Genomic DNA, 121,896 nt, shown 5'->3' on the forward strand with positions numbered 1-121,896 from the left:
TTGAACCTTACATTGCCGCGGTTACTACAGTGCCACTTTCAAAAGCAATATAGAGTGAAACACATTTTACATATAGATAAAAACACACGAAAGGCGTGCCGCGGCCCTTTTAACTGGGACACGAGCCTCTGTGAAATATATCTCTGTGCCCTAGTAAAACATTACTGATAAATCCTTGCCTGACGATTAAGATTATATTATTCTGACGTGAAATCATTTGTGATCTATTGATCTAACAGGTCCAAAGGTTTGCAAAAAGGTCTGAAAATGACTCCACTTAAATAATTTGGACGGTTAACTCACGCTGTATCTGGTTGGCTGTGGTAATAAAAACTGCACAGCACACACAACCATCATACATAAACACAAACGAAACCGAACAATGAACAGAGGAAACTAAGTGCTTAAATACACAGGGAGATTAATCAAGGGAAAACAGAACAGGTATGGTTATGGTATTAATCAGAAACCAAACTAGCAAACAGAACCAGTAGTGGCTCCTGACCGTAAATTTAGGTATAGGGGTCTTAGTGCCAGTTTATTAATAAACATTTTGTAAGCTTTATTTTGTTATCTCTGAACACACTCAAAACACTTTTGGCAGAGGTTGCCTTAATCATCCTGAGGGTGGCGTTCTAATGTTGAATGACAGGCTTTATGTAGGCTACACACGGCACATGCAATAGTGCTATCTTAGAATTGCCTTAATGTATATCCAGATTTTGTTTTAAAAATTACTAGTTGTGGAGGAATTCCAGTGAGGAAAATAAAGTAAATAAACACAACAGAACTTATAAGGTTAATTCACATGAGCACATTTAAACTAAAGGATTTATACTTTCATTAATTTGATACGCTACTCCACATAGGAAGAACAGACATGCCAACTAGTTATTGACCTGATGCAGACTAATATAAACATAGCTGAAGCGGATTGATATCTTTTATGCGGTTTATGCAAGCTAACGTGAAAATAAGAAGGGCGGACTGAAATCTCCCTGAATGGCTCTGTATGAGAGCTCGCTGCAGTTCCATTTTCCACCACAGAATAACATTGGAAATTTGTGGGGCGCTGTAGAGCTAGGGAGGGCTCAGGCACCCGCTCCACCGCTTAGTATCATATTTGTGCCTGTGGAATTTTAAATTTACATTTTAACATATCCTGCTTACTTTACAACTTAAAATAGTACAATTTGTTGCAGAATTCTGAACACATTTACAATTATTGATTCAGTTTATATAGAGGTCTATGTTTTGGATGAATATTTTGCTACAGACAAGCCGTGGTGGAACAGCTGAACTCAGGTAAACATGAACATTGCAACGAATGAAAACAAAACCAAACTAAAACAAAAAAGAACTAAACCGTAACACACAGTGGCTTTTCACAGCAAAATAGTAACTTGACACGGAATAGGAAAGAAAGGAAAAAGACTGCTGGGTGAGGTGTATATTCACCCATGTCATCGTGGGCAAAAAAACAACAACAAAAAAACAACACCTGCAAATGTCTTCTATCATTTGTCAAAATATGATATAGGGTATCAAAATATGGGGACTTTTTTTAATGGGGCCCTAAAAACACACCACTCTTAGAAAGAAAAGGTTCAACGGGGTTATGTAAAGAAGTCGGTTTCTGGAATCAATTTTACAGAACTCTTAATGCCAAAAAGGAGAAATTTCTTAAACGGTTACATAATACTTATGAGTTATATCAATTAAAGTATGTTTTTGAGCAGCTTAAAATCTAATTAAAATTAATTAAAATTAAAATTTCATTAATTCAATGAAAATGAATTAAAACTAAATGCCATGATGGGAACCCTTAAAATGTTCTATATGAAGCGCCTGACATATTCCTTTAAGTTTCTATAGAACCATTGGTAACATTTTATTTTGATAGTCCATTCCATTCCCAACTACAAGTAACTTTGCAACTACATGTCAACTAGCAGTCATTAGAGTATTAGTATACTGTCTGCTTAATATCTGCAATATCTTTGCAACTACATGTAACTATATGGATAGAAAGCCTGAAGACATGGTGCCTCCAATAAAAAGGAAAATTCAGCTTCAGTGCTAAAAACCATATGGCAACGCATGAAATAAAGATTGTTACAAGGCACTTTTTATATACTTATCATCTGCTTTCAAAGAAAAAATGATTGGCAGATTATCCTTTAAATCCTCAAAATGTGTGTCTAGTGAAGTAAGTGATGTACATGTGATAAGACCACCTGGATGCATCACCATTACAGTGATTCAGGCCTGTTCGAGCACAAAGCAGTGCTGTGTTTTAGTAAGATGCTGACTCAATCTGATCACTCACATCTGGGCTGCTGACAAACACAGGTGTTTGCCCTCGTCAATACTTCCTTCAACATTCTGAATTATTTATTGCCCTTGAAATCTGACTTATTTTCTTCAGCCAAAAATCTAGCTGGGTGTCGTATTAACTTCTTTCAGTGCATGGCAGAAAAACGCACATGAGTTTGAATTAATCTTAGCCCATCCATTCCCACCACTATAGAGTGTAAGGTGTCACTATAAGACTGTGACACACCGGGCCGACGTTAAAGAACTAGCGGCCACAAAGTCGATATGTGTTATTGCCATGTGTCGGCTGTGACTGGGACAAAAATCTGCAAAGAAGACTACAGCGAACTGCCAACTAGCACATGTGTTCTGCGCCTGCGTGTAAGGAAATAACCGTCCACATCAGCAGGTATCAATATCAAGTCTATATTCGTCTTTCAAAAATAGAAATCGATATGAAAAAATGTCAATAAAGCAGCGGTTACCATTTTGAATTGCATATCAATCAGGTTGATCACTCTCTTTATTCCAGGCGGCTCATGTTATGAACATATTCACGAATTGGAATGCTCCGGTAAGATTACATAAAATGCTTCTGTCTGTGCAGAACTTGCTCACTTTCATCACTTTCTCATGTGCACTGACTTGTGCGCTAAACTGAACAGCCAGACATGTGGAACACACTGCAAAAACTAGCCCGACAGACACTCACCGACGGCCCAACGTTGACCAACGACTGACCATCAGCTTGTGTGTGACAGCGCTTACTGTGGCTGCCTCAGTGAAGGAAATAAACTAGGCTATATGTAAAAAAATTTTTTTATAATAATCCATTATATCTGTGCAAAGGACCTGTTTATGCTTGGGCTTAGTTGCTCAAAAAGTTTATTCAGGATCAGAATGAAATCAAGCCATCTTCAAACTTTTTTCTTTCAAAACTTTTTTTCTCTCTCAAAGCTTTCAAACAAGGCTTTGTCAAACCAACAATGAAGGCTTTGTTTGGTTTATTTTAAAAAAAGTATTTGAATTTAGAAGTCAATTACAATTCTGATTACTGATCACTTCAAATTCTTCAATTTCAACTGAAAAAGCACAACATTGTCATCACAAATGTAACATTTAAGGAGTACAACACTTGGTTGATTGACAGGTAAGTAGACGGGCATTTACTGTTGTCTGGGACACATCAGGACGCTTTAGAGTCTCTAACGTGTGTGATTGGATCACAATTATCCTTATCACACCTTATCATTGTCCACTTGTGATCGGATATGTAAGTGTGAGGTTCATGACACAACCAAATCTCTGGTAGCCACTGAAATGAAGACTGTTGGACATTTGATTACACGCATTACCTACTGGACTGACACAAATATTCAAGGAATCAAACACTTTTCATTGTGTTTGGGTAAAAAAAAAAGAAGGTTTATTATGACTGGGTGAGAAAAGCATCAGGCTCTTTTGAATTCAACATTGATTTTATGAAAAGTCCATAAACACTCGAATCTGATGATCTGCACCCCTGCGTTTAGAGTAAATGTGCTCTCTCATGTTTGAGAGTGGAGTGATTGCATTGCTTCAGTCCTTTTTATTCTCTCCTGGCCTCCTCTTTCCTCCCTTGAGTGATGATTAGCATGCTCGCTAATGCCTGCTAATGCACTTCTCTTCACTCGAGCCCCTTATCCTGCTTGCTCCTGCGTGGGTCTAAATAAAGACGTATTATTGAGCTCCCAATATCACCCTGACAATCATTGGCCAGTGCTATCGTTCCATTAGCGTTGACAACAAAAGGCAGGAGCAGTCTAATTCATCAATCGCCAAGCATCACTTTCAGGGAACTCGTCAATGGATGGTGATCTCAGCTCTGAGCTCAATATCATCAAGTTGGCATTTGTGATTCAGAGCTAATGGAAATGTTGCAGTCTGACCGAGAAAGACCCCAGGAAGCTATTGTCTGCTATCGCTAATGATACCGAGGCTAGTTCATGTTACAAAAGAAGGTTGTAGGCAAAAGAGTCAAGCCCATTCAAACTAGTGCATAATTTAAACTTAGTGGAGTTTAAATGTAACTTCTTCAAATAATGAATCTTTGAAAATGAAGGTTATACATTTATTGTAGGTTGTAAAACGCTATGGCAGAAATCATCCATTCATATATCTAAATTTGGTCATTGTGATCACTATTTGAAGGAAAGAAGGGTTGTGATTTTAATCAGGCCGTCTTTCACCAAAAAAAACTTTATTTCTACACTAAATCTTTATGGGTAAAATGGCTAAAAGATATGCCATTTGTCCATGTCTTATACCTATACCAATAAAAAACAAGTGAGACCAAACATACATACATAACATTCATAAGTTTAAGGGTAAGATTTTTTTTTTATAAATTAATACTTTAATTCAGCAAGGACGAATTGGGTCTTAAATTGAGTGATGTATTAAATTGATCAAAAGTGACAGTAAATTTCAAATAAATGCGGTTCCTTAGAACTTTCTATTTATCAAATAATCCCGAAAGAATTTTGTAACAGTTTTCACAAAAATATTAATCAGCAAAACTGTTAATTTTTTTGTGGTTAAAAATAAACAAATACTTAACCACTTAAACACCCAATCAGCATAATGATTTCTGAAGGATCATGTGACACTGAAGATTTATGGCTGATGAAAATTCAGTTTTATAAAATATAAAACAGGAGAATCTGTGCAAAATAAGCCAGCTGCTCTCGAATTGCTGTATTTATTAGCATACTGTACGTCACAAGGCGTCAACGCCATTTTAAGTGGGACAAAATTTCTAACCGCCATGCACTGCTTCAATCAGACTCTGATCGGTCTGCGCATCACTGCATCAACCTAATAGTTTAATAGACCAATAATGGCTTAAGTCAATTAAGACTGCACTTGCTTACTTGGTTGATGGCTGTAACTGTGTGACTGTGTATACAATATCAGAACTAAGAAAATGGTGTAAACACTTTTGAAGCTTAGGTCTCCATTAAGGTGATCCTACAAGTACAAACTAGATAGTATCCATTTAATATAGCTACTTGGCCATTTTGTCACTATAATACTTAAGTTAGAGCCAAAGGCGACTTCTGTCTTCGTTCAGCGAGCTGGGCTGGTAAGTGAAGCAAGCTAATGCAATTATCAACTCAATTAAGTCGCAGTAATAGAGTTTCCGTGAACGCGACCTGTTAACCTCCTGACTGAAGTGTCTGAAAGTGGAGGGCAGCAGTGAAAAAGTGACAATGGGTCTCATTTAACAATCGTGGATACATTCACACAGAACTTGTTCTTGATTTGTGTCTTTATATTTAAAGTCAATGGGGTCCAATTCGGTTTTAGACCACAATGGCTTTCATTGCATTGACAAAAACACATGGTTCAAAACATCTTCTAATGTGTTCTTAACACTCTATGGATTCGATGTATGTGGTGTAATGCTAAATAATCCTCCACACCAAAAACACATTTGAACCAAAAGACCACTTCTCATGTACAAATACAAATACAAATACAAAGAGAAACTTATTGTAGAAATTTAGAATCAGACGCTCTGTGGACAGACATATTTCTTGTTGCTGTTACAAGATCTTGTTATTTTACAGTTTTTTGCAGAATTAATTGTGAATCTGATGTAAGTTTTGCATGATAATCATTCTGTGCATCTAAGCCAGACTTGTTTGCATATATAGAATGAGACCAATGAAGGTTGTTCATGGTATACTGTAAAAAAAAAAAAAACTCTTACAAAAAAATGGCAGCTGTGGTTGCCAGAAATTTACCACTTTTCTAATTTGAGTTAGTGTGTAATGTTGCTGCTTGAGCATAAACAACATCTGCAAGTTACAATGCTCAAAGTTCAAAGCAAAAGGAGATATTTTCTTTTAAAGAAATAGTTTTTTAAGGACTACAACAAACGGCTGGTATAGGGACTACACAACATTCCTCACGGGTTAGTGACATCACCAACCCTAACATTTACATAAACCCCGCCCCCGGGAACACGCAGTCCATGTTGAGAAGAGGGAGAGTCGTTGTAGTCGAGCACATTTGTGAGTCAGCTCAAACTGTAGCATCCATCTTTTCACATGCAATAGAAAGTCACTGTGTGCATCTCACAACAGTTCCTATACAAGCGATTTATAGATTATCATGACAAAATATGCTATATTGAATAGGAGCTGCTAACACACACAAGCTCTTGAAACTCCGCCCTCTGTGTCGGGAGCAGCAGCTCATTTACATTTAAAGGGACAGACACAAAACGGTGCGTTTTTGCTAACTCTCAAAAAGTAACAAATTTAACATTCTATATAAAGATATCTGTGAGGTATTGTGAGCTAAAACTTCACACACACACACACACACACACACACACACACACACACACACACACACACACACACACACACACACACACACACACACACACACACACACACACACACACACACACACACACACACACACACACACACACACACACACACACACACTAGAGATTTTGTTTTACATCTTGTGAAAAGGGCATTTTACCACCCCTTTAAAAACACAGTGACAATGTTTCAGTTATTACATGTGTCATATTGGTGTCTGTGTATTTCACAACTTATAACTGTATATATTTCATAAAGTGATGTTAATATGCCAATCTGCTTGTAGTACTTCAAGTACCGGTACTGATTCATCATAAGTGGCTTGTCGATAAAACATGGTCAATACTTGTGTATAGATGCCATGGTGCACTGGGTGATACACACAAAGATCATCAAGTTAACACACATCATACAAAAATAATGCAATTAATATTAAATAAATGTAGTGTTGATATAATATTAAACAGAAAATGTAACACAAAATATACTAATATTATACAAATATTATCATATGATGTGTCACACAGGGACTGCTGGGAATGCCATTACTGTGTTTTACTGTAATTCAGTTTCTTCTTGCAAATTTTACAGTAAAATCATATTGCGATGTTAAACCATTTACTGTTTTCACGGTAATTTATACAGTTAACCAATTAACAGGTTTTTTTCTGTAGTATTATTAAAGGTTTCTTTACAGTGTAATTGAGCTGTGAAACTTCTTTTGTCTGTAAAATTTGGTGACATCTATATCAAACAAAACTGAAACAGTTGGACAGAAAAGTCTGAAAAAACATTTATTTATACTCCCCTTCAGATCTGCATCCAGAAAACAAAGCAGATGTGACAAATGCAATATGAAGCCTTGATGAGGCGTTCTGCAAGCGGACAGATATTGCTTTTGTTTATCCGTCCTCTCGCCATCAAACCGAGGCCTTGCTTGAAATACCACAAATTTAGGAGATGTGAGAATTACTGCACATCAAACGCAACAGCTTCCTCTCAAACCCCCAAAGGTCTAAGAATAGAGATGAACAAATGCTGAAGACACAGAGCTGATCTTTATACACACTTCCTCAAAGTGAACGAGACCCCCAGTGCCTATACAGACTGGAACAAATAGGTTGCTCCATAGCCTCAAGAAATCTCCCATCAGACACCTCTCCCTTGGAGCAGATCACATGATTGGCCACATCTATCACAACGGCTATGTTTGTGGGCACAGAAATAGCAGTTTGACTTAATACAATTCAGACCCTTCAGAGAGGGAAGCGAGGACACACATGCACATGCTCGCATACGCACTTGAAAATGAACAGATCCGTCTACACCAGTGCAAAAGAAGGTCACGGGACTGACTGATGCCCCAACTCATCAAGTTCTGGCTGGTTAGTGTGACCAGCTATAGATGCAATAACCACACTATCTATCTCTAAAAAGCATCTTCCTTTTTATCAGTGATCTTGCTATGTATCTTATATGCTTTTTGAATGCTTCTTAAATGTGCAAAATTGGCTTATATTTTTTTTTCATGTCTGCTGCCTTTCACCCCACAACTTTGGCTATTTTAGCAAGTCTCTTTTAAAGTTATGAACAAATGTCCTTCCAGTAACCATAATAGAATTTCCATTATGTCGTTTTTTTTCCCCTAACATTTTTTAAATGTTTCTACTTGTTTCAGAATGATCAGAGAACATTCAAAGTAACATTCCCATAAAAGATAAAATGGAATGTTTCCTTAAAGGCATAGTTTAAGCAAAAATGAAAATTCGGTCATTAATTACTCACCCTTCATGTTGTTCCAAACCCGTAAGTCTTTCGTTCATCTCCTGAGAGCTTTCTATCCCTCCGTAGACAGCTACGCAACAAACGCTTCAAAAAGTTCATAAAGACATTGTAAAACTAATCCATATGAATTTGGGTGAACTATCTCTTTAACATTGGCATAACCGAGAAAAAAAAAAACTGGATGTTTTGAATGTTCAGAGAACATTCAGAAATAAAGTTGTTAAACTTCATGGGAATGCTATCAAAATAGGTTACACTTTATTTTTAAGGTGTCAGTGTTACAATGTAATATGTTTAAGTACTGAGTAATAATAATTAACAACATGTACAGTACTTATAGGGTTAGGATTAGGTTGTGGTTTAGGGTTATTTGCATGTAATTATGCACAATTTAGAAATAACTAGTACCTAAATGCAATGTGTAACAAGGACATTGTAAAATAAAGCATTACCAAAAAATTCTCCAGATATAAAAAGCTGTTGTTTTCATAATGCACTTTAAATGTCGCCCGTTTCCCCCTCTCTCTCTCACATAAGCCTACTAGTAAGTTTTCTGCTGGTTCCTACTTTCCTGCAAATTAAAAGGTAAAAATTCCAAAACATAAAAATAAAAAACTAATCACAAAAAGCACTCATAAATATCATAGCATTGCTTGCTTTGAAAATATTAAGCTTCCTCAAGAGAGGCAATTTATTTTACATGATCAGGCACTCTCCTCAAGAGGCACAGAGAAATGTCAAAACCATCAGAAAGTAAAAGGCAAGAAAAGAAATAATAAATTAAACATGAAGCCATGGTAACAAAGAGTAAGACGGGTTGGATTCCTCACCGTGCCTCTTCTTTTTACAGGTAGGTATAATTGATTCAGCACCAAAAACAAACGAGAGAGAAAGAAGGTGTTTTTCAGTCATTGTTTTTTAAAATACATAGCAGTTGTTTGTTAGCATTCACACAGGGGAACACAGGCCTTTCCGGATGACTGATGTCACTCATGGGATTCCAGACTGTTCCATCATTCAAGAGTCATTGTGTTGTCCCCTAACACCTGCTCATCAACATACCACCAACTCCATATTTATTTAAATATTACAGAATAAAAAATTATATGATGAGCGCGTTTCATCTGGTAGAGTAGTTCTAGACTGCAATGCATCTGTAGAATATTCCTTGTGAGATGTTAGAATGGGTCTCAACACAAATTCATAAAATATAAAATTGTAAATGTAAAATTCCATAGGCAGCAGATAAATTTATTTTTTATTTATTATCGATCAACCATAATTACTGCTTCTAATATGGTTGCTCAGCTTTCTGTACCACAACTGTGCTTCTTCTTTCACTATATCACTAAACACAGTATTAATTTATGGGTCTTTAATATCAGGTATGAGTATCTATTGTAACTCTCAGTGGAGGGCATGTGTTTCTTTGTTTGTTTTTAAATCCTAGTGGGTTTTTTAGTTCATTTTTTGCAAACTGCGGCTAGGAAATTAATTAATATGCTTTGATTAAAAACACAAACACAGTCCATTTCATCCAGATGTTTCCAGAAGAAAGGCTTTGTAGTAGACACAGTGTGTACACAGATCTAACAGAGACTAAAAATCAAATAACCAAGCCTCCTACTACGACAACTTCTTGACTTTTCCTCCTCACACTGCGGTGAAGGATATTAGAGCCTGTTATTTTATTTCATTCTCTCCGAGCCAATCAATAAATATATACGCTATATTTCACGAACCACAATGAAAAATGTTTTTCATCCATAACCAAAGATAAACCATGACATTACTCCCTGATTCAAGACATTCATACAAAACTAAGTGACAACTCGGTCTCTCTTTTCCCTCTTCCCTCACACACTTACTGTTATTCCATTCCTCAGACAGATGAGCCTCTCATTTATAAGCTCCAAAAATGCACGCTTTTGTCTGTGAATGACAGAGATATTATTTTCTCTTAGTCTGCGTCCTGGATGCTCTAATCTGCCTTGCCTCACGGAATTGATTTATTCAGATGTGCATCAAGCCGAGCCATCTTTGAACACTTTGAATATTACTTTATGTTCCTTCCCCTCCCTCTGCATTTCTGTTGTACTTCTCTTTGTTTTATTCATGGGCAAAATCAGCAGCAGTCATGATCTCAGCATAAATGCGTATCTTATTCATTCATTGCCATTGGATATTTTCTTCTTCTTCTTATATCCCCATTTTATGCTTGACCTGTTTTTATGCAAGAACACCAAAGATCTGGATTTGCATTCAGCTTTGACAAGTACCCGTGAAATCTACTATGACTTTCAAAATCTTCTCATCTTCTTATCTTCTTCAACCCTCACACGTCGGTATGAAGAGTTGAAGGCTTTGATAAATAAAGAACTGTGTTGCGCATTTGACTGCAATGCTGATCGGGCCACAAGTGGATATTATGAACGTATTTGCACTTTTACAACTCTACACTTGAGTTGTGGACAGTACATGAACATATAAATCAGCACTTCATTTCAAGATTTACCTTCCTTATCCAGTCCAAAACATGCTGGGAAATAAAATTTTGTTATGAAGCCAAACCCTATAAATCATACTGTATCATTTCATTTGATAAAATTCCAAGGCCTCTGAATTATCAACATGATCATAAAGGCTGAAAAACCTGCTGTGCACCATCTACTACATGCTTTCCGTTGTCTGATTGATAGTTTATATTTTTTAGCAAGTTAAAGGCCTTATAATTCTAAAAATGTACCCCTTCAGATTGAGGAATACTTGTAATTTTGCTGTGAAATCTTTACTGAATTACTTTTATATTGTTATTAATATTTCAAGGTTGAACACTTTTCTGAACTGAAGCGACTCAGGTTTACATGATAATCTCTCTCTCTCTCTCTCTCTCTCTCTCTCTCTCTCTCTCTCTCTCTCTCTCTCTCTCTCTATATATATATATATATATATATATATATATAGTGAGGACCAAATTTTTTTACCATTTACTCTCAATCATCATTGTATTGCTTTACATTATAAGTTTTTGTCCCCACAAAACGTGTTTTGATAATAAAACTTTAATTCAAATATCATCTTATCAAGACATTGTTTGAAGATAGAATGATGTTTGATATTTTATGCATTCTACTGTTCTACTGTTATAACGATCTCATCTCATTGATTTACATTACAAGCTATTAGAATATCATCAAACTTTTTGACCATATAAATATCAGCAAGTGTTTTTTTTGTTACTCCCTGAAAATGAGCTCCACATTCCTTCACTGTATATCATACTATATGAGCCATAAAAGCCAGATGTGTCAAATATGATACTCACATATGGATTTTTTCTTTTCAGATTTTAGAATTGAACAACCTTCTAATCCGGCTGTCGTGGAGCAACCATACTGTACATGCTGGTTAGCAGGTAAATGTGAGGAGTTGAAGACCCAGTGTCTGATTTGCCCTTGCCTGGATCTGTTCCTCCCTTAAATCGTTCATATTTTGTCCTGAAGAGAGAAAGTTAAAGACCTGAGGTCTACAGGTTTGATGAAGTCAAGATTTATAGTGAAACAAGAGCTATATAAAACTCGATAGTCACAGTTGGGTCAAGTTGACAGATGAGAACACAGACTCAGGTTAGATATACCTTGAGGGAGTCGTCGGATCGGTTTGTCTTTTATTGCTGCCCTGAACGCAGGCAGAGCTGGGACAAACCACAGATGCACTCTTGTGGTTTGGAGGTGCATGGCCCGTCTGTACAACTGCAATACAATCTAAAACACTGTCACAAGGGTAAAGAACATTCTGATTTTTTACCGCAAGGGCGCATTCAACATATTCATATCAAGCAGTCTTGGGAAAGCTGACTGTGATTTATTATGTTTTTATTAAATTGTATTTATCATGTTTTTTAGAAGTAATGTTAATGTCAACTGATGTCATTTCTACTTTGCAGCAAATTTTCATGTCTCCATTACGTTGGACAAAATATTAAAGGTACAATATGTACGAATTTTGTAATAAAATATCCAAAAATCACTTGCACAGTGTGATATATTTCCTGCAGTTGTGTACTTACAATATCCCAAAAGTCTCCAAAGATTTTTTTATTTCAGAGAAATTCCAATTTTAAATAGTGGCCCAGCCCGGAAAAAAAATGTTGCCTGTCAATGACGCAATATCCGCGGTTTCCGCTCATACTGCCATGGCCATGACGTAACCATGGCGACAGACGTGGACAACGGTGTAGTGCGTAACGTTTAGCGGCACGCTGTTCTTATTTCGTTCAAACATTATGGACCATGGCAAGCAGACTTTGGGACAAAAAAGGAGAAATAAAATTAGGCTCAATATCAGCGTGGCGTTTTCGAGATGCCGAGAGCTCCACGTCCGTGACAAACTTGGACTTGACAGAGCTTCACGAGTCACGACTTGACAGCGACACCGCTCTTGAACATTCTTTATTAGACAGATGAGTACATAGCAAATGTACATAAAACAAATCAATGTTATATAGCTCAACATGATGAAATGTTAGAATATGATGTTATTCTAATGTTGATCTAGCTTACTAGCAAGCTGCTAGTTTCATATAACAAACGAACTAACACATAGAATAACATTATAACTTTCAACACACTCAAATGCTGTTTAGTACGATAGTAACGTTAGACCAAGTGAAACAGCGCTGCGTTACCTCACAAGTTTGATTCGTCAAATAAACTGACCTGTGCGAGTAGTAATTCAGCAGTTGCGAGTAGTTCGGTAGAATTAAATATCCTTTTTCCTTTATACTCGTGTCTATTATTAGCAATCGCGACCTGCTTCATACCACTGTAATGAATGTTTTCACTCATGCATTAACATTATTAGATCCATCAGCTTGACAGCAAGTCCCATCATTCAGCTTAACACTGTGTCATAAACCTATGCCGTTGTTATTGTAAGAGGTTAGCGACCCCTAATGGCGAAAAAAAAACCATATTGCAGCTTTAAACTCACAGTTTCAAAGATGATAATCATATTAGTTTGGTATTGTAATGTATTTCATGTAAGACGAAGATGATGTGATCACTGAAGACAGAACAGTTCGAGACGAGAGCACACAGATACGTGTACACATCCACAGGTTGGTAGTCTGGTAAGTGTTAAAGGTGCTCTAAGAGATGTTGGGTGACGTCACTTCTTGTTGACATTCAAAGTATTGTCAAACAAAACAGAGGCTAGCTAGACCCTCCCTCCTCCTCATCCCGTCTCCTCCCCCTCCCTTCGTTTCCCAGTGAGCATAAACAACGGCTCCGTCATAAATCAATTTAGTCAAAGTTGTCAATAGCCTATTATGAACATTCAAATTCATAACAAACAGTGGGTGAATACAATCATTCACACAAGCTGTCGCCCTACTGTGAGTTTGCTTGATCATTTACAATAGAGATCGATTGCTAGCTGCTAGAAACATATATGTTGTATTCACTAAAGTTTGCGCTGACGGCATAGATCTAGCTAATTATATCCTTGTGTTGGTTAGGCGAACGTCCATTTAGAAAAACAAAAATAATGGATTTACCCACCTGTCCAGCAATAACAGAGCTACCTGGATGTCGGATTGGAAGCCCCTCTGGCGGCGGCGTTCTCGCCACCTTTCGCAGGCTTTTCCAATGTAAATTCAGGACTTTGCGCGTTCCTTATTCTTTTCCCTCTTTGCAATATGTTCATCGGAACGTCATCTCTTTGGTCGTGTGTCGGCCATATCAAACTTTAAGAGAATATAATTCTAACTTCCCTCTTCATGCTTCTATCTCCTCCTCCACACACCCCTTCATGTGTACGCACACTAACCCCACCCCCAAATCTTGTTTGTCAGTGATTGGCTGGAACACTGTTTGTTATGTTTCGTGGTGCGGGTTGCCCCAGTTTGTTTATGTTGCCGTTTGTAGAGCCTGGGCTGTCTACAGAGACCGCGTTTTTTTACAGTGTGTTCAGGGGACAGGCAGCTAGCGGATAGTGAGGAGATGTTTGCTGTATGTGACAAAAAATGTTTTGGCCTAAAAACCACGTGACATCGCTTAGAGCACCTTTAAGGGTTGAATGAGAAGACTGGTGCTGGCTTTTATGGAGGAATTGATGAAGCTGATGGCAGACAGGTGTGGCGATTGTTGAGTATGCACAGGTGGTAGCCAGAGAGGATTATGGGAAACGTAGTGTGCTGAGGTGACTGGTCTGGTGACTGAGGATTGTGACATTGATGAATAGAAAGGTCAGCATTATTTTGAAATATATATTTTGTTACAATGTAAAAGTCTTCACTGTCACTTTTGATCAGTTGAATGTGTCCTTGCTGGATAAAAGTATTATAGAAAAAATCTTACTGACTCCAAAACTTTGAACTGTAGTATATTACAGACAAACTTTATTTCCAAATACATACAATGCCAACAAATGCCTATTAGAAATGCCACAGTCCCAAAAGACATTTGAAATGACTGAAATCTGAAATTTAAATATACTAATATAGGTACTAATGATGGAGGAGAAACTCTAGCCTTATCAGTAAATTTAGAAATGCTCATGACAACCTCAAAGTGATTGGCTGCCTCGGATTTGCATTTGCAGGTTTTTGGCCCTCCCACCTCCGCGCCAGTGAACACGCACAGTTACTCAATACAGTCAATCGCCCATATTCCTTTTGTAAAAGTTACTATTCAAAGGTACTGCATAACAGATATGCTGTAAATATTCAATTTAATTTGACCAGATAACGCTAATCTTTCTATTCAGTAGCGAATACGAGTGTGTTTCCAAAAAAAAATCTTTATGCATGTGTTGATTACTTCAATAGCAGCTTTACAAAAGTTTTCAATTAATCACATGCCTCTAAATAAGTACTTCAAAGGTTAAGTTCAGACAACCAAACTCATTCCAGTAATGAAAGCAAATATCTTTCCAGTTAAATTAAACAGATAGAAAAGCTCAATTAAAGCAGCTCATCTGAAGAGCACAATAGGAGTGCTGTCAGTGAGATGAGGACACCGGAGCTCTGCATGCAAAAAGGAAGTGTAAGACAAAGGCATCGTTGGCCACGCTTAGAATGTGTCCTTCTTGGAGAATTAGCAGAGGAGAATCTTTTAACGGACTACGTTCTCCCGTTGGCAGTCATATTAGTGCTGTAACAAAGAGAGTCTTGGGAGCCCTATTTTCAGTCTGTTAATTGAATTGTGTGGGAATTGTTGTGCTGGAGCGGTCCTAAAATAGGCGGCTGGTCGTGTTAGACAGTAACACACATCTGAGATGACACTGCGGATTACACAACATAAGAAAAGGAAAAACACCCTCTCTCTCGCAGCACACATTCAACCACTCACAGGTTTGCACGCTTACATTCCCTCGCCTGTATGCGCAAACAATGACACACACGATTAGCTCAAACACTCTCACATTCTTTGTCTTCACCTCTGAGCTGTCTCAAGAAAACAGCGGAATCCACTCCTCACCGCGATCCTCGTAAAAATCCCAAAAATCCCGCTGCTATTCAGCAGAGCTTCGGTCCGATCCCACCAGCTCAGAAGTGCATTACAGCACAGCTGGATTGGGAGCAGAGTACACCGAGTGCTGTAACGGGATGTGCAATTCGGGCTGTGAGCCCGTCGAAAGGTCTACAAAAGGAAAAGAGACAGGTAATGGGGAACAGGATAAGTCTGAGCCTTAATGCTGATGAAGGATTAAATCTGGCCATTGACTGCTGTTAAAATAATTATAAAAAAGTCTAAAAAAAGCGCAGCAGTAATCTGATAAAGCAATGCCAGCTGTATTGCTCTCTCTATTGCTCGTGGAAACTGTCCGCAACCAGTGTCATTTTGTCAGGTTGAGTCAGTCGTATTGAATAATATAACCCTAAAGGATTTAGGTCGAGACATGTTTACTTTACACTAGAACAGTGGTTCCCATACTTGACAGATACCAAGTGTCTCATGAGTTGATTGCCTAATTTGAACAAATCGATTGATTAATCAACAAATTAAGTGATTATGGTTATTTTAATTTGTGATTAAAGATTAACTATTATGCTGGGGGTTTTTTTTCTTCAACTTTCTTTGGTGCGTAATGTTGCTGCTTGAGCATGAAAAAGTTCTGCAAACTTATAAAGCACAAAGTCTATTTTAAAGAGAGTTATTCTCTATATCAGCACTGTTTCTGAACTCCCTGAAACGCCTCGATTGTAGTCTTCAGTTTTCTTCCGGGAACCAACACGTCACAATATTCCTCCTTTAAATCCCCCCCCACAAGGCATACACAAACAATACGGCAGAGGCCTGGTTGAGTTGCGTTAGTAGTGTGTTGCCGACATGTCCAAGAGATGCTGTTTTTTCCTAGCCTGGCTCCGCCCTCCTACGTACATCCGCTCAATTTTCATTTTCCTTCAGTACTAGGTCTGGGATTGTGGTATTCTTGGGTTTTCTCCGATAAATTTGCAGGTCCAATCAGCGAACAGAGGGAGTGGCTGAGAACGATGACGTTGCGGTTGTGCGCTAGTTTGAGTCATCGTACGTCACGACCAAACGTTAGCGATTGGTTATAGCAGATCCCGAGTGACTTTGGGCAGATCCAATAGTTTTAAACTAACTAAGGACCCGCTTCAAGGAAGTTAATGCTTGTCAATGGAGAGAGGCCAGACTCTCTGTACAAATAAAATATACGAGAGTCTGGTAGAACCAGGCTAGTTTTTTCCAACCCCAAATCTATCAAACTGATAAGGCAAAACTGACGCCATCATTAGTGTTTATACCTGAAAAGCTGAAACTCGCGGTTATGGTAAGGGGCGTGACATTTCCAAAACACGCTCAAAGCGACCCACCAATCACAACACTGGTCCAGCCGACCAATCATTGAGCTTTTTGGAAGAAGCTTCAACTAAACCGAGCATTACATATATACATAAACCGAGCATAACAGCGTAACATATATGTGAAAAATAATGTGTTTTTTTACATTCAAGCTTGAAAACCCATTCTAACAGACCACAACAACAAAATCATCTTTGTAAAAGGACATAATATGGCCACTTTAAATGTCTGTTTTCTCACTTCAATAATGTAATTCACAGTTAAACATCACGTTATGTAAGTGTTCGTTTGGTCCAAATAGTGAAAGTAGCAGTCTGGCAAAATTGGATGTAGTAAATAGATGTGAATCAATTGAGTTTAATTGAGTTTAAGTCATGCATCCTTATCCTGAGAACAAACACCAACTGGGTGTGACAGGAGAGGAGAGTTGTGAACAATGTGTGTGCTTTGCTTATTCTGTTTTCAAGCTGACAGACAGATAATTATGAATGACACACCGCTTCACTGAGCATGCTCATGAAATGAAACACAGAGAAGTACAAACTCATGTGGGGCAATTCATTTAAATGTTGGATGAGATACATGGGTGTGAGAAGAAAAGTGCTTATGCATCATTCCATTTAGAGACTGAAACTGGAACTGGCACTGGCTTAGATAATCAAGAGTTTAATGTTGTTATTGTTCTACGGAGACCAACCGATGCACAACAACACAAAATAAAAGAGGAGGCAAAACAATTATGCTGCAACGCACCTGAAATAGTGGGAATCAACATAAAAAGTACAGATTCCATGCTTGGTTGGGTTTCCGATAATAATACCTCAACTGCAATATACAGGATGATGCATGTTTTCCCAGCATGCATTGCAGGTGTTGGTTTCATAATTAGTGGTGATCGCTAAGGCAATTATCTCTGTTGTTCAGGATGAGAACAAAACTGAGTTAAATAAAAACAGAAAACCCAAAGCAACCTGACAAGTACCCAAAACACTCTAGCATCTCTAAATTTAGGGCAAGCATGACAAAATATTGTTTCATTGTGACACTATTTAAACTGGGTTCATATTTTTGGTTTAACTTTGTAGCCATTTTTTTCATTAGGCTATATGGTGTTTTCTCCTTTATACCAACCAGACCATAACAATACAGACAATTGAGTGTTCAGTTGCAGGGTAAACGAGTTTTGCCGATGCTATTAGACATTTTAGATCATAAGATTTATTATAGCCATATTAAATATATGGCACAAATGTAAACTGTACGTCATCCCCCGGAACTCTATTGATTTGAACGCAATGAGTATCACTGTTTAATATCATAAACAGTTCTACAATAAAGGTCAGAGGAACAAATATATAGATTTTCACACCACTCCTAATAATAAAGCCTACTATGAATACATATATATACAGATTAAAGCTTACATGAACATTGTTTTCTTCCAATTAGGCCTACGTGTTTCAGGTTTCAGGGTTCTTCTTGTGATTTGATTCAGATTCGCGATTCACATAACGAAATGTTCAGACAGACCGCTTTTGTCTATGGCTTTACGAACCCATAGGCAGAGACTACAAGGAAGAATCGACTCAGATGATTCATTCAAACCATTTGTTTGCGAATCGGGCATCAGCGAGCAGCTTTCAGTGTTCGTTCAGGTGCAAGTAACGAAAATATCTGGAGACATGAGAAAAAGTTTGCGTATTAAGTCGAGTAAAAGTCACCACATGCATTTACTCGAGTAAAGCAGTTTTTTTTAGGTCAAAAGCTACGTGCATAAGTAAACATCTTTTGTAGGCTATATTTCCCTTTACCGCCCGGGGTAATGGAAGTCTCACTTGCACTCTTGATCTCCGCTTGTGATGCTGTATTACACGGCTCGGTACCCGCTACACTCCATATAGCCAATCCGCGCCGCCGAAGCGTGTGCCCACCTCTCACCTTCATCATCCCCATCATCCTCCTCATCCTCACAGTCAGAGCCAGACACCAGCCGAACAAAACACTCTCAGACAGACCTCATGTAGGAAGAGAGAGAGAGAGAGAGAGAGAGAGAGAGAGAGAGAGAGAGAGAGAGAGAGAGAGAGATACTTAAGCCAGCGCTTAGCATTATTTCCCCCTCAGAATGGAGTGATCAGCATGATCAACTAGTGGATCCGGACAGCTTTTTCAGGTCCACGCTTGGATGTTTATATCTCTTCATCTTAGCTTTGAGTTTCATCACTGCAACCGGACACTTCCACTTGTCAAGACAGATTGTCCAACCGCACCGGTATCAGAGCACATACATACATGGGGATCATCGCAGCATTGCCCGGAAGATGTGTATCACTGCTCCGCTGCTGAGATCTGTGTCGCCTGCGCTCGTCGTGGGATCGGATCCCTCGGTTCATGTCCCCGTGTCATTCCCGGTGAACTGAGATGGCTCTTTGCGCTGTGCTGCGACAGACACGCAGACCGCGGCAGGATAATTGGACACATTTAGTGTTACTGACGACCTATTGCTTTTTTAGTATATTACCACTGAAACAACTTTGCGCGTTCCCGTCATCGCTGAGCGACTGTCAAACACCCACCGGGTGGAACTGCTCCGGTAAGAGACCCGAACACGCTCCTCTGTTCGTGCACCTTTGCGCGACTATTCTCACAAGTTTATCAGTTTTTTTACGGGGTTATTAATTAATCATCGAGCTGGGGATTTTATTTAGAATAACTAAACACACATAGGCTAGATAGTCCACCTGGAGTCTTGGTCAGTCATGGGGTCACCGTCACACAGTTTGTGTTCTTAGAATGTAGCCTTAATGAGATAAAAACCAATAGCTAAAACAACCATGGTACACCATCATGTAGTCCGACTCACGAGGAATTTTTCAAAAAGACTCAACGACATCACAAGTTGTCGATTTTACTCAGCTTGAATGAACTCAATGAATTCTTCAGAGCAGGTACTATCAACATTTGACTCAACTTACTGAACGTCAAGGGATTTTTCTAAATTCAGCACGTCGTTTTGTGTACTTGCGAATCTGAAATAAAGTCAGTATTACAGACTGCAACATATAGGTAGTCTTGCATTTTGTAACAAATATATTTTAATTAATGACATTAGAACATGAAAAATAGAATTATGTAGGAAACACTGGGATCTATGTGAAAATCTGACCCAAGATGATACCTGTCATTTTTAAAATTACAACGTTGGTAGCACATCTCATCAGTCAGAAAAATAACTTGTACTGGTGTGTGCACAGGGAAAAGAAATGAGGATGTTACCGCTTGTCACTAGGTTAGTAGCCTCGAAGGTACACATTACCCGTTCTATCCCATAATGGTGAGCAGTGCACTGTATTAATATGGTGCATATTATTACTTTAATGTGCTAATATGCGTTCCTTAGGCACAAAGGTGTGAGGGCGCTTCCCTAGGGACCAGCTACAGGTACAATTTTTAGTGTGGATTGGATTGTGATCCTGAGAGGTATAGATTTTCAGTACACGTGCAACTTTTGAGTTACCAGCAACGATTTGTAACCGCAAGGTTTTACCGGTAAGCATTTGTGCATGTGAAATCTGTGAAGGCTATCATCTGGCCCCAAACAAGTACATCTGGTGCTGCTTTACTCCATATCAGGGGAGTAAATGTAGCACTGAAAGGGAGCGCTTGTCAGAGATACTTTGGGAACAAAGGGCCCTGCTGTGCAATTATGTTTCTCTTTAAATAGCTGTAGGGGGGCAACAGTCTACAAGAAATCTATCTGTTGCACACAGTGGCCTACGTGAGATAATTCAGTGCTGAACCTCCTTCGTAAAACAATTTACTCTCTAACTAGACACGTCAGTAAGAAATCTGATTAAAATGAAGGGAATTAGAGTACAGCAGACCTGTAAATTTGCTGTTGACATGTTCTTCTCTCCTCTCTCTCATTCTGTGTGTGTTGGGCTGGGCTCCGTCGTATCGATTCCTTCCCATCATGTAACCCCACCACAGTGCTGTCACACGTGTCGAAAGCAGAGCTTGATAAAATAAGCTGTCAGATAGACAAGCTGCCAGATGGCTGACTTGACTATATTCCAATACAGATCTATCGCACAGTCCGTTACACTACAGGTCTTTTTTTTTTTGTAAGCTTCTTTTCTCGTTGGCAGCCTTACACAGTCATGCACACTAGTTTAGGCAGGTCACGCCGCTGGTGAACTACTGAGGGCATCAAGGGGCTAATAAAGAGATTATTTGATTGTTTAAATGACCCATACATGGTTGCTTGGCTCTCACAGAATAGTAAACTGCCAATCATTCCTCTTAAAGTGCCCCTATTATGCTTTTTTAAATATTACCTTTCATGTAGTGTGCAATATAGCTGTTAGTTCATGTAAAATATCTGCATGAATAAGTTGTAAAGATCAAAGCGCACAACAAATAAAGTTATTGTCTCCTTAAATGAAAGAATAGACTCTCGAAACGAGTCGTCAGCAACTCCAGTCTCAATCCCGTAACACATCTACATATGTTTGTGACAAATGTGCATAATTTCAGGCCATCCATGGTCTTCATTGGATGCCTGCGATCAACGTCTACTTAGTACTTTGACCTGCACCCAAACTCTATTGTTGTAACTGAGCAGCAACATGTTGTCAACATGTTTTCTGCGTTTCGTATTTACTTTGCATGCACATCCAAAGGATGAGGACTAACACTGGAATTGATACTGTAAAACCGACGCCATGCATTGTTACCGTTCGTAACTCTGTGTACAGTATAGAAGTGCTGCTGAGGAAACTACTGGAGCTGAAATTAAGATATGGCAATGGCCGTTTCGTTTTTGATATGCGGCGTAAGCTGTAGACCAATCACAACAAACTGGGGCATCTGACCAATCAGAGCAGAGGAAGCTCTCAGAAAGGAGGGCTTTAGAGACTCAATCCTTTATTGAGCCGTTTCAGACACTGGGAAAAGAGGTGATGTTCAATGTATGTTGAGAAAATGAAAGTGTTTTTTGACCTTGGATGCATGTAAACCTATTGAAGGAGACCTCCAAAACAAAATTAGGAACATTTAACATAGCATAATAGGGGCACAACCCATATTTTCCAGGAAAAAAAATATAAAACATGATGGATTTTGTTGAGAAAGATATTATCAACAAATTTCTTATTTCGGCATAGCATGAATCCAACCAAAAGTAATCTTGTTTTATACTTGAAACAAGACAAAGCTATTTGCCAAATGGGGGGATAACAATAAAACTTAAACGTTTGAAAGTTTAAGTTCACATTTTCAAAGTTCACATTGAAAATGTGTTAAAAATCTAGTGATGTTAGTGATCATTCTCAAATCATGCTGGAGAAACTTGTGGAATTCATGGGGGACAAACCAAATTCTATTAACACCCAAATTGGTATGCTGATCATATTTTAAACTTTTTTTATTAACTATAACTATATTTTTGAATTGATTCAGAAATGCATTGATTATTTAGATTTTTTTTCTGGAAAACAACACCAAAATACTGGAAGAGAAGATTATTTGCATTGTATAACTTCAGTATGGAGGAAAGCACCTGACTATTTTGGCCTTTCATCTGCAACTTTCTCTCTCCTTCAGACTGTGAAAGACCACAGGGATTAGTCTAATCCTGCACCTCAGCGTTTTATTCCTCATTCCTTAGACACTCGGTGCGCCAGAGCCTATTTTGATTGCGTTTGTGTGTATGAGGGAGAGAAGGAGAAATAGAAAGACTATGAGAGTGGAAGGTCTTCAGGGAAAGCTTGTCTGAGCTCCTGGGCTAATGAGGAAGTTGTGGTGCCCTATTTTGGGTTTCGTGGGGTTTTCCGTTCGGCTCTCTCTGTTCTATCCCGCCTTTAATGCCATTATTGAGATTTAATCCAGTAGAGCACAGGAAGGATGCCACTACCCAGTCAAGAAAAATGAGGAGGAAGAGAGTTCTCTCCTCTATTTATCTCTGTTCTGCCATCATTACTTGGCTCAGAAGAGGCATGACTAATGTATGCCACCAGGAAGATGTTGCAGGGCTAATTGAATGGCTAACGCAAGAGTGTTTGTTATAAAATAATAATGCCGCTTGGCTCGTTCAGGGAGAAAGCGAGTTGGCATTGAATGGTGGAGTGTGAGTTGTGTACCTGGAGGTGAGCAGGAGAAATAAAGGACAGTAATCGGAGACGTCCCCACAGAGTGCACGCTCATAAAGCTGAGTGGTTAGGAAGAGCACCCTCTTTAAATATGCATGATGGCAGATGTTTCTGTTTTTCATTCTGAACATTGTTATTTCCTCTGTTCTACAATTCCTGAACACTGAAAACAGTGTTACGTGCTCACACTCCTAAACAACATGCAAACATTGAAGCATTACCAGGGATTCACAATCTAAGCCTGTAAATAAACAGAAAGGTTTCAGTCTAAGTTATGATGTAAAATGAATAAGAAATATTTAAGATGAAGAAGTTACTGATCAAAGAAGCTATCTTTTGTAAATTAAAGCATACCTTATTATGCTTTATCAGATATTACCTTTCATACAGTGTGTAAAGTTTGAAAGATCACCATAAATGGAGTTATTGTTTGCCAAAAGAAAGAACCAATTCTGAACTGCCTAAAATCAGTCGTCAAATATTCCTAAAAAATGCTGGGTTGTTTTAACCCAACTTTGGGTCGAATATGGACAAACTCAGCCGTTGGGTTAAATTTTATAATTACATTTTTAACCCAACATTTGGGTTTGACCATATTTGACCCAAAATTGGGTTAAAACAACCCAGCATTTTTTAGTTTGTTATAAATTAGCTTAATGCCATTGCCAGCATATGTATTTATTGCGAACAATGTCTACGTTGACAAGCTCCCGAACACTGTAGTTGTAGCTGAGGCCTGGAAGAGTTTGGTTCGTGTTGTTGACTTGTGGAGAAGATGCCTTTTTCTGTGCTGCGAATGCAAATCCACTTTACAAGCAATTCCAAAGGACGAGGACTCGGGCTCCAATTTGATGGTTAAACCGACGCCATCGTTACTATTCGTATCACTGTGTATGCAAGTGCTGAAGCCTCCGGAGCAGAAATTTAGATATGGTATGGCGTTTCGTTTTTGACACGTGCTGTAAGCGGTAGACCAATCACAATAGACTGGATCATCTGACCAATCAGAGCAGAGTAGGGAAAGCAGGGGTTTAGAGAGGCCGGATTCTTAATTGAACAGTTTCAGACACTGTGAGAAAAAAGGTGATGCTGCAATGCATATTATTAGAACATTAAAGAGTTTTTTTCACCTTGGATGCATGTAAGCTTATACTGTAATAGGAGACATCCCAAATTAGGAACCTTTAAAATCGCACAGTAGGGGGACTTTAAGTAGATGTTTTTAATGACAAAAATCTACCAACACGTTCATATTTGTTGCATCAGTTTGCTTTGACTCTTCATTTGACCTGAATCCATCTATTATGTTCTTCAAATAATTACACAATTATTTGATGCATTTACATCAAACAGCAGGCAATATATCTTATGAATCATATAATTATATTGTAAGATGTACAATGGTATATCTTACTAATATGTGGTATATCCTAAGGGTGCGAAAGATTAAGAACATAGCCCACACATTTGGATGTGGCTGGAGTGGCCAGCTGCAGAGAAACAAACATCAAATTCAATGTTTGAACAATGATCCCTATGCACAACAAGCAATGAACACAACCTTTCCACTTCATAGATAGCCAAGTTTGATTGAAAGCAGTGCAAGCGGTGATTTATCCTTTTAAAGTTAGTTCACGAGTTCACACTTACAATTCATCAGATAGAGTAAAGGAGAATGCGTGTTTGGCCTGCTGTCCGGGCAGAGGGCTCCGAGCTCGGTATGTTGGCCCGAACCCAGAGTACTCCCCTTGTATTCCTGGGTAGGAACCAGCCAAGAGTGAGGAGTCGGGGTTGTGGAGGGATGCTGAAAACGGTCAAGAACTGTACAGAGGCCTCCTCTCATGCTGATTAGATAGACATGTTAATTTCTGAATCTGATTGGAATGTCGTGTTGATTGGATAGATCATTTGAACTTTGTTAATGAAACATCATTTAATGTACATAATTAGATTAAAACATGAATTTGGATGATGGAAATGATCTGGGGTGTATTTAATGCATACTGTAAATATTCTCAGTTTAAAAACACATCCACAAATGTAGGCCGTTTAGAAACGACCATGTTAAAGATCTTCAGAGGAGAAGATTCACAGCTTCAGTGAGTTTTTTGTGTGATTTGTGTGATTTAAATCTTGTCTCGGTGAGATTTAATGCATGGCATAGCTTTAAAACGCAGTAAAATGTCAAATCACTTATCTTGTGTGGCGTTATTCTCAGTGGCTCACACTTTGAATAGTAAACGGCTGTTTGGCATAAGCTACTGGCAAAACTGTTTAAAAGTAAATAAACATTGAGCAGATTTAGTAGAGAAGTGGTTTATTGCAGTCATGGCTCAATGAGTGCATTTACATGTCAATAAAATGCAGATAACTATCAAAACCAGCTCAACTTTTTAAGGTGATATTGCTGTGCTGGTGAAAGTGTTTACAATAAGTATACATGACACAATGCATCATTTTCAAAATATGAATCTGACCTTTGTCTGACTGAATGAAAATCTTTAGCATTGTAAATTCTAGGGTTAGGGTAACTATGATAAAAGCATGGTAAAAGTAGCCACATTTCAATGCAAAAAGCTAAGGAGAAAGCTGTGTAGAACTTGAACAATGAGCATGTCAATGTTGCCGAGCTTTAAGCGCCAATCTGTGGGCCCGAGTTCACTGTGGGACTGATAATATCAGGTAGGTCAGGCAATGATTTGTTTCGTATTAAAAACAGAGATTTTCTAAAGCAAAAGTGAGTGAAATCACATGGATAAAAGGGGGAAATCCCTTCCATTTGCAAACTTCATCGTGTCAATCTCTTAGGCCTTGTTTTCCCTCCATTTTCAAAGTGGTAAAAAAGGTTGCTCTGCTTTGGAATGTGTGGAATTCATGTGGGCTCCTTCATTTGTTAAATTAGCACATGTAATTGAATTTTCTGCATTCTGGGAAAATAGTTATGCCCTTGAAACGTTTCAGATATGAATGTGTGTATTTTTGCCGGTGTGTGCTCTCAGCCATCCAAACTCGCATTGTGACGTGATTCTCTAGATAAAATCTTGAGCGAATGCGATTTGTCTGGCTACACGAGACAGACAGGAAACACTGTTCATTCGATCGGTACTTATGGGCAGCTGTCACATGCAGCCATATGGCGGTGAAACCGAGCTCGACTCCCAGGGGGTTTGGGTCGATCCTCCACAGGTGTGCCAGAAGGTGCGGAGTTCGGTCCTTATTAACCTTGTGCACACCAAGGTTTTTTCAAGGGTACCTCCAAAAAAGTCACAGACAGAGCTACGTCCTTCATTTAACACCAGTTCTTTTCCTGCTTGTCTATTTTTGAAAAAGAAAGCCAACGAGCTCAATGGTAGATTAATGATGAGTGTATAAATACTACACTAATGGCCGGGCTATTCTTACTGGACCATCTGTTACGAGAGACAGGGTAGTGCTCACTTACATGCATTTGTTACCAACATGGCTAGCATCAACAACCGTCAGTGACTGAACCCAGGAGGCGTGACAGCCCACAAATCACTGCTGAAATACTGAGATTTCACTGTACGGGAAATCGGTTTACTCCAATGTAAAAGTCGAAGTTGATCATTGGAGTATGTTTTACAAAAAAATATATGTTTAAGCCTTTCTACCAAGTATTTTTTTAATGGAATATTGTAGTTTTTATTCTAAATTATTTATCCATGCACATCATTATTTATTTATTTTGTATTCATGTGCCCTCATAAACTTTAATCAAAATAACTTCCCCTCCCTTTTGCAACTTCTCTTCTCTGAATACGTGTTTACTGGCGTGAGGGCGGGACAACCTGTCACTCACATGAGATCGACCAATAGGAAACCACAATTATCCAACCATCCAATCAGTTCCCAATGGACAAAATCAGGTCCCACCTTACACTATTTCTTGTTCGAGAAGCCATTTCGCTTGAATATATACGTCACAGAAGAGAAGAAAAGCCTATCACGTACAGTATATGTTTCATGCCGACTTTGATTCAGTGTTACTTACGGTTTCTTTGTTATTAATTGTGAAATTTACTAGCAATTTCTGGGTGGAAATTGTTTCTACACCACTTTTTTTTTTTTTTTGCTGTTTTTATTGTCAGAGATGTCCAGCCATGTGTATGTAAAGCCTGTGCATTCACTTAATAGCGCAGAGAGAGCGTAGCCTTCCACACAGCTATGAATGGGTCACAATGGCCGACTCATTACTGACTTTTTTTAGTTGCATTGCTTTAATTAGCATGATGTTAGCATGCTGTGCTTTAGCCTCTTAGTTTATACAGTAAAACCCTCTTGGAAAAGTTGGGTCTTTAAAATTGCAATGTAGCGGACTGTAGCTTCTGTATTGTGATGTACATTCAAATGAAACGAATCAATGAAAAAGAAAAAAAAGTGAAGGACAGGATTTGGTTCCATCCATCGGTTATTTATTGGATAGAAGCAGATCTAAATGCGTGCTTTCAGTCCATTGTAAGAAAGGGACAAGGTTTGTGCGGGTGAAATGATGATGGAAGACATAGGGCATATGGCACCAGAGAGAAGTATGTCATTTTACTGGAGGATAGGATTATGACATTGTGATTAAAAAAATACAACGTAAAAAAAAAGAAGAAAGATATGCATGGATGAAATGTTTAAAATAGGTTGAATTTCCATTTCATGCTGACTTTAAGTTCATCCCTGTTATGGCACTGAATCAACCGCCATACACATTCAGATGAATGTATTTGACCGTTGAATCGTGTCTTGTGCAATTTTTGTTAAAAATAGTTCAACCTTTAAAAAGTGTGTCTTTAGATCCCTGCATTCTCTATTCTGTACACAAAAATCCATCTTATGTCAAAACCCTTAAGAAATATGACCAATCATGGTGAGGTGAACCCAAAACCTGCATCATTTTACATGGTTTGATTAGTCGTGACGTGCAGACAACTCAATAACTAGCTGATTTTAAAAATATGTGTTTTTGTACATATTTACTTTTTCAAGATACCACTGTCTTGAACAATTAGTTTGCCTGTTTGATTTAGTCCGCCTGGACATTAATGGTCAAAATAGTCCAGACACAACACCATGAAGCAATTTTGTTGGATTTCTAATCAGGCACTGAAAAGAGTAAGCAATAAAAGTTCTTTCAGCCAATGGAATCGCTTAGAGGTCCTTTGGGACTAAAACAAATATATATTATAAAAAATATACACAGTATATTAAAACATATAAAATTGGATTTCTATTTTTTCAGCTGTAAAAAAAATGCATGTGATTGCACATTTATTAAGAATTCTTTTTAATGCTTCCTTTACCCGACATCTCAAAAATATTGCACATTACACTGTAATAAAACATCTCTGTTCATGAACACAACAGCGGTCTGGTAGCAATAACTCGCATTAGTGTGAGCTTAGGTAATACTACTGCAGATGCTCGGTAGCTTTTGCACCCTGCGGGTTAACGATACTCAGTCCATTTGCATATTCATTTATTCATTTAGCAGATGTTTTAGTTCAAAGAAACTTTGCCCCGAGTTCATTAGCACAACATATGCAAGCACAGATTTCTTGTGATGTGTTGTTTGTCAGCAAATGTTCTGATAACTCTGGTGTCACCTTTGCTATACTTTCAGTTCTGTCGTTGCACTTCCTGTGTGAAGTTCACTGTTCACCCAAACAGTGTAGCTAGCTAAACTACCAACACCATCTCTTTCTTTAAAGAATATGAGCTATTGCTGGTTATAAACTTTCTCGGTAGTTTGCGATATCATATAATCATATTACCAGTTAAAAATGTTAGCTGAGATAATATGGATGTGTTGCGTTGCCTGATTCTCCAATGAAAGTTGGTTATTTTTAACGAGTCGATCAAAATGACTCGCAAATGAGTCACACACAAACTTTATAACATCTCACTTACACACTGAAATAGTTTGAGTGGTTACCAAATTAACATCTGACTCACTCGCTGAACCACAAGCCATTACTTTCAGCCATATTCGATTCGAAATAAGAGACGCAACATCCTGTAATGGACAATATGTTCTTCTGCTTGCGTACATTGACCTACAAACAGTATATTGACGTCTAAAGCGTCTTTTCTCATTTCTGTTCAGTGCTTTACTCTATGCTGTGCCACAATGTAATGTCTTTGAATGATCTTTATTGTTTTTATCTCCAAATATGTGATTAATTTGATTAATTCATCAGCATATGTAACACATTTTAATTGACTGAGAGCCCATATGTATATCAATGCTTATATATACTGTATGTCAATGCTTTTGTGCTTTTCCGGGAAACTTTGTCTTCGCTTGCAAAGAACACAAATGTTTTCCAGGGGAATGTAAAAGTTTTGCAAAGGAACACAACGTTTTTCTTTGGAACGCAAAGGTTTTTCTAGCGACGCAAATCTTTATATATTTTTTAATTTTAGCTGGGGAATGCAAAATATAATCTTTTTTCCATCACCATGTCCCTTTAGGGTCTACGTATGTACAGTGCCAAATTGTGCTTGGCCAGGCTGTCGTACAAAGAAATTATAAACGCATGCAAAAACAAGAGAGAACCAATGACATATTAATGTGATTATGCTGTAGTTGTCACAGTTCTATTAGTTTGTACTTTTAGTTTGTTTCTTCACATGTATCCTGTTTCCATGGTCACGAGCATTATGAGTTAGTTTAGCTGTGTTAATTAGCACCTCGTTATCTGCTTGCCTGTTGTTCGTTGTCCGGTCTCGTATGTGTTTTTGTTTGTGTCTGCACTAGCTGTCTGTATTACCGTGTGGATTATTAAATTATCTTGGAAACCTTTCATCTTCATCTTCGTCTTCGTGCCTTCATCGACAGAGCAACCGTTACAGTAGTCATTGTATGCTTTTTTTGTGAACTTTTTGTTTTTCTATGCATTTTTTCATATAAAATAAAACCTGTAGCTGTATGTTTCACTATAGTTACAGTGCAATTCAAAGCACAACATTTGAGAGCTGATTTTGCATGCGAAGCACTGAATCCACTGAATACAATGAATAGAAATGGAAGTGACCCCATGCACTAGAGTGTCACAACTCTTACTCTGAAACTCTCTATTTTGTTTGCGTTTGCAGTGTCATATGGTGTGTGTCGTCTTTCCGTTCCACTCAGCCTGCTTGTCTCTGGTTCATTATCATTCCTCACAGACTTACTTATCCTGAGACTTTGGCTGCTTGCTCCGGCAATATTTAAATTTTATGCATGTCTCATCTCAGCGAGAGAAATCATATCTCCCATCTGTGCTCTGAGCTCGCTCTCTCTCTTCCTGTATCTTATTTTCTCTCTTCACTCCTCATTAATTTGGGCTCAGGTAAGTTTGTCTACATGAGTGTCATATATTTATTAATATAGCATCTTTTACAAGGTTTTTTTCCAGATTTCAAAATAATTCCGCACAACCTGCCAGACAGACAGGACTTTACTGGTTTTATGTCTTACTGTAAGTAAGCACAGCATGATTTTCTCTACAGAAGAATCCAGTAAATATGAGAAGAGCTGAAAATATAATTTAAAAAAAACAACGTATCTATATTGTATATTACAACGTTATACAAAGTCACACAGTGTTAGAAGGATCAAAACAAGCTTACTAAGCTTATATATTTTTTAAATAATATGTATATTGTGACATTTATAAATTTCCAGAGTTCATACATTAAAAAGTAGGTAGGTAAGATTTGGGTTAGGTAAGATTTATTAAAGTCTCTTATTCTTACCTAGGCTGCATTTATTATATCACAGATACACAGGCTAATACTGTGAAAAATTAATACAATTCAAAACAAACTTTTTCTATTTTAATTTATTTAAAAAAAAAAGTAATTTATTCATTTGATGGTAAAGCAGTTTTTTTAGCATTATTACTCCAGTCTTCAGTGTCACACACAGGTCGCGTTAACCGAAAATGTTTCTTCATTGACGGAATGTTAATTAGCAGTGACGTAAATAGTCATTTTGACAGATTACACTGCGGCTGATGTATTGTAACTTGTAACTGTAATTCTCACTCCTGTCCTCACTCGACCCTCCCTTCTCATTTTCCCTCTTCTTTGCTATTTGTTCATCGGAACGTCGTCTTATTGGTCGTGTTTCGGCCATATCAAAATTCAAGAGAATTCTAGAGATTCAAGAGATAATTCTAACGTTAGTCGTTGTCTAGGACATCTCTCCTCTAGCTAACTTCCCTCTTCATGCTTCTCTCTCCTCCACTCCCCACACCCCCCTTCATGTGCACGCGCACTAACCCCCCAACTCATTCTTGATGGTAATTGGCTGGAACACTGTTTGTTATGTTTCGTGGTGCAGGTTGGCCCAGTTTGTTTTTGTTGCTGTTTGTGGAGTCTGGGGTATCTACAGAGACCGCGTTTTTTTACAGTGTGTTCAGGGGACAGGCAGCTAGCGGTTAGTGAGGAGATGTTTGCTGTATGTGACAAAAAAATGTCAGCCTAAAAAATGTCTAGTGCGGTGGCTGCAATATATAAACCTACCAACGTCCGTTGTCATGATTTTTTAAATGACTTATCGCGAGAGGAAAAAAATTACGTTTTAGTCGCATAACATCGGTTAATGCAAACGCCGTCATTTCACAATAGTGTTGTATCAAAATTTAGACAAAATCGCAAAAGTTTTCCGCAAATCTGTAATGGAAATGTGGCTAGTGTCAATCTTAAAATGTAACAACTATTATTCAAATAACAATAGTCGGGAAACGTGTTCCCAAACAGTATACTAATCTGTCCTTTAGCCTAATTCATATACATTATATTACCTGAAATATACTTCTTAAAAAATGTACTCTAAGGACTTCAAGTAGCCTATATGTGAAGTTATAAGAAACTTAAGTGCACTTTTTTCACAAGGGTCATTATTGCTCCATGTTGTAACGTTATACAGTTTGACGTTGATGCTCGGCCCATCCTGTTCTTTGACTTGCAGATGGTGGAGCTTATGAAATATTCATCCTGAATCATCCTGTTCATCTTTGTGTTCACAGGGAGAAGCCTTTGAGTTCAATTTTAACTCCAAGGCATTATACAGTATAATAGTCAGATATAGAGGTTGTGTGTGAGGCCTTGCCTTGGAAGTGTATTTAGCAATATTGAAAACAGGTTGTTTTCTCTTAGTGTGTATGCTGTCTGCTGTATGCCTATATGAGCTTACGATTTATGTTGACAGACAAGGAGAAAACCTCAGTCCATTAAGAGACATCCTGCCCACATTCTGTACAGAGGTCTGTAAGCTTCATACCCTGGGCTGTTATGACCTCAAACCAGGGACACGCTCTATTTTATCAAAGCAGCTTTTGTAACAGAGTATCTGTTGTTTGCTACAGCATTCATGATATGCTTTAGCTTTAATACCCTCAATCCAACTTGGAACCAAAAGTCCTTTTGTCCCGAGGAAGTAATTGTGTGAGGTTGTTTCACACCAGTGATGTGTAAATTCAGTTTTAAGGAGCTACAATGCTTCATCTGACCTCTGGTGCACTTAGGGGAAAGATTGTTGTTGATGTTGAACCGATATTAACTGATTATGAAACATTCAAGCCATTTTGAGACATTACACGCTAACTTGGTTGCTAAATGAGTTCCCGTGACCCGATCTAACTGGTATTGTCAAATTATGAACAAACCAAAAATGTGTGTGCAAAATTACAGTAGTAATTGAAATTAGTGCTGTCAGTCAATTCAAAAATTATATCAAGTAAATATGAGCAATAGTAAAATAAATTATGTGGTTAATTATGGTTCTTTTATAATGTAAAATGTTTTATATATATATATATATATATATATATATATATACTTTACAATTAAAAAGTTTTGGGTCGGTAAGTTATTTTTATGTTTTTAAAAGTCATCTTCTTACTTGATCAGAAATACAGTAAAATATGAATAATAGTATTACTATACTAATAAAATAACTAAAAACTAAATACTAATAACTAAATAACTATAAGTTTTCTATTTGAATAATTTGTAATTGATTCCTGTGATGACTGCTTATAATCATCTATATTCCTCTATTCATACTGATTTGATGCTCAAGTAACATTTCTTATTATTATCAATATTTAAAACATTTGTGATTCTAAATATTATTTTGTGGAAAGATTGATGATTCTTTCCTAGGATTCTATGATGAATAGAAAGTTAAAAAGAATAGCAGTTATTTGAAATACAAACCTTTTATAACATTATAAACTATTTTGTCATTTTAATACATTTTTGCTGGATAAAAAAGTTATAATAAAAAAAATCTTACGGACCCCAAAACTACAGCTAAGTGTTCTTAGCATGTTTTTGTACAATATCTGTTTGTAATCTATAACCAATATTTGTGTGTGTTTCATGACAGGGTTCGAAGAGCAGGACACGGATCTTTTTCTGTGTGACACAAACACATGCAAGTTTGACGGCGAGTGTCTGCGAATCGGGGACACGGTGACGTGCATCTGTGATTTTAAGGTAGGAATCGATGCTCCTCGAATACTAACGTTTGCATGCTTTATTAGCACCACATGTTGAACGTGTGACCATGTTAAAAGCACCACACGCAGAGTAAACAAGCTGTCACAAATTAAAATACACCTACACATGCCTTCTCACAGAACACACACACACACACACACATTCTCTCGCTTGGTCAGAGTGCTTTGCTTCACTCAGACATCGTGCATCTGCGTCTTGTTGCAGGCCAAGCTGCATCACTCAGGTAAATAGCATTATCTGTCTGCTCGCACAGTGCGCGCGCGGGGGGGCGGGGGGGGGGGGGGGGGGGGGGGGTTCCTTTGATGCATCTGCTCGATCGCCCGGCCTCGCTCGGCACAAAGATTCCTTGTGCACTTAAGAAGGGTCACGCTGCATTCATTTCTGCCCCTAATACAATTGAGCGGCACTAACGCTAGTCTGGGGCCATGTGAGTGCCTCTAGCTGTGGTGGGGAGGGTTATCGGTTAAGTATCATGCGCAGCGAGAGATGGTACCCGCCGTTTTAAGGGTGTGTGTGGGGATGCCCTACTCATGCGGTTGGACGCTGCTACCCAAAGCCCTGCCCTGCCTCTAGACTCCCAAACAGAACGTGGAATGGGAGAAGTGTGTGTGAGAGAGAGATGAATGGATGTGATTCACACAAGTTCACTTACTGACATGCTATTGATCCAACTCTCATACTCCGAGAGAGAGAGCGAAAGACAGAAATGAAAGGCGGTCAGTCTCTTTCTGGACCACTAGCTACACCGAATGGAAACGCAATCCGTTTGATTGAGTGACCCGTCTGTTTGTCCGAACAATGGAGGATGGGGAGTGTTTGAAACACAGTGTTGAAATGTTTTTAATTTGACATTGTGCCATATAAATAAAACACTCGTGGGCAAGAGATTCTTAAAAATGCATCCGACACATGTAGCAATGGACCAACAAGTAATAAGTAATCACAGATGGAAAGCAATAACATTGTGTAAACAGAAAATAATATAAAATACCGTTCACAAGTTTTGGGTCTTTTGAAAGAAGTCTCTTATGCTCACCAAGGCTGCATTTATTCGATCAAACATACAGTAGCATTGTAATATTGTGAAATATTTTATTTTACAATTTAAAATAACTGTTTTATATTTTTAATATATTTCAGCATCATAACTCCTTCAGTGTCACATGATCCTTCAGAAATCATTCTAATATGCTGATTTGTGCTGAAGAAATATTTCTTCTTATTATCAATGTTGAAAATGGTTGTTCTGCTTAAAAAATTGGTGTAAACTGCTGTACTTTTTTGAGAGTGAATAGAATTTCAAAAGAATGTCATGCATCTTTGATGCAGCTGAATAAAAGTATTGTATTCTTAAAAAAAAAAAAAAAAAAAAAATCTGACCCCAAACTTTTGAATGGTGGTATATATGTGAATTCGAAATACCTATGTAATTTTTTTTTAAATCTCCTGTGCGTAGTGGCTGTCAGTGTATTTTCATCTGCATAAAAGTCAAGCAAAATGCTTTTTCTCTCTTTAATTTATTCTTGCAATCTGGCCATCTGTCTTGTAGCATGTGAGTCAAATGACTATGTGCAAGTGCCAAAGCACTATATAATATCTGGTCTGGCATCGCTCTGAGTCTGTCATGTTCCAATTTAGGAAAGAAAAACATACACTGACACACTTTAAATTACACATCTGTGCATGTAACTGTCATACAATAATGGATCTGAGAGAAGAACCAGTAAGTGTGTAGTATTCTTGCACAAAGCTCAAATCCTTAAATGTAATGGTTCAAGAGAACATTTCATACGGTAAAAAACGATGTCCAAATTTCTGTTGAATGCAATGTTAAGAATAAAGAATAATAAGAATAAAGGGTTTTTCTCAAATATGATATTTTAAAATAAAAATGTAATATAAACAATCTATTTATTTTATTGAAATTTTTTTGTTGTAATATAATATATATCGTTAGTTTATTGAAACGAAAGGCTGGAATACACACGACTTATGAAATCTGAGCACAACTACCAGACTTTTAAATTGTTCTGAACACAAAAAGAAAGCTTCGGTTTCAGTAGCGACACATCTTACACTACGATATGTTTACTGAAATTGCCTCGAAATATCAAACATGTTTTGATATCCACCGACTGGATGGAATCATAGTCTGAAGATAAAAAAATCGGAGTCTGTGCCCATCATGCACTACACAATTTTCTGTCAAATCTGTCCAAATCTGCAGACTGGCGCAGACTTTCGCCAACTATTCTGGACTCTTCTAGACTGCAAATCAGTTCAGAAATCTGAGCAAAAGCCGTGTAGTGAATCCCAGCCTATAGCAGCAAAAATTTCTAATTTCACACTTCCATAACTTAGATCAGGGTTCTTTATTCCTGGTACCGGAAAGCCACTTTTCTTGGATGTTTAGTTCCAGCTCGAATGGTGAACACACATCAATAAGCTAATTAAGGTCTTTGGGTTTTATAAAAATACAGCCAGGTGTGTTGGAGCAGGATTAGTACTAAACTACTGGAAAGTGGCTCTCCAGGACCAGAAATGAGGAATCCTGACATAGATGAACACACATGACCGGCCACATTTACTATACCCTGTTGGGTAAACAGAAATTTGGCCTGTCCAATCATGGAGATGCCAACAAGAACTAAACAATGAGAAACAAAGGAGGCAGTGGACGGATGGGGCAAATTTGGATACATTATAATATTCTCCAAAGCACTGTTAGTCATTTCACATGCAAAAAGCCATTTACATTTAAGAATTAAAAAAAAAACAATACATTATTAAAAATAAATAAATCAGAAGTTTCAAGTGTCAGAGAGAATGTGGAAAATGATCATGAAAAAGTGAACATAAAATGATAAGGAATGCATTAAATGAATATGGGACATAACAAAGGCTGTTGAAGGATGGGGCACATCTATTACAATATTCAGCGAAGCGCTGTTACTCATTTCACATGCAAAAAGGGCATTTACATTGAAGTCTTAAAAAAAGTCAACAATTTCAAGAGTGGAAACTTGTCTTGAAAAGTGAAAATAAAATGATAATGATTGTATTACATGAATATGGGAAAGCATAAAATAACACATGCGCGTACGGTCAGCATCCACAGACGGAGGCCATCACCTCAGATGCGATATGAAGAACTGAGTGCTTTAGCTCAATAATGCTAGCGATAGCTTCCATTAGGAGCCACTATCACAGTAACATAACCTCCACGCTCACAGCAACATGCTAACCGACTTTTGCCCAGTCCCTTTCCTTCCTCTCTCGTTCTTTTCTTTTCCACCTACCAATTCATTACTGTATCTAAGAGCTCTGATTAATTCACACGTCTTCCTCCAATGCTGTTCCCAACACATCTCAGATAGTCTATTGTCAGATAATGTGTAATTTGGCAGGTGTATGTATGTGTCATGTGGAATCATCTCTAATGTATTAGAGACTTGGTTTTTATACAGTATCGCTTTAAGACATGTGTCTTGCTCTTTTAATTATGGGATACAGTGACCCCTTTAGGTAATTAAGGTAATATCACTTTATTTAAAGTTCCCCAACCAATGCCTCACGATGAAACAAATGAAAGCTGTTCATTTGTTTGCTAATTATGTTTTGACCTTTTTTGACAGCACTGTGCTACACTAAAATTGGTTAATCCATCCTGCAAATTGAGCTTTCTTTAAAGGATTAGTTCAGGGAAAAAAGTCCTGTAATTATTTACATCCGCATGACATTCTGAACCTGTACATTGTAAACAATGATATGATCCACCATGTTTTCTGACACCCTTAACTCGGAAACTTTGTCTCGTGAATATCTTTCTAACATGACTTGAATGCGCTATATAACTTGGCACATTAGTCGACAATTGATGTGCTGGTGTGCAAGTGTGAATATATCATCTGTTTAATGTTGCTCATCCAGTCATATAATGTATTACTCAAGAGTCTTTTGTTTTTACGTGTTACATATTGTGAAGCTGTTTCGGCACTGATGCCAAGCTTATCGTTGATTTGTTATTAATAATCCTATCTTCTGATTTGCATCCATAATATTTAATCTACGAGTTCGATCCAATTAGGTAAAACATCTGATGATATGAAGTTCCTTTCATTGTTAAAGTTTTTAAGACACTACATTAATGAACAGACATTACTACATTATATACAGTAGGATTACACAGGATAACACAAATTTTCTCTCCTCATAAACACACACACACACACACACACACACACACACACACACACACACACACACACACACACACACACACACACACTACTTCAGTTGTACTTTTAGATATTTTTTTTTTTAAATATACAGATAATGTTTTAGATCAGATTACTCAAAAATTCAAAAACGCAATTTTATTTCGTATTTATAAGAAATATGAGCTAAAATCTTGGTAGCATAACTTGCTACTTTCTCTCATTTTAGCTTTGCTAATTAGCTTAGCTAATTGTATTGGTCAATGTTAATGGATTAGCTAACAGACCTAGCAATAAGCAAGTTGAAAAAATATATATAATATACATTGTTTTTTCATGTTGGGGTGCATTAACTAAAGTTAACAGATTCAGTTTCTGATTTAAAAATAACTGTATTACATAATAAATGTTGAAGTTAGCATTAGCTAAACATAATGCATTGCATAGCATAATACATGCTACAAATATTGTTAATTCACATTAACTAATGTATTTAACTAATGTTAATAAATGAAACCTTTAGTGTTAGGCTACTCCTTACTTTTTTTTTGTCTAGCTTGCCCGTTCTGTTCCTGTGGTATTACAGCATCTGTAGTTTTGGATCTGAAGCTGTTATAACATTGAGACCAGGCTGGTAGAAGATGACTCGTGGCTCCGCTCTGAGTTCACAGTGAGGGATACAGTTCTACAGAGCAGAAAATACAATATGAGAGATAGATGAGAGCAGTTACTGTAAATGGAGGAACAGGAAGAAAGAATTTCTCTTAATGACATGTTTTAATATCCTCGTCAAAAAGCGGCTGCTGGTTGAAGATGTATGAGGAAGCAGCGGTTATATCATATTTCCTTCCTCTCTATTCATCCTTCACCTGCTATTATCCATTTTCTTATTTAAGCCTTACAATTATTTTTATCTTCCTACTCAGTCTTTCATTCATCTCTCCATTCTGTCAAACGCTCATCACAAATGCTGTTTTTTCTGCTAATATTGGCCTAGATAGTAGAGCTGCATGATTAATCGTTGAACGACCGCAACCTTGATTCATAATCTCGATCTCATTCCTAAATGAATCAGATTCACCTATTAAACGTGTTTATTTAAACCTTTGACAAAATCACAGCGGAACATTAAAATCTGCATTGGCGCTTTGCAACCACACACAGTATCATTATTTCTGTGTTTCAGATATTTTATTATCACAGAAGTACTGGGTTAAAAGTTTATAGTTCGGATATAAACACTGATGTCTACGGTAGCGAACAAAATGGAGTAAATCACTTTTTGAACAGAACTTGTCATTACAATAATGATTGTATCGATCACCAGGGGGCGACAAGTGACTGTTAAAAATTAATTTGTCATTGAATCATTCATTCAAGAGATTTGTTTAAAGGGCACCTATTATGGAATTTTGAAATTTCATGTAGTGTGTAACATAGATCTAAGTGAACAAAAACATCCTACAAAGTTTGAAATATGAAAGTGCACCGTATATAAAGTTATTGTCTTTCAAAAGTGAGAGTCGACTCTGAGTCATTTTTATGAATCGTTAGAAGACCGAAGCTTTTTCTCTGACTAGATGACGTCAACTTGTCAGCCGGCTGATATTGAAGGAAGGTTCAGTTCCAAGTGTATTTGCATCAGCTTCCTCCTCCGTATCACAACCTGTAAGTGTTATTAATAATTGTTGCTTTTATGTTTTATGTAGCATGCTTAATAATGATTTTGTTTGTTGTGTAAGCACCGTTTAGCTTCTGGTCTTCAATGGCAATTGTATTGAGATATGTGAAGTGTTTGTCGTTGTTTTCGGAGTTGTCTTAAAGAATAGAATAATACCTCGTAGTAACGTAACTGCATTTTTTTTTTTTTTGTAAAAACGTTATGTTTATGCATCGGGCTAACGCAAATAAAGACTGATTGTGCTTTTACAATATGAACTCTGGGCTATGCTCGCTAACGTAGCATTAAATTCTTTATCTTATTTTTAGTTTTTTACTACAAACTATAAAGCAGTGGACTATAATCATTATTATAACACGATTTAATTGATAAAAGCATCATTGTACTCCGTGTTAAACAATAAGTATTATCTCTGTAAACACTGCTGGGTCATCTGACCAATCAACGCAGATTAGCGTCGCGCAAAGGAGGGGTTTGGAAAAATTAGTCGTTGAACGAATCATTTGGGAGTCGGTGAGCAAATCAGGTAAAAATAAATGCATATTATACGAAAACAAAAGTGTTTTTTGTCATTGCATGCATGTAAAACTGTTGTTGGGGACTCCCTAAACAACATTAGGAACATTTTAAATGTCATAATAGGTGCCCTTTAAAAAAAAAAGAAAAAAGAAGCTGATTCATCCAGTGATGAAACAAGTGAAATATTTATGAGTGAGTTGGTGAATTATTGATTCAAACCAATTTTTTTTTTTAAATCATTCAGATTAGTTAAACATTTAAAATAGACTGTAGCAATTAACATTTTGTTTTTGTTGAATTAACATTAACTTTTTATTGTATTATAGTAGTTGCTGATTATTGTACTGTATTATTAAAGCAACTCAAAAATGTATCTTGAGATAACTATTTTATGAGGTGGTGGCCTAACTGGAGCAAGCAGATTGTAAGAAAACGTATGAATAAGATTCATTCAAATTAGCCACCAAAACGAATGTACAAATTGCCATATGAGTGTGTTGAAAATGTATTAAAACTACATAAACTTAATGGGACTTTGAGACTTGGTTTCAATATATTGTGTTAAAGGGATTGTTCACCAATGAAACTTCTGTCATCATTAACTCACCCTCAGATTTTGATTGTAAAGAACATTGACGTCCAAACAATATGGACCATTGACATCCATTGAAAGGGGAAAAAAAACACTCCAAAATATCTTCTGTCATGCTCCACAGAAGAAAGAAAGTCATATAAGGGTGAACTATCATGTCAGTATAAAAGTAAAAAAAAAATACTATAGTATTAGATGTTTGTTAGTCTAAGGTAAATGTGCTTCCATATACATTTACCTGTATAAACATGAAATTAAAACATGAATTAACATGCCTCTTCATTACAGAAGTCCACCCAACTTCACTGCAATGTACATATCAGTGGACGTTTTCCCGACAGATTCAGTGTGTTCTGGTTCATTAAATCACCTTGTCCTGTTTATGGCTGGCTGCCTGTGATTTATAAATCGCACTAGAGATTTCAAACTTTGAAAGAGTCACCCTCCCTCTCGTGTCTGTTTTGTCCTTCTCACTTGCGCTCTCTTTTCCCCTCAGGCCATTAGTCAGCAGTTCTGTGTTGGTGTGAGTGTGTGTTTCCAGTGATTTTACAGTGTGTTTGCTGTGTGTCAGTTGTGTGTGCGTGTGTGCATTCAGATAGATGGATAACCTCTTGTTTAATGGCTGATGTAAATAACCTCTATTTGCTCCTGGCTTGATATACGAGTGAAACCGGTTCTCCTTCTGTGTTCTTGCCTCTGGGTGACCTGCTTCCTCCAGGCGCCGCACCACAGCTGGCCACAACAACACCAGCGGACTTGTGTTCCTCCCCATGTGTGTGTGTGTGTGTGTGTGCTGCAGAGTCACGGTCAGGTGTTATAACAGCCATTATTCCACTCTTCGCTATCTGCAGTCATCTACACCCGAACAGATGTCTAGTGTTTCAGAGCGCCGATGTAATTAAAGTTTGTCCTCATCTGATCTCGGCCATTAAACATTTACAACAGAAACATGCATCTGTGACACCTGTGCCTCTTTCTCTCTTTACAGTGCAGCAGTGACTATGCTCCAGTGTGCGGATCTAACGGCGAGAGCTATGAGAACCACTGTCTCCTGCGCAAGGATGCCTGCAAACTGCAGAGAGAGGTGCTGTTGGTGTCAGAGGGCGCCTGCCCTGTCGGTACGTGTGTGTGTGTGTGTGTGTGTGTGTGTGTGTGTGTGTGTGTGTGTGTGTGTGTGTGTGTGTGTGTGTGTGTGTGTGTGTGTGTGTGTTTGTGTGTGTGTGTGTGTGTGTGTGTGTGTGTGTGTGTGTGTGTGTGTGCTGATGAATGCAATCTTTTCACAATAAGGTTCTATTTGGTATCAGGAACTAACAATGAACAATACTTCAATTCTAAATACTCTCATACTAACACATTTTCCAACATTTCAAGTTGTAAATTTACATTTATGGGAAAAAAAAAACAGTATTTTGTGAATTAACTTCAACCTAGATTAATAAATGCAATTAAAATATTGTTCTTCAACAATTTACTAATGTTAACTAATTGTACCTTATTGTAGTGTTACCAAATAATAAACCAAATCTTAATAATTTTTTTTGTTTTGTTGTCCAGTGAAACAATCTAAACATCTTTAAATCATGATACATTTATTTGAGAAGCAACAATCATTAATACTTTACAATATGGTTATATTTGTTAATGCATTAGGTATCTTGAACCAACAATGAATAATACTTTTATAGCATTTAGCCTATTAAATAATAAAGGTAATGTTAAATTCTGTGTAAATTCTCACTAATGCATTTTTTTATATTTCAAGTTGTATACATTTATATTTGCTAATGTAAAAAAACAAACAGTATTTTTATGAATTAACTTTCACCTAGATTAATAAATGCTGTTTAAATATTGTTCTCCAATGATTTTCTATTGTTAACAAATTGTACCTTATTGTAGTGTTACTAAATCTTTAGAAAATCAAATTAAATATTTTTTTGTATTGTTGTCCATTAAAACTGATCTAAAAATCTTTAAAACGGGATACATTTATTTGAGAAGCAAATCAGCCATAAATACATGTTTTCAGAGAATATCTTAAACTGAGTTTATTTTTCTTACAATTAACTTTTAATGTTTCTTTCTTGACTCACAATGTACCCCAAAACACAAGTTTAAGCAGTAAAAATGTATGCTTATAAACATGAAAAAATAAATAAAACCATTTTAAGGGTGTATAAATATTGGATAGACTGGAATACAAGACAAAAATTATGTGTTGGTTCAATATTGAAATATTGTCCTTTAGACAGAGATTTGACATCAATTAAATTCGATTCCACATCATAGAAATTGGTGGCCAGATTTTTCAGGCAAGTGAATTCTGAATCCAACTTCCCAACCAACTAACCAACAAATAAATGCATACATACAGTCAGTCCATACATAAATAAATCTATGTATGTATATCTTTAATAAAAAAGTTGCACAAGGGAATTAAACCTCGGTCGTTTCGCACATTTAAAGAACTGGTGTTTTGCTCAACAACAAAAAAACAAGGAAAGTGTTATAGGCTCAGAATCTCTCTATTATCATGCATGGGCGTTAGAGCTTTGCAAATAAGTGGCAACAAATTCAAAGATAAATTTAACTGCAAACTCCCATTAGCAGGGAGAAGTGATATGTCCACGTGCCCTCGGCGCTCAGAGGCGCAACATTCCACAGAGAAACCACCAGCGGGGTTCAATCTGAGTTCTGCCTTGTGGCAGTGCTCGGGTTCCTTAGAGCCACACCACGGAGGAAATGAGTGATTATAAGCTAAAGTAATGATCATTCACTGACGGATAATGGCTAGTGAGAGTGACGAATGCACCTGGTGTTGGGTGAATACAGAACGACACGGTTGGTTCAGAAAATTAATGCTGATGATAATGACACTTGTGAGACTGGGATATACACTCACCAGTCACTTTATTAGGCACACCAGTTCAACTGCTCGTTAATGCCAATCCGATGGCAGCAACTCAATGCATTTAGGCATGTAGACAAGGTCAAGACAATCTGCTGAAGGTCAAACTGAGCATCAGAATGGAGAAGAAAGAGGATTTAAGTGACTTTGATCGTGTCTTGGTTGTTGGTGCCAGACGGTCTGAGTATTTCAGAAACTGCTGATCTGAAATGGTCTGAAAAAGAGAAATTATCCAGTGAGCAGCAGTTCTGTGGGATAAAATGCCTTGTTGATGCCAGAGGTCAGTGGGGAATTGCTAGACTGGTTCGAACTCATAGAAAGGCAACAGTAACCCAAATAAAGACTCGCTACAACCAAGGTCTGCAGAAGAACACCAAACTGAGGCTACAATTCCCATGGGCTCACTAACATTGGACAATAGAAGATTGGAAAAATGTTGCTTGATCTGATGAGAATTTGCCGTAAACAACATGAAAGCATGGATCAATCCAGCCTTGTATCAAACGTTCAGTGCTGGTGGTGGTGTAAAGGTGTGTTTAAATATTTTCTTGGCAAACTTTGGGCCCCTTCGTACCAATTGAGCAATGTTTAAATGCCACAGCCTACCTGAGTATTGTTGCTTATAGTGTCCATCCCTTTATGACGAGTGTGCCCATCTTCTGATGGCTACTTCCAGCAGCATTTTAGTCACAAAGCTGAAATCATTTCAAACTGGTTTCTTGAACATAGTTAGTTCACTATACTCCACAGTCACCAGATCTCAATCCAATAGAGCATCTTTGGGATGTGCTGGAACTGGAGATTCGCATCAGCCGACAAATCTGCAGCTTCTATCATGTCAATATGGACCAAAATCTGTGAGGAACGTTTCCTGCACCTTGTTCCAGCATCTGCTATGAAGAATTTAGGCAGTTCTGAAAGCAAAAGGGGGTCCAACCCGGTACTAGCAAGGTGCACCTAATAAAGTGTCTGGTGAGTGTATAATTATCTAAATAAAACAACAACAAAAAACAGGGAAAAATCCTTAATTTACAGTATGAGTATAGAGCTGTAAATTTAATGTGAATTGTATGGATAAATTGGTCTTCAAAGACTTTAATGACATGATGATTGAGTTCATATAAAAATCTCTGGGTTTTTATTGTAGACAGTCTGGCAAATCTGAGCACAGTTTGTGACATTGGTGAGATCGCTTCTGAAATTTGGATTTCACTGCTGTGAAACAGTGTGAAAGCTCAACACACACCTGCTGTTGCAGCGGCCCTCGCACGCTGCTAATGTGTGTGGTGTGAAACAGGCTGTAAGGATTTAAATAAAAGCTCAATTTATTACTGAAAAACTGAAACGTGAAAGATATATATTTCAAAAATGTTTTACTTTTGCAAAGATATTTTGTCCAGGTTACAGTTTGTTTTGCTCAGAGAAACAGCTGAGATACAGGTTTGACTGACATTCTGACAGTCTGACACTTCAGGTGATGTTGTGATGGCAGGCAATTCCAGAACATCTCACCTGGTACAATATTACAGTGGAGGAGAGAAAGAGACGCTGCGCACAGTGCTGACAGCAGACACCGGTGGTGAAGAGACTGATACCTTGATGTTCGCTGAAATCGAATCTTTAAATAACATTTAATACCAGAAACGATTCTTGTTTGTTTTCACTACTTCACAGTTCACACGTTGTTTTTCTCTCTCATTTCAGTCTCTTTCTTTCGCCTTTTCTTAATTTTCTGATAAATTATGTGAGGGACACAGCTTTCTGAAGGCAATTCAGAAAAGCACAGGGGAATCACAATCGGGCTTGTGTACTGCTATAATGGCAAAAGACTTCATTCCACCTCTTTACATTTTTCTCACACAGATATACACACACTACTCATTAGAGGTACAGTACAACTACATTATGAGGACTCTCCATAGGCGTAATGGTTTTTATACTGTACGAACTGTATACTCTATCCCCTTACACTGCCCCTATCCCTAAACCTACACACAGGAAACATTCTGCATTTTTACATTTTTAATAAAACATTGTTTTTTATGTTTTATAAGCTATTTGAATTACGAGAACTCATTAAATGTCCTCATAAACCACGTTTAAGTTGTAATACCAGTGTAATACACATATCATTATACAAATTTGTGTCCTCATAAATCACATAAACACACACACACACACACACAGTATTTTGGTCCAGTCCTCTTTTTGTCCTCTGTCTCTAGATTAGCCCAATTTTAGTCATATTTTATTAAATGAGGAAGGCGGCTAATTTAATCGAGAACACATAAATATTTGAGGTGTAACTGTACATTCTTTGTGACTGACTGTATTCGTTGTTACATTTACCAAATACCTTCAGTTCAGATGTAGTTGTAGGTTATAGAAATAATTTTAGTTATTGGTCAGCTTACACTACTTTTTCAGTCAGTACGATTTTTTTAAAGAAATTAGAATGATTTCTGAAGGATCATGTGGCATTGAACACTGGAGTAATGATGCTGAAAGTTCAGCTTTGCCATCACATAAATAAATTGCATTTTAAATTAGATTTAAATAGAAAAGAGTTATTTTAAATCGTAATATTTCTCAATATTACTGTTTTACTTATTTTCACTCAATTAAATGCGGCTTGGCGAGCCCAATATACTTCTTTTAAAAACATAAAACAAATATTAGTAGTCGTATATTAGTATAGTCTCATAAATTATAGAAAATATTATTTGTTTGATCATTATTTTTTGGGTAATAGGTTTGTCACTGCATTGTTTTGTCTCAAGATGCATCCCAGTATTATTATTTTTTCTAAGGCACGTTTATAAAAGCCAGTTAAATGCCCTAATTGAACTAGGGCCTAACCCTGGCTTAATCTAAACCGGGCCTAGATATCTTTAAAACAAACTGCTTTTCAGGCTAAGTTAATTTTTATGTTTGATACAACATAACAAAAAACTGTGGAATGTAGAGTCCCAGCCATAGAAAAACAGCCATCTGTGTGTCTGAGTGTGATGCAGAGATGTGGGGCTGTTCGGAGGCAAAGGCAGTAATCAGTGTCGAGTAAAGTGGGCTACATTTCCTCACAGACCACAAATCATTGTGTGTGCCGTGCTATATGGGTGTACACAAATATGTGTGTGTTTGGAGACAGAATAAACACAGGTCACACTGTTCTCAAATTGATCACCCATTACTTGTAAAGAAGAGAAAGATAGCGGGAGGTAGTTATAAATCAGACACTGTGTGTGTGTGTGTGTGTGTGTGTGTGTGTGTGTGTGTGTGTGTGTGTGTGTGTGTGTGTGTGTGTGTGTGTGTGTGTGTGTGTGTGTGTGTGTGTGTGTGTGTGTGTGTGTGTGTGTGTGTGCGTGCGTGCGCTGAGGAAGGGGCAAAGCTGGAGGAAGATGGAATCGGAAAAGTCATCATTAGTATAATCCATCAGAACATCTAGACGCTCCCCACAGAGCAGTTTGAGAGAGAGACGGGCAGAGAGGGAGACAGTATGATGTAATACCAAAAGGACAGACCCAGACAAAATTATTTGGCTAATTATGGAAGATCATGAGTGCAACAAGGATTGGTCTGATCAGCAAAGGGAACGAGGAATGATCTGGAGAATTAAAACGCAGATTGAAGATGAAGAAATGAGATGCTGAATACATAGAGCCTCTCTCTCTCTCTCTCTCTCTCTCTCTCTCTCTCTCTCTCTCTCTCTCTCTCTCTCTCTCTCTCTCTCTCTCTCTCTCTCTCTCTCTCACACCACACACACACACACACACACACACACACACACACACACACACACACACACACACACACACACACACACACACACACACACACACACAGACAGCCACAGTGTCACAGGTTCAGTGCAATGCGGTCCTGTAATTGAGTCCCTTATTAAAACCACAGCCTCATGAATATGAAGGAGCTCAGCCTCATCTGCATACTTCTGACAATTTGTGTTACCTGTGACCCAGCAGGGGACACAGAAGTTTGGGAAAGAGAAAGAGAAGTGAGAAACTGAAAGGGTGAGGAAGAGGACATTGCAAAATATTGTTTTATTTTGTCTTGTTTTGTAAAATAAATGCGTGTTGAAATTTCATGATTCAATCAGTATGTTGGTTCCACATGAATTGATGAATAATTTGTTCATGTAACTTCAACACCGTGAAATGTTATAATAAATAGTTATTTTTAAATGACCAGATTAGTGATTCACTAATACCACAATGTTAACCGAGTGTAATTTAAACTATTCTAAATCCCAACATAACTGAACATTAAACACTATCAAGTCTTTCCTCATCCTGCTCAAAAACACATTAAATAGTACTTGTGTCTGTGTATCTATTGGCAATAGCATCTCCATACTTGCTCTGCAGCAGCAGCAGTGTAATACGCCAAGACTAAACCTTGTCATATTCAATAACATGCTAAAACTATTCAGAGATATGTCATGATTGAACTGAAACTAATTATTGCAATAATGACCAGCTGGCTCTACATTATCCCTTACTTAGGGTACGTTTACACGACAATGATATGCTTAAAACTGAGAAGTTTTCACGTACTGACGACACCATTGCAAAAACTATCCCCATTCACACTGATTCGCGAAAACGACTAAAAACCCTCTATTCTGCTGCCAATCCATTAGATGGCGATGAAACACTATAGACAACACGTAATACGCATGTGCATGACATCATCGTCTTCAGAGATTCGCGTTTTTGTTGTTTACACAGAGACCGTTTTCAAAAACTTGCACTTTGAAACACGGTTTCAAAACATTGCGTTTTCAGGCACCCAAAATGCCTTTGTCGTGTAAACCAACAGCCAAACCGCGTAAAACGTTTTATGTTTTTAGTTGAAAGCGGTGTTGTGTAAACAGCCCCTTGGAATGGTTAAGATATTTTTACTGAAAAACAAGAAAAAATACTGCTTTAGAAAAGTATTTTTGCAGGAGAGCAGGAGAGGCACAGTTCGGAATTAAAGGAATAACACATTAAGGCCTCGCCTTCCTGTGGCCATCTCAAACGAAGATTTATATTTGTTCTGGGCGGGGAATAATTGGTGGGGTGATTGATGGGAGGGCACAGAGCTATAAGCTGCTCCTCTCCATCATAACAAATTGATGAATGTCAGATTTTCCCAAAGCTGCCGTCAAGCCCAGGGGCGGATGGCGAGAAAGACTGAGAGCGAGAGAACACAGCACAGTCTAGTCATAGCGGCTGTGCCCTTGAACTTGAGAGAGAGAAAGTGGGGTTATCTGGGGCTACTTTTTGTTTTCACCTCAAATGAAACCACAAGAACTCCATTATTTATATTTTGAGAGGTACAGATGCAGCCGGAGGGCAGATTTATAAATGTTAAAAATTGGAAATTAGGTGACAGCCTGCCTCCCTCCCCTTCATCTCTAATGTATACATTTCCCTCGATAATTCTTGTTCTTTCACCCTCTAGTTCTCAGTTCTACAGATCAAATACATTAGGCCCATAAAAGCTCAGTTTAAGTCCTGGGAATGTTCTAGAATTAGAAGCCTCTGGTGTACGTTAGAGTTCTATAAATGTCTCTTTTAAGTAGGGCTGGGAAAGAAGTGCACTGTGCCACATTGACTTTTGTTTTGCATGATGACTGTGATATTGCTTCTATTGTTCTCCTGTGCGCTGTCTGTGCAACCTTCACTGACTCAGATACAGATTCAGAAGACATAAGGTGGCTATTGGGAAAATGGCACAACAGGTGAATTTGTATTTGTAATCTAAGCATAGGCAGAGACCATCTAACCTACAAAGGGACAGTTTTATGTGACGTTTGATCTATACGCTTATTTAAGTGGCGTAGCTCAAATTTGCGGGCGGTGGGAAGGGAGGGATGGATGTTTATATAACATATTTAGCTATATAAATTGGTTAAAGGGATAGTTCACTTTCAAATTTTAATTCTGTCATCATATACTCACCCTCAAGTTGTTTCAAACCTGTATGCATTTCTTTCTTCTGCTGAACACAAAGGAAGATATTTTTTATGATGTCAGTAACCAAACAGTTAACTGGTCCCATTGACTTCCATAGTAGGAAAAAAATAAATATTATGGCAGTCAATGGGACCAGTTAACTGTTTGGTTACTGACATTCTTTAAAATATCTTCCTTTGTGTTCAGCAGAAGAAATAAATTCATACAGGTTTGAAACAACTTGAGGGTGAGTTAAAATTAAAATTTTAAAGTGAACTATCCCTTTAAATGTATATAAGATGCGATGAATAATCATAATAATTAAACTTAATAATTACAACGATAAATACATTATTGTCAATAATTAATAAAAACTAAATATTAATTTAAACTGGCCCAATTGGTTGTATTTAATGGGATACTTCACCCAAAAATGAAAACTCATAATTTACCAACCCAGATGAATATGGCTTTCATTATCAGATCATGAATACAAACAAAGATTTTGATAATACTTTAATACTCCTAGTGTATGGGACACCCAAATTTGACACTTCAAAACCACACAAAGTGAACACGATGGTAATCCATAAGTTTCATAAGAATCCATGAAGCTAATTGACAGGCGCGCTAATGCTAATATTTTGCTAATATTTTTCGTATGACAGTTGGCCTAAAACACTTTTTTTTTTTAGGTCAAAATGTTATAAATATTAGTATTTTTCCAAATCACCTATCATTTCGCTTTAGAAGACATCGATTCATCAACTGGGTCGTATGGATTACCGTCGTGTTCGTGGTTTATGAAGCGTCAACTTTAGGGGTCCCATATACAGTACTTTGATACATTTATTCACATAACATATACTCACATAAATGTATTATTTTTTCAAAAATCTTCGTTTGTGTTTATCTGAAGAAAGAAATCCAAATACTTCTGGTGAGATCATTTTTTATTTTGGGTGGAGTATCCCTTTAATTTTTACATTATGTAATTTAAATGTTCTTTTTTTGGTTATTAATTAAACTACAGCATTTTTTTTTAAATACAGTTTGCTTTGAGCAAAGGGGGTTCAAAATCCCAACCTAATTAATTTTAATAAAATAAAAATGCAACTGAACCTGACAGCCAGTAATCAATAAGCATTTTTGTTCCACATGGGGAAAAAATCACAGAAGTTATACACAAAATGCACGGCTAGATAGATGATGACAGAATTTTCAATTTATTGCAAATGATTTGCAAAAACAGCGACTCGATTAGACAGATGGATTTAGAGGTGTGAATGGTTGTATCTATGAGTGTGCAATCGAATTACCAAATATATTGTCATTTTGTTTGTAAGTTGCATTCAGAATTGGTTTAAAAACACAACTAAATCCGTTTGAATGGACACTACACTTCTGTTCCAGTGCTGACCATCTGTTTTTCTGCTTTGTAGATGCTGGCTCTGGATCAGGGAATGATGGTGAGTATTTTCAACTCATCTCTAATTAATACGGAGCTTTACAATAATGATCTCATATCTGGCTTTGTCTGTTCACATTCGCACACGCATAGATGCTCATTCTGAGTTCGGATGACAGCAGCTTCTGTCCGCTTCTCTCTTGATAGATGTGAATATGCCAGCGATACTTATGATGTGAATCCAAGATGAGGAATTTCACTCTAGAACCTGGCTAATTAAAAAGAGATACAGGATGGGGTGATGGGAAGATCTAAAAAGAGAGAAACAGAAGAAAGAGAGAGGGAGGGATGCTCTGAAGTGAGGGATGATATATATATTCTGAAATAGTAGAAAAGTAGATAAATAGTATGTTGATACTTACCAAGTCGCAAGTATCAGAACATAATTTGCATTTTTGATCAAGTTTTGTGTAAAAATGTCTTCACTTTTGATAAAGTATGTGTGTAAAGTATATATAAATTATTTGTGTGTGCTGTGTATGTGTACACAATTGTTGCATACAAAGAATACACACACTCTCCCTGAAAAAAAGGTACAACAACTGAGGTTGTACTCTTTCAAAAGGAACTAATATAGACCAATTTATGTACTAATGTATACCTTTACTAAAAGGTACTAATATGCACCCTTAAAGGGATAGTTCACCCTAAAATGTCATTTACACACCAGGGTGTAGCCATTGACTTCCTGTAGGAAAAAAAAATTCAATGGCTACCGTCAAATGTCAGGTTTCCAACATTCTTTGAAATATCTTCTTTTGTGTTCAACAGAAGAAAGAAACTCATACAGGTTTAAAACAATCTGATGGTGAGTAAATGATGACAACATTTTAATTTTTGGGTGAACTATACCTTTAACTTTTGATTTGGTTCTGAACCTTTTTTTGAGAGTGTAGATGACCGACAGTACTACATTTGCCAAAATGTCCTCTGCTTGACTTTCCATTTCCAAAATGAACGATAATTACAGCCATTATTATTTTTTTCTTCCACTCAGTATTTGATCGGACTGCAGGCATTTACGAAATTCTGAAATTTAAAAAAGCAAAATGCTAAATTAAATAATTTCATTTCCATGACATCCATGTTTAAGGAATATTGCCTATTGTTTCAATTACTATTAAAAAAAATAGTGGGCACACATTGTATACTGTGTGCACTGTACCCTGTATACTGTATGTAGCAGGAAAGCAGAATGTGCACAGTAAACAGTGAAAACATTTATTTGAAATAAATGAAGCAATCATTGAACATTGATTCACATGTATAAGTCCAAGCACTGGATTCAAAACTGGGTTGCTGTTGGAAACAAGGGCAAACATAGCCAATTAAAAGAAAATTATGAGGAATTCAAGATCTGCTCATAAAGTTTGACAGTTTTTTTTCTTTTAAAACTGTAAAAGACATCATTAGAGGTGTAATAATAATAATAAACTTAGGATCTGTATTTGCATGGGAGTTTTTCAGTAGTCACTGGCTGTCTCAAAAGGTCGTGGCAAACAAGGTCAGATTTGAAATAGTTTAAACTTCGAGCGACGCAATACAATGCTTGACTGGCACACTGCCACTGGAGGTAATAGCTGATGTTTCTCTCTTATATTTCTATTTATTGGGCAATGCTGATGCAAGTCATGTGAAAGGGCCTTTACTGCGAGACGTACAGCTGTGTTTACTGTGAAGTACAACTGTCTCCATGATTTTGTATTTCGTAATTCATTTCTGTCAGGACTACATATCGTCAAATATGATTGACTGTTTTTAGCATACAGTTGGATTGGCGGTACGGTTCTGTTCTGGGCAAGAACTCCCTAGCATAGGGATAGATATAGATAAGCCTAGCATAGATGACAGCTGGGAGAGCAGTAATAACCCTCCTTAGGGTAAACAGAACAAAACCAACATGAATGTATTGCAGATATCATTAATTAATAAAGATTTGAATGTACAACATAATTCGAGCAATCAGTCTGCTTCAAAGGGGAATCAGAATGCCAAATCCTGACTGACGAGAGGAGGAGCTGGGGATGGAGGAGGGTAATTTAGCGATAGCTGCTGATAATACTGATGGAGCTTATATACAGTATGTATACAGTGATCGGCATCGTATTCCTATAGGTAGACGTGGATCAGCTGATGCAAGCTTGACTAACTGCCAGAACTAGCGTCATGCTTGATTTTCTGTAATTACTCTAATATTTTTGTGTGCCCCTAATATGCTAAAGGTGCCAAATTTTGTTCCTACAATACATTTACATGCATCAAAACACTTTAATTTTCTCATAATATACATTGCACCTCATTTCTCAGAGACTGAAAATGGTTAGTTTGAAGATTCAGGGCCCTATTTTAACTATAAGTATCAAACGCGAAACGCAAGTAACTTTGTGGGCTGTTGCTATTATACCGATAAATTACTCTTGCGCACAACGCAAATCTAAAATGGGTTGGTCTGTAGTAGCTTGTAGCTTGAGTTGGTCTGTAGTAGCTGTAGTAGCACTGACCATTATTCATAGGTGTGTTTTGGGCGTAACGTGAAATAAACCAATCAGAGCGTCCTCTCACATTCCCTTTAAGAGCAGGTGCGCTTGTTCCACGGCGGATCGCTATTATAACGGTGGATTTGCCTGGCGCACGCAAAGAGCGGTTCACAGCCGAGGAGACCAACGTTCTCGTCAGGGCCACAAAAGACAGAGAGAAGTGACATTGTATGAGGATGGGAGAAACCCACTCAAATTAGCTTCAGTTAAACAGGCGTATAGCCTATAATAATTTGGGTAAATGTGTAATCTAGATTTATGCCTATTTTTTTCACATCTTCACGGACACAACAATGATTTCCCTCGTGTGTTAATATTTTTCCTTGTAATAATGTATGATTTGCATCAACTGAACTGCAAAACTGCTGCGTCTGTTTAGATTAGAGAATCAAAGTGTAGCCAATGCGCGTTGTTCACACGCTACATAATGGCCAAGCAGTTGAACGGAACAACAGAGGAATGTGTCTCAAAGAGCAAAGAACAGGAAATTGAGGAGGAGAAGAAAATAAATGAAATAAGAGGATACGAAACGAAAGCAGATATAGATAAAGGCATGTGAAAGCCATACAAGAGGGAGAAAGCATAGAAAAAGTGAACAAATGTAGCCACTGTGGGAGAGAAATAGAAAAGGGCAGGAAGGGAGATGGAGGGAGGGGTTCAGCCGTTTAGAGACTAAAGAGAAGAGTTTAGCTTGAGGAAAGCATTTCCCCTCCTCCAGTAGGATCAAACATGTTTTAATGTCTGAGTGTAAATCATTGATGAGTTCTGGCTCATACATTCTAAATCACACACATACTGTACACTCGGAATCAGATATGTTCTATCGACGTGGAAACAGCACTTCCTTCTTGCTCTGCCTCACATAACTGAGCAGCGATACGCAAGAATCTTCAAGCACACACACACACACGCATAAAGGTAGTGACAAAAAAGACCTACTATTTTATGAATACTCTAAATTTGGATGCACTACTTTTTTCACCTACTATATAGTAGAGAAGTAGACATCATCGTATCCCGGTATGAATTAAAAACTGCTCTTTTAGTTTTTTTGTTAGAAATAAATTATTGAGCAAATACAAAAAAATTGTTCCCTGTATAGACTACAATAATGATTTATATTCAGAGCTGTCGGGTTCGATTTTGCGATTGAAGGTCCTCAATACCTCAAACTATCAGATTCATCATACAGCATGTGCTCACAAATGTGCTCACAATCGACTTGGAACATACCAACATTCTGCATTTGATTGTAAGCGACAACAAGAAGGCGACTTTCACAAAATGCATCTTAGCCCATTGCTAATATCTCCATTTTAGTTAGCTTTTAATTAGCAACTTCACACGCTATCCCTGACTTCCTGAATCTGAATGTGGACACAGTGCAGCAGCTCAGGCTTCACACTTCATACTCCATAATGTGTGGAAAATCCGGCCGTTCCTCTACACCCACTTAAACCAGCTATTTTCTCAGGCTAAAAGCTGCTGCTTGACCCATATTTAGCCTTCAGAAGCCCTCACATGCTATGTTTACTTAGATCTTTTCATTTACTGCCAATTGCTGCTCAAGCACCACAAATTTGCAATTAGCACTGCCCTAATTGAAGTGCTTTAGTCACGGGCACTATTAAAGCTTAGATTACATTGCAAATACATTCCGAACACTGTTTGTTTTTTTGGCATAAAACCATTAAGGTGAGGTGTCTTGATCTCTGTGTTATTGAACTGGTGATAATGTCAGATTTTCGTGCAGGCGAGGGCTTAAGGAAGAGTCTCTGGCTGTTTGCCATCAATAACCCATCACAAATCACTTTAACGGTTACATTTTTATTTTGTAGAGGGGCAAATTGCCTGAAACTGCAGCCAGCGGGCTGGTCCCCTGCAATAATAAACCAATTATTTAATCATACACCTCATGGTTTCTGCTGTTATCTACATATGGTCATCTAGAAACCCCTGACATTCAAATGTTCACTACATACGCTTTTGCTATAACACTTTACAATAAGGTTCAGTTAACATTAGTAACTTTAGAAATTACAAACCTTCTGCAGCATTTATTAATCTTATAGCCTTATGATGAATTTTGATTCATTGCATGGCTTTCTATTTTACCACCTGTATTATTATCATGGTGATTATCAGTACATTGTAAGGTACAACCCAGACAGCAACATATGGCGCTTTTCCACTGCATGGAACGGCTCGGTTCGGTTCGGCTTGCTTCTCTTTTCCACTGCATGGAACGGCTCGGTTCGGTTCGGCTTGCTTCTCTTTTCCACTGCATGGAACGGCTCGGTTCGGTTCGGCTTGCTTCTCTTTTCCACTGCATGGAACGGCTCGGTTCGGTTCGGCTTGCTTCTCTTTTCCACTGCATGGAACGGCTCGGTTCGGTTCGGCTTGCTTCTCTTTTCCACTGCATGGAACGGCTCGGTTCGGTTCGGCTTGCTTCTCTTTTCCACTGCATGGAACGGCGCGGCGCGGTTCGGCTTGCTTCTCTTTTCCACTGCATGGAACGGCTCGGTTCGGTTCGGTTCGGCTTGCTTCTCTTTTCCACTGCATGGAACGGCTCGGTTCGGTTCGGCTTGCTTCTCTTTTCCACTGCATGGAACGGCTCGGTTCGGTCCGGCTTGCTTCTCTTTTCCACTGCATGGAACGGCTCGGTTCGGTTCGGCTTGCTTCTCTTTTCCACTGCGTGGTACGACTCGGCACGCTTCGCTTTAGCTCGGTTTGCTTTTCCACTGCAGTTAGTACCGCTTCAACGTGGGTGGGATTATAGACTGATCGTTTATTCGCTCCTCGGCAACCAACGAGAGGAACGTCTGCACTTCGTCCACTGACCACGATTCAGCCATTTCTTTTTTTTAAGTTTTTGTTTCTTCAAGCAAATAGTTTATAAACAGGTGCTACAGCGGTGGCTGTTGGCTATTTAAATCTAGCGGGTTTGGTGTCTCGTGTCACAAATACAATGCCGCCGGTAGTGACGATTCTGTCTGACCAATCAGTGATCTGCAGTGTTTTCACGTCACATTTTAGTATCGGTACGGTACGGTTGGAACCTCAACAGAGGTGGTACCATTTAAAGCGAGCCGTAACGTACCGTACTGTACCATGCAGTGGAAAAGCCTATAGTGTCGTCCAAATATGATACCAGATGTGGGCAGGATCTGGGCAAACACTATGTTGCTGTCTGGGAAAGCAGACTTTGGTTGTTCAAGTAGATTTGTATGAACATTAAATTACTTGACATATACGGTTAAATTTGTAAAATATACAGGTACCAATATGCCATTCTGTAACACCTGAAACATTGTCAGCATATTTTTATTGTTATTTTTTTTACAGTAAATTTGACAGGATATTTTGAAGTAGGCCTATACATGTATATAACATTCTGTGATGGAACTTATGTTTTCTTTTCTGAATTAAATGTATCAATTTATTTGTGTTGCCAAGGCTCATTCGAAAAACAACAATAACAACATCAGTTTCAGATTTTTTCATAAACCAATAAAAGAAAAACAACAACAACATCAGTTTCAGATTTTTTCATAAACCAATAAAAGAAAAACAACAACAACATCAGTTTCAGATTATTCATAAACCAATAAAAGAACTCTTTTATCTGAAAGGAAACAGGAACATTTTATTCCTCATGATATGATGAATGCTTTAAGATCTCATATCTCACTTCTCTCTCTCTCTCCAGTTAACGAGGGTTCCGCAGAGATCAGTCAGAAGGAGACATCAACGTGCGACATTTGTCAGTTTGGGGCAGAGTGTGACGAGGATTCTGAGGACGTGTGGTGAGTCACAAACACACACCATGGCTTTTCAGGGTCCTGGCGTTCTGTTCTTCAGAGAACCGGAGGGCTTTAGGAATATGGGGGTGTGTCTAATGGTATGTATCAGATGCAGAGTCTTCTGCAGGCCTGTTTCTCTTGAGCTTCTGTTCTTCCTGGCACTGATTCTGATGGCTGATAAAGTCTACGGCATTTCACTGTGATACATTACAGCGCATAGCCGAGGGTGCGTGCTGTGTGGTGTGCGCTGCAGTAAATAATCTCTATTCGATTGTCCTTCTCTCTGTCTTTCCGTCTCCTTTCTTTTGTATTCTTCATCGCTCTCTTGCTCCCCTTTTAGCTTTGCAATCTCTTGTGTGGTATCTATCCCTTATCTTTTGTGAGGTTTATGATTAAAGCAAGAAAAACAATTTGCCAGTAGGGTAAGTAAAATAAACTGAATTCAAGATAAGTAAATTGATCCTGTTTTGAAGATTATTGGATATTTTTACTGGAAATCAGAAATTTATTTTATTTCAGCTGAGCAGGAAACTAATTTCAGTGGTGAATACACACACACACACACACACACACACACACACACACACACACACAAAGATATAACATCATAATAACAAAAACAATACAATTAAGTGAAAACAGAAAAGTATTATAGTATCTCAATACTAAACTCAATACGATACTAAAATAACTGTCTAAAATCTACAACAAAGAAACTATGTGGAGTCATCAAAAATAAACTATGTATGTTATAAAAAAAATGTCAAGACTTTTTAAATGTGACCTTCATTTATAAATAATAAAACTAAAACTAAAAACTAAAACTATTTGAACTCAGTAGTAATATCACTCTTATATAGAGAATTTATTGTCTCACTCAAATTGAAAACACATTCAATTTGCCAGTAGGGTAAGTAATAAACTTAATTCAAGTAAATTGATTCTGTTTTGAGAATGCTTAGATTTTTTTTGACTGGAAATCAGGACAAAAATACTGATTAAGTCAATGAGTTTTCCAGTTCACATCAGCAGAACAGGAAACTAATTTCAGAGCCAGAGAAATTAATTTACAAAAAAAGTCTATTTTTAATGTCATACCAACCTCCCAGTATAGCAAAAATTGCACAAACTGATTCCAGGTCAGTATTCTGACCCTTTTGTAATCACTCTCACATGGACAGGGTTTCAGGTTTCTCTTTTCTGTTTCATTTCAGCCTTGTAATTTATTTAACCCATTGACTAACATGTTGTCCCTTGGCATTCTGTGGCATTCTGAGCAGATTGTAAATGTTAATTGTATTGTCGCCGGAATGTTAGGGCAAGTTCTCTGTCAGTCTGGAAAGATGATGGATTATTTCCTTGTACGAGACCCATCGTTCAGGACAGTGGACAGGAAACCCAAGAGATGGAGGGGCAAAAGAGTGCAGCTCTCTCCTGCAATCCCATCTTCAATTAATAGAGTTCCTCTTCCCTCGCAGACAGATTAAAACCTCAGGACCATGGGAGGGCAATTACCATTCAAATATCCCTCACGGTAATACACTAACCAGACAGATCAGAGGGAGAGCGAGGGAAGATAGACATGTGAAAAAAGGGACGGGAAGGATTGAGGGAGAAAATGTCAGAAAGTGACAGAGATGAAAAGAGGGAAATGAGGCATTTCAGGCAGCTCATGTGTGTGAGGCGTCTACGGGAAGGTTCATGTTGTCGGTCAAAAGCGGGAGGGAAGAGGGGAAAATATAGGCCCTGAACTCTTAATAAATTAATTTCCTTGTTTGTTTTCCAGCAAATGGTCAGTGAAAAGTGAAAGCTATTTTCTATTTATTCATTATTAATACGTTTTTAATTTTAGCAATCCTGTCAATGAAATTTGGAACATGTCTTAATACAGTTTACCGTAAAACCCTAATTTACAATAAACTAAATAAACATTTAAATTAAATAGATAAAATATATTTGGTTTACTGATAGCCCATAAATTAAAGAAATGGCTGCAGATGCTTATTATACTTATTGAAAATATTGGCAGATATTTGCACCTCAGAGTGTTGTAGTATATTATAAAACTGTATAACATTATAACAACATACTCAGTGTCCATGATTATATTTAATCAAATCCTAAATGGATGCCGCCTTTACTTGACCCTGTTCATAAAGCCCTCCACTACACCTACTCCTAACCCTATACCCAATAAACACTTATTCCAACTATTAAATATCTTAATACATTTTTCTATTTAAAATAAACACTATTCCGAGTTGATTGATATGCGATGGGAAAAAAGGGAGAAGAATGAGTTTGGGAAAAGGCGGATAATGCCACCCGCCTTACTTTCCACGCCACTGATCCTGTTATGAGCACATTTATTTTGTAATTTTGCCTGGCTCAATCATATATTGGTGGTGTAAATAGACTCTGCCAACAAGGCAGCTATTTGCACTTAAATAGACACTTCATAAAGAAATATGTTTGCTTGCTCAATGCAGTCAACTACAATTTGAATAAAACATGGATTGATGTTATTTCATGCATCTAACCATTTTAGGGAAGGTTACATATTCTATTTTCTGATCAAATTGGTTAAATTACTGCAGTGAACTGAATACCAATTCATCAAATCAAAATTATGGCTACTTTTGTTTTTATTCTAGGTAAATGTTAGATAATAGTATATAGTTCTCAAGTCAAAAGCATGGGATTTGTGCCTCTTAACGATTTAGAAGTCATGGAAAGTGCCAGGAAATACAAAATCATTACGTAAAAATAAAATAAAAGAATGATTTTTTTACTCCTGCCTGACTTCTTTTTTATTACTGACCAAAGATAATGTCATTTAACAGCTCTACAAAAGTCCTGCGCCTCACCTGCCAATTACATGTCAGAACAGCAGCTCAATTTGTCACTGTGAAATCAGAGGCTTATTCTTCTGCAGTCACACCTCTCCCTCATTCTGCTGATTACTCGGAAAGATGCGTTCTGCTCTTTCTCTTTCAGGTACACAATGTCTTCTTCTTTTTATAATTTTTAAAATTCACAGTTTTAAAAATATGAAGCAGAACATGTTCCTTGAAGTTCACTTAAAAAGTTTTTGGCACTAAAAAAACCCCATATGCGACAAAAACGTAATTTACTAACAAAGCTTTATGAAATCATTTACTTACGGTTTATGATGCAGCTGCTGTCAGATCCAGCACAGTTGACTGCTTCATCTTTCAACAAAAGTTGATTCGCGAACTCTCCATTACTGTGCCTCGCTGACCGAACAAAATGCTTCGATCAAACATAATCCTCAGACACGATCTGGCACAGTATTAAAGTCCCCCTGTTGTCAATCATTTTATCCCTTAAAACTCATCTTTGATCACCAAAATTACATATGTAAGCATTTTTTCCTTGAAAAAAAATTATTCATGCCTTAAAATAGCTTGAATGTAACACTACACCCTTGCCTCATTTAGTATATATGTTGACATGTCTTTGGTTCACTGCAGTTTTAAAGAGAAAATACTCAGCAATGGTGTTGACTTATGAATTTGCACAAGGTTTGTCTTAAAGCATATTAAAAACACCTCATAGACATACAGTAATAAACAATATTAAAACCTTGATTTACACCTTCACCACAGGGGGACTTTAAAATAAACTATCCACTTGTTTCCAACACATGGGGTCAGAGCGAACACTCTTTCATTCTTCCATTTGTCCTGTTGTCGACAGACTCAAGCACATGGAGTGTGTCAGAAACTGAACTGGCATCTGTATACCGTATCCAGTGTAGACAGCGTCAGTGATTATAATGGGTTCTATTGCCTTTGACGCGACGCTCACATTCAAATGTCTGCCGTTAAACGACTGAATGCCAGTGGGCGGGGCCTATGGTGCGTTGATGCATAACTATTCGTCGATGTCTTGCTCTGGAGGCAGGCATATGCAAATGTGTTTAACCGAGGGACAACACAGGTCACCCAATATCAAAACAAGCTGTTTTTCAAGCTTGATTAAAAATGCTTTTATTATTGGACATTTTAAGCTATAAAACTTGCAAGATGTTTTAATGGTACAAAGACCTCTTGTATGTCAAAAGATCAAGGCAAATTTGATTTCTCATCTCATGACTCCTTTAAACAATTGATAATACAAAATGTCTTTGAGCAGCAAATCAGCATATTAGAATGATTTCTGAAGGATCATGTGACACTGAGGACGCTTTACCATCACAAAAATAAATTTGATTTTAGAATATACATAATTTATAATAAACAGTTATTTTACAATATTGCTGTTTTTTCTGCATTTTTGAGCATAAGAGACTTCTTTAAAAACATTACAAAATCTTACCGACCCCAAACTTTTGAATGGAAGTAAAAAAAATACATACCGAATATACACAAAATAAGAAAGGAAATAAATAAATACATGTAATTGTTTAACAATGGTCAGAGTGAGGGTGGGTTTTGTTTTGGTGTAAGAAAGTATGACTTTACTTTGGCACTGTTTACACCTGGAATTAAGATGTGTTTTGGTCGATCAGATCACAAGTGGCAACGCTAATACAGGTGTAAATGAGGTCTAACACACTTTTTCAACCACTTCCAGAGGTAGTCGAAACGCATTCGACCGGAATGCATTCGTAGTGTAGTCATGTGGTCGAATGCATTCGATCAGCCACAAAAGACAGTCTCCTCTCCGCCTACTGACCTTATGCGTAAACATTATAGGAAGTGCGCTAGTCAGGCAGGATTTAAACTTTGTCGGCTGAAGACCCAGGTGTGTTTTTAACAATAAATGTACCAAGCACAATTTTCTCTCACCATTCCTGATTTCTAACACACACTCACAGCATTGGGCTGGTCTTCCGGCTGTCAGAGCAAAAACAAAAGCTGCTGCTCTCCATATAATGTTTGTCCATTGTCTCCGGTCGTGTTTATATGTAAATTGCTTGAGTTAATTTTGTCCATTATATCGAAATATCTGAAAAAGCTAATACATTTACCCGCCTATACCCTAAGAAATCAGGACAGAAGTGGTTAAAAGTGGACAAAAGAGACGGATTGAAACACCAGATGTAAACGGGAATGTGTTTCTCTCTTCTACTTGTGATCCGATCGACCAAAACGCATCTTAGTACCAGGTGTAAAAAGGGCCTAAGAGCGGGAAAAATATATGCATTTATAAAAAATGGCCTGTTAGAAAATGTTTGTGCGTTACAGTCGCTGTAGATTTTTGTGGTTTAATATGCAGGGAATCTAATATACCAAATATAGCTGCTCCAATTCCACGAGATTAAGTATATCTTTGAGAGTCATGAAATCCCTACTGATCCTTTCTAAGTTGCTTTCATCAATTATATTTTTGGAAAGCTGTGAAAAATTAGAAAATATAGTTTCCATCAGCCACAGCGAACAGTGAGTGTGCTAGATTGATTTGCAGAGCTGTGATTCCAGACGTTATAGAAGTCCTCTCTCCATCACTCTCTCTCTCTTTCTTTACCTCTCATTCCCCCTGGAATCTATTTGTATGTGCGTGTTGTGTCTGATAACCAATTAGCAGCTACATCTGCGCGCATTGATGGTCCTATAGCACAGAAATCCAGCTCAAGCCAACAGTAATCAATTCATACCCTCTAATCACATTTACTTCAGCTCAGTGGAAATGTAATGAATCTGCTTCAAAGCATGCTGTTTGAAGAATCACATCTTGTGTGCGTCCATGCATGTGCGTGTTTGTGTCAAATGGTTGTGTGAGAACATATGTGTGGATAAGTGAGTCAGACATGGTTCATGTTGCTTTGTCTTGCGTATGTCTTCCCAAATGCTGCCAGGTCTGGTCTGTTATCCTCTGGGCATATATGGAGGGATTAGAAATATTACAGAGGGGTTTTATAAATCAATACCAGACTCAGAGATGAAGTGCTCGCCAGTAAATATATTAGACAGATGAGATCTAACAAATGTATGTGGTCTAAGAGCGTTTTGTCTTTCTCTCTCTCTAAGAATTTGTAAGTGTGCCTGTATAATTACCGTAGTTATACACTTCCCAATGCCAGACAGGCACACACAAACACTTTCATCTTATTAAATAGCAATATGACTGTATATAAAGTTCTTTGATACTCAATGTTATTAGTACAAAGAGTTTGGTACAAAAAGCCTGAAAGCGCATCTGGGATTCAAACAAACATTACATCTTGAAAATAAGCATACCTAGAAAACAACCCATTTTAGTATTTTTTTTAAATCATTATTATTTTTTAATAGAACCAAAGAAACAAAAGAAATATGTAAGCATATTGCATAGTTTTGCTTTGAGTCAGTTGTTTAATTTGTGATAACACAACGAAATATGCCAAATTGTGCATCATTTTTGTCTGTCATAAAAAATAAATTAAGAACAGATGCAAAAACAGGAGAACCAATGAAATATTATTTGATTAACTGATTCTGTTGTAGTCAATGTATGCTTTTTCCTGTGAGTTTTTTTCTAAGCATTTTATAAAATAAAACCTGTAGCTATAGTTTGTCTATTTTTACATGTAATGTTGTCAGATAAAAAACCTTAACCAAGTTAATGTTTTGTTGTTTCCTCATAATTAAAATAATTAAAAAAAGATATGAAATAATTTCCTCATTTATTGTTTAATCGAACTTGCAGTCATTAAAAACATACCTCGCCCCCTCCCCCATATAAATCAGCATTGTTTTAATATTATATACTGTTACACTATTGTAATAATATTTTGATATCTATAAGATCTTATGTGCCAGAGAAACAAGCTATTAGCTAAACAAGAGTTATACATCTCTAATGGTCACAATGCATTAGAGTTAAATAAAAAAAAAATGCTAAATAGTAACATCTTAACTAGTGGTCTCAGACGTTTGGCCTCTGTACATGCAAACATATCTATAAAGACACATGCAGACATAAGAACAGGCAAGCTAACTTTAGCCAAAAAAATTATATTTTTAATCTGAGACCACACAGGCAAACAGATGGCGATATCGTAGTTCATCCACATAGATAAATATCTCAGGCTGCGAGTATAGAGGGAGAGACGATGCTCATTTTGCCAGGTTAGCAGAAGTCTCCAGTAATGGGGTGTCTGGCAGAACTGTGTTTAGATAAATAAATGAACAGATAAACTGCACATGCAATGCAAAGTAAACTGGAAGATACTTTGAGAATGCTTGAATAAATGAAGAATATGTGTGCTTCTGTTTGTGAGTGCTTGCCTGTACTCTAATAGAAACATCACTTGGTACAATTACTTGGTATTTGATTTGCTGTGATGTGTTTGTGCAAATGGCTTTCTCTTCTTATTGTATTCTGAATCTGATTTATTAATCCGTTTTTCTGACTCTGAGAACATGTTTGACCACGTGGCTCACTATTGTACTTTACTCTATAAAGTATTCTATACTCTGTCTACTAACAATGTCCAACAGTGGATATACATGCATCATCTGATCCCTCATGAATAAATGTCATTTCCACCATCTCAAATCTACAGAGCCCCTCAAGGGTCATGGTGATGGGAAAAAAATTAGATGGAAGGGAAAAATATATTTCAATGCTTTCGTGTTCAGTCACTAGACTTTTCCGTTCCTACGCAAAACTTTGCATTTGCAACGTTTCCCGAGGGAACGCAAAACATTTGCGCTAAAGTGCAAAAGCATTGACCAATCATTTTTCCTCCCATCTCCTATTTCTTCTCATCACCATGTCCCTTTAGGGGCTCCGTACAAATCACCATTGATTCTGTGGTGCAAATGATAGCAATTGAGATTAATTTTTTTTAGATCTAATGATAAACTACTTTGTATTGCACATTTTTTGTAATCTAAATGCACATAAATAATATTGCATACATTTTACATACCGCTAATTACAACTGTATTGGAAATGTTAACAAGTGATATTTACTATGATTTTCCTTTGTATTCTTCATACTGTACATCACGTCTCAGATTTCATATCAAGTATGCACACTGACATTGTTGTCTTTTTACAGTAACTTTTGTAAAACCTTATCATAGGAACAAAATTGTTGTTTGTGATGGAAATGACGACATGAGTAAAGTGTTAATGTATATAAATATTTTTCACATAATACATATTAAATGGTTTATTTCTTTTTTTAAGTTTATTTTTTAGTTTAACAAATCAATTAATAGGCTACTTTTATGATGGATTTTCATCTTTAAGATTGGAAGTCTGTCTGGGACAGGGTTATTATAGTTACCTAAAACTAAGACCCTAAAAAAAATGAACTTGAACTGAAATATAAGAAAACCTTAAACGTATTTTATTTGAGCTAGCTGCCAAGGCAACATTTATCATTTTCATTTTTATCAGTTTAACCTGATGTACTTTACTAAAATATGTACCTGATGTACTTTACTAACTATATAGACATAAAAAAAAATAATGACAATTTTTTTTTGCATTTTGGGCGTTCGTTTACATTGCAATGGTGTTTTGGGGGCCTGAAAACGTGAACTTTTGAAAGCGTGTTTCAAAGTTTTTGAACATGATACAGTTATTGTATCTGTGTAAACGACAAAAAAAGCACATTTGTGAAAACGGTGTTCAGTCTATCTATAGGCGCGTATGTTTCTTCTCAAGCATCGCCAACTACTGGCCTGTAATACAGCGTTTTTAATTGTTTTTGCGGATCCATGTGAACAGGGATAGTTTTGACAAGTTGTCGTCTGTACGCGAAAAATACAAAGGAAAAAGGTTTCCGGTTTAATACATCATTTTCGTGTAAACAGCCTCTAAAAAGAAAAATAATAAAAACAAGCCCTGGGACATAACTATAGTTGAATAAACAAAACAGTCTTATATAGGGAATTTATTGTCTCACCCTTGTTAAAACCCATTGAATCTTCATCTAGTGCGGACAGTAAAGTTTACTCTGCTCTATGTTCTCTCTCTCTCTCTCTCTGTAGGTGTGTGTGTAACATCGATTGCTCCCACATCAGTTTTAATCCAGTTTGTGCATCAGACGGCCATTCCTATGACAACCCCTGCCAGGTGAAAGAGGTGTCGTGTCAGAAGCAGGAGAGGATTGAGGTCAAATACCTCGGACATTGTAAGGGTCAGTCGCAACTCTCAATTTATTCAACACAAATGTGTTCACCTCTGCTCAACCCTGACAGTCTAATCACTTTCATTCTATTCCTGATCTGAAGAGGTTATGAGAAAAGTCACCCCTCACACACCATCTTTTTTATAAGCATAACTACATTCTGTAGCCAAGCGATAGTTAGTAGAGCTTAGTAGATTCAAATAATCACATGAAATGCAATATTTTTACTATTTGACCCAGCCCCAGTCATAATCATAAATTAGAAACCCATGATCATTTATATAAAAAGTACCTCTGAAGGTTCCTGAACAACATGGAAGTGTTGCTACTGCACAAAAAAGGCATCCAAAAATGATATTTTTATAATTTTTATAAAAAGGACGCATTACAGTTATAAAAAGATAAGTGACAGTAGACTTTTACATTGTTACAAAAATTATATTTCAAACAAATACTGTTCTTTTAAACTTTCTATTCATCAAACAACCCTGAAAAATGTGGCATTGTGGTTTTCATAAAAATATTTAGCATCACAACATTGAAAATAAGAAGAAATGTTGAGCAACATGTCATATTATAATGATTTCTGAAGGATCATGTGACACTGAAGACTGGAGTAATGATGCTGAAAATTCAGCCTTGCATCACAGGAATAAATTACATTAAAATAAATATACGATATATATTTTAATAATTTTCACTATAGTCATTTGTTGAGCATAAGATACTTTTTTCCCAAAACATGAAAAAATCTTAGTTTAGGTAAGTGTAGGTTAATGTCTTTTTGTCTTTTCAAAACGCATAACATTTTTGTATATTAAGTTTCCCATTTAGGGAAAAAAATCAAAATAAGCATATATGAATATGAAGCAGTCCTTCATATTAACAATGTTTCCCACTCATCGAGCATTTAAATTAAATTCTGACCTACTCGGATTGCGAAATGACTACTTTTGTTAAAAGTCCCATTTATAAAGAAATTTGACATTAATAAACAAATCTTAAAGAAAATCTCTCCTTCATTTACTTGTAAATTAGAGTCTGGTTGCTTTTAATTTAAATTCACTAAAAGTGTTAATAATCAAACGGCACTAAACATAAATGTTAATAGCTCTAAAAACAGTGTCGCTCCTTTCCTGTGATAAACGGAGCGGTGAGGAGGAGCATATTGAAACCAGTGAGTCTCTGGAGAACTAGCCTGCTTTATGTGTCCTCAACAGGCCACCGTACCCTGATACCTCCCAGCGTGTGTGACAGTTTGACTGAGTGGTGTGACCTGCTTCACAGACAGTGTGAGGAGAGAGTTTGAGAGTGAGAGAAAGAGAGAAGAAAAGAAAGGAAGAAAGATTGTGATTAATTGAGTAAACAGAGGAGGGTGTGGTGTCACTGCTGTAGCATTGATCCCTCCATTGACTTACACGGATACCCTTCAAATGCTCTCGTGCACGTACACACTTTTCAACTCACCGTTTAGAGACAAAACATACTCAATGCTAAATAGTCTAAAACTCCTTTAAAAGGCTAGTTCGTCTAAAAATTAAGATTCTGTCATCATTTACTTCTTTGTGCCAAGTCTAATTATTTTAGAGCAGTCTATGAGGAACAGGTTGAAATTGAAGACTGAAATTTGAGAGCTGTGGGGAAAGGGAAGGTTTCAGCAAATGATTTATTCACATTCACATGAGTGCTGCAGGAACCCAGAAATGAGTTAGCACAACGATCCTGCAGAGTTTAGCTAAACACACCTGACCCGGCTAATCAAGGTCTTCAAGATTACTAGAAACTTCCAAGCAGGTGAGTTACTTGGAGCTAACCTCTGCAGGGCTGTGGCCCTCTGGGAACCGAGGGTACGTTTACATGACAACGATGTACTAAAAACTTTAAGTTTTTTGCGTACAGGCGACAACGTTGTCAAAATGATCCCTAAACGGATTTGTGAAAACGATTAAAAACGCTGTATTATGCTGCCAGGCCAGTAGTTGGTGATTTCACTTTGAACACTGCGTGCCTATAGAATGAACGCGTAATTTGCATGCGCATGATGTTACATTTTCAGAAATGTGCATTTTTGTAGTTTACACGGTCACAGTAACGGTAGTGTTTTTAAAAACGTACACTTTGAACTTTGCGTTTTCAGGCCCCCAAAACGCTGTTGTCATGTAAATAAATGGCCAAAACGCATAAAAAGTTTTCCGTTTTTAGTTAAAAACTGTCATGTAAACGGACCTTTTTGAACTTCGGCTCTGACTCTGACCTATTAGCATAGACCCCGCCCTAAATTAGCTGTACACAGTCCTACTAAAGTTAATTACATCAAGAGCTGTGAGTGATTTTCTGTTTTTCTTCTGTTGTTTGATTCATATTAACAGCATATATAGCAGTAGGTACTGTATATTACGCTGCTTTCACTTTAATACACAGATCTAATATACACATGCGATTTCTTTACTTGCTGTTTATGTTCACAGACATAACCTTGTGTGTATTTGACAGTTTAAGTGCAATAAGACGTGAAAGACAAGTTAGTTTAATACTCACGGGACGCGCCGTGTGACAGCCAGCTTTTTATGTGCGTGTGCTTCGGATGTTTGCATTTAGAAAACCGTATATCAGAAGTTTAGACTGATAGGGCTTTAAAACGCATGCAGATAATAAACTTTCAAGAACTGCAATGGCACGTGAGCATGACAGCGATAGAGATGATAATCAAAACCAAACAGATGTTTTGTTCGTTTTTGGCAGAGTATACGAAGCACGATCTGTAATGGCTCCGCCTTCTTCTGGAAAGCAGGGCGGTGACAGCAGCTCATTTGCATTTAAAGATACATGCCCGAAAACAGCATGTTTTTCCTTCCACTCAAAAATGGGCATTTACAACATGGTGTGATAAATGATCTGTGGGGTATTTTGTGCTGAAATTTCAACTTATATTACATCTTGTAAAAAGGGGCATAATTAGGGATGTGTATCGTTCAAAAAATTTCGATATGATACCGATTCCTTGACTTCGATACCAGTTCCTGAATGATACTTTTTTCGATACCAATTTTATGAAAACCGTTTTGTCAAGATTACATTACATATTACCTAAAAAAAAACTTTGTTTGAATTTTTTCAGTTTGTTGACTCATTTAGGCCACAGCGCACACAAAAAGCTTGCCTAATGATTATGAATGTGTCTGGAAAAATAGCAAGGAGACATTTTAATTGTTTAGTATTAAACTAGTGTTTTCTGAGTCAGTGTTGGCTGATGAAGATGAAGTTGACGTTGCTGACTCGTCATCTCCGTAGTGTATTGCTCACACCTGACAAAATTATAACAGTCTTCCTCTTTCTTTCTTTTTCTGGGTGTGTTTAGAGGAGAGAGACCAGGTGAGCGAGGTACCGTGGGGTCTTTACATCCCGTGTCCGGAGCGTTACAAGAACTACTGTGTCCATGGAGAGTGCGAGTATCCTAGCAACCTCTCGCCCCCCACCTGCAGGTAACGGCATCACACGACACATACAACACAGCATACTCTTCCTTCTCATTCACCTACACACACACTCTTTAAAGAACAGTGTGAGATTGATTTTGGAGAAGCGGTGAGAAGACAAAAGCACGGGAGAGAATGAGAAATGAGAGATGAGAATGAGATGAAAGATGTGAAGGAAGGAGAAAAAGAGAAAAGATATTGTGTATGTGCCTCTCCCTAAAAGATGACTCATTCCTACCAGCTGTGTGTGTGTGTGTGTGTGTGTGTGTGTGTGTGTGTGTGTGTGTGTGTGTGTGTGTGTGTGTGTGTGTGTGTGTGTGTGTGTGTGTGTGTGTGTGTGTGTGTGTTGGCTGGCTGGCAGGTGTCCCTTTAACCGCCTCCTCTGAGAGGTCGAGGTTCTAATTAAACAAGACTATGTTTTTCCCAGTGTGCACCAGCTCCCTGCTGCACACTCACTCCCACACACACACACACTTCCACTGCTTTTTTGCACCTATACACACTGAATGCCTAGTAATTATCCACTAAAAGTGGCATCAACTTCCTACTGCCATGTGATTATACTCATGCTCTTTGACTGTCCTCTATCATGACACACGCTACTCGATGTCATGGGGTCTGCTGAAATAGTCTATTGATTATGCCTATTGCTTTAAACTCTATACATCATTTTATCTGTGTGTGTGTGTGTGTGTGTTTTCCAGTTGTCATTCGGGCTTCATTGGGCCGCAGTGTGATAGGAAGGACTATAATGTGATGTACGTGGTACCTGGTTCTGGAAAACTGCGTTACGTTCTGATCGCATCCATCATCGGAGCTCTGCAAGTGGCCATTATCTGCCTTGTAGTGCTTTGCATCACACGGTGAGCATAAACACACAGATTTTTCTCTAAACTTCACAAACTTCACAAATGCACGGTCATGGTTTTCTGATGTTGGTCCCATTTAGCGGGGGAAAAAAATCCAACATTTATGGAGAATAAGTCAGGAATGGCAGGAGTCCATGCACATGTGCACTTTTTTTTGTTGGAAATGAAACTGTAAAAAAATTGTGTCTGGAAAAAGAGGGTTAATTAAACATTTTACAAGAGTGTTACTTAAACTAAACAGCACAGAGATTTCAGTTTGTGGGAATCACGGCAGCATATGTGGAAGGCCAAAGAGATCACGCTTTATTATTTTGTGATCTCCATAAAAAAACAAGTTATTTTGAGTTTCCAATTCTTTCTGAGAAAACGACAGAAAAATAACTCTAATATATGGGCTCTAGATAATAATGTAATTGTATTTATTAATCATTACCTATTTATATGTCATATACATGTATAAATCCTATCTAAATATGATCTATTGGATAATTATGAATAATGTTACTATGTACATCTTTATTCTCTATTCATATGGTTTCCACAAAAATATTAAACAGCTTTTTCCAACATTGATAATAAAAAAGATACTGAGCAGTAAATCAGCATATTAGAATTTCTGAAAAATCATGTGACACTGAAGACTTGACTTGAGTAATGATGCTGAAAATGAAGCTTTGCCATGGCAGGCATAAGAGCATTTGAGCATAAGAGACTTCCACAAACAATAAAAATATTTTACCAACCTCAATCTTTTGAATGGTAGTGTTCATACTGATTTTTGGCAACCTATCCCTTTAGTATAATATATAATACATGTATATGTAAGGGATAATGTACATCCAGTCGGTTGTTATTGCAGAATATCGCTGATCACCCTTTCGGGGTTTATTCTGCAATAACTACCGGCTGGATGTACATTATCCCGCTTATTACACAGCTACTTGCCGTGTAATAAGTAAATAATAACTTACTTAATTAGTAAATAATTAGAAACGCAAAGTTTCAGCAAGGAAAGCAGTTGCTAGCAAGCGGCAAGTTCAAACTAGACGGACACTTAAGGGATATGGTACAGTACTACCATTTATTACACAGCATTTCACCACATAAATAATTATGGGGAGATATTAATTTGAGATGAAACCGTTTTATAATCGTACCTGTTTGTTATCTTATAATCCATTACAGTGTCCAAAACAATTGTTGCGAAATGGACGCAGTTGCGTTTGTGTGAAACAAGAGAGCGAGTCTGCGATACCCTGATGACAATTAAATAATTATACACAAAAATATTGATTTGAGTTTTAATATTTAATTAGCTCACCAAATGCAAATCTTCCATGAAGAAAAACTGTTCCTAGCTAGCGCTGACTTCATTTTCCCGGATGAGCGTTATCAGTTTTTACCGGTTGTTATCGGGGAATAACATACCGCGATTGACCTATCAGAATCAAGTATTCCACAGAGCCGTATAATAATAATATGTATAACTGCATGTACACAGAAATACACACACTTGTATGAATGCGGTGACAGCTTTGCTGATTATAATGGGATTCGAGTGTTCTAGTATTGTCGCATTGCACACTGCCTGTATATAATTTATTCAAAATTCAACAGCTTTGTTTTCCCTGCTGCTGAGAAGGACAGTGTGATTTTCTTGATTGTCTGGTTGATTCATTAACAGTTCTCAGCTTGATCTAGATGCGAAGCCTACAATAAATAAATATGGCATGCAGTTGCCTAAGACAAAATAAGTTTATAATTGTAAACCATGTAAACCAGAATAACTGTGATTGCAATATCCAGAGAAATGCTCAACAATTGTGATTTACGATGATTAAAACCTGACACACACGCGCAGTCATGTACAAACACGAAGTAAAGATGCAGTGTGCTCCGCAGTGCCCTCCTTCACCTTACAGCCCGCAAGCGGTTTCTATAGCAACACACTTTCTAACTGCAGCAGTGACTTAGGACGACTTTCTCTTATCTGTCTCCTCTTGCTTTCTCTCTCTTTAATTTTCTCAAGTCCTGTCTCTCTCTCTCTCTATGTCTTTCCTTCTAGCTAATCAAAGATGCTCAGACTGAAGCATGTTTAATCAAACACTCCTGCAAGGACGTAGTGATTAGGTGATTGTAATGATTCTCTGACGCCGCGTTGCATGCAGAGTGTGAGAGCTGCTGGGAGGTAACAAAAGTAGTGGTCCGGAGAGATTGTAAAAGAGAGAAAACACAAAGAGCGAGGAAGGAAAATCAAGCAGTCTCTGATGAGCCATCATTCAGACTCTTTGACCTTTTAAAAGTTTACGAGCCACTACGGCTGTACCTCCACCTGTGCGCAGGCTTTCTGAGGCCTGTAATGTGTTCTGGTTGTGTTGTGTTTGTTGCTTTGGCTCCCAGGGACGAGCGGGGCAGTGGAATGGGCCGTGATGCCATAATGGCTTTGTTGCCCTCGGTGTTTCCTCCCTAGGGAGAAATTGCCACCTCGTTTTCGTATAATCAGCACAAATGGTCTTCGACTACAATCCATTTAATATAACTCTCCAAAAGTAGCCCTGTAGGATCCTAAAGCAGAGAGTTTATTGATTAAAGTGAAAGTGCCAAACAGACACAACAAAGCAGCAAAAGTGTTTCGCAAGGATTTAATATCTAGCTTTTTTTAGGAGAACAAATATACCCAGTAGTGAACCGTGACTCTTGACCCCTGGCCCTCGTCTGACTCTGAAATACGTTAACTCGGCCTAAAATCAGCCTAGCTTATTGTGTCTTCTTCTATTGTACGGAATAAGTTCCCTTTGACAAGAAATGCAACAAACATACAGCACATTGAGTGTAAGAGTGATCACCAAAATAAAGCAAAATGTAAAAAAAATTAAGCTGTGAAACGATTAATCGTGATTAATCGCATCCAAAATAAAAGTTTGTTTACATAATATATGTGTGTATTCTGTGCATAATTATTTTGTATACCGTATATAAATACACACACATGCATGTATATATATATATATATTTGAGTAATATTTGCATTTATATACTGCATATATATATTTGTATATAATTTATATTATATATATATTAGGGCTGTCAAAAGATTAATCGTGATTAATCACATCCAAAATAAAAGTTTGTGTTTCCATAATATATGTGTGTACTGTGTATAATTATTTATATATATATAAAAAGACACACAATCATGTATATGTTTAAGAAAAATTGGTTATATTTATATATAAAATATTTATATATAATATAAATTATATAAATGTATATACAGTATATAAATGCAATTATTCCTTAAATATATACATTAATGTGTGTGTGTGTGTATTTATACATAATAATTCTACACAGTATACACACATATATTATGTAAACACAAACTTTTATTTTGGATGTGATTAATCACGATTAATCTTTTGACAGCCCTAATATAAATAGAAATATTTTATATATAAATAACACATATCGCGTGATTAATCGCGATCCTTGTTACAATAATTTGCATTTCAGCAGCCTATGGTGACAACTGGCCGGGTTGCAAAATGTATTTTGTCTTCACTGTGCAGTTCCAGCAACAGAAATTGGTTTAGACTGTCACAGCTAAAAAAAAAAACAATGTAAAAAAAAGTATTTAATTCAAATAATGCACAAAACAGTTGCATGGCTGCTAAGAAATATGTATGGTCATTAATTTTCTCAATTCAACCGTCATTGGCTGGTGTGGCAAAAAGTTCATTTTGGGCTGTGAATGTAATGCTTTAAGACTTGGTCGGTGATTAGTTTTCTCAACCCGTACAGCCAGTGAGTTAAAGGTTCTCTTCACTGTGTAAAACTAAATGTTTGCGAGCGAGAGGATGGAACTAATTAAAACAGGAACGGCTTTGGTCTGGTCAGGAATCAGTGTCCCCCGCGTACCCTGCTGCCTCCGAGCCGATTTAAGAGCCAGGGGCGCACTCTGCCCTATGCAAAACATGACATTTAATAAAGCGAAGAGGAAAATATAATAAAGATTCCTTGTGGTGGAAGGTTTCCCCTGCCGAGCTGCTAGGGAAGAGAGAGAAGCTGTTAATGAGACAATTTAAACCACAGCGAGTGCCTGTCTGTCAGTATCTGATTTCCATTCGTCTCTCTTTCCGTCTGCCTTTTTCTGTGCATTTCATACTTTATATGTTTAGAGCTGAACTTAACGCATAAATGTAGTACAATTAATTATGCAAAAGAACCTGTTGATTAACGCATGTAATCATGCCACTGACCTGTATGTAAATTCTGTAGTTATCAATTACTTTTTTCAAGTAACGAGTTACTTAACTCTTTCACCGCCAGCGTTTTTGATCATTTTCACAATAGTTTCATGGCCCCCAGAATATTTTGTTGTGTGAATATCTGAACTGGCAATATATCAAAAGAAAGAACAGAGCCTCTGATAATAAAAAATAATAAAAATAAAAAACTTTTTATTCTAGCTTTATCAACACTTGAACGATGGTAAGTTTAATTTAAAAAAGTATCATTTTGAGGAAAAAGCTGAGGAAATCGTGTTTTTCAGAAGATGCGTTATAGAGCCCCCTACTATACAGTGAAAACACGGAAAGCCGGAAAATTCCGTCAATGGCGTGGAAAGAGTTAACACCTTTTCCATTTATTCACTGACACCTCTCCTGCCCCCATGTTGAGAGAAATCGGGAGTAAGTGCAGAGGTATTTCCTTCAGCCTGAGGCTTGTACATTTCACTTTTGGCGTGAAAGGGCCTTTACAGTTGCCATAAATATAACTTTTTTATTATTATAAAATAAAAAAAACAAGCCTAGTCCAGGTGAGAAAGAGTAAGGTAAAAATACTTTGCATAAAAAGTAACTAGTAACACAATCAGTTACCTTTTTTAGTGAGCAATGCAATATTGCAATGCATTACTTTCTCCAACAATGATAAAAGTAACTTCTTTCAGAAAAAAAGTAATGCAGGCTTGCTCGTAAGAACATAAATCAACTATTTAAAAAGCTTTGTGTGAATGTCTACCTCAGACAAAACTCAGTTGAAAATTGGATTACTATAGACTGTAGTAGGCCAATGGCAGGCTTATGTTTATATACTGACTTCTAAACTCAATTGTCAATAACTTTATACTTTTTAGGGGCTTTATTAGCAAGTATTGATATGTGAATATTTTTATTTAATTTGATTGCTTAGTTTTTTTATTGACAGCCCTAATCTAAAATCTAATCTAAATGTGATTTTTCTGTTTTCAAAGAAGTCCAAGTTTGCTGTGCTTATTTGTAGGGCTGCACAATTTGTTCAAACCATTTCAATACAGCTATAATTAATATTTATTATTTTGTTTACGTTCATTTAATAATAATAATAGGGCTGCCTCCTATTAGTCGACTAAATGTTAGTAGTCGACCAACATTTTATTAGTCGGTTATTCAAAAAAAAGAAAGATAAAAAACTCCACAGGAAGTGGCAGTCACGCAGTCCGTGAGGGACTGATCATTAACGGCGGGTCCTTGTGGTAATTACAGTGACGGATCACTCATATTTATGGCTGTCGTTAAAACATCAAGCTTTAAATTTGAAAGAAAACCACAGAAATGTTTCTCAAGTTTGGGAAAATGGTTGGGATTATAAAACCTTTTTTGTGTATTTACAGAAGGTGTCCACGTGGGAATCGGATAGCACGGCAGAAACAAAACGTTCCACACTTCAACTCGGAAAACACCCTGCGGGCCTCCACCAGACTCATCTGATGAACCCTTAAACTTAGAGTGACATGTGCTAAAGACAGCAGAGAAAGGCCCCAGGGAATTGTGGGAACACACACCCCCCTCCAGACAGGTGTGTAAGACCTGAGGCGGGACTCATGGCAGTGTGCAAACCTTCTCGTCTCTTGATTCCCATAGGATGCACACAGAGGATGGGCCTCACGGGACGGGCCTGCAGTGGTTCCTCCACCCGGCCTGCAGGCTTGAGTAAAGAGAACAGGCAGTCAGCTTCGTCAAAGCGTCAGAGCGTACAGCCAAAAACACCCCTTCCCTGGGGTTGCAACAGTCTGGAAAAGAGGAGTGTGGACGGATGGATGAATGGATGACGGATGGATGACTGGAGCGGTGTGCCACATGTTGCCTTGTATTTGTTGTCTATGACACCATAGAAAAAAAATGAGCTCTCCAAGGCTCTCCTTGGTTATGTATTATATATTTCCAATAGGTTAACATACTTGTGATGTTATTTTTCTTCGTTTTTATTCGCTGTAATGTAAATAAATTATTTATATCATGTGATTTGATGCATCATGTATGACTGACATCCACAATGCAAAAAAATTCTGGTATGACTTACAATGAGGTTTCATTTGGTAACCTTTGTTAAAGTTGCAGTATGTTATTTCACAAATTTCCTCCAATTCATACTAACCACCCTGATCTGAGTCGGTCTCGAACCCCGATCGCCAAGTATAGGTCTCTGCAGGATAGTAATAGTTGTTACCAGATCAGTGGTCGAGGCCAAATTTAGAAATGCCCACTTTTGTTCCACAGAGACCCCATAGTCCCGATCGCTGGCATGCGAGGCGAGTGCACTAACAAGTAAAACAGTAAACACTGCATTCTCTAGCAGTCATCAGCCTGCACAACACTCACTAGCTGGCCTCCGTCATACACACAATGCAAGAGTGAATGTCTATTTATCGTAGCAAAAGCACACAAAAAATGCTTCATGAAAAATAAAGCGAAGATGAGGAGCGAACGACAAGGAAGCACAAAAATGAAAGAACATACACACGAGTAAATACAAGAGTGTGTTGTTAGTTGCCAACAGCACAGAAGCTCCAGACAAACAATGACACTCAAAACCATTGTTACTCACGTATGGAGCGGAATCAAAGCAACCTCCGTGTCTGTTTTCAGGCCTATTCTAATTAGCTTTTCTCTATTGCAATGTCTCTCAGCCATCTCTCTTTCTACAGTCTTTCTTCAAATCTTCCTACTCGTTCTCTCTCCTCCACCGTCATACGCCCCCTAATGCTGATTGGCTACATGTTTGTTGTTGTGTCGGTCTGCTGTGTTTTTTTTTTAATATCACTTACCCCACCTTTTACTACATTAGTTAACATGAACTAACAATGAACAAGCCTTATACAGCAAATATTAATCTTAGCTAATGTTAACGTTTACTAATACATTTTTTAGATCAAAAGTTATATGTGAAAATTAGTTAAAGTTCTCAAATGAAAAAAAATGTGAATAAAAGCTTAAATTCAATCAGTTCATCATATAAAGAGATCGAGTGTCTTCATACAATTTTGACTAAACCTCTCGATTCATATGGATTAGTTTTACAATCTTAAACTTAAGTTAAAATCTTAAACTTTTTGAAGAATCAAAGTGGTAGTTGTGTGGACTGTCAATGGAGGAAAAGAAAGCTCTCATATTTCATTAAAATATCTTAAATTTGTGTTTCAAAGATGAACAAAAGTCGTATTAATATTGGCGTATTTTGTCTCTCTGTTCAGAAAATTATCTAAACATCTTTAAAATTTTAATTTCTCAAGCAAAACTATAAAAGATTTATGCTGAAACCAAGAAAAACATTTTGCCAATGAGAGAAGACATTCTCTGAAGATAATTTATTGAGAAATTTTGCATTTTAAGTACATTTATTTAGTTTTAAGAATGTTTGTATTGGAGAACAAGACTAAATCCTCATTAAGAAAGTGTTTTTGTCTTCATATATGCACTACATGGTTTCTTCAGATTTTAATTTAAGACATTTTAAAAACCTTTTGAAGACCAAGGAAATTAATTTGAATGAAAAAAATTGTATGAAACACAATACGTTGATATGTTTTCTAAATGTAAATGTCCAGGGAGAAACACGATGAGTTGTATTAGCAACACTTTAGTGTTTGAAAATACAACTTCCAACATATCTCCATTACTTTTTAATTCAGTTTTCAAAATATATAATACAAATTAGCCAATTCCCAAGCACTATAACATGGAAATAACATTTACTGTTCCTTCTGATTCCACTGCAAATGTCTAAAGATTCTTAAATGAAGGTACATTTACTAAGCAAAATAACATACGGCTTGTTTTAGAAAAATCAACTTAATTCAAATCAAAAACAAGTTTTCATACCCCACTGACATTTGTTTAGATTTTAAAATCATTTTTAATTTTGTTCAGTTTCAAAAATCAAGACATCTTATGTTATTTTGCATTTCAAGTTTATATTTCAATGGGAAAACAAAACAAAACAATAAAACAGAGGAAGATAGTCATCTTTTGCTGTACCGGTACATGCTACATTTAATGCTACTTTATGAATTTAAGACTTTCTGTTCCGATTCAAGACTTTGTTGAGGCTTTAATTTGCAGTACCAACCGAATGATCTTCCAAACCTAAGTGGCAACGTCTTACAATCTCTTCAGCAAAACTGTTTTCCTAAAATGTTCTTAACCTTCCTGCAACATTCCTTCCTGCTAAACCTTCCCACTTTGAAGGTCTTGTCACTTGTGAAAAATATCAATACTATGACAGATTTAGAAGTACCCAGAACTCTGTTGATTAGCTTTAGAACTGAGATGCATCCTTTCTCGTCACCTTGTTTCTCTTAGCACAATCTGACACAAGCAGGAAAGGAAAGTCTGTCTGTCTGCCTCCTCCGGCCCAAAGGGAGTTGTAGGCGGATGAAGCCCAGCAGCCGGTCGATGGCTGTGAGCCGCACCCATTACCCAGCAATCAATGCTGCCACAAGATCCGACTGTCACAACCTCAGTCCGGCTCTCTCCTACGCCTCTGAGCTGTCAAATACAATCACCGCCAACAAGTAGTGTGTGTGTGTGTGTGTGTGTGTGTGTGTGTGTGTGTGTGTGTGTGTGTGTGTGTGTGTGTGTGTGTGTGTGTGTGTGTATGTGTCGTACTGTTACCAATGCCCTCTGTGACCTAAGATAACTTGTGGAACCAGATCCAGCAATCCTTGGGAGACTGAATGGCGTGAGTGTGTATGTGTGTGAGCATATATATATATAACCACAAATGATGCAAGAAAGAGAACAAGAGTTTTATTATTCCTGTCTCTCGTTGCTATTATGATCAATGGCCTCACGATGGCAGTGTGCACCAATAATGTGATTATAATCGCAGTAAGATGTTTACACGAGACAAGCAAACCTCTTCACTCCCGTTTACATGCAATTGTCATTATTCAGATTATTCGCATACCCCATTATGCACAGCACATAATTATGAACTCACATATTAGGTATTCTACTGGCCACTGTTTTAATACTTTTTGTTTTTAAAATGTTTTGGTGTTCCGGTGATACGCCTAAAAATCATTTTCAATCATTATGCTGCATTATATCAAAGACTTTAGACATACGTACAAAGACTTTAGATATAAAAAGAAAGTGCAGCACACAATATGGCGGAATCAGTCCCGCCTTCTAAATAAAAGAGCCAATCGGCAATTGGTAGAGTCATTGCGTCACTGCAGTTTCTGTTAGAAGCTCTGGCTAAAGAAACAGTCAGGCTGCGTCTGAAATCGTACTCTCTTGATATTTAATATTTAGATTAAGTAGTTACTTCGCAACTGATAAAAAAAGTCTGTTCTATATAGTATGAATGTGTGTAGTATGAAACCGAGAGTATATGAAATGAAAAATGTAAATCCTTGAATAAATGGGATAACCTTTCACTAGTGAGAATGTGTTGGTTTGTGTTTTATAGTTAGATAATCATATATGCATCTAACTACGTTTGCTGACGTTTAGTCAACTTGCTCTCAAATGTTCACGGACTGGCGTTGACTGTTCCAATATGGCGAACAACTTGCGTATAGCCACTAATGAGGCATCTCATTAGCGGCCATACGTAAGCTTGACTCATTGTTCTGAGACATGTGCCTAGGAATGAAAACAGCCTACAAAATTATTTTATTTTTGATAGTTTCCCCATTCAAATAGATAGGAGCTGTACTTGCATGACTGGAATAGCTGCCTGAGCGGCATTTTAAAGATGGCCGCTGAGTGAAAAGACTTGCCTGAAAGAGACTTTGATTATATTCATGTCGCACAATGTTGTCAACATGAACTCAACATGAGTTTTTTAAGCACCCCAAAAATGTAATGCCTTCTTTAGGACTGTTTACGAATCTGCATATGAAAATGTCAGTGTACAAATAGATAGGAGCTTTACTCGCATGACTGGATTAGCTACCTGAGAGGCGTTTCAAAGATGGCCGTGGCACATGCGCGGCACATGCACACTTTAGTCTGATTCAAGTGTTTACATGCCTGTTTATTGCGAAATCAACATACGCCATTTTACTGTGATTATGGTTACCACATTTATAAGCCTAATCGTGTCAATTGAAGTATTGTCGTGGAACTTTGATGATATACGTCATATTGATGTGGCATTAGCGCCATCTCAATTTTTTTTTCTAAACGGCATGCACTGCTACAAGCCTGCTAAATGTAACCACCTTTTTCGCTTCAGCTACATTTTGGATGGAAGCAAAGACATTATATAACCTATTCTGATTGGTCAGTTTAGATATTCAGTACTTTTAATATATAATTATTTTAGGGTCCAATTTTTACTATTAACTACGACTTTTGCCTCAAACTCCAAATGACTGCTTATTAATAGTTAGAAAGGTGGTTGTTAAGTTTAGGGATTGAGGGATGTAGAATATGGTCATGCAGAATAAGGCATTAATATGTGCTTTATAAATACTAATAAACAGCAAATATTCTAGTAATATGCATGCTAATAAGCAACTAGTTATTAGCGAGAATTGGACCATAAAAAAACTTTTTTTTTTAAATAGAATTCATTGTGACATTCATTTTCAACACATTTGGATGAGACAGCTTTATCATTAAATACCTAAGAAACTTGAAATGTGAAATGATTTGCTTGTTAAGTCTGATTGTTATCTTTAAAATAAAGTCCACTTTGTTCGATATTTGACATTCAGACAATGACATCCCGACCATTTTAAGTGTGGCTTTATCAGGCTTCTATAGACCATATTCTCAAAGCTCAAAAGACAGACTGCCAAGAGTTTCATATAATGTGCAAATTTATATCAGTGAAGGAATGTGAAGCCTTATAAATAAGCCTGGCAACCACAGGCGATTTTCTCTCACAGTTATGAATAATCTACACCAGGGCTGTGTGTGGCTGTGGAGTGATGTGTGTTTGAGGTTGTAAGGTAATAAATTATTTTCATGACATGCTGTAAGTACTGATTCCCACCTTTCTCCCACATGGCAGTGCCAGGTACACCAGAATCCCTCCATCTCCGTAGGTTTCCCAGAGCTGGGCTGTCAGCAGGGAATCTCAATAACAAGTACAGTAGACGCTCGGCTCAACAGAGCCAGCGGGGAGATCCACTGCTTCTGGGGTTACTAGAAGATGAGGGGAGGGGAAGGGTTTGATCTACAAGAAAGGAAAAGTGGAAAGAAGAGATCATAGGATCACATTAAAAATTAGAGAAAAAGTAAAAAGGATAAAAGAAAGGCATCAATATTGAATGAATCCAAGGCAAACAGAGCATTTTTCATTTTATGATAAATCAATAATGCAGACATTGACTTTAGACACAGAGCTCGGTCAAATGAGAGAGAGAAGGAGTAATAAAATAATTGAGACAGGAGACAAAAGGTTTGAAGGGGCACTTTGTTGTATATCATATGCATGAATTATTTAAATATATAAAATATGAGAATGGATGTTTAATATTCTGTCCCCTTGAGATTCTCGCTGCATGGTGTGTGAAAAATGCTAATCTCTGTTTTATATGGTGATAATTATGTTAACTATGATAAACCCCAAAAAAGAATGGCAAAAAGAATATAACCTGGAAAAAACCTATAGAAAAGACCTATAGTAAATTAATTCAGAAGAAAGCAGTGTTGTGGGTAACGCATTACAAGTAACACATGTTACATAATCAGATTACTTTTTTCCAAGTAACTACCGATAGTAAAGTAACGTGGCAAGCAGTGCGGGGCCGAGAGCTGTGGGAACAGAGCGAGGTCGGTGGAGTGATTGCTAATGTGAGCACCACACCGGTCTCGAGTCTCACGGAAGGAGATCCTGAAGGATAAAAGGAGGAGTGACGACAGTGCAAGACGAGAGAGGACCAGGCCTGGATTTTAAGCTGTGTTTTGTTATGTACTGTATGCATGCAGCAGTCTTCTGTGAGGGGCTGCCGCTTTACATTAGTTTTTTGTGTGTTTATTTTATGATTAAAGTTTTATTGAATGTTTGCCGGTTCCGCCTCCTTCCCTGAGCCTTTAACTTTTCTACATAATGCATACTTTTAGATTTACAACAGAACATCAGTTACTTTTTCAAAAGAGTAACGCAAGATACTTCCCATTTATTGAATGACACCTCTCCTTGTTGAGAGAAATTGGGAGTAAGTGAAGAGGCGTTGTGTGTGCGCTGTGTGAACATGATGGTTATTGTAGTTCTAGACAATGGGCCCTATTTTAACGATCTAAGCGCATGGTCTAAAGCGCAGGCCGCAAGTTCACTTAGGGCGTGTCCGAATCTACATTTGCTAGTTCAACGACGGGAAAAATGGTCGGCGGGTTGTCCCTATTCTCTTAATGAGTAATTGGGATTTACGTGCGCTAAACCAATCAGAGTCTCATCTCCCATTCCCTTTAAATGCCAGTTGCACTCGCGCCATGGCGGATTCGCTATTTACATGACGGAATTTGATAGTGGAAAGACAGAACGCTTCTCCATAGCGCAGACGGAACTGCTCACGCGCGAGGGTAAAAGTGTGCAAGCAGACCATCTACAAGCTGGATTCCACCATATCTTTATGTACACAATAATCATTTTAATTTTAATATTTGGCATGTTTGTGTGCTGTGCGTCCCTGTGTGATTAATAAGCAGAGATAAATAACAAAAAAAAATATTGCGCCATTGACTTTAGACCAGGTTTCAGTTGGTAAATGGCGCAGTCAATTTATGTTGCCTCAAAATAGCAACACGCCAACAATGCGCCTGAACACATCTCGTTTTCAGACCAGCACACCCATGGGCGCACAAATGGGCACAAATGCATTTGCTATTTAAACAATGTGGCTAGGACGTGAAATGATAACTGGCCCTAAATGTGTGCATGCATTTACTCATCACTTAGCACTTTTTACATTTGCCCAAAATATAACTATTTTGATGTCTGAAGGGTTTAAAAACAATCCATCAAACAATCCATCCATTACTTTTTCCAGGTGGGAAAAAGTAACTAACTCGCAATTAGTTACTTTTTAGGGAGTAAAGCGATATTGTAACCCATTAGTTTTAAAACGTAACTTTCCCCAACACTGGAAGAAAGCAATGCTAGCATTAGTCTCTATCCTGTAGTATTTTTCTTAGACTTAAGACAGATACTTTTAAAATATCACTTCACATAGACACTGTTTTGGCAAAACCCCAATTTTAGCTTCAGATAAAACACAAAACTCATAAAATACTTTCTAGAAAACACCAGCTAGATTAACTGAAATACAACACTGTAGTTACAAATCATTCCATTAAACAGTATTCCAAGGGGTCAGGTTATCATGGTCCATCAGTCCTCGCTGGTACATCTTCTAAAATAGAGCAAAAAGCATTTTTCTCTCTTGATGGCCCATTTAAAAGTAGAAAGCAGCCAAGACTCACAAGTAAACTGTTACACAAAATACGACAAAGACATAATGGGCATGCAAAGTACCTTATCATTCTCCACATTTGTCACTGCAGATCTTCATTCTAAAATGCAAATACATATAAATCATCATAGTGTAGGTTGAGAAACATCACACAAAACTTGTGTGAAAAAAAGGGTCTGTGAAGGGAAGGTGATAAGATGGTATGTCAAAGTGAGTTATCAGAAACCCAAATATGAAACTGGGTGCCTCAAAAAAAAGTTGACAAATTGGATGCTGTAAAAACCAATGAGTATCATTAAATGGAAATCAGGTCAAATTAAATTAAAATTAAATTGCTTTTTTCCTACAAAAAAGCACTTAAACCAATAAATATAATTGAGTGTGGGTTTTAGCCGCATATATGTAGAGACTAAAAACACAAAAACGGAGTCGTTCACAAGAGACTCGGGTGTCTCAGCAAAGGTGTTAGAATTAGAAAAAGTGTGAAGAATTAGAGGCTTATCATTTCGTTAGAGCAGTGTGTAAACTCCACTAATTACATAGCTATGTATTAATGCCACACTGTCTGTCAGGTTTTTTTTATTTAAAATAAAATGGTAATTTATTAATCATCTCCATCTCGTGGCCACAACATGTTACCATGTTTCCAAAAGTTCAGTTGTGGCCACCCATCCAGGAAACATTTCTTGCATTCTCAGCCAAGATTTGATGCTTTCAATAAATAATCAACTTTCGATAAACTTACTGAACTTAGAACAATAAACTTTCTACTGAACTTGGAATATTTCTTAAATTTGAAGTTGCTTGTGTGTGTTATTTGGTTAATTCCACTACTGACTCCTACTGGTGATATATATCACCAGCCTCTACTCTTCACACACAAGCTGGGTAACTTCTGTGTTTTACTTCCTCACCTCCCAGGTTTTCCACAATGTCACATTATTAAATTATATCACAGGCATTTTGTTTTGGGTTGAGGGTTGCATTTTGTGAGGGTTAATTTACTCCTATTGTGTAAAAGAGGTGTAGTGTATTAACTGCCATATACTGACCTTGTGTCACCTCACTGTAAGACTTTCCAAAGAAGCAGCTGTGATATTCCAAACATTCCACTGGTCTTGTTTTTGTGCTGCACTTTTTTTGTGCTCTGATGTTGCAATTACATAATGTTTTCTCCAGGGGGCGACGAGTCATTTCTAATGGATATGCAATCCGAGCCATGTACCTTCAAGCCTTTTGAGAAATTCCCATGAAAAACAAGAGATCAGGATACAAGTTCCCCGGAATGAAAACAATGGAGATAAAAGTCGATAAGGCAAGAATCCCCACCCTTTTAAACGTAATTCTAACAGGAAGACGAACTTTCCAGGTGCATTTCTCTCACCCTATATCTCAATATGTCTCTTAATTCCTCTTTTTTTGTCACTGCAATGCATGTTAAACTGCTATTCGCTCATTAATGAAAGGTTGTAAATTACCATGTTATTTACTACTGCACTAGCCCAACACTAAACAAGCACACACTTGCCTGTAAACTGCTTTGCATTTAGAAAACCCAAAATGGACCTTTGCCAAAATTCATGTGCTTGTATGCTATGATAATGTGTTATGTAATCCATCTGAACATATCAAATATCCCCAGAGAACAGGTCAGAGGTCAAGGGGAACGTGAATGGACTCTTTTCCTCTCTCAGAAGTATGTGTTTCCACAACCATTACCCTGTAAAGGAAAAAGGAGGGAAGATGACATAATGGAGGCATGTATAACAATGCAGAAAGGAGGAAACGGGAGCAATTAAGACGTTGTCTTTGTGTGTATAAGAGGCAAACACCCAAGAAAGTTTCACCCAAGTTTTCCCACAATTTTTAAGATTTAGTTTCATGCTGACGGTGTTTTATTATTCACCATATTTCCCTGCATAGTAAAATGTAAATGCAAAGTTTTCCAGTTCCTGAATTTGTGAAGTTTCGCCATGCTGTTGCTACAGCTGCAGACAGGAAAAATGACTCCACTCAAACGGCTTGAGAACTGTTTGTGTGACGTTTTTTCCAGAATAAACTTAGAATGACTTCAACTGTAAGAAACGGCTCTTACAAAATAAATACAGGCAAACATATACATACATTATTGTGCAAATATATGTACACATAGTAAACTTCTCCAAAATGTTGCTTAGCATATCTTTACTCAAGGGGAAAAACACACACCTTTGTCCTATCTTCCTTTCTCTTCCCTCTTTATTTCTCTGGCACAGATGAGCTCATTCTGCAAACATGACTCTTAATATACTATTGCTCTCTTCAATATAAACAGAGAGAGAGAGAGAGAGAGAGAGAGAGAGAGAGAGAGAGTTAGGGTTAGGGGGAGGTACTCCATGTGGAGCGAGTTGCTCATGTTCCACAGTACACACCCACATACTCGCACTTGACACATGCAAACACATAACTCCCTCACCAATGGGCCGGGCTAGATGCCATGGAAACCTAGCTACGCCCCCATAGGGTGTGGATGGCCTTTTTAAGCTGTGGGGAAGCCTCTACGCAGCTCTTCCAATCGCACCAGAGAGGGAGGGAGAGACGGAGAGAGAGTGAATAGAGTAAGAGTGTGGTTATCTTCAAAAAGGGGTGGGAACATTGAACCTGGAAGCTGAAAAGTTATTCCCAAGCCTGTAAACAGGAATTAAAGCTTTAAGAACGTGGAGGCACTAAAATCAACGGGAAGGGGAACCCGGTACAGCAAGACCAGCTCACTTAAAGGAGAAGGTAAAGAACGAGACAATTTTCCCGAGTGAAGTTATCTGTCGAGACCAAGAACAGCTTCAGAATGGGAGAAGACGCAGTACAGGCAGAGCGGAGCAGCGTGATCAGCACACATGAGAACCAGGAGCTGGTGGTGCCAAGCCCCAGCCCTACTCAGTCTTCACCCACCCATAGCCTCTCCCACCTGGGCACTGGCGCTTTCTACGCATCTAGCGGAGAACCAAGCCCTGGAGCTCTGGCTGGGGGCACCACAGGCACTCTACCTGGAGATGGAGCTTCACCCACAGGCCAAGTGAATGCCATCACTGTCCTGACACTTCTAGATAAGCTGGTGAACATGCTGGACACAGTGCAAGAGAACCAGCACAAGATGGAGATGAGACAGGTCGAGATGGAAGGGGCAGTGAGGGGCATCCAGAATGATATGACCAAGCTCTCCAAGAGTCACACTTCCACCTCCAACACGGTCAGCAAACTCCTGGAGAAGAGCCGCAAGGTCAGCGTCCACATGAAAGAGGTCAAGGACAAGATGGATAAGCAGGCCGTCCAAGTGAAGAAATTGGAGGCCAACCACGCTACCCTGATCAAGAGGAACAACTTCAAAGTGCTCATCTTTCAGGTAAATATACAGTGTGTGTGTGTGTGTGTGTGTGTGTGTTGGGGGGCAGTTGGTGGTGTGGTATTTGATATGCTCAGGTGAGGCCACTGAATGATTGCATTGTGCGAGGGTTCATTGTAGCATGTCGGTGTTCACTGAACCAAGTTCAACTATCTCCAACTCTGCTAACAATCAGCGATAGTACGGTCTTACACAGCTGAGTAGAGTCTAATGAATCTAAATGTCATTTGGCTAAATTACCTCATAGTTGATTAATAGATCTTAGTTTATTAACACGTGCCTCCCTCAGGGTGGGTCCATTTCTAAAGCAGGAGAAATGGGTCATAGTTCATAGTGTAAAAATGAAAGCAATGCGTGAGAGGGTGTGATGTCACTTAAGGTCAGTATGAGGCGGGGTGGAATAGATTGGCTAATGCTCTGGGTCAAAAGCTTAGACAACACTACCGAAACTATTAAGTGCTTCTGGAATGGTTAAACCTAGTCAAAACTATTTTATCTGTGGATGTTAGAACACCTGCAAGTGGAACTCCTTGTAAGTCCTTGCAAATTTTGTACTTGACTCATCCCTATATTTCAGGGGGGGGAGCAACTGGGGCTCCAAACTAAGAGAGAACTAGAGAGAGAGAGAGTCAATAGGGGAGGCTTGTTTTGAAGCTTAGCCAAAAGCTATTATTTAAAGCACAATAGCCTTGAATAGAAGGTGTGTCCAGAGATCAGCTACAGTGCAGCGTAATGTGTATCCTGTTGTCAGAAGACCCGTGCTGAAATGTGCTATGCTACACTGGCTAGCTGCTGTTTACTGCAAGACCTGCAATCAACTGAATGACTCAGTGATTCCAAAGTCAGAGAGTGCCGAGAGAGGCCTTCCATTTTCCCCTCTCTCTTCCCAACTGTGTGGTTACTGCAGAAGTGCATGATGTAAAGAATGAGAGGGAGTCTAGCGAAACACATTTTCAGAAAGTCAACATTCCATCTCTGTGCGAAGAGAGTGTTTAAAAAGAAGGGAAGGTAAATTGCCTTTGATGAAAGTGTGAAAGCCCTCAACTTTTACACTCTGCTTTAAACAGTGAGAGCACTCTTCCTGAGAACAGTTTCTACAGTTGCCGTCCCAGACAGATTTCTGTTTGTTAAAGCTGGCCAAAATTGTTGTGTTTGTTGCTATGGCAACTACGTTGTTTATTTGCATGGAAATCGAATTAGAGAGTGCGACAGTTGAGATTTTCTTCTTTGTCTAAATTATTTCAGGCTCGTAACTTCGTTTTCTAAGCATTTGCCAAGCAGTTCAGACATGTCTGGTCTAAGGGAATGTGTTTAATCCAGCCATGGGGTTCTTGTATACTCCTGATCTATCTTGCATTATAGTTAGGATGGGTGGGACAGTGGAGGACATGGAAGGAAAGTGTGTGTGCTTTTATATTTCCATCAGACTTTCCAGACAGACACAAACATTCCTTAACAGTCCTTGTCTTATTTAGTGTTCCTTCATTAAACCCCCTTCCGCTGTCCCTTGGGGTAGCCTAAGTTTATTTCTGAGGAATGATAGGATCTGACCAGTACTGAAACTATCCCCAGCCGATTAAACCGGCACAACTTCAGCAGGAGAATCAAATAAACTTTTCAAGTCACTTCTGCCAAATGTTTCACATTTATATACTACCAAACAAGCTTCACAAAAACTGAAAAAGACTTTCGGGTGAAGCCAGCTATCTCTGTGGCTTCCACACAGAGTCAAGTCAACACATTCCCAGTTTTCTTTCCTCATCTCCATATCTACATTCAGGTGTTCACCACACCCTCTCTGCCTGTGTTTTTCACTTTTATCTTCCCCTGCTGCTTTGGGATTAGGGGTTCTTGGCTCCCCCTTAGGCAGACTGCATGCGCAAGAGAGAACGCTGTTCTTGCATAAACTCTGGCTCAAATGCTCACATTCCAGAGGAGGAGCAAGTCTCTCCTACTCTCCCAATGATATAAATAGGCCAATAACCACAATCGATTAGAGCTCCATGAGACATGTATCAGGACATTGGTCACCACAGCCAATAAAGAGAAAAGGAGGACAGAGCTTGTAAAGTCTGCTATAATAAAACATGATTCCATTTTCAATTTTTGAGCATGATGCAACTTTCAATGAACACATTTAACTAATTGTCCCTGTGTTTCTCAAAACGTAACATATGGGTTGTGTTATAGCTGAACAACATCTCATAGCTATCAGTGCATAATGCTTCAATTTTCATCACACTGAAAGCCAAATTTAGAGTAGGAAAGTGCAAGAAGGAATATTTTTACAACTAGCCCTTCACTATCACCTAATAAGGCTATCTGTGCTTCTCCAGAAAGAGGAGGGAGAGGGGGAAGGGGGAGAAAAGTGTCAGTGCAAGAAGGCCTGTAGGCAGAAAGAAAGGAGACAATAGTGTTTGTTTTCCATTGTCCATCAAAAAGACATTATCTCTCTCCAAACTTGGCTTACTGTTAAAGTTCCCACTGGTGCACTGGGGGCGATATGAAAATGAGACTAGATGAGAAAAGGGCTTCATTGCAATTAAAGATTTGCAACATGGTTGCTCAGAGATATTTTGAATGTATGTGCAAATTACACAAAGTCACATCTCGTCTCTCACGACACACTGCATACATTTGACAGCAAACTATATGTTGTGGTCGTGCGTTAGTTTGAGTTGACATACGTCACGAGACTCACAACCAAACGTTAGCGATTGGTTATGGCAGATCCAAAGTGCCTCTGGGCAGATCCAATAGTTTTAAACTTAAACAGAATACCCGCCTTTAAGGAAGTTAACGCTTGTCAATGGAGAGTGGCCAGACTCTCTGTACAAATGAAATGTACGAGAGTCTGGTAGGACCAGGCTATGGAACTGCATGTTAGAGCTACAAATTCACTCGAACAAAAACAGGTAGGCCATCTTAGCTAAGAACTTAGAAACTCAAATACGCAGGAGATAAAAATGAAACGGCAATAAACTGCTAATTAACCAAGTCATAAAGCCTCTAGTAGGGCTGAAAACACAGTGGTAATGACAACTGTAAAGCTTTTTTATTGTATTTGTTTGAGGACACAACAGTGTGACATTAACATTTCATTCCTCAGCAACAAAACATCAAAAGGTTAGCAGATAAAAAGCATTATCTATTTTCTAAATATGGAATGTGTGACTGCGGTCACCAATCACTGTTACAGAATGAACTGTAAATCTGGCCTTACTGAGCAGGAGGTAAACATTCACATTCACAGATTGATTTGTTAAGCTAAATTGTTCCTTTAAAAGGATAGATAGAAATTAGGGCTGTACTGTAAATAATATATATATATATATATATATATATCAATTCATTACGATATTGTTGAAAATAAAGAAACGACCAAAATAACATATAACATAATTTAAGACCAGCCAAGCAAATATTTACACTCTTAATGGAAACGTGGCCTCAGGGTCCATTTCACTGTACAGGTTTAAATACTGAATGAGCATGTGAAATGAGTTACATGAAAGGGACTGAACATGTTTTTGCACATGAGACTACAGTAGTAACAACTATTAGGGGTGGGTTATAAGAATCCCTTGTTTCAGGAATCAGCACTGGTCACACTGTATGTTTTTGATTCACTAAAAAGACTCATTTGTGAATAGCATTGTATTTGTGATTAAATAAAAAAAATACAAAAATAATAAATAAAACCCAGCCATAATAACTATTAGGCTATATTAAACGCACGGGAGAGAATGAACATGTTGTGTAAAATATAAAAAACTTCTCAGTTTAGCTTTTAAACAGTTCATTTCTATACGCTACATGTTTTGTAGTTATCTGACAGCTGTTTAATACACTGCCTGCAGGTGCTCACTCCCTTTTCTCTACAGCCACAATGAAATCAACTGAAATGCAAACAAATCATGTAAATCCGTATTTGACAATCAAATCAAAATTGAGTACAAGCATACTGAACATTTATGCACTAAGATATACACAAAATAAATAAAAAACACACTAACACAAAAGCACACCTGTGATAGCATCATATGCTAAATATTAAATTATTGAAGCAGATGAAGGCAAGTGATACAGTATCAGTGTCTGGCAGAAATGTAAGTTTTAACACTCACTGGGCCTTCCTGAGTTGGACATACACTGTAATTATCTACAAAAAAACAGACATCCTTTGCACTATGAATACTGACAGAGTTCTGGCTCTTTGGTCCTATCTAAATACACACACATACGCATACACACTGAAGAGACAAAAGCTGGTATTGTGTGTGTCCCGTGACGGGGAGCAATGCCAGCACAGAGGGAAGACCATACACACTCACAATGCCATGGGAACTCCTGCGGACAATATGCTATATGCTGGGGCAAACAGCCCAGAAACAGCACACAGACTACACATCATTTACAAAGAAAACTGCAATAAAACCATGGCCTTTCACACTGATCTTACATCAACCTCTTCCTTCAGAATAGAGGTTAAGTAATACATCACATCAGGACTCAAAATCATTCTTAAACCAGCATAGTTCAAACTAAAACTACCACATAAGTGGCAGCGGTTTCATGAAACTAATATAAACAGAAAACAATTATTGTTAATGTGATTATGCTCATAACCATAATTGCAGTAGATGTTTTAAATATACAGGCATTGGGTTTAACCAAATTTCTCGCACTCGGATCAAAGTGACAAAACAATACTTCTCTTTGAATAATTGTAATAGTTTAGTTTTAAGAGGGTTGCTCATGTCATGTAAACACCTTAATCCATGTAATTCCTTACTCTGATTCCTGACAATAATCTGAATGTTGGTGTACATGTAAACATGGCCATTGTTGCATGAAGTTTTTCCAGGGCTGATTTGGAAAGGGAAACCCTCTTCCGCTCAGCTCTCCCACCCCGTCCTGCTCCAACTATTTTATTCCGCCTGACTTCTTACACACTCATGCATGCACACACAGTACATTTCTTGTGAACACAACGTATAGCTAAACAAGCTACAGTACAAATTACACAATGTATATTAGTTCAACTAGTCAAGCCAAGAAAAAAGCCGTTAGCTACAGTATAACAAAATGACCTACCTAGCTTTAAAATGGTAAATATATTTTTCTTTTTTAAATAAAAGGTAATTGAAACTCACTTTTTTATTTATTGTTTATATATTGCAAGTTCTGAGAAGTAAAAAATAATTGAGATATAAACTCGCAATTGAAAGGAAAAAAAGTGTGAGAATTGTGAGATAAAAAGTCACATTTACCTTTTTTGTTTTTAATTCCATGCCAGAAACAAGCTTGGAAAAAAATGTCTTGTTACTTGGGAAAAACTACACTATAATGGAAACAGTTGAACTATGGTCACGCTACAAAAAAACTTAGTTTTAAAATATTTAGTACTACTAAACACTCCCCACAAAAATGTACCCATTTTCTTTTCTCTCCCTCTCTTTCAGTGTGTTGCAAAAATCTCTGTGTATTTTTGAAAGAGATAGAGAATGTATAGGGTTACAGGCCTGCCTTTGGTGTGACACAAAAGCAGAGGACACAGGCGAGCTTATGAGGTTAGACAGCTGCTTCCTGTCAGATGGGTTGTTGATGAGCAGCAGGAAGGGAAATGCAAGCATTAAAAACATTTAGAGAATTATAGGGGCTGGTCCCAATGCATCGCTAACGCTAAAAAAAAAAAAGATCTTGAAAATAATTCTCCACCATATAGCCTACAACTCCTTCCAACACAGCCACTTACAGTACATCTCTCTCTTTACTCTCCACACCCCACCCCTGAGCAAATATTTACCCCACAATCCTTCATAAGTAGGCCTCAAAGTGACACGTATCAAGTGTGTTTAGAATGTAAAGTGAATTATTGGGAAAACAATTGGATAGCGTCTCTGATAAAGCTGACAGCAATGAGAGAAGAGAGCATGGTTCGGAGAGGTGTCTGTGTTTGTATATCTGTGGATATACACTTGTCAAAACTAATATAGTCAAGTCATTTAAAAAAACAAAACACTTTTTTTTCACTTTATAAAATAATAAATGTTAGCTTTGTAAAGAAATTCATAAACAGTATGAAAGTGGTTATTCCTATTTGTCAACAAACAAATTTGAAATGGGATAGATCACCCAGGAAGGAAAATTCTGTCATTAATTACTCGCCCACATGTCATTCCAAAGTTTCAAACCAATAAGAATTTGCTCATCTTCAGAACACAAATGAATATCTTTTTGATTAAATCTGAGAGCTTTCTGTCCCTCTGACAGTCCACATAACTACCACTTTGATGCTTTTAAAGTTTAATTTGCTCGGCTATTCTTAAGAGATCGTAAAACTAATCCATATAAATCGTGTGGTTTAGTCCAAATTTTCTGAAGAGACTTGATCGCTTTATATTATGAACCGATGTATAAACATATACAGACATACTGTATAAACATTGATCAGTAAACATAAAGAGAAGTTCTACCGAACCTGCTTGACGTGCGAGAACAAACCTCATTGGTTCTTGCGGAAGCTCAAACGAGAATGAACCTCATTGGTTCTCGCACGTCAAGCGAACATGCTTGAGCTTCCGTTTATCAAAACTGATGTGTGAGTTGCTGAAGGTTTATGTGTGAATAAAAGCCTAAATTCAATTTGTTCTCTTTAGATGCACCATCTCTTTAGATGATTTTGGACTAAACTTCAAATTCATATGGATTAGTTTTACGATCTCTTTATGAACTTTTTGAAACATCAAAGTGGTAGTGTATAGCTGTCTATGGAAGGACAGAAAGCTTGCAGATTTCATCAAAAATATCTTCATTTGTGTTCCGAAGATGAACGAAAGTGTTGCAGGTCTCGAACAACATGAGGGTGAGTGAGTAATTAATGAAATAATTAATTTTTGGGTGAACTATCCCTTTAAGCTTAGGCTTTTGGATTAAAAAGTTTGGATTAAATTGATATTTTACTCAAATTAAAATTCTGTAATTTATCTACCCTCATGTTGTTCAAACCTGTAAGACTTTCTTTTGCGTAATCCCAGCATGTGTCCCCCTGGTCTTGTGTGGACTTTTATGTTGTTTCCTGTTCCTGTAGTTTTTCTTGTTGTTTAGTTCTCTGATTGTTCCCAGTGTCTTGTTTGCCTATTACCCTCTGTGTTTCTTATGTTCCTTGTCGGGTCTTGTCCTTACTACATGGATGTTTTGTTGGGGTGATCATTCTGCTCCACCTTGGCTCCCCAATCCGCCCCAGTTCCCAGTTCCCAGTCCCCAGTCACACTGGACTTGAGGGCGCTGAGAAACACTGGGATCCGTGGTGGGCCAGTCTCCACTGCCACCGGCGCTTGAGTCCCATAAGTATTTTGATAAACAGATAATAAATAACAAAACAAACATGAGAACTAGAAAACTAGGGAAACAAAATGAGCATCCCAACAAAACATCCATGTAAGGACAAGACTCGACAAGGAACACAAGAAACACTGGGGTTTAAATACACAAAGTGTAATTGGCAAACAAGTCACACCTAGGAATAATAAAATGAATAATCAACAAGAAAAACCACAAAGGACTACAAAACATGTACAAGAACAGGAAATAACATAAAAGTCCCCGCAAAACCAGGGGAACACAGTCTGGGATCATTACAGGAATACAAAAAAGAAAATTTTGAATAAGTCAGCCTTATTCATGAGGAACAGAGTTTTCAAGTTAAAGTATAAAAGTACCGTAAAATGTGGTTGATATAACTTAATTATATTGAAAAGAAAGGGCAATATAGTCTTTTGTAGCTTGTTGTAGTTCGGAACAACATGAGAGTGGGTTAGTTTACATTTATGCGTGAACTATCACTTTAAGACTGCGAGAAACGTAAGTAATAGCAGGCAAAGAGTAATGCAGGCATTTATGCGTCTATTAGAACCACATCTGGTCAAATAAACATCAAATAAACCCCAGTCTATTCTTGCACAAAGAGAACCGGCACAAAGCATGCATTGTATGCAATGACTCATACTCACAATGTTTACCAAAACATGCTCTCTAAAAATTGATTCCTTTAATAACCATAAACTGTAACAGAAATTTACCCCTTGTGAGATCCCCTTATATTACTGTGCATATATGAGAAAACATATATCAACTCAGCTATCATAAGCGCCTACATTGCCCAAGGCGAGAGGGACCGGTTTAGTACGCAAATGAATCAAACCTAGAGTATCAGTTGACAGGCTTCGCAGCATGAGGTAATCCTGCTCTTTAGTGACAACACATTTTTTGAGTCTAAGTCTAAAACACAACCAGAATATGAAGACAATGTAGATAGAGGAGGCTGTAGTCATTTACAAGTCATTTCCAGATCTCATACCTACAAGGCAGAATGCATGGAATGAACTGTTTGGTTCCCCACTGAGAAAACAAAAGGAACTTGTGTCTCTGAAAACCACAAGGAGGGATTCTTTAACATGTTTATAACAGCTCTATAGTATTTAATACTTCATTTGAGGGGTGTTTGTTACTTTGTGTCTTTGCCATCAGCATAAGCAGTTCATCTAAAGAGATTTCAAATACAGTGGTTCCGGAGACAAGTCTGAACCTGGTTAACCTGGTTAAGTCAAGAGAAACTGTCCACATAAAACAGCACAATTACGCAAGCTGCTCTCAGACACATATCAAAATGTCAACACTCTACTCTCATTCTCAGAGACCATGTACAGTTAAGACTACAAAGTTTAGTGGCAGTTGATAGACATTCTTCTTGCCACACAGGCTAGTCCAGTGACTCAGTGCATTTTCTTTTTCCAAATTAGCAATTTGAGCTACGGTTAGCCACTTAGTCTTGAGGACAGTACTTGAAAACATGCAAATACAAACAAAGAGCAATGTCAAACGCATCCAAACAACACAGAAATTCAATACACAGCATTGACTCCTCTGAGTTTTGAGTAAATTGTGCAATAAAATCTAAGCTTTACCAAAAAGCCTTGGACTTAAAGGGTCAATCTCTCTATATTAATAAAAAAAAGGAAAATATTTTCTAATAAAGATGTTTTGCAAAGTGACATATTTCAATGAACATGAAATGAACCATGAAATGATTCATGCAAAACAGTCTGTCTCATTATCTGGGTTGTTTTAACCCAAGTTTGGGTCGAACATGGACAAACCCAAACGTTGGATTAAAAATGCAATTTAAAAATTTAACCCATCGGCTGTCCATATTTGACCCAAACTTGGGTTAAAACAACCCAGCATTTTTTAGAGAGTAATTTATCTAAAGATATTTTCTAAATGAATTATAGGACTTATATTGCTTGTTGTACTGCCTTTATGTACGTTTAAATAACAACAATTATTATATTAACAATGTTCACAATAACTTTCACAATGCCATAATTCTAATGGTCCTACAAGTTTTCAGGTTTCTTAATGTAGTAAATGCTCATAATAGTTTGAGTAAAAATTATACAGATGTAATACTAATATTTGTAAGTATGACCCTGAAGGAAAAAACTTGTTTATTTGATCTTGCTATGGTTACAATTTTAACTTGAATAGCATTCATTATTATCTAATTCATGATCTGTTGGAGCTGAAAAGAAAATCTGGCATGCCAAATATCACAGGCATTATCGCCGTTATACAATGTGTACAGTATATCTGTTCTTTTATTTGTACAGCTCATTTAGTTCACAAGTTCCCCTTCTAAAATTCTAATGTGAAGCATCCCATGTGATTCTTCTTTCTGATTCACAAAATCTTATCATTTGGCATCTCTTCAACTTTTTTTATGCTTATTTTTAAACACATGCTGCTAGTTACTCCTAAAACTAGCTACTCCTCACCAGAAAACACCTCTTACAACCCTATCACAACAGAAAGTAGACTAATACTTTAACAAAGAAACTCAGGAAAAAAACAATGCAAAACCTATCCAACCCTTTGCTTTCACATATAAGATTTCAGCCAATGTTATGTCACACTGTTTTCTACTATGTTTTTAACTCCAAGTATCCAAGTTTACTAATTGCTGTGGTAACTCCGAGGAGAGACTGATGGGACATAGAAATTCCGTGTTAAAGTTTGCAGGGACTCCGCCAGATTCATTCTCAAACTGTGCCAGCAATATCATACCAATACCTTTGATCCATATTTGCCTTCCAAAGTAAAGCTCTTTCGTGGGTGGACAGATCTACTAAATCCCAAAAGCGGTATTTCACCCCTGATTTAGCATGTTGCATATATCCACGGGGATTACCGTCAGTCATTATGTATCCTTTTTGTTAGTTCTCTTCTGTTAGGTCAAATCTCTCCCTCCACTTTGACAGGCCAAACTCGCATTCCCTCACACACAGAGAGCTTCAGAGGCCAGAGTTACAACAGGGGGTTCAGAGGGGAACACAACCTTTCTATCACGTTAGAAAAGCAGATGTGAACATTAAGGCTCTGTGCAGGCAGTATAAAGAGATAAGAGGAATCAAGGCATGTTCGAATTCAGTGTTTGCGTAACATTCTTTCAACAGATTCCTTCATCTCTTCGCCTTTTGAAGAGAGTTTAGATATATCCTGCGCTGGATGAAACCTCACTTCTATGTGGTTTGTGGCTTCACAGAAATAATAAAATGGAGCCTGATGGAGCAAATGAGAGACATACTGAATCTGATCATTTAAATAAATGTCAAATAACGTATGGCATTTCTACTGAGAAATAAGCAGCAGTCTATGTTTACATATAGGAAAACTATTAAAAAGGCACACAGCTGATTCCTGCACAAGGGTAAATGAAACACTGTTTTCGCACCTGTTAGTTCTCACCACAATTTTGAAAAATGCACCAAAAGTGGGCGTGGTAAGCTGAGAGTGGAGGGGGAGAGGCCAGGCTGAAAACACAACAACAGCGTCTGATTCAAACAGCTTCAAATTAACCAGTTTTCTACAATTAAAACTAATCGATGGTATGGTAACATTCTCTTCCACATCTATGATGTGTAACAACAAACATCTCTCTGTTAATATATTATTTTAAAAAATCTAGTTTAGTGTTTCATGACCCTTTAAACTAAAGCATACGTTCATGTACATGCCCAAACACGGGGGTATCTGCATTCACAGTGCATTTGTACAAATGCAGTACATTTGTGTGTGCTTACATTTCAGACTTGAACGAAAGCAGTGCAGTTAAAGTGATTAACTGGGAGGTTTCCTGTGTGACGTGACCTCATCCGTATCAGAATTTAGAGCCTTATCGCTAAGAGAGAGAGGCTCTCAGGCTCTCCTGCGCATTTCTGACATGCCATGGAACATTCTAATGGGTCGGGGGGGGGGCAAACAGGGCTTCTGTCCAGGTGTCCCCATTACTGCACTCCACCCCAAATGCTTCCTGACTCTCATCCTATACTCCCTTCCAAAGCTCTATACCAGACTTCCCTGCTTTCTGTTCTCTCTCTCTCTTTCCAATTGCCCAACTCTCGCTCTCTTTCTGTCCTGGCTGTCCTCCAAAACTCAGTGGAAACTCTGATATGAGCTGTGTAGGGTCATGCCTAGCCTTCCTTCCCAATCGTCTCGCTATTCTTCAGCCTTTATGATTGTCTCCAGCAGGGAAAAGAGGGTCTGTACACAATGTTTTTCACACAAAATGTGCCTGTCCCCTTGTGTCATTTAAAGGAATGTATATCCATGCTACACATCAACACTCCATATAATCCTTCTTATTACAAGCTGAGCAGAATGAGCTTGAATATTTTCGACACTGCGTCATCTTTTAAAAGACAAATTCTTGAAACTATGATAAAAGGTCACAGTGTGTTGATGAAGAACATTTCTTTGGCAGTATACTTTTAAGAGCAAAAATGTGTTCAACTGTTTCAAACCCCTTTCATAATTGCTGCTGTAAAGCCACAGACAAAACTCTATATATATCCTTTTGTATATTTTAAGAAGAGTTTTTTCACAGTGATTTTGATCCGGCCAATACACAGATTTTCAGAGAGGTTTCAGATGTTTTATGTTTATTTGAATTAATTTGTCAGATTAATTTAATTTGCTACTAAGCTACAGACTTAACCATAAAGCTTTTTACCCTGTTCTAAAGTCCTGATTAAAAAGAAGACCTAAAATTAAGTCTTAAGATTGATTATCTTCAAACTATTGAAGATATCTCCCACGAACACATGATAGCTGTATCATAAGCATTCTTAGAGTCCGGTTGCCAAGGAACCAAATACAAATCTTGCCGGCAGCTAATTCGGCACTGACTTGGATTTCTCTGTGGGGAAACCCATACAATAATATGGCTTTAGCAATCAAAACTTTTTTATAGCGTTAAACTTTATAGCGTAGAACTGTGTATTAAGAGCAATCATATGTGGTGTGACACTAACACTGTAAATGGGCAGACCTGTATAATTTATTATTTTATTTTTATTTTTTATTTTGCAGGAGGAAAATGAAATCCCTTCAAGTGTCTTTGTGAAGGAACCTGCACCGTTACCTGAACTGGAAGAGGAGACCCCGGCCATTGATACCAACCGTTCTCAGGAGGAGGGCCTTCAGACCATCGCTCTCTCCTCGGATGAGGAGCAGGGACCAGAAGAGGATGAGGAGGAGGATGACATTTTGAGGGTTTTGAATCACAAAGATAAAACCAGAGTACAAGCTTCTCGAACTGAGATGATCAAGCGTTCCAGTCTGAAGAAAGTGGACAGCCTGAAGAAGGCTTTCTCCAGGCACAACATTGAGAAGAAGATGAACAAGATTGTGTCCCAAGAGCAGCGTGATAAAATCAAGAAGAGTCTGACACCGAACCACCAGAAGAGCCCCAGTACCAAGAGCACCTCTTTCAAGGTCTCTCCTCTAACCTTCAACATCAAGAAGAACCGCAGTGGGGACGGGGAACCAGACACTGACGACTCAGCTCAACTGGAGAGCTCGCCAAGTGCTGTCGCCTCCATCGAACTGGCCCCTATTGAGAGCCCAACTGAAGACATGTCCTTCAAAGAGGTTCACTCCCATCTTGCACCAGGACAGGAGGAAGTGAAGGCAGCTGTGGAGGCAATGGAGAAAGATCAGGTGCCCAGCATCCTGAATGGCACAGCTGAGGTTGAGCTGTCGATAACAGAAGATGTAAGCGAGGAGTATGCTCTCTCTGCGACCCTGCCCCAGGACGCCTCCAAGATAGTGGTGTCCCACAGTGCTGTACAGGAAGAAGATGAAGTGGAGGGAGAGGAAGAAAAGGGAAAGGAAAGAGAGCAGAGGGAAGACAGCCCTCTAGCAGAAGCTGCAGGCCAAGCAGAGGGTGTTGCTGTAGGACAAGCATCCTAATGTCCTGACCCTCCATTCCAGCCCTAGGACACCCTCCTAAGCTGAGAAAACACGCTCTCCCTTATCAGTGCCAGCCATCCCCATCAAGAACCTAGACATCTGGCCTGTCCTTGCAGAAAACAGACTTACAATACAGTCCATTCAAAGGCAAAATTCATGAACTATATGACATTTGCTTAAAAATCCCATATCGCTGTTGTTAGTTCCTAGTCTTTTAGCAGAAGTGAATGTGAAAGCAGTCATATCAGTTCATCTTATCCAACACTCTGTTACAAAACTTACGCTTGTGAGAAACCCACTACAGCTGGTATTACTGGACATTCTGTCTTCCTCTGGTGACTACCAGGAAAACAAATCGCTTACAGCCAAAGGAGTCAACGGGCGACAAGTGTAGTCCATCTATTCAATGGACACGTTTTGACCATAGCCTGGTTTTCACCCACAATTAATTTCTTCTGGAACAGCCTGTGCACAGCTGAAAGTGATATTGACTTCATGCAACCAGGATCATTTTCAACCTTGGTCCAATTAGCTTTTGTATGGAAGCTTGTTTTCACCACAGAATAAAAAATAAAAACGGTAATTTTACTTTTTATCTCACAAATCTGACTCTTTTTTTTCTCACAATTTTGACAATCTTCCACTTCTGAACTTTTTTTCTCAGGATTGCGTGATAGAAACTCGCAATTGTGAGTTATAAAGTCAGAATTGCATGATATAAAGTCGCAATTCTGACTGTATAACACGCAATTGCGAGTTTATCTTTTGCAATTCTGTGAAAAAAAGTCAGAATTGCTAGATAAAAAGTCGCAATTATATTTTAAATCATTTGATTCTGTGGCGGAAACAAGCTTTCGTAGTTTTGTTTTAGAGATTAAACAGCACAAATATACTGCCATGTTCTATCTCTGTATTTATCAAAAAAGTGTACTCAATATTAAATTTAAAGTGTACTGTGAACCCATATACATAGAGACCAAAAGATGTGAGAAAGCTAGTGTATTGTCCTAAACTAAACTACAAATATTATTTCTGATATCTAGATTTCTGCTTCGTAGTGGCTAATAAACATTTAGATAACCTTTTTATGTCCTGAGTGAGCACACGCCATGCTCACACACGCTTCAAATCTGGAATGCAGCTTACATGGGGGATCCTGGTCTTCCCTGAGCTCCACATATGTCTTGGACCTTTACTCAGAAAGCATTCCTGCTTTTGATGTACGGCTCTTTTCAGAGACCATTTCTCAAGATCCCGTTGGCATTGTGCTGGCTGAGAAACAGGCACTGTGAAGCCAGTCTAGATTACAGGCATATGTCTGAAAGTGATGAAGGAGACGAAGGAGACGATGCGTGCAAATAAGCCAGAGAAGTGTGGAAAGTGGTGGAGAACTGCAAAAGTATGAAAAGAGAAATTCTGTTTGGATTGTTGTACTGAAGTTTCAAAATGTGAGAACTGAATAACACAAGGGCAAATACAAAAATCCCCCTCATCACTTTGGAATAAATACAGTTAACTGATATTTGTGCACACATCACCACTCGTTATTATACAAATCCATAAATAAAATAGTGCTGTCAGCGGATAAAGAAAAGCATGAGGAGAGCAGCACTGACCAATCATGTCTGATTTGATATTGTTGATATTGTGAGACAATGAGAATAGAGTTTGGTTCTCATATGTTTTTATTATAAGTCAGAGCAAGTGGGATTGTTTGTGTGTGTTTATTTCCAGCATATTTTCATTTCAGTATTCCAGTGCTGAACTAAAACATAAAAGTGTGTATCTTTGCTTTGGGTGGATGTCTCTTTCAGATGAAAAGGGATGAGGTTTTACTTTTTTTTAAATATAACAGATTTTAACTAATTTTTGCTGATGCTTGTAATCCCTAATCTGTATTAGCATATTCTTTAAGATGTTAATTGCATCAATGACTTCATAATATATACGAGAGCTATATGTTGTCTTGGTTATATTTTAGAAACATTATGATTCACGCCAAAGAAAATGGCTCAGTTACAGCAGAGACCTTGTTTCTGTAACACCTGTTTACCAAGTTGTTTCACGCTCTGTTCAAATTGTTCTTATAATGCAAATAAATAAAAACTTTGAAATATGCCTTTTCGTGTCTATCTTGTTCCTTTGAATCTTTAGTATGTTTTCAAATACCTGTTTTTTCCCTTTAGTAATCCATATGACAGAAACAGACTCAAACCTAGACTTTGAATACATTAAACATTACACATTCATGCTTAATAGGCTATATTGAAGTAGAATTGGCTGGCCAAGAAAAAATTTTTTATTTGAGTGATTATTATATTTATAGCATGTTATATATGAGTGTGTAGCTTTCAATTTCTTAAACAACCATGTAGGAAGACACATCATGGCTATATTCCTCTTAATGGAAATATTTCAATCAAGACGTGCATACATTTTTTGTCAAGATCTTGTATTAGAGTCCAGCACTCTGTAAAGTCTCCTCCAGCACATCCCAAAGACTTTCAATGAATTTAAGGTCTGGACTCAAAGGTGTCAAACTATTCTTTCACACCTTGAGCCTGATTAATCTTGACATTGTCATACTGGAATATGGCCATGATATGTATTACATGGTTGTTTAAGAAATGAAAAGCTATAGAAGAACTGTTGCCAAACCTATAACATGCTAGAAACATAATTATCAATAATAATCTAATGATAGACTCTTAAGCATTTGCTTTTTTTTTTTATTGGCCAGACAGTGTATGTGGGGTTACAAGATAGGCCTATCAGTAATAACAAATTATTCTTACCTGCAGTGCCATGGCAATTGTTGATTTATACCTTGATTTATATTTATACAGTATGGCATTTGAACTATCTGTTCCTGAACATTCATATGAACTAATTGTTTGTCAAGCCCTGGCTTAATATGTACAATTTTGTAATTCTTTTTGTTTCAACGTGAAGAGTGGTAAAATTGAAAACGCGCCCTGTATGACACTTGAAAAACTCCTTGGGCACTAGCGACATCTGGCGTTATGATGACTAAATTAAAACAGCAGGAACGAAACAAGCGAAATTAATGCTTATATATCATTATATTAGTATACGATTAAACAATTCACCGTTTACATTTTCTATATTTTAATGAATTCAACAACAACAACAAAAAGCTTAACGTACTCAATAAAATCATGATAGAGGTATGATAGAGCGTATTATAGAACGTTTTTTACATGAGTATTATACACAGTCACGGTGGCCGAGAGGTTAAGGCGTTGGACTCGAAATCCAATGGGGTTTCCCCGCACAGGTTCGAATCCTGTTCGTGACGATATTTAGTTTTGATTCCAGTATAAGCATGGCACTTTTCAAACACACAAAACGCACAACTAAACTGATGTGAACATGTTTATTCACTTGCGTTCTTACAGGAAAATTAACGGGGTTTTTTTACGAACAATTTAGCACTTTTGTTTTTCCTTTCCTCCCTTATATGTTTGGCTAATACGGCTGAATTGTTCTTATAGCCTATTCAGTTTTAAAGGGGGGAGTTTCATGTGCAACATTCGTTAAAATCTGATCTCATTCAGGTAGCTTATAAATAGCCCACCTGGCACAATCAGTCATCTTAGGTGATCCAAGGTGGCTGGTAGTTTGACTGAATTACTCCCCCCCGCCCCCCTTGTTTTATAATGGCAAACCCGTTGACCGAAAGTGTGTGTCTGATTAAAGACCTTAAAGCTGGATTAAAAAATATTAATTTGGTTTTCATCGTCCTGGAAACTGGTAAGTCATATTTAAGTGAGAAACGTTTGCTTTTTAACGACCAAACGCGGTACGATTGCGTGGCTCTGTCCTCAATTTAAAAATGTTTCTGTGCTCACAAACAGTTTAATGTAGCCTACTTCAAATACGATTAGTAGGCTATAATGTCTTACAATTCTTGAGGTCCGTGCTGACTTCCATAAAAAATAAAAAGGTAGGCTATTAGTCAACATTGTTTTCAGTAGCCTAGTGAATCCGTGAACGAATCTTTCTTTTGAGTTGGATCTTTTCTGTGAGTCGTTTGAGCTGAGATTACAAATTTTGGCGTTCTGAATTAATCGGTCACGAATCGGACTGAATCGACCTGTGCTGTTACTCAGAAACTCAGAGAATCAGCATCCGAATACTAGGCTCAAGCTCACTCCTTGCTGATGTTGTGCACTCCGCTGCCATGCAGGCACTATAGGGATTATAGCTAAATGTGTGAACGAGTGAGCTATTTCAGGCACAGTTACAGAGTTATGTTTAAATTAATGAATTTCAGTGTTTAAAATTGACATTCTTATTTTTTTATGAAATATTGCACAATTAGCCTATAGATGATTTATCCATTATATTATATTTTTAATTCATGTGCCCTCGTAATCTTTGATCAAAATAACTTTCCCACCTTCTTGTGGTGACATGTCTCTTTTCTTTTCTGATGACTTTTTACTGGCGCGAGGGCGGGACAACCTGATCACTCACATGAGATCACTGCAATCGCCAACCACAACGATCCAATCAGTTCTTGATGGACAAAATCAAGTCCTGCCCCCTTTTCTTCTTCTTCAAGAAACCGTTTCAATCGGATATAGGCTACCCTAGGCTACATCACAATAGGAAAGAAAATAATATTTTTTTAAAGAAACTGACAGAGGTGGACAGTAACAAAGTACATTTACTTGAGTACTGTACTTAAGTACACTTTTTTGAGTATCTGTACTTTACTTGAGTATAATTTTTTCTGGAAACTTTTACTTCACTACATTTGAAAGACAAATATCGTACTTTTTACTCCACTACATTTCTGTCAAGGGCCTTGAGTAGAAAGTAGTAATGTCAGGGATGATTTTGGTTGCATTTTGGTTGTAAAGTCGGGTTGACGTCAGAACTCGACTGATGTTGGTTTCTGACGTCAACCGATTTTCAACCACAATACAACGTCTGTCCAACGTTGGAGATTAACGTCAATCTGACATTGGATTCTGACATCAATATGATTTTAATTTGCAACGTTGGGTTTGGTCTTCTAAATCCGAATTTTGTCATTGTTTTGGAGCACACTAGCTTATAGATGACAGTTCATACTAAAAGCCAAACAACTGGGAACAGCCATTTGTGTGTCCGAAACCATTGTGGACGTTATTGAGTGACTTATTCAATCCCACGACTGGAACTGTGTTCTAGAAATAAATATGATATTGATATGAGGGTAGGCAGGCATAGATTCAGAGGCATACGGTACTGTAAATTGGTTATTACATGCAACAATGCAACGATAATAAAACAATGCTTTGACATTTACTTTTATACTTAAGTACTTTTAAAAATGAGTACTTCTGTACTTTTACTTAAGTAAACATCGGTCTTTACAACTTTTACTTGTAATGGAGTAATATTTGACCAGTAGTATCTGTACTTTTACTCAAGTAAGGAAGTTGTGTACTTTGTCCACCTCTGGAAACTGATAAAAAAAAAAAGGATTCACGAAAATTAGTTGGAAAGCTAATTTGCCTTCGCCAAATTGCCTTACATTTAAGTGTGTTCCTTGTTTGTGCTTCTTTAACAATATATACCAGGTCGAGTGTCTAAGACAAAGGACGGACACGAAGTGCGTTCATGTAAAGTAGCTGACAGGACCGGAAGTATCACCATATCAGTGTGGGACGAGGTGGGCAGCTTGATACAAACCGGTGACATCATCCGACTCAATCGAGGGTGGGAGTAAAGTTTATAAGGCTGCTAATAATAATAATAGTAATGCTTCCAATCATAGGTTTGTTCATTTTCATCATGTTAAAGAAAATGACATTTGATTTCAGATACGCATCTCTGTTTAAAGGATGTCTTACACTTTATATTGGGAGAACAGGGGACCTCCAGAAGATCGGCGAGTACGTCTTCACACTCTTATTGAACTTAAGTTCTCTGAAACAATGATGATTGCAATAAGCACCTTCTTGCATCTATCAAAGGTTCTGTATGATATTCTCAGAGGTGCCAAATTTCAGTGAGCCCAACCAAGAGGTTCTGGATAAAATCAACCAAATAAACAACACCTACGTAAGTGCAAAAATACAGCTCAGAGGACATGAACCGTGAGATGAGCGCAGAATGAGTGTCTGTTTTATCTCTTAACAGGTTAAAACAGAAGCTCATGGCAGCGCTCCTGGTATGCCGAATCCCGGACCAGCTGTACCTACAGGTTGACACTTTCGAACCTTGAACGATCGTTTGACAAAGGCAGTGTTTATTGCATTATCATATTTAATTAATTCAGGGCCTAAAGGGGCCTCAGCATATTTCCAAGGGCCCGCAAGATGGCTTAAGGCCCCGATAAACTCAGCGTGAAGTTAATTTTCATTCTTTGCTTAGAGAAGTTTGAAATACCTTTACAGCGATGTACTGTTAGCGAACATCCCGACGCCACCCATGCTGTTGAGAGTGGCATTTAGATGAATAAGTTATGCTCTCAATAACAAAATAAACTCTTAAAAGATGACAGCGGTGAGAAAATAGGCAAGAAAGCATCTGATCATAGTGATGTGGATATGTTTGCCCCAGCTCTATAGTTTGGCACTACAGTGAAGTCACATTTATATAGCAATTTATACAATACAGTGCAGCTTACAACAGTGTCAGTGTCAATTTCTACTATAAAACAGTTATTGAGTGTGATCATGTTTTTATTCGTGGTCCTCGGACGTCTGACGAAATGAACCGAGTAGAAATCCACATCAAAGAAGGCGGAGCCTCAGATCCACAACTACCCATTACTTACTCGGCACGGACCAATGGTGGTTCGAAGGTGTTTACCAGACTTTAGAAACAAACTTCTTTTTGGCCTAATTTCTTTCAAAATGACGTCACACCAGTTCCTTATTCGATCTCTTGAAGAATATTGGGGTCTTTAAACTGATTAAAAATAAGACCCATTAAGCTAAAATAGCTCAAAATCATGATAAAAGCTGGAATCTAATTTCTTATTTTAATTAGTTCCCTTAAAGGTACACAATGTAACTTTTGGTTCCCACTCGGTCTAAAATAGTCTGAAAATAAAAACTTAGTATAGGCGTACTTTAGTGATTCAGGATAAGACAAAAACATGGGTTGGAAGATGGATTCATGATGTACTTGCTCATTGTATAAATGCAGTAAATTTTGAACAAAAAAAAAAAGTTGCATAGTGTACCTTCTTTAACAATTAAATGGATAAAAACAAATCAAGCTGTGTTTGCTCATTTAACATATCAGTCAGATGGCTCTCTCTGTATTAATATGTGATTCTTGGCCAGAATAAGCTGAAATGTGTACCATTCTCTCTGCCTCACAGCAAACGGCTCTGCTTTGTATTCTCCTTCTCCTGTCCCCCGAGAGACCTCCTTTGGTAGAGGTGGGCGTCATTTGAACCGCAACCATTGGAAGAGTGGCACTGCTTCTTTTGGTGGAGGTCAGGGCCCAAAACCATTTGGCACCATAACTAATGGACGGGATCCTCGCAGAGCACTGAAGAGATGAGAACAAGAAATTTATGTTTCAGTATCTGAGACAATGCTATTTTGTATTTATTTTTAAATGTTTTTTGTTGTTTTTTTATAGCTGAACTATTGTTTTTCAGTCAATTGATTGGTTAAGTTATTTGATTAATGAATTAAATTCACTTTTTCTGGATTTATGTGAGGTTATTTTGCAGAACAAAGTTGTGTACAAATAAAGTTACTTAAAATCATGTCATGCTTGTCATATTTGTGTTTTCATAGCAAGTTCGGCCCATTAAAGGTGCAGTAAGCGATTTCTGAGAATCATTGTTGAACACTTGAATTTTGAAATCAACCCAAACAAACACACCCTTCCCTTCATTGCTCCACCCCCAAAACGCACAAACACGTGATGCAAGACTGTATGTTTCTTTATCAATTCAGAAGATTATCAAACATGGACTTCAATATTTTACATCATTTCAACAGCAAGGAGCATTCCTTTATTGTGGATTTCCTTCTCAAACTCCACCTCCACTTTACTTGTGCACAGTGTTTTAGCGCACCACTTTAATCATATTGCTGGGTTTGTGTGAGGATCGCATTGAACTCTAAACTGACAAAACTCACAAGCTTGTATATAGTTCACCATGTTTTATGTCTCACCAGGCCATCCCAAAGTTTAACTTGCTGTAATTCTAGGAATTCTCTCCAGCACTGGAAAGATTTTCTAATATTAACGCGGGTCCTAAAGCTCTTGCCTGATCATAACCCTTCTTTTTCTAGTGATATTCCTCTGACCTTTTCTCTCTCTTTCAACAGTCTTTCTTCAAATCTCCCTCTTGCTCATTCTCTCTCATCTGCCATCATGAGTGGACACACCCATACTGCTGGCTACAAGTTTGTTGTGGTGGTTAGTCAGATACACTTTCAACAGTGTTTTTTCAGAAATCGCTTACTGCACCTTTAAAGGTAGGGCCATTCTGGAGAAGCTAGAATTAGCAAAGACTTTATATGAAAGACGGTGCACTCATATTACTATGAATGGGAGAACGCGCAACATGGCACAATAAGTTTCGCCTTCTAAAGAAAAGAGCCAATTGCTGATTGGTAAAGTAATCGCTTCACTGCAGCTGTCTTTAGAAGCTCCGGTTCCTATAGAAACAGTCAGTGTTCTGAAACGCTTAAAATTGTAAAAACAATTATCATGATTCGAGCATTTAGAAACAAAATGTATGATAGTTGTTGTCAGTGATTGTTTCAAATATGAAATTTAATTGTAAGCTTGGCCCATTCAAAGAGATAGGAGCTTTGAATGATTGGAGCCTAGCGGCGTTTCAAAGATGGTAGCCGAGTGAAAGGATTTGTCTTTAAAGGGTCTTTGGCAATAGCAAGCTCCCTTGCTCCCACCCTCCCTTCAGAGCAACTCCGAACGCAGCATATAAGCTTGTTGTTTTGGTTCAGGAGGAACTGTAAAAGGCAGCTGCTGTTAGTTTGAAGTGCTCGGTGACTGTCTGTCTACTCTCTGCATAGCCTTGTGTAATGAGCTGATGACGTGTGATGTCTGTGCGAGGCCGTGGTGGTATGGAAATACATGTTGACAGGCAGGTAGAACTGAATCATTGTATTCGGACCGAATGCAATGATTGGACAAAAAAATGTTGGTACTGAGACTTCCACAGAAGATATTTGTATTTGTATGTTTTAATACCACTTCTGTACCTACGGTTCGTACAGAGCTTGGTAAGAAGGCTTTTAGTTATGCAGCCCCAGACACCTGGAACACATTACAGACTGATTTGCAATTGCGAACTCTGATTTCATTTGGTGAATTTAAACATCGTATGAAAGTGTTGGAAATAGATGCCATAAATTCACTGTTTTTAAAATACCTAAATCACTTTATACCTATGGTAGGTATAAATTGTATTTTTAAGTAGTCTGATGTTGATGTGGTTTGTGTATGTATCTTGAGGATCTTGTTTAAAAGTTTCTTGTTGTTGTACGTATGCTTGATGATCATATTTGTAACTATGCGTTGTTAGTATGCTGCCATTTTGGCCAGGTCTCTCTTGCAAAAGAGGTTTTAAATCTCAATGAGATCATCTGGTTAAATAAAGGTTAAATAAATAAAAACTTCTGTGATTGATTGCTATCAGGATGTGAAGAGAGTTTCAACCAGTAACTGTTCTGTGAAGGGAACTTTTTAGTGTAACGTTATGTATGAATGAATGAATGAATGAATGAATGAATGAATGAATGGAGACATTTATATAGTGCTTTCATCCAGTATGTACTACTGTACATCCAAAGCGTTTAACAATCATATCAGGGAATCTCTCCTCAACCACCACCAGTGTTCAGCATCCACTTGGATGATGCGACGGCAGCCACAGTACAACAGCACCAGTGCGCTCACACACACACCCGCTATAGTGGAGAGGAGAGAGAGTGATAGAGCCAGTTCAATGGATGGGGATTATTAGGAGGCCATGATAGGCAAGGGCCAATGGATAGAATGTGGCCAGGACACCGGGGTTACACCTCTAGCCTACTCTTTACGAGAAATGCCATGGGATTTTTAATGACCACAGAGAGTCAGGACCTCGGTTTAACATCTCATCCGAAAGATGAGAGTACGTAGTTGTAGTACGATAGACATGTAAGAGGGGACACAAGGTTATGAGGTCAGCTCCTTAATAAAGTATTTATCTTGAGCATCACACGCGTGCCTGGTTCGTTATTGTGAAAAAAGTTAACAACCGTAACAAAAGGTGTTTATAAAACAAATTACCTATACCTACCTTTAAAAGATTGTGAACTTTTTCTGATGGAATTTGATCTGTTGGAAATCTTTTTTCTTCTTTTTTTCTGAGAGTTTGCTCATAAAATAAGTGTGTGTGTTAGATTTTTCTTACATACCTGGAACCTAATTACCTGGGGCGTCTCCAATCGACACCCAAGCGTCTACAGTAGACACTTAATATCTATATCTGGGGCGTCTCCAGTCGACACTTAATAATATCTTTAGACTCTAGCTCCTGCATCTACAGTCGACAACTGGCTTCGCGTTCACAATCTCTAACTTGTTCCCCTATCTAACTTGCTGCGCAGCAATAATAACCGACAGTCTTCAGACAATGCCTTCGAATATGCTTTAATCACGGCTGGGAGAGTTCTCGGGCAATTCTCAGAGAACCTCCCCCAGCAAAAGGACTATAACAATTTTTTTATAGAAAAGGAGCATGACAAAAATGCCATGAAACATCACATAATTTCCCTACAATTTGATTGGTTCTTAATAAGCAAACAGTAGGTAGGAGCAGACCTCAAATAATTTGAAAAAATATTTATTTGATTACTCAATATATCATGAGACAATGCAGACAGTATATTTTTGATATTGTCATTCCATGGCAGAGGTGTCAAGTAACGAAGTACAAATACTTCGTTACATTACTTAAGTAGAAATTTTGGGTATCTATACTTTACTTTACTAATTATTTTTCAGCCGACTTTTTACTTCTACTCCTTACATTTTCACGCAATTATCTGTACTTTCTACTCCTTACATTTTAAAAATAGCCTCGTTACTCCTATTTCATTTCTGCTTGTTTTCATTCGGCTTGTCGTCGTTGGCCAAAAATGGCCAATTATACAATAGATCTGAGTCCCGCCTCCTGAACACACATCGCTGAACTGATTGGCTTTGTGTTTTCTTTCTAACTTGTGAGAGGCTGTCCGCGCGGCGCGCTGTTGTTACATTTGGTTACTGTAGATGCGGTAAGCGAGGTAGAAATGAATCAACAGTTCTCTTACGTAGAGTTCTCTCGTACTGCGTCGAAGAACGCTACGGGAAAGATATTTCTTTGTCGAGATTGAAGCCTAAAATTAATCCTTAATTTTGTAATAATGTAAAACGCTTTTCTGAAGCATACAACCTAGGCGGAGCAATACAGCTCACCCATTGGCTGCTCTGCCAGAAAAGCACAGCCTATGCGAGGCCAGGACGCTGACCAATGAGGACGCTTCGCGCCCTTCTGCGTCACCTCCCGCCCAAACAGGCGTGGCCTAGGCCTATAAATACGAGCATAGCTGTCTAACACGCCGATTTTCTTAAATTCAACGAAGCTGCACGCATCGCTGGATTGATTCGAGCCGCCACAGCCGTTTGGAACAAGCACCTCAGCAGGACGAGCCCTTACCTGAAGCCGCTGGTCATCGCCGCCTTCAGCCGCCGTTCCCTGCTGCGCTTCTCCGGCGTGGAATATCCTTTCAGTTTTGTGTGTGTTTTGTGTGTGTGTTCGCCTACCGCGGCACACATTTTTTCCTCACAAAAGAGCAACGAGTGTCTTTTTAAAGATGTCTCGCGTTTCCTGCGGCTCCTGCCGAGCCGCGCTCATCGACGGGGACCACCACGAACTGTGTGTTTCCTGCTTGGGCGAGGAACATGCAGCTCTCGCTCTCGGTGATGGCGGCTGCCATCACTGCGACATGATGCCAATCGCGACTCTGCGGACTCGCCTTGCATCTTTCGCCGAGACTGCTCAACCGCCCCCTGTAGCGCCGCGCCGTAAGAAGCGCCGCGCTCAGCGGGTCCCGGAACCTCCCTCCACGAGGAGCTCGCCGCCGCCACCGCCGCTAGCTCCTCTCAACGTGTCGCTTGAGTCGCTCACCGACGGACAACAGCCGCAGCACGCCGCTTTGTCCGTTATGGAGGACGACCAGCAAGCCGTATCAGAGGGGGATGACGATTGCTGTTCGCTTCTCGCTTCGGAGAACGAGGGATGGGCGAGCTCTGTGGACCTCCCCTCCCCCGCCGTTCCGGAACGTCGAGGAGGGAAGATCAGCATCGAGACAGAGCTGATGCGTCTGCTCACACAGGCCGTATCGAGCCTCGGCCTCGAGTGGTCGACGCCCGAACAACCTGCACTCAACCGGCTGGATGGCCGCTTCCTCGCTGGAGACCGCGCTGCGCCCCCCTCCAGACACGCACCCTTTCTTCCTGAGCTTCACGAAGAGGTAGCGAAATCGTGGAAGGCGCCATTTTCAGCCAGAGTACGTACTTCTGCCTCGCCAGCATTCTCCGTAGTGGACGGTGCTCGCGACAGAGGCTACCACGCTCTCCCTCCGGTCGAGGAGGCTGTAGCGACTCACCTTTGCCCACCCTCTGCTGGACGGCGGGCTAAGGGAGTCCTACCATCTAAAGCTTGCCGCACTTCGTCAGCTCTGAACGGCCGCGTGTATTCCGCCGCCGGACAAGCTGCATCGGCGCTGCACACCATGGCGGTGCTCCAAATCCACCAGGCTAACCTCCTCTGCAAGCTAGATGAGGAAGGCCCGGGCGCGATCAGTGTTCCGGACTTACGTAGCGCCACAGACCTCGCTCTTCGCGCTACAAAGTCCGCCGCACACGCCATCGGCAGGATTATGGCCTCAGCTACTGTTTCCGAGAGACATTTGTGGCTGACTCTCTCCGAAATGGCGGAGTCGGAGCGCTCTGCGTTCCTCGACGCTCCCATTTCACCGACTGGCCTCTTCGGATCCTCCGTGAAGGACTTCGCGGACCGATTCGCCGAGGTACAGAAGACTTCGCAGGCCATGAGACATTTTCTGCCAAAGCGCTCCAGTTCCGCAACAGGCCGCCCTAAACAGCCGCCTGCCCGAACTCAGCAGCGCCCCGCGCCCGCCGCACCGGCCCAGCAGCAACAGGCCCGAGAGAGACCACGGTCTCGCTCCGCCGGACGCCGCCCGCCACCGCGTGGTCCTCGGCCCAAGATCTCACTCAAGCCCGAGGCCTCGGCGCCATCCTAGCCCTGCTAGGAAAACGACGGTGTTCGGGTCCCGCTGCGGCCGGACTTCCACCAAAGATTTTCGCTTGTACAGCCCTAAGTTCCGTGTTTGTACCAGTGTATTTAGCAGCCAACAAACCGGCCGTAAAGCCCGTTTGCCTGCACACAAACGCCGTTTTCACGGCGACCCAGATAAATCTAAAAAAAGAGTTTAATTTCTGGTGTTCCGGCCAAGGCCGATGGTGTAATGTGTGTAACTGCAATGCCCACCCAGTGCCCATTCATTCACACAAGCACAGCCCCGTTCAACACAGGGTTTGCACACATAAAATCGGCTCATGCCGGTTGTGCTTTACATGTAGTGAGCGTGCCCACTATCCAGTGCCCACAACCACTACACACTGCACGTTCCGCGGTTTCTGTAAAAACGAAACTAACGAACGGTCAGTCAGTACACGACACAGTGTCCCCGGTGTTATAAATGTGCCCGCCACCAAGCGCCCACGTTTATTTACAAACATAACGAGCCCCGTAGGGCTCGCCCCGCGTGCTCTCTCTCAACTCAGAGAGTCGAGCGCGCGCGGGACGCATACTGTGTTAAACATGTCCCCCGCCTCAGACGCCACGGCGTCCATGTTACAGCACACGGTTGCTCTCGTGTCGCCGCCATTTCGCGACCAGGGCCCAGATTACATTCAACCCCTAGTCACACGTGCACATGCATGGGAAAGACTTCCCGGGGTCTCAGAATGGGTGCTAGAGACTATAAAAAGAGGCTATTCGCTACAGTTTCATCGACGCCCTCCCCGTTTCACGGGAAAAGTCGAAACCACGGTAAAAACAGAAGTAGCACATCTACTTCGAGCCGAAATAGCGAAGCTATTGAGCAAAGGGGCCATAGAGCCTTTATCTCAAGCTCAGAGCGAAGGGGGTCTGTACAGCAGATATTTCCTGGTACCGAAGAAAGACGGGGGTCTCAGACCCATTTTAGATCTAAGGCGTCTGAACAAAACGCTAACAAAGCGGAAGTTCAGAATGCTCACGACCAGAAAAATCCTCGCGCAAATTCGCCAAGGAGACTGGTTTATGGCGATAGATCTGAAAGACGCGTATTTTCACATACAAATTGCGTCACGTCACAGGCGATTTTTGAGATTCGCCTTCGAGGGCCGGGCATATCAGTACACAGTCCTGCCTTTCGGCCTATCCCTAGCACCTCGTACATTTACAGTGTGCATGGACGCGGCGCTGGCACCCCTGAGACTCCGAGGCGTTCGAATTCTGAACTATTTGGACGATTGGCTGATTCTAGCTCAATCGCCGTCAGAACTCGCTCACCACAAGACGCTAATACTCGATCACCTCGAGTGCTTAGGTCTGAGAGTCAATTGGGAGAAAAGTTCACTGTTTCCCAGTCAAAGGATCTCCTTTTTAGGACTGGATCTGAACTCACTGTCTATGACAGCACGTCTGTCATCACAGCGCAGGCGAAATACCCTGCAAATGGCGAAATCCTTCCGCAGCGGCCACATAGTGCCGCTCAGGAGATTTCAGAAAATGCTGGGCCTCATGGCCTCAGCCTCTACAGTGCTGCAGTTGGGCCTGCTGCGCATGCGCCCACTACAGTTCTGGTTGAGAACGCGCGTACCGCGCCGAGCATGGTTACACGGTCGTTATCGCCTCAAGGTCACTCAGGAATGCATTTCAGCCCTGACACCATGGAGAGCGTCAGACTGGTACCGGTCAGGTGTAAGCCTGGGGACTTCCTCGAGCCTGAAGGTGGTGTCCACGGACGCGTCCACCTCAGGCTGGGGAGCACTGCTCGACGGCAGACCGCTCTTTGGCCAATGGGCAGAGCGAGCCAAACTACCGCACATAAACTGCCTGGAAATGATGGCGGTGGACTTTGCGCTGAGGCGTTTCTGTCCCCGGATAAAAGGACACCACGTCCTGGTCCGCTCGGACAACGTGTCGGTAGTAGCCTACATAAACCACCAGGGTGGCCTGAGGTCCCGAAACCTATTCAGGTTAGCGGAACGCATACTGGTGTGGGCCCAGCACAACCTGCGCTCGTTAAGAGCAATACACGTGCCAGGCCACTTGAACGTAGGCCCGGACAGACTCTCACGGAACAATGTTCCTACGGGAGAGTGGTCCCTACACACACAGACAGTGCGTCTGCTGTGGAAAAGGTTCGGCAGAGCGGAAATAGACCTGTTTGCAAACCAGGAGAACGCTCACTGCCCAGAATTCTTTTCGAAGAGCGCGAACGCGCTGGCCAGAGTCTGGCCCCGCCGTCCGCTCTATGCCTTTCCTCCTGTCTCACTCCTGCCTCAAGTGCTGGAGCGTATCAAGGAGAGCGGATGCTCGGTACTACTGGTTGCTCCATACTGGACGAATCAGACCTGGTTCCCAGCTTTGATGCGACTGAAAAGTACTGCCCCGTGGCCGATTCCAGTGAGGAGAGACCTCCTCTCACAGGCCAAGGGCGCGATTCTGCATCCTCACCCCGAGCTTTGGTCCCTACACGTATGGGCCATAAACGGGTACCCGCTAACCTCCCAAGAGGAGTGTTAGACACGATCGAGCAAGCTAGGGCTCCGTCTACTAGACGGCTCTACGCTTCCAAATGGTCGGTGTTCTCTGGATGGTGTTCAGATCAAGGTCTGTCACCACTTCAGTGTGGAGAACCGGAGATTCTCTCCTTCTTGCAAGAGCTATTGGATAAGGGAAGAACCCCATCCACGCTCAAAGTCTATGTGGCTGCCATATCAGCGTTCGTTAATCCAACGCTTGGCCGTTCACTAGGCAGGAACGACCTGGTGGTCCGCTTCCTGAGAGGCGCCAGGAGGTTAAACCCTCCAAGGCCTCCTTCAGTCCCCGTTTGGGACCTTTCTACAGTGTTGAACGCTATGAAAGGGGCCCCTTTCGAGCCTATTCACTCAGTTGACATGAAACACCTGTCTTTCAAGACCGTGTTTCTTTTGGCTCTCGCTTCAGTGAAGCGTGTGGGAGACTTGCAAGCGCTCTCAGTAAGAGCTTCTTGTATGGAGTTCGGGCCAAACGACTCTGTAGTCGTATTGAAACCGAAGCATGGGTACGTGCCTAAGTCCCTCAACACACCGTTCAGGGCTCAGGTCATCTCCCTGTCGGCCCTGCCGGCTTCAGAGGACGGAAATAGCTCCCTTTGCCCGGTCAGGGCATTAAGAGCTTATGTGTCCCGCTCCGCTGTTTTTCGACAGACGGAGCAGCTCTTTGTTTCGTTCAGCGGACGCTCCAAGGGGCGAGCCGCGACGAAACAGAGTCTGTCTCGATGGGTAGTGGACGCCATTGCGCTAGCCTACGCATCTAGAGGTTTGGAATGCCCTTTGGGCATCAGAGCACACTCCACGAGAGGCATGGCCTCTTCATGGGCTTGGTATAGCGGAATCTCGTTACAAGATATCTGTATGGCGGCAGGCTGGGCCTCCCCGTCTACATTTATTAGGTTCTATAACCTAGAGGTTCCTGCGTTGCAGGCTAAACTGCTCTCGGTCTAGAAGACTATGTATTAGTGTCCTGCCCCGCGCTGCGGCCCAGGTCACTTCAGTGTTAATATGTATATGTGTTCCTGCCCCGCTGTGCGGCCCAGGTCACTTCAATGTTTAAGCATCACTCACTGACAATGTGTCCCATGAGCATGCTATTACCCCTCATATATATCTATATTTACATATATATGCTATTATGCCTTAAGAGGCACTACTATAAAGGGATGATGCTAATTTAGCCGCTCTCCCTATACTTCTTGGGGTAGGCACTTGTATACCAGGGCGCGCGCGCCCTTAGGTGTCTGTGTCGGTCCAAGAGCACGCACGGCGTTTTACATGGGGTTCCCGTAGCGTTCTTCGACGCAGTACGAGAGAACTCTACGTAAGAGAACGTACTCGGTTACTAACGTAACCTCGGTTCTCTCTAGAAGAGGGAACGAGTACTGCGTCTCATGGCCGTGCGTGTCCGCGCTGCGTCGCTTCATTGACGAAAATCGGCGTGTTAGACAGCTATGCTCGTATTTATAGGCCTAGGCCACGCCTGTTTGGGCGGGAGGTGACGCAGAAGGGCGCGAAGCGTCCTCATTGGTCAGCGTCCTGGCCTCGCATAGGCTGTGCTTTTCTGGCAGAGCAGCCAATGGGTGAGCTGTATTGCTCCGCCTAGGTTGTATGCTTCAGAAAAGCGTTTTACATTATTACAAAATTAAGGATTAATTTTAGGCTTCAATCTCGACAAAGAAATATCTTTCCCGTAGCGTTCTTCGACGCAGTACTCGTTCCCTCTTCTAGAGAGAACCGAGGTTACGTTAGTAACCGAGTACGTTTTGTGCTCAAGAATACGGAGCAAATCGCGTCAAATATTGCTTTGGGGACAGCCGTTTTTACAATATTGCCTACTGTATGACAATCGCGGGATAAGTGGCAAACATAATCGTTAGTGTGTGTGTGCGTGCGCGCGTGTGTGTGACGTGTGAGTGAGAGGAGAGAGAGAGTGTGTGTGTGCGTGTGTGTGTGTGAGAGAGAGAGAGAGAGAGAGAGAGAGAGAGTGTGTGTGAATGTGTGTGTGAGAGAGAGAGAGAGAGAGTGTGTGTGTGTGTGTGTGAGAGAGAGAGAGAGAGAGAGAGAGAGAGTGTGTGTGTGTGTGTGTGAGAGAGAGAGAGAGAGTGTGTGTGTGTGTGTGTGTGAGAGAGAGAGAGAGTGTGTGTGTGTGTGTGTGAGAGAGAGAGAGAGAGAGTGTGTGTGTGTGAGAGAGAGAGAGAGAGAGTGTGTGTGTGTGTGTGTGTGTGTGTGTGAGAGAGAGAGAGAGAGAGAGAGAGTGTGTGTGTGTGTGTGAGAGAGAGATAGAGAGTGTGTGTGTGAGAGAGAGATAGAGAGAGAGAGTGTGTGTGTGTGTGTGTGTGTGTGTGTGTGTGTGTGTGTGTGTGTGTGTGTGTGTGTGTGTGTGTGTGTGTGTGTGTGTGTGTGTGTGTGTGTGTGTGTGTGTGTGTGTGCGCGCGAGCGCAACCATTATAGTGTCAAAATATCCCCACAAAGATGGCAATATCCGAAATCCTTACAGTATATGCGGCTGAAACAGGTAGCCTAGTGCCTCACAAGTTTTTCAACATTTACATTTTAATAGATATAACATTATAGTCATTATGGCCTTAGAATTTTTTTAGGGGATGCACTATAGGCCCCTTTGGCTTTTGTCCTTAATGGCATTTTTTGCCTTGCATTACTTTTACTTTTATACTTTAAGTAGTTTTAAAATCCAGTACTTTTACACTTTTACTTGAGTAAAAAGCTTGAGTTGATACTTCAACTTCTACAGAAGTCATTTTAAACCCTAGTATCTGTACTTCTACTTGAGTAATGAATGTGAATACTTTTGACACCTCTGTTCCATGGACACCTTTGAATATCGTGAGACACGATACTCAAAGAACAGAACGTTTTAGTACATTGTGTTTCAAAGTGTTAGAATGTGAGGCCTAAAAGGGAAGTAAGGTTAGATGTTAGAGTTATGATTAGTTTGATATACAGTTTACTGTTTTATTCATTAAAAAAAAATACATCACAATTGTTATCTTCACTTTTTCTGGTTGGTTTAATCTCAAATATTACACTAGACTGGTATATTAATTGAATATTATATTGTATTGAGGCTCTTAAATGAGTGGTTCATTGCCTTGTTTAACATAAAAAATAAATACTAAATACACCTCTACAAGTGCTTATGTCAGCTGCTCTTTTGCATTGATATGGCATTGCATGAAATTTCAAGTCCTAGAGTGTTTTTTAATTAACAGTTAATAAATCTGCAAAAACTTATATAAATATAGCTTATATCATATACAATTATGTAATATAATTAGATAATAAATCTAATAAGCATATATTTCAATGAAACAGATAAATGCAAATTTGAATGCTAGGCTGAGAATTTATGAGTGGCATGTGATGGCAGTGACATTAAGGTGCATGATACCTGTTATTAACTAAAGACACCTCTACATTTACTTTAAATTTAATGTATAGCTAACCTTTGCTAATACTTTTTATTCAGTTATATAGTAATTCAGCCGTTATATGGTAAATAGTAATAGCAGACTTTACAAGTAATTATCCCTAAAATCATCACAAAAAAAATGCAGTTTTATTTCTAATGCTGCAACGTCGTTTCTCACAACATCCAAACTTTCACTTTCCTTTTTAATTTCAGTGTTATTTTTTTCTTGTCTGCACAAAAGGGTTCTGTTACTGGAAATCATTGCAAACACTTCAGAGAAACAGTATCACTCTTTTAGTTAAATCTGAAATACCATTGCAGAGTGTAATCTGTGCATTAAGTGTCATAAACTAATGGCCAGACTTATTGGCACCCTTGGTAACATATTTAACAAGATTTTATCTATGTCATATCTATCAGAATCATTCAACCTGAAGTAATGACGTGTAGTAACCTGTGTATAATTGCTGTTGTATTGAGTGTATGCAGAGTGGGACCAGCTCCTTGCTGAGTGTGAAGCCGACTTCTGCTGATTAAACTGCAAACTATTCTTCTTCATTCAAATTGTCTTCAATTTATTGCATCTCTGACTTCAGGTCTTCATTGATCATATCTGGTCCTGTGTCTTAACTGTAAATTTCCCTACAACTGCAAACTGCACCCAGAGCAATCTCTCAACGTTGAAATGTCATTGTGCTGAATGCCAGTCATGAAAATAAAATGATCATCTTTATTAAATGTTATTTAAATGTATAACATATTTCATTACAAATTGTTCACAAGTATAAAGTGGAAAAAGCAAATCCAAAGTATGCATAAAGCAAATCTTGTCACAATTGTGTACAAGATTCAATAATCACTGGTGGTGATGCATATATGCATAACTTATAATTATATTATTAAAGGATTTTTTCGATATTTTAAATATTAAACTAAAGAAAATAACATAATTACTTATAGTTGCAAATGCAGTTGAACACTTGAATTGAAGTAAAATCAACAAGGATTACAGTAAGATTTCTCCTTACCACATCACATTAAGTGCTAACAATGTATATTAATGTAAATTAAAATGTTCTGGTTCTGAATTATTAAAAAAAGT

At 38.6% G+C, this 121,896-nt stretch overlaps 3 protein-coding genes across 4 annotated transcripts; all 3 read left to right on the forward strand.

The window, feature by feature from the left end:
• Positions 1–19,283: 19,283 nt before the first annotated feature.
• Positions 19,284–77,385, forward strand: tmeff2b (transmembrane protein with EGF-like and two follistatin-like domains 2b). Its single transcript, XM_079628300.1, has 9 exons — positions 19,284–19,904; positions 33,848–33,957; positions 41,979–42,108; positions 51,298–51,324; positions 57,570–57,666; positions 66,618–66,766; positions 70,116–70,239; positions 70,938–71,096; positions 76,756–77,385. Exons 1-9 carry the CDS (start codon positions 19,733–19,735, stop codon positions 76,850–76,852), a joined length of 1,065 nt encoding a protein of 354 aa, XP_079484426.1. The 5' UTR covers positions 19,284–19,732; the 3' UTR covers positions 76,853–77,385.
• A 9,828-nt stretch (positions 77,386–87,213) lies between these two features.
• On the forward strand, positions 87,214–103,606 carry cavin2b (caveolae associated protein 2b). Its single transcript, XM_079629493.1, has 2 exons — positions 87,214–88,174; positions 100,607–103,606. The coding sequence occupies exons 1-2, from the start codon at positions 87,620–87,622 to the stop codon at positions 101,486–101,488; spliced, it is 1,437 nt and encodes a 478-aa protein (XP_079485619.1). The 5' UTR covers positions 87,214–87,619; the 3' UTR covers positions 101,489–103,606.
• A 1,233-nt stretch (positions 103,607–104,839) lies between these two features.
• nabp1b (nucleic acid binding protein 1b) lies at positions 104,840–109,294 on the forward strand. Of its 2 annotated transcripts, XM_079628958.1 has the most exons (7): positions 105,102–105,262; positions 107,083–107,221; positions 107,326–107,397; positions 107,479–107,566; positions 107,645–107,708; positions 108,232–108,311; positions 108,837–109,230. In XM_079628958.1, the coding sequence occupies exons 1-7, from the start codon at positions 105,169–105,171 to the stop codon at positions 108,909–108,911; spliced, it is 612 nt and encodes a 203-aa protein (XP_079485084.1). In that variant the 5' UTR covers positions 105,102–105,168; the 3' UTR covers positions 108,912–109,230. The 2 variants fall into 2 exon arrangements, with proteins under 2 accessions (XP_079485083.1, XP_079485084.1); XM_079628957.1 differs by lacking the exon at positions 108,232–108,311 and having other exon boundaries at positions 104,840–105,262; positions 108,837–109,294.
• Positions 109,295–121,896: the final 12,602 nt, after the last annotated feature.

The sequence above is a fragment of the Phoxinus phoxinus genome (genome assembly GCF_949152265.1).
Source record: "Phoxinus phoxinus genome assembly, chromosome: 11".
In the NCBI taxonomy this organism is placed as follows: domain Eukaryota; kingdom Metazoa; phylum Chordata; class Actinopteri; order Cypriniformes; family Leuciscidae; genus Phoxinus; species Phoxinus phoxinus.

Excerpts from the sequence above, each read along its gene's own strand:
- tmeff2b (XM_079628300.1), top strand. The coding sequence starts at position 19,733 with ATGGCTCTTTGCGCTGTGCTGCGACAGACACGCAGACCGCGGCAGGAT. Across the intron at positions 66,767-70,115 it reads ATACCTCGGACATTGTAAGG|AGGAGAGAGACCAGGTGAGC; the intron begins GTCAGTCGCAAC and ends GGGTGTGTTTAG. Across the intron at positions 70,240-70,937 it reads CTCTCGCCCCCCACCTGCAG|TTGTCATTCGGGCTTCATTG; the intron begins GTAACGGCATCA and ends TGTGTTTTCCAG.
- cavin2b (XM_079629493.1), top strand. The coding sequence starts at position 87,620 with ATGGGAGAAGACGCAGTACAGGCAGAGCGGAGCAGCGTGATCAGCACA. Across the intron at positions 88,175-100,606 it reads TCAAAGTGCTCATCTTTCAG|GAGGAAAATGAAATCCCTTC; the intron begins GTAAATATACAG and ends TTTATTTTGCAG.
- nabp1b (XM_079628957.1), top strand. The coding sequence starts at position 105,169 with ATGGCAAACCCGTTGACCGAAAGTGTGTGTCTGATTAAAGACCTTAAA. Across the intron at positions 107,567-107,644 it reads ACCAAATAAACAACACCTAC|GTTAAAACAGAAGCTCATGG; the intron begins GTAAGTGCAAAA and ends ATCTCTTAACAG. Across the intron at positions 107,709-108,836 it reads CGGACCAGCTGTACCTACAG|CAAACGGCTCTGCTTTGTAT; the intron begins GTTGACACTTTC and ends TCTGCCTCACAG.